The 118,066-nt window shown below is 54.8% G+C and overlaps 21 protein-coding genes and 1 non-coding gene across 22 annotated transcripts; 7 read left to right on the top strand and 15 right to left on the bottom strand.

Moving 5' to 3' along the window:
- Positions 1–16,395: 16,395 nt before the first annotated feature.
- BZA05DRAFT_63905 (uncharacterized protein) lies at positions 16,396–16,990 on the bottom strand. The gene is made up of 2 exons (XM_051488522.1): positions 16,903–16,990; positions 16,396–16,848 (listed from the first exon to the last, which is right to left on the bottom strand). The coding sequence occupies exon 2, from the start codon at positions 16,761–16,763 to the stop codon at positions 16,434–16,436; it is 330 nt and encodes a 109-aa protein (XP_051338584.1). The 5' UTR covers positions 16,764–16,848; positions 16,903–16,990; the 3' UTR covers positions 16,396–16,433.
- Positions 16,991–24,169: 7,179 nt separating this feature from the next.
- On the top strand, positions 24,170–25,142 carry BZA05DRAFT_63869 (uncharacterized protein). The gene is made up of 2 exons (XM_051488521.1): positions 24,170–25,037; positions 25,117–25,142. Exon 1 carries the CDS (start codon positions 24,265–24,267, stop codon positions 24,841–24,843), a length of 579 nt encoding a protein of 192 aa, XP_051338583.1. The 5' UTR covers positions 24,170–24,264; the 3' UTR covers positions 24,844–25,037; positions 25,117–25,142.
- A 6,457-nt stretch (positions 25,143–31,599) lies between these two features.
- BZA05DRAFT_63848 (aspartic peptidase domain-containing protein) lies at positions 31,600–33,792 on the bottom strand. Its single transcript, XM_051488520.1, has 2 exons — positions 33,516–33,792; positions 31,600–33,464 (listed from the first exon to the last, which is right to left on the bottom strand). The coding sequence occupies exons 1-2, from the start codon at positions 33,626–33,628 to the stop codon at positions 31,703–31,705; spliced, it is 1,875 nt and encodes a 624-aa protein (XP_051338582.1). The 5' UTR covers positions 33,629–33,792; the 3' UTR covers positions 31,600–31,702.
- A 465-nt stretch (positions 33,793–34,257) lies between these two features.
- Positions 34,258–35,658, bottom strand: BZA05DRAFT_400330 (short chain dehydrogenase/reductase). The gene has a single exon (XM_051483882.1). It carries the CDS (start codon positions 35,602–35,604, stop codon positions 34,603–34,605), a length of 1,002 nt encoding a protein of 333 aa, XP_051338581.1. The 5' UTR covers positions 35,605–35,658; the 3' UTR covers positions 34,258–34,602.
- A 3,013-nt stretch (positions 35,659–38,671) lies between these two features.
- BZA05DRAFT_400326 (uncharacterized protein) lies at positions 38,672–39,844 on the top strand. The gene is made up of 2 exons (XM_051483881.1): positions 38,672–39,615; positions 39,674–39,844. Exons 1-2 carry the CDS (start codon positions 38,861–38,863, stop codon positions 39,705–39,707), a joined length of 789 nt encoding a protein of 262 aa, XP_051338580.1. The 5' UTR covers positions 38,672–38,860; the 3' UTR covers positions 39,708–39,844.
- Positions 39,845–40,543: 699 nt separating this feature from the next.
- BZA05DRAFT_400323 (uncharacterized protein) lies at positions 40,544–41,399 on the bottom strand. The gene has a single exon (XM_051483880.1). It carries the CDS (start codon positions 41,053–41,055, stop codon positions 40,801–40,803), a length of 255 nt encoding a protein of 84 aa, XP_051338579.1. The 5' UTR covers positions 41,056–41,399; the 3' UTR covers positions 40,544–40,800.
- Positions 41,400–41,729: 330 nt separating this feature from the next.
- Positions 41,730–42,878, bottom strand: BZA05DRAFT_63749 (uncharacterized protein). Its single transcript, XM_051488518.1, has 2 exons — positions 42,813–42,878; positions 41,730–42,749 (listed from the first exon to the last, which is right to left on the bottom strand). The coding sequence occupies exon 2, from the start codon at positions 42,614–42,616 to the stop codon at positions 41,867–41,869; it is 750 nt and encodes a 249-aa protein (XP_051338578.1). The 5' UTR covers positions 42,617–42,749; positions 42,813–42,878; the 3' UTR covers positions 41,730–41,866.
- A 409-nt stretch (positions 42,879–43,287) lies between these two features.
- Positions 43,288–44,383, bottom strand: BZA05DRAFT_63714 (Shr3 amino acid permease chaperone). Its single transcript, XM_051488517.1, has 3 exons — positions 44,352–44,383; positions 43,931–44,221; positions 43,288–43,876 (listed from the first exon to the last, which is right to left on the bottom strand). Exons 2-3 carry the CDS (start codon positions 43,968–43,970, stop codon positions 43,326–43,328), a joined length of 591 nt encoding a protein of 196 aa, XP_051338577.1. The 5' UTR covers positions 43,971–44,221; positions 44,352–44,383; the 3' UTR covers positions 43,288–43,325.
- A 1,107-nt stretch (positions 44,384–45,490) lies between these two features.
- Positions 45,491–47,495, bottom strand: BZA05DRAFT_400304 (uncharacterized protein). The gene has a single exon (XM_051483879.1). It carries the CDS (start codon positions 47,090–47,092, stop codon positions 45,605–45,607), a length of 1,488 nt encoding a protein of 495 aa, XP_051338576.1. The 5' UTR covers positions 47,093–47,495; the 3' UTR covers positions 45,491–45,604.
- Positions 47,496–47,637: 142 nt separating this feature from the next.
- Positions 47,638–48,770, top strand: BZA05DRAFT_400302 (meiotic nuclear division protein 1). Its single transcript, XM_051483878.1, has 2 exons — positions 47,638–48,421; positions 48,473–48,770. The coding sequence occupies exons 1-2, from the start codon at positions 47,911–47,913 to the stop codon at positions 48,583–48,585; spliced, it is 624 nt and encodes a 207-aa protein (XP_051338575.1). The 5' UTR covers positions 47,638–47,910; the 3' UTR covers positions 48,586–48,770.
- A 441-nt stretch (positions 48,771–49,211) lies between these two features.
- On the top strand, positions 49,212–50,294 carry BZA05DRAFT_430473 (glycoside hydrolase). Its single transcript, XM_051486161.1, has 3 exons — positions 49,212–49,644; positions 49,696–50,079; positions 50,137–50,294. Exons 1-3 carry the CDS (start codon positions 49,305–49,307, stop codon positions 50,154–50,156), a joined length of 744 nt encoding a protein of 247 aa, XP_051338574.1. The 5' UTR covers positions 49,212–49,304; the 3' UTR covers positions 50,157–50,294.
- A 1,584-nt stretch (positions 50,295–51,878) lies between these two features.
- Positions 51,879–51,963, bottom strand: BZA05DRAFT_t203. Its single transcript has one exon. It is a non-coding gene; the product is annotated as a tRNA-Asp (tRNA).
- Positions 51,964–52,599: 636 nt separating this feature from the next.
- On the bottom strand, positions 52,600–53,525 carry BZA05DRAFT_419328 (uncharacterized protein; the record flags this gene model as incomplete). Its single annotated transcript, XM_051485585.1, has 3 exons — positions 52,600–52,778; positions 52,836–53,178; positions 53,235–53,525. The coding sequence occupies 3 exons, from the start codon at positions 53,523–53,525 to the stop codon at positions 52,600–52,602; spliced, it is 813 nt and encodes a 270-aa protein (XP_051338573.1).
- A 5,095-nt stretch (positions 53,526–58,620) lies between these two features.
- Positions 58,621–59,489, bottom strand: BZA05DRAFT_63607 (uncharacterized protein). The gene is made up of 2 exons (XM_051488516.1): positions 59,423–59,489; positions 58,621–59,250 (listed from the first exon to the last, which is right to left on the bottom strand). The coding sequence occupies exon 2, from the start codon at positions 59,111–59,113 to the stop codon at positions 58,712–58,714; it is 402 nt and encodes a 133-aa protein (XP_051338572.1). The 5' UTR covers positions 59,114–59,250; positions 59,423–59,489; the 3' UTR covers positions 58,621–58,711.
- A 3,542-nt stretch (positions 59,490–63,031) lies between these two features.
- BZA05DRAFT_419327 (uncharacterized protein) lies at positions 63,032–66,272 on the bottom strand (the record flags this gene model as incomplete). Its single annotated transcript, XM_051485584.1, has 12 exons — positions 63,032–63,165; positions 63,989–64,136; positions 64,196–64,305; positions 64,450–64,498; positions 64,734–64,766; positions 64,897–64,953; positions 65,161–65,284; positions 65,806–65,820; positions 65,877–65,967; positions 65,997–66,012; positions 66,179–66,200; positions 66,235–66,272. The coding sequence occupies 12 exons, from the start codon at positions 66,270–66,272 to the stop codon at positions 63,032–63,034; spliced, it is 837 nt and encodes a 278-aa protein (XP_051338571.1).
- A 3,436-nt stretch (positions 66,273–69,708) lies between these two features.
- On the top strand, positions 69,709–72,811 carry BZA05DRAFT_445657 (uncharacterized protein; the record flags this gene model as incomplete). Its single annotated transcript, XM_051487021.1, has 2 exons — positions 69,709–70,605; positions 70,661–72,811. The coding sequence occupies 2 exons, from the start codon at positions 69,709–69,711 to the stop codon at positions 72,809–72,811; spliced, it is 3,048 nt and encodes a 1,015-aa protein (XP_051338570.1).
- A 2,917-nt stretch (positions 72,812–75,728) lies between these two features.
- Positions 75,729–77,149, top strand: BZA05DRAFT_338811 (O-methyltransferase-domain-containing protein; the record flags this gene model as incomplete). Its single annotated transcript, XM_051480908.1, has 3 exons — positions 75,729–75,974; positions 76,023–76,907; positions 76,961–77,149. 3 exons carry the CDS (start codon positions 75,729–75,731, stop codon positions 77,147–77,149), a joined length of 1,320 nt encoding a protein of 439 aa, XP_051338569.1.
- A 2,384-nt stretch (positions 77,150–79,533) lies between these two features.
- Positions 79,534–82,260, top strand: BZA05DRAFT_63506 (uncharacterized protein). The gene is made up of 2 exons (XM_051488515.1): positions 79,534–79,924; positions 79,977–82,260. Exons 1-2 carry the CDS (start codon positions 79,749–79,751, stop codon positions 82,111–82,113), a joined length of 2,313 nt encoding a protein of 770 aa, XP_051338568.1. The 5' UTR covers positions 79,534–79,748; the 3' UTR covers positions 82,114–82,260.
- Positions 82,261–84,234: 1,974 nt separating this feature from the next.
- BZA05DRAFT_338703 (ABC transporter family protein) lies at positions 84,235–88,915 on the bottom strand (the record flags this gene model as incomplete). Its single annotated transcript, XM_051480901.1, has 4 exons — positions 84,235–85,663; positions 85,713–85,849; positions 85,907–88,306; positions 88,532–88,915. 4 exons carry the CDS (start codon positions 88,913–88,915, stop codon positions 84,235–84,237), a joined length of 4,350 nt encoding a protein of 1,449 aa, XP_051338567.1.
- A 2,042-nt stretch (positions 88,916–90,957) lies between these two features.
- On the bottom strand, positions 90,958–92,407 carry BZA05DRAFT_436758 (uncharacterized protein). The gene is made up of 5 exons (XM_051486425.1): positions 92,242–92,407; positions 92,047–92,120; positions 91,960–91,975; positions 91,733–91,834; positions 90,958–91,393 (listed from the first exon to the last, which is right to left on the bottom strand). Exons 1-5 carry the CDS (start codon positions 92,342–92,344, stop codon positions 91,377–91,379), a joined length of 312 nt encoding a protein of 103 aa, XP_051338566.1. The 5' UTR covers positions 92,345–92,407; the 3' UTR covers positions 90,958–91,376.
- A 4,478-nt stretch (positions 92,408–96,885) lies between these two features.
- On the bottom strand, positions 96,886–98,952 carry BZA05DRAFT_63448 (CobW/HypB/UreG, nucleotide-binding domain-containing protein). Its single transcript, XM_051488513.1, has 3 exons — positions 98,444–98,952; positions 98,217–98,337; positions 96,886–98,132 (listed from the first exon to the last, which is right to left on the bottom strand). The coding sequence occupies exons 1-3, from the start codon at positions 98,653–98,655 to the stop codon at positions 97,203–97,205; spliced, it is 1,263 nt and encodes a 420-aa protein (XP_051338565.1). The 5' UTR covers positions 98,656–98,952; the 3' UTR covers positions 96,886–97,202.
- A 1,016-nt stretch (positions 98,953–99,968) lies between these two features.
- On the bottom strand, positions 99,969–100,529 carry BZA05DRAFT_400262 (uncharacterized protein; the record flags this gene model as incomplete). The annotated part of the gene is made up of 1 exon (XM_051483877.1): positions 99,969–100,529. One exon carries the CDS (start codon positions 100,527–100,529, stop codon positions 99,969–99,971), a length of 561 nt encoding a protein of 186 aa, XP_051338564.1.
- Positions 100,530–118,066: the final 17,537 nt, after the last annotated feature.

Below are 118,066 nucleotides of genomic sequence, written 5' to 3'. Positions count from 1 at the left end.
ATCATGTTGGTGGCTCTCGGTACGCTCGACCGACCGCTTGACCGACTGACCGACTGATTGACTGCCCTAGATGACCCGGTGCTCCCGGGCAACAACAACAATGACGCTGACCGGACATGAACCCTGAACTTCGCCACTCCGTAGAAGGGACTTTCCGTCGCTGCCTCTCTCTCTGTCGCTCGATCACTATCGCCGTGGACCTGGCTTTGCCGCCCATGCATTTGCGATCGGTTAGTGTTGTGCACCGCACCGCACCGCCTACTTTTAGTCGGAGGCCAAAGACGGCTTCTGTTTGGTGGTTGGCCTTTTCCTGTTGTTGTTATTGCTGTGGCCTTGGGGCAGTCGGCGCCGGAAAGCGCAACGGCCATCGTTGCAACCAACCCACCGCAGCAGGCCATGTTGGAGTAGTTACCACCATGGCCACTACTACCGGTACCACCATCACCATCACCACCCACCACTCACCACCACCATCACCGCACACCTCCGCTTCGTCTTCTTCGGCTGGTCCATGTCGGCTTTCGGCTTAGACCCGAACAGGCAACATCGAGGACTTATTGGGGAGCAGGGGTCCCACCCATGCTCCGTTAGTCAGTTAGCAGGCCAAGCTCAATATGGCAGCAGATGAAGACCACTTTCGTGGGGTTGTGCGACTTGCATCCCCAGCTGTCCTAGCTTTCTGGTGGCATCAGCGGTGACCGAACGATTTGCCGGAGCCGTGGGACGGAAGCGGCAACGCGGATGCCCCATTCAGCCTGCAGAGACGCCAGCCAAAAGCCGCTGGTTGGTTGGTTGACAGCGCATCTCTGAGCAGAGAGCACGAAAAGAGGTCAGAGCTGCGGGCTCCGGCTCTGTCTGGCTCTGGCTCTGGCCCTTTTCCACCCACCCACCCCTCCATCATGTGGCTGCACGACCAAAGCGAAAGGAAAAACAGGAAAAACAAAAGAAAGATGCGAAGAAAAGACTTCTTCTTCTGATGGGTTGGGTTGGATTGCCAGACGAGGTCAAGGCGCTAAGTTCTCCCAAGACCGAGCTTGCGCAGGAACCGGAGAGTAAGCGATGCCTAAATCGGGCGTAGCAGCGGCCTTCGAACGAAACAGCAGAGTGGACTGCGTGCCAGAGCATCTATGCCTACTCCGGAGTAGTCGTGTATGTAGGCACCAGACCTGTGGAAACGTTTCTTCCCTTCCCTTCCTCAATCCCCAGAGATAGCGAATTGCACCCAACACCAAGGGAAAAAAATGTCCCGGAGATGTGAAGGAGAGTTCCTCGGATTCGGGACTCTCGGCTTAACCTCTTACGTAGAGTACTCGGTCCCATCAGCTATGTAACTCACTAGCTATGTAGAGCTAAGAGCCACCTCCCCCACCGACGACGCCTTGTCCGGCCGGCCGCCTTTCGTCCTGCTGCCCTCGCGCTGTTATCCTGCTCTTGCTGTCCTGCTGTTTCTGTTATGTACCCCCCATACCTACCGTATGTACCGTATGTGGAGTACCTCTTTACCGTATGTACCGTATGTAGAGTACCGTATGTGTCCTTTTCGCCGCCCGCCTGGCGCTTGGGCCATCGATCTCCCCCGATCGTGAAGAAAAGTCGAGAAAAAGAAAAAATAACAACTGAGGCTTTCGTTCCGTGTCTGCACTTTTTTTTTCCAACGAGCCGTCCAGTCCACCCAAGCAACCAAGCAGGTTTTTTTTACTACACTGCAACTGCACTGCGGGTCGAGCTTATCCGGACGGGCACACAGGATACACGCACACGCAAGAGGGCCGCGCGCCTGCGAGGGTTTTCCTGCGTGGGAGGAGCTCGCGTGAGAAAATCCTCCCAATTGGAGTTGCAACACTATTATTGACCGATAAAATCAGCATCCGGATATCGGTGAGGATAAATCAGAACACGGTAGAACAGAACCGACGATATTTTCTTGACGCGTCGTGTGTATGGTACACACGCTCAGTCCAATCATCGATCGTACCTATGCTATGGCAAAAGATAGACGCACGAACTGGAAGCAGTGAGCAACTGAGCAACTGAGTAGTGAGCACTGGGCGTCTGAGACAGCTAATTTACCAAAAATCCAAAAAGCCGTCCAAAAAAGCTATCCAAAGCTGTCTAAAGCTGACCAAAGCTGTCTGTCCCGTTGCGATTCGCTGGATAACTGGATGGGTAGGCAGGCCTTTATCGATGCCCAGAAAAACGGAAGCTGGGCAGGTATCGTGAAGTGGTTAAGTTGAGTAGAGTAGAGTACCCTGGGTCCTGGCAGAAAAGAATCAATCGGCCGGGCTTGCGAATGGAAAAAGAAAAGAAAGAGAGAAAGAAAGAAAAAAGAAAAGGATGTTTCCTGTCGCAAGTGTGTAGAAACTCCAACTCCAACATAACATGAACAGCAGCAGCAGCAGCAGCAGCACTGAAGAGCCACCATATGCATCTATACAGAGCACATAGTTGCGCATCATGGTCGAAACTTGACCCGGCCCCACAAGCTCCCCTTCCACCAACTTGGCACATCGCGGCACGTTCCTGACGATCATCTACCGGTTGTGGCCAAAGTATTTTGCTCATGCTCGTGGGGTGGGATCTTCTTTCTTCTTTCTTCTTTCTTCTTTCTTCTTTCTTCTTTCTTCTTCTTTTCTTCTTTCTTCTTTCTTCTTCTTGTTCTTCTCGTTCAAAACCCAAAACATGCAATGCAACGCAGGGTCGGGTCAACAAGCTGAAGAAGGATTTTTTCTTTTTCTACTTTTTTTTCTGCCGTGTCTGGCTGCTTGCCTGCTTGCCTGCTTGCCTGCTTGCCTGCTTGCCTGCTTGCCTGCTTGCCTGCTTGCCTGCTTGCCTGCTTGCCTGCTTGCCTGCTTGCCTGCTTGCCTGCTTGCCTGCCACTGCGGGATCAGGTTTTCAAGATTTTACATACGTCTACAGGTACCATTGTTACATAGCTCGAGTACTCTAGAGTACAACACCGAATGGAATGGCATGCACGATCATCTTTGATGGATGGATGGATGGATTGGATGGATGGATGGATTGGATAGATGGATAGTGCGACTCGAGTCTCGACCAAGTGATGATAGGCGGGGGAGGGGGGAAGGGGGAGGGGCAATAGGTTTGAACTTGGCCCTATCGCGCCCCGCAGCGAACACTCGTGATGCTTCTCCGTCCGGCGGCGGCGGGGGGGGGGGGGTAGTGGTGGGCTGGTTGGTGGGGGAAGACCGTAGACCTCATCTCATCTCATATCCACCATGGGCTTCTTCACCTATCGAAGCGTGGGGAACCCATAATATGCATCGCCATCTTCTGTTTCGCCGAGGCGATAGGTAGAGTAGAGTTATCTATAGATACTATCCCAACAATCCCATAGATGATGGATGATAGGCCGAAGGAAACAAAAACAAAAACAACAGAAACAAAAGCAAATACCTAAACCCACCACAATCACGAATCACCACGGCCCTATCTATCTCGCCTAGCCAACTATCGCTCACAAATCGACACAACCAGCATGACTGGCCCCCTCCAAGAGGATTGCCCCGACGGCGGCGGCGGAGGAGCGGCAGAGGAGGGAGGGTTTGTTGCAAAGTTTCACTTTTCTTTCTTTTGTGATGATGATGGTGGTAGTGATGGTGGTGGTGATGGTGATCATGAGGTTTCCGCCCATGCCTATGTAGGTAATCCATATTATGTTGGTTGGTAGGAAGCTGAAATTCTCTGATTCGTCTGTCAGCTTTTTTTTGCACGCAGCAGCCCGATAAGCCCAGCCCATACGTCCATCAAGCGCCCACGACGAGCATCAATCACTGTGATTGTAACTCTATTGGTGTTCCGCCGGCGGAGAATATTTCGTTCTCCTCCTCTGATCTTCAGCCCATCACAGCCACCACTACCGCCACTAGGTATGTACCACCACCAATTGGCAATCACGGCGGCGGCTCAGATAGGCAGATATAGATGACGGACACCAAGGTTAAGGCATCATGAGCAGTTTGTTTCTCCGGGTGATCACCGTTCTATCCAAGGCGCGGGGTATGCATCCAAGTCTGGGCGGGTACCGTACCATATACCTATGCAACTCCCACTCTCCCCCTCACTCCATCAATAGACGAACATCACGAGAGCAAAAACATGCATCTATAAAAAATAACCACATGTCGGCCAAGACTGCTGCCCATGAAGGATAACCACTCACTCATGTATTGTACTCTACATATCATGCCCAATTGTTCATGCTGTGCACCCTCATGGGTTTACCTATTCGTCCGGCTGTCGATACCTGTATATAGCGAGCCAGGGAACGCAAGAAATTGCTAGTACATAGAATCAATGGAATCAATCGAGTCCCGATGCTATTTTCTGGAAGCAACATATATACCCATTCTACAAGCAAGGACCTTGCATGCGCGGTACGGTAGGTATAGTACTCCATGTAGGTAGGTGGAGCATGCCCCCAGATACCGTAATCCGCATAAACAATCCGCAAATCCACAATCCACAACTCACAATCTACAAATCCAGTATGCACTCTACCTAGGTAGATGGCAGATTCAGTGCCCTTTCGAATATTTATTTGTGTTTATTTGTGCATGTATATTTATCGCGCGCTTAGATTGCGATGACGATGTGCATTGTGATGTGATGCTGTGAGGTGTGGGGTGGTGGTGTTGCAACTTGCAACTTCACTTTTTTCTTTTCTTTTTCTATTTAGTTTTCTTTTTTTCCGACGGCAAATGCCTCCTTTATGCGACATCATCATGAGTTGGATTCTGGATTCTGGGTTCTGGGTTTTGGGTTCTGGGTTCCGGAGCGAGCGGGCTGAATGATGGATCAATCAGTGAACACCCCGTGAGAGTATAGTTTGTAATAGTAGATATGTCTCTATGTAGTAGCACAGGCTCGACAACCGGGAGGAAGCGACAACGCCACGACCAAATCTCGACATATGTACCTGGGGTAGTACCTATACATATTCCCATTCGACTTTCTCTGGGACGTGATTCCCCACCCCGAGTCCCAACGACATTGGCACGGTTCCTTCAACGTCTACATACCTACTACCACCACCCAGTAGTAGGTAGTTCATCGACACAAGCTGGCTGGCGAACGTGGCAGTCGTGATCAGCAAACTATACAAGGTATGAACCTACCAATGTATATACGCAATAACTCCTATGCATACCGTCGACACCACGATCTTTGAACTTTAAACTCCGAATTTCCGGATCCACCTGCCGCCGCCGCCGTCGTCGTCGCCGCAGATGGTTAGGTACTCACCTAGGACCTAGGTACCGATGTCCCCAGATTTCCGAAGCCTCGGGAGTGAGTACATACGTATCTAGTATCTACTTCATATGTACCGGTACACACAGGACCCCATTCGCTCCTGCCGTGTTGGTTAGAACTTGGATCCACCTCCACCTCCTGAGTCCTGAGTGACTGAGTCCCGACTGAGGACTGACTCCTGAGTCCTTCACCAACGACTGTTCCAGCAAAGTCCTGGACTCATGGGCCTTTCCCCCACGGTACTTGGGCTTAGGGTATCGGCTCGGCTCAAGGCGCTGGGCTGGTTGACAACAGCTTTCGACGTTTAATCGAGCCTCTCTACTCGAGTACTATAGGTAGTCTGCGTACTAGTATGTACTATACTGAGGATCTCGTACGTATGCATACTACATATTTGGGGTGATGCTGGAAATGCTGATTCTCTGTAGGGAAGCGACGGCGGAACTCGACGTCACAGGCTTCATGGTGAGATCTGGTCGAGAATTGATTACGGTGGGCCGGTATCTATGGATGTACCTATGGCGGCACGTGAGAACAGGCTCCGCAGATAAAGACCATCTCGAGTCGTCGTTCCATGTAGCACTCAGTCTCGACTCTCCACAAACAGCCCAATTCGGAAATCACCAAACAAATCATCATATCATCATTTCATTTTTCTTTTCCTTATTAGGTTGCACCGCATCGACAGTGGCAGCAGCAGCAGCAGCAGCATATCGAGATTTCGAAGATGGTGGTAATCGTACTCGATGGATGGCCACACCGACACCGGCCGACCTCGCACGGCATTTCATTTCATTTCCATAGATATGTTTGCTTCCAAAGTGGCTGCAGCAGTCTGTATGTATGTTTTGTATGTAGGTAATATAATGATGACGCCCCATCCATGGACCAAGGTAAGGAAGGCAAGGCACTTTCCGCGCCTCCAATAATCCGCAGGTGGAGACGTGGAGATATCGAGACCGGCACCGACCCGACCTGGCGTGCGTGTGTAAATACTAACTACGGTATGTAGTAGTCCACATACGATACCGAGCAACGCATCCTTGAGCAAACAAACATTTTTTCTGGAATAATCTCCTACTGGGGGCCAGCTGCCTGTCTGCCGGGCTGAACAGAACAGTAATAAAAAAGCTTCGCCCCATCGGGGAAGGGAAGAGAAGGGAACACAAGGTTTCTCTTGAAACCCTCCCCATCCTCCTCGTCGTCCCGTCCCCACCTGCCCCACCAGGTTAACTGACTTGACTTAACTTGACTTGACTGCTGTCCCCCAAGCCCAAGAATCGCAACCCTCTCCCCCGCACACGTGCAGCGCTGTATATGCCGAGTTTCCCACACCGATGAAACACCGGCTCGAAATCTCTTCGTCCCGTCAAGTCAAAACGACAACCGAGTTGTCAGGGGCGGGCTGGCGATCCGACAGGACAGGACAAGCAGTACCCAAGTGCTCTAGTTACCTACTCTACATACCCCGCCGCCCGCGGCAGGACCCACCCATCCGCCAACTCACACACACGTCCCTCCCAGGCTCCTTCCCACTCTCGATGCAACCGCTAGTTGACTTCTCTAGATACTCCCACCCACCTACGCATGTAGTTACCAACTCACGTACCTAGTTACCCATTTCGGACGGACCTCGAGCTCACACGAACGCACGAATTGGACGGCGGAATTATGCAGTTGCATCCACCACTCCGCATCGGCAAGCAGCAAGTAGCAAGCTTCTCGTCGCCTGTGCTGTGCTGTTGCTGTGGTGTAGTGTGCTGCCCTGCCTGTTCGCGACGACGAGACGAAGCACTAGCCAGAGGAGAGTGTAACTAACCCAGAGGAGTAGAGGTACTACTAGTAGTAATCGGGCCTGTTGACGGATAACGGGGATAGCCCGAAACGTAAAAACCGCAGGCGCAGGCGCAGGCAGGATAAGGCAAAGTCAGGAAGTCATCTCAGATCATGAGGAAGTGAGGATGTGGGAAAGTCGGAAGAGTGGTACGGTATGTAGGATGCTAGTGTGGAACATCCCTCGCGCCCGGCCACCAGCATCGGGAACGACACGACACGGAGAAGGAATTACAGATGCAGGTACCCCACCACCTCCACCTCCACCTCCACCTCCGCCATCAGCACCATTGGGAGGGATGGCCGCATTGGAATCTCGTGCCTGGACGCCTCGGTCCCGTGCATGATGATGAGGTCAGTCAGTCGGTCGGGTCGGATGGGAGCGAGGGGAGGGGAGCATATGCAACTATTCGCTCGCGTCGATGGACGAGGCGGTCGGCAGTTCTTCGACTCGAATTCTTCAGCTGTACGGATGTACCACCTACGAGTATCCACCAACTAGCAACCATATGTACAAGACGTGTGCGGTGATGCGGTGAGATGATTGATCGCCGTTTCGGACGGGGTGGACGGGGTACCATTTTCCTTCTGCTGTGTCATGTTCCAGAAGATATATGGGTACATATCGTCTCTCGAGACCGCCTCCCTCGGGTTTCTTATCCGCCGCAATATATGCCGTGTACCTATCGATGGTTGTCTCTCGCCATCTCTGCGACCTCATATCACAGTGGTTGAAGCATAGAGTCCGACATCTCCATACCTAGAGTACCTAGGCAACTCGTCGGGCACGTGCTTCCGCCTACGCCGTCATTTTCGCCGCTCGTCGACCGGGTAACCCACGAATCCTGCGCGAAAATTTTCACCGACGCTGCCCCATAAAAGGCGGCGACACCCTTCAACCCTCTTTTCCTTCTTCGTGCGGCGATCCGCCTACAACCCGTGTTGCTCGTTTCTTCCTTCCTCCGTGAAGTTGTTTTGTTAGAGCGTCGGTCGGATCACAGAACAAAACAATTGCAATTGACCTTAGAAGTTGGTCCCCGTATTTTCTCTTCTCTCCCGGCTTTCGCCGGGAGGGGCCAGGTCTGATGCTTCGGTTCACTATGAGATCTGGGGACCCAAATCGTGGTCAAACATTCGGTTTCGTCTTTTGCTCTTTTGCGTGTGTGCGTGCGTACGTGCGTAAGTGCTAGTTAGGGACGGAGGGAGGGGCAGGGATGTGGATTCTTCACCGCGAGCGGTGAAGATGTGCAGAATCGCAGAGGAGACCGCTCCTTCGCGGCGGTGCAAATTCCGCATCCAAAACTCGTTGTGTTTCAACTTTCGAGTTCTTTTTCCCTTCCACATCATCCCGCCCCCCCCCACACACACACGCACACAACAACGACAACACCAACAACAACAACAATCATCACGATGTGGACTCCTGTCTGTCGTTTTGCTTGTTCTTCCTCTTCCTCTTCCTTCTTTCCCTCGTATGTATGTAGATTTGTGCATACGTACAGCTCCTTTAACCAGCATAGGTAGAGTAGTTAGCTGTAAACACCAACCCAAACCAACCAAACCAAACCCCACTACCGTCGTCTCGGTACTTCAAACCCCAACCAAGCCCATCCCATCCCATCTCATGCTAACCCATCCTATCCCATCCCGTCGCCTCGGTCTGAGCTCTCTCTCTCCCCCTTTCTCTCTCGAGTCGGGAGGGAGAGAGTCCCTTCGACACTAGGTAAGTCGATACGGGCCCGCAGGGCTTGGATACGGTACCGTATCGATATCGCTTAGCAAGTTACCGTAGCAGACCATCCCTCCTGCTCTACCCATCTCGGGAGTGGGGAGTTAGGAGTTGGGCGGGAGTTGGGCGGGAGGGACTGGGGAGCAACTGCTTGCTTGCTTGGCAAGCTGCCTCGATATCGATGTTGGCTTGCACCTTCTCCATCGCCAGCTTCTGGAAACTTGAAAGTCCTTGTTCAATGAGATGGACTCGAATTAGATTAGATTAGATATGCGGGGATCGCCACCCCGCCCCATATTCCCCACAGCCACCTCTATGATAGTATTCCCCACAGCCACACATGCGACAACCGCAGCCACAGCCACAGCCACATGCGCATCCGAGTCCAGTATCCAGTTCTGTCCAGTATCCGGTTCTGTCCAGTATCCAGTCCAGTCCTGTCTTGTCCTGTCCTGTCTCGGCTATGTATGTAGGGTAAACCCGCCTTACTGCCCCCACCGCGCTGCCCCCATCTGCCCCATCTGCCCCATCTGCCCCATCTGCCCCACCTGTAGCTGGTGCTGTTGGTTGGAACAAGTATCTCTCTAGAACATTCTCCCGTCCCCCCGTCCCCCGTCCCCCCGTATCGTTTCCCGGCGAGTCGGCCGGTTGGTCGGTTGGTCGGTCGGTCTGGATTTGCGGTAGCCACTCTAGAGTACTCCATAGTACTACTCCACCAATCGCGACCTCTGCAACCCCACTCCGGAGTCGCATGCGAAGTTGCGAACACGCGCCACGCCATTCCACGCCACGCCACGCCACGCTGCTGCGGCGTGCGACTTGCGACTTGCCACTTGCGACGTGGAACCTGCGGCGTGCGGCGTGCGGTGTGCGGTGTGCGGTGTGCGGTCCGGTCTGGTTGATGATGGAACATGGAATAATAGCTACGGTATGGAGATGGATGGATGGATGGATATCCTGTTCGCATGCGCCCGCATAACCTACATAACCTACATACGAGTACATACGACAGCACTGAGCCAGTCCGCGCCTACGCTCACCCACCACCCACAAGCACATGCACATGCAAAAGATTGGAAGGAAGAGAGCGACAGAGCGACAGAGAGAGTGGAAGAAAAAAAATCTTTCGATTGCAGTAGAGTGTTTCAGCTGGGCATGCTGGTTCGCACTGCGCAGTCGAGATGTACCGTAGGTACTGTATGTATGTAAGTACGTATGGGGGGCGCGGGTGGGGGTGGGGTGGGGTGGGGTGGATGGTGGATGCAAGATGGAAGATGGAAGATGAAAGATGAAAGATGCAAGGTCCATGCGACGGTTGGTTGGTGCGTGAAGACGGATTTCCTTCAGGACGGATGGATGGGCGGCGATGCATGCGACGCGATGTGATCATTGATGTGAGGTGAGGTGTGAGGTGTGAGGTGTGAGGTGTTGTATGGAGTGTCCTCCGGGCGTCAGGTTAGGTAGGTTGTGGAGAGCACTCTACCGTAGGTACTCTACCTTGCCTTGCCCTGCTCCGATGCGACACGACGCGATGCGATGGCGTTGGGCACTAGGCAGGCCACACACATAAAACGTTTCAGCCTGGAAAATCTGGAGAACTTGGATGATGCGAGATCTGTCCTCCGTCCATCGTGGGTCCGTCGAGCTCACTGGCTGGCCTGGCTGGCTGGTGGGCTGGCTGGCGATCAGCATGCGTGGACCACAAACACAAACACAAACACACAAACACACAAACAGCTTGCCCCCCGCCCCCGTTTCAGACCCCTACCCTGCCCTCGCCGCTCGCCGCCCTCGCTCAACGCCCATGATCACTCGCTCACTGCTGCTGCTGCTCGCTGCTGCCCCACCGTCAGACAGGCGGGTAGGCAGCTGTCCGATGGTTACATACCGTACATCATACCTCACATCGACCATCTGACATTTCGCCACACCGTCCCCTCGCCGTCCCCTCGCCGCGAAACACCGGACGCTGACACGGACACACCTCCGTGTTTTCCGTCGACAGCTAGCTCCCTCCCCCCCACCACTACCACCACCATCATGAAACGAAACGGCGGATATCACATGTACTAGTAACCGACAACCCTTATGTCAGAAAGAAAGTGAAGTGCCCTGTCACTGTCACTTACCACCGCTCCGGGGAGCGAGGGGGGGGGGGGGGGGGCAGATAAGGGCTCACTGCCTCATCTGGGTACTCTATCGGAAGCCCGGCTGGCACGGTAGGCACAGTAGAGCACCTGCCGTAGGATGATGGGGTTTTTTTCTTTTCTTTCTTTCTTTCCTTCGGTGGGGGTACCTTACCTTACCATACTCTAGGAAGGCCGAGTTTCGGGCGGGGATGGGGGGAGGGGGGGGAAATTAAGCTTTACAGCCGCGCCCCAGATGGTCGCCGAAAGCGCGATATGTAAGATATGACATGACATGCCTCGCGGAGGAGGAGGAGGAGGAGCTGGAGCTGGAGCTGCGTTATGTAACGCGCAGAGGCACGGGGAGGCTATCGACCCGCTGGTTGGTCGGTTGGCGCCGACGGGCGGGCGGGATGGTGCGCCGCTACCACCCATTTTAGTGGGGACTGGGGAGCGACACCAGGTCATGACCGCTGACTCGACTCGACGGCACACGCACGTGGGGCGACGAGGCGCTGGTCGACTCGCCGACTTCCTCCGCCGCCAGCGGCCGTCGGTCTCCACTGTCGTTGCCGGTATGCAACAGAGTACGTAACGTGAACTAACCCCACGGACAAACGACGGGCTGCCTAGGCATACACGGCGCCGACTTCGTCGCCAATACTTAGAACCCCGTAGTTGCCGGTAGATACCGGTATCTATAGTACCGCGGACCGTCCCGAGCACTGAGGATGCCTGCCTACCTAACTACCAGACCTATCGATGGTGCGTCCGCCGCCGTGTGCGAGTCGCAGGGCACGTGGGAACGTGGGCTTTTCCCTGCGGAGGATATGCTATTGCCAAGGCCAGGCCAGCTGGCCGAAGGAAGGCTTGTCTGTCTGTCTGTTGCCCCACGTGTTCGTGTGCGTGTTCGTGTGCGTTGGTTCTGTTTGTTTGTCGTCGACAGTCGACACGGGGGCTCGCGTTCCGTAACTACATGTGTATATAACTAATGCTAATACGCTTTTGAGATGGACACTCCATCAATGCGGTGCTGCGCGGGCGTGTTTGCAGAACTCGTCTCTCCCCCTCCAGGGCCCACCCGGAGACTGAGCACGTGCGCTGGTTTTTCGGCATGGAGATGGAGATCGAAGAAAACTGCCCACGTTGCATCGCACGGAAGGAAGGATATCGTGGTGGCGCCAGTGGGGTGGAGGGGGAGACGGAGCAACTGCTACCTACCGGACTGGACTAGATGATAGCGATGACGATGATCCGTATAGCGAAGGACCTGTAGAGTAGATCGTGGCTGCGCCCGTATGTATGCGGTGTCTCGATGTCCGGCTCGATGCTCATGCAGCTGTCACCCACTCGTCACTCGTCACTCGTCGTCTCCGCACGCCGCCTGGGCGTCACAGGAGTACGGTAGAAGCCACGAGAAGATGACAGGACAAGACAGGACAGGACGGGGACGGAGCAGGCAACGGCAGCCTGCGGGGTTACCGTGGTGTTGTCAGCACTCTACTCTCGTAGTCGGCGGGTGCGACCGTGCGAGTCTTGCCATCGGACGTGGCGAAGAGCTGCCCTGCGCACGCCGGCTCCGATCGCTGCCATGGCCTAGGGTTCCGGAAGATTGCCGTTGAAGTACATAAGCCGTAAGTGTTAAGCCGTATGTGTATATGTGCTGTGTTGTGTGGCGGTTTCCGCACCTCGCCTCAAGGAGTCCACACGTCCGCACGTCCCAGTGTCCCGGTGCGTAAGTGTATTACGCCACGATGTCTGCGCTACCCGCGTGCCATCGGAACGCCAGGATTTTGCAGCCATGATAGGCTCTGAATTGGTGATGGGAGAATGCGAGAATGCGGAAGGGGGCGGGAGGTAAAGCTCGTAACATGGTGGATCACTCGTGCGAGTTGCGAGTTGCGAGTTGCGAGTCGCCATGCCACCAAGCTCGGCAACAGAGCATCGCCGTCCCCCGACCCCAGCTCGCGTACCAGAATCCCGAAGAAACGGTACTCTACGTCGACATAAATCAAAAATTCCATCATTGAAGAATCCGAAGGTGCTCCACCGCGCAGGGACGATGCGTCCTCTTTGAAGTGCAAAGAGGGAATGACCCCGGGGCTCTGCCGCTTGATGAGCTGATAGTGTGGTTTCAAGGTAGTATGAAGAAGAAGAAGAAGAAGGGAGGGAGGGAGGGAGAGAGGGAGCCGGGGGATGGGGGTTTTTTAACTTTTATAGGTATTCTGCGGTCACGAGATGTAGGTGATTGGACCACCGAGTGATGGAGTTGCGCCGCCGCTGCGGCGAGGCGGAAGACGTACTTCGAAAGTGAATCGATCGTGCCGCTCGAAATTCGAACTTCAGTCATCGCTCCATCTCATCTCGGCCCGCCAAGACACCGCCCAGCTCAGCTGTGGATAGTCTGCCGGAAAACCGGAGGACCACTGGGACAATATCCGGATTCCGGGGGCGCCAGTCGTTCCGCCGGATATCAGAGGGCGGCTTCTGTAATCCCTCCCTCCAGCCTCGGGCGGAGATACGCAGGTCTACTAGTATGTTATAGCGCGGTCACCACGCTTGGCCCAGCCGGTAATTGTATATCAGAGTCGTATGTACTTACATACGGAGGACGGGTCCTGTAGGAGTTGCAGCACAGTGGATCATGGTGGATCACTCGCAGATCGATGTGAGGAACGCGGATGTTCGCCCGGACGATGTCGCAAATCCTGGTACAACACTGAGAAAGTGCCGGAACAAGGACTTAGACGTAAGTAGAGATAATTAGGCCATCTCGAGCCCCTCAGACGCAAGCAACAACAAACTACGGTACCAGGGATGCCCGCAGGATCACACACCACAGTACCGGTACAAGCCTGGCGATATCTTGCTTAACTACCATACCAGGACTGAGCGGACGAGAAACCGTGTATTCAGAGTTCTTTGGCTGTAGCTGTGGGCCGCCATCGCCGTAGGCACACGGCTCGAGAAGGTGGGTGGAGCGATGCATCATACAGCTCAAGCCTGCGCCCGAGTATTCATGATGGCAGCGAGAAGAAACACCGGCCTCCGGTGCCCACAGCTGCGCCGTCGGCGACATGGCGGGGGGCGAAGGCGGGGGCGGTTGACGTGCCCACACGAGTGCGCCGGTCACCACGGGCTGCGTCGCGTCGCGGAGTCAAAAAATCTCCACACGTTCGTTTCAAGCACTGGCGAGCGAGCACGCACGCACGCACACACGCATCGTGAATGAGCAGAACCCCCCGGCCACCCGCCCCACCATATGCGCATACCACACTGGAGAGTTCATACTGGTCTCCCGGACTCATGAGTCGTGCGCGGGAAGAAATATCCCCCCCCTCCCCCCTCCCCCAGCAATCACACCATCGACCAACCGGTCTCCTCAGCGTCTCGCCCTCCCACCCTCCTCACCCTCGTAGCAACCCGGAAAAAAGTCTTCAGCGTCTCGAGCAAGAGGATTTCACGAATCACGAATCACAACGTCGGTCGGTCGAGGGATCGTCAGATCCTTTGCATAGGTAGGTAGACCCCACACGTACGCACCCACACCCACACCGACACCCACACCCACTCGCTGAAGCCTGAAGCGGTCAGCTAGCTGAGCCGTGCTGAGTTCTATATGTACCGAGAGGAAAAGAAAAGAAACGAAAAGGGTGGGTGGGAAGGGGGGTGAGGGGATATCACTCGCCTCCGCATCCGCCCCCCCAAAAAGTGAAAAAAGTGATCGTACATAGAAAAGTAGCGTTCGAGAGCATCATTCGGTACCTACGAGCCGCCGCCCCTGGGCTGCCCAACAGCGTGTAGACGGATAAGATCTCACGGCTATTCCCTCTGCACCTCCGATCCAGGGCGCCCCCAGGCCCCAGCAGCGTCGAACCAACACCCCTCGACAATATGCTGCAGCTGCCAAACCTGGCCTCATCCCAGGATATGCACATATAATACCGAACCGCGAGACTTCGAACTTCGAACTTCGAAGCTGCCGGCCAATGGCTCGTCGGAACTGAGCATCACATCGACAGCTCAGTGGAAGGACGGACAGACTGCATTGGCAGTTGCCGGTGGCCTGGAGAGGTTTTGCCGCCGTGACTGTGGGCTGGCCAGGACAGGACAGCATAACACTACACAACACAGTACACGAGCGTTAGAAGTTGGTGGTATGGAGGTTGTCTGTAGTTGCGGTTTGTGGTTCAAGAATCGGCTTACCTTACCTCACCTTACATTATCGTACATTATCGTACCTTACTTTACCGCACATTACCTTACCTTACCGCACAGCACGTACAGTTACCCCACGCTGTTGGATGATGAATCTCCCCTCCGTCTCGCCCATTGCTCGTAAGTTGTCTGGCATCTGCATCTCCCACCGTCCCACCGTCCAACCATCCCACGAGTCACCACCGCGAGTCACCACCGCGAATCACCACCGCGAGCACCGTGTGGAGAGAGTGGGCCGACGTCGCTACAACATTACCAGCGGCCCTGCGGGCGGTTAAACGCCGACTGCATACATTATGACATACCTTCGTACCTAGGCGGCCGTTAGAGCCCAGGGGCTCTGGGGGCCCTGCTTGCTGCTTGCTGCTGCTGCTGGAGGTGGTCATGCGGACAGACTATGTATGTACACTCTACAGTTCCCGAGGATTCGGGGTGCCGACCTCCAACCTCCGGGCTCCGCGAGAAGTCAGAACCCAGTGACGTGCACGCGGCCAGAATACTATATACACAATATACACAATATACACAGTGGCACGGGGGGTACTAGGTAACGGGTGCCTTTGCCGCAATAGCCATTTGCGTGTACATGCGCCTGGAGGCTGGAGCTTTCCGGGGGGATGGATACAAGCGAGCGTGACAGAACAGACAGCTGCGGGGAGAAACATTTCACAGCCGCTGCTTTTAAGTTGTTTGTATGCATGTACCGCCAAACAACCCTGCACTGCAGTGGTGGATTCAGCCGGTTCCCAACTTCCCAACTTCCCACAGAGATCGTCTGAGCCGCACGCCGGGGGCGCATTGGGTAGTGGGTGGGTAGGTATCTACATAGTATCTAGTATCGATAGTATGCAACGCAGCACACCAGCCATGTAGACGCCTAAGGCTTGCAAGTTGCTGCAGAGTTTTTTTCTCTTTCACGGCGAGTGGAGTGGCCCATGGACTATGCATGGGCTATGATTCGGCTCGGTGACGCACTGGCGCACTCACTCACCCCCGAGCACGTTCGCCCGCCGCTGCATCACGTATCTTCTCTCCTCTTCTCTACGCAACGGCTTTTTCAAAGATCGGCGCGGTCACACCCACATGCATTCACACCCACATACATGCACACATCCACAACCTGAAGAATTCCTCACGGCGAGTGTCGAGAAGCGGGGCCAGCTGCCGCTTGGAGCGTTGCATGCATATGGCAGCAGCAGCAGCCTCTGGCGAAGGTTCAAGGGCAGGGTCGTTCGGCTAGGCTTATCTGGGTGATACTATATGGCAATATCCATTCGGGTAAAATACCAAACAGTAGTAGTAGTAGTAGTAGTAGTAGTAGTAGTAGTAGTAGTAGTAGTAGTAGTAGTAGTAGTAGTAGTAGTAGTGGTAGTAGTAGTAGTAGTAGTAGTAGTAGTAGTAGTAGTAGTAGTAGTAGTATGTAAGAGGTATGTACTTATGCAAACATTCATGTCGAGTGCATGGTATGCAGCGCGTAGGAGGAGGAAGAGGGGGAGAGGGAGGATGAGGGGGAGGGAAAGCCTGAAGATTCCAACCGCTAGAGCCCAGCAGGCCGTGGTCGTGGCCGTGTAGTAAGATGCATACATATTACATACGTGTGTACATACTCTGGTAAGCTGCGAGACTCAGACTCAGAGTCAGCTCGTCCATCGGTGGACCGTATCCGGAGTGCTGCGTTGCGTTGCGTTAGAGTTAAGACAAGACAAAAACAAGACATCTCACTACCTACTACATACTGCCGAGAGCTGACTCTGCAGGACCGCGGGACCGCAGAGCGATAAGGTCTCGCTCGCCACGATCGATATCCGGCCCTCACTAGACGCTGCCACTAGATATGGCCAGAAAGCGGGTGCATGAGAGGGTGGGGATGGGGAGGAGCGGAAGTGCATGTGAGGTCTTTGCAGGGCCGGCAAGTCGAGAGGGTTCCTTCTGGATAGGTAGTAGATAGACTACTGCATCGTTCATGCGCAGGCCGAGGCGGGAGGGCTAGCTAGCTAGCCAAGGGCTGTAGAGTCGAGACAGTGGGCTTTTGGGCAAGCTTGCTGGGAGAATGAAAGATGCGCACCTGCCGGCTGTATGTGTGTACTATACTACCTATACGCGGATCCGAATCAATGATGGCCGGGTGGGGTAGGGAGAGACAGATCCCCCTCCTCAATGATGGCCAGCCTAAGCTTCTGCCGCTTGAGGGGCGGAATCATGAATGCCTGCCAATCCCTTTGTCCGCTCCCAGTAAGGATCTGCAGGAAAAAAAACAAGGTGGTTGCTATCGTCGAAGCGTCTATACAGCCAGCAACGCATTGGTGCGTACAGTGCATGGCGGGTGGGGGTAAACGGTCGCAGGACGGACAGAGACAACAGAAGTCCAGATCAGTGCACGAGCCACTACACACCGACGTAACCCAACCACGGTACCTACAATAGCCCGCACCAACATGAGCCCGTTCAGAGTTCTCCCTGTACATAGAGTCTAGACAGTAACCACGCAGGCAGTCTCTAATAATAATAAAGCTTCTCTGCCCACAGAGCCAACGACATTGATGATGGCGGCTATCTTGATTCTTCATGCAGGTCGAGTGATGGAATTGCTATTTTTGTACCCCACTTGTATGTAGGCAATGCCGCTGTCAGGCCTAAGGGCGCGAATGGATGGGTTCCGGGAGGGCGTTGTCTTGAGGGCCTGTAAGTGCGACGTGAGTGATTGGCCGTGATCAACGGCCGGCGTTTATCCGCTGCTAATTCGGGCCTCACCCCAGGATCAGGTGGGATGGCTTGGCCGATGCTATGCTATGGTACAATATAGCGATGTGTGAATTTTTTCTCTCTTCTTTCTTTCTTTTCGGTACAAAGAGAACTGCGAATATATACTGCGAATACTGCGAGCCCGTTCGAATTCCGACCGGAGCCAGGGCAGATGGCCGGGGAGAGCTCTCAGATCGGTCGCTCAATGAAGCCCGCTGCAGCACGTGCAAAAGACCACACACCCCTACCAAAAAAAAAATATGTATACACATGGAGCGATTCCCGGCTATCTGAACCGGCCCCGCATGAAAAGACGGGATTTCGTGCAGCAGCAGCAGGTGCTGCTGCTGAATGTCGGACCTGGTCGCGATCAATGCGTTGGATCATGGATGCTCGGTTCCTGGTCACGAACACTGTGCCATCGTGCTATCGTGCCGCCGATGCAGAGTATGTAGAGTAGATGTTAGCCTGCCTTCCAGGCCATTGCCGTTGCCGTTGCTGTTGGGGGTGTAGGCCGGGGGAAGGGCGTCTCAAAGATAGAGTATGTATGCCTCTGGCGGCAATCCCACGATAAGGATACCTGTATACCTGTCTAGGAGACTGGCACCTGCCACCAGTTGCGCCGCGCCGTTACTGTTACCACTCATCCGGTACCCGCCGTGACCATGACCATCTCTAGCCGTCTCCGTCAGTCTCTGTCAGTCTCGAATCAGCATCATCTTCGTCGGATCGTGTATTTAGATATCCCATGTTCATGGCCATGTTCATGTTCTTCTGGCCCCGGTGAGCTTCGAACCCCCCAAGCACGGATATGGCGCGCGCGAGAGCCTACTGTATATACCGTAAATACCTGTGTAAAGTGAACCGGAGCACATGAAGCCCGCGTTTACCTCCGATTCCTCCCCGTCCAAACGTCTCCTCAGCCTCCACCTCGCGCTCGCTCGCTCGCTCGCCAGCGGCCAGCAGACGCTGGCCGGGTTGGTTCGGGGGGGGAGGGGGGGGGGGGGGGGGGGGCTGGGGGGACCTTAACGCGCTCATGGTAGGCGAGCGACTCTGACTCTGTTTTGTACATTGCACATTACAATGGGGGCTGTTGACGCTGGGAGTCCAAGTCGGAGGGGGGGGGGCGGGGGGGAGGATAGATATGTCCACACCGATACCGGTACTCTGATAGCGATCTGCCACAGAAATATATCCCCGGTCCATGCGTGTGGGGCTCTGGAGTCCGTCTGGGATCATGAAGATCTGCGACTAGGGATCCGTTAGACCTAGGCAGAGTAGATAAGTGGTGTCTTGGGCTTTTGTGGAGGAGATGGGCCAATGAGGTTGCGTATGTGCAAAGGTACATACATAGAGTAGAGTAGAGTACATGCCCGCCGCCCACCGCCAGCGATCTATGTAGAGTTCCGGCCGGGGGTGCAGCGCATCGCGGTACGGTGCAGTGCGCAGTGCAGTGGAGTGCAGTGGAGTGCAGTGCAGGTGGCGTGGGACGCTACGATCGTGAGAACCGCTCAACACTAGAGTGGAGTAAAGCAGCGAAAGATGCGACTGGATGCGATTGGTATAGCTGGAGAACCGTATCGTCTTTAGTAGCTAGAATAGTAGAGTAGGTGGTAGTTGGTAGGACATGTGCTCCGATTGGAGGGCGGATGGTGAGCGAGAAAGTCTTTGATTCCCAGGATATACCGCAAGCATCGATTCGATACGAGGGCTTCCCGAGTACCGTACTGGTGATGCAAACTGGAATGGCCGGCCGGACGGACTACTACCGACTTATTAGGGCTAAACCTCTCTACTCCACTCTACCAAACGACATTCTCGTCGTCTACTAGCTAGGTTGGTACTTTTAGATACTCGAGTACATGTCCGCATGCAACATTTAGTTACATAGAGCCCTAGTAGTTGCATACCGATCTCTGCAGACTTTTCTGCTGGATATGATCATACTCTACATAAACAACATGTGCACAACTCGCACTCACTGCATGTGCTCTTGCAAGCTGTAAGTTGCAAGTTGCAAGTTGCAAGTTGCAAATTGCAACTGGCCTAGTGGCAACTGGCAACCCCCACCTGCCGCTTGAGGTCATAATTCTTAAAATAAAATCGAAAAGAAAAGAAAAAGAAAGAAAAGAGGAGAAAAGAAAAGAAGGGAAAATGGAGTTGGGCCAGACAGACAGGCAATCAGTGGTTCCTCTGGTGGTTAGTGGTCAGTGGTCCGGTTAACTCTGCGTTTCAGGTTGGGCGATCTATTTTTATGACACCTTCTAGAAGAAGCAGATACAATAGGGGGGACCTCCTGGTTGGCTGGATCGACTACTGGAAAGTTGAAACCGCAGTAGTTAGAGTAGGGGAGGGGCGCGGCGAGGCGCGGCGCGGCGCGGTGAGGATAGGCGAGGCGAGGGAGGTGAGGGGAAGGGGGGGAATTGGATGCATCACGGTTTCTGAAGGTCGGCTCTCTGAGAGTATAGGTAGTGTGTATGCAGAGTACATACTCTGCGATGCAGCGATGCAGCGCGGCACCGACACAGGCTCCAGTGCTCGTTTCGGCATATGCACGATACTAGGTGCTAGTAGGCAGAAGATAACTACCGGTAGACATCCGATCCAACGTCGCCGCGACACTGCTATGATACGGCGTTTTGTATGTTCGCCTCATATGTCTGTATCATAAGTACCCGTAGATAATCCTATCCCGAGTTACAGGTGACTCCTCCTCCAACTTCCAAGCGCAACATGGATCACGGGAAGTTGCGCGCGCCCACACCTTCTTCGATGGGCATCTGGTCCGGACTCCACTCCTCGTGATTCCACTCCACTCGTCTACCGTAGTTAGAGTAGAGTATCGCTGATGAACTGAACTCCTCGAGTCGTACATACGGGCGAGCCGTGTGCGGAATACCTAGATAATTGTTTCCACACGTGACGGCTCCGGAGAGAGTTGATATTTTGCCGTGCATGTGTACCTATGGTTACTGGCGACGGGTGCATATTTAGCAAGCCCATGGCCAGGTGCGCGTCTCCGAAGTTGACTAAACAAGTGATGTGTGGCCTGTCATTCGTCGGAGGGTGTACCGTGTTCCTCGATCATGGCTTGGGGCGCAGCTGGTTGGTTGGTTGGCTGGTTGGTTCATTCGCTTTTCGTACAGACCATGACCGGGTTGTTTCGCGGCATGATGATGCTGGTGGTGATGATGATGATGGTGGTGGTGATGTAGGTGGCTAGGTAGGGTCATCTATGGTACCGCCTGCAATATTAGCTGGTGGCGTCTCCGGGATGGTGGGTAGAATATACGGCCATCGCCGTAGAATGAAGGACGGTGCAAACATCGCTGTTTTGTGCATCGCAATTCCACAGCTGGCAACCATGTGGCAACCAAGGGACTCGAGCGCGCACTCTCTCCGTTGTGTGGGCGCGCGCACTCTCTCCGTTGTGTGGGCGCGCGCGTCAGTCCCGAAAGCTCGTAAGGCACCTGTAACTACTCGGGCCCGTATGTAACCAACAGAGCCCCTCCTCCTCCTCCGTCGAACGGAGCTCTTACTCTCCGCTGCGTGTGTTTCCTTCCCGAAAGCGACGGAATCCGTAAATACTCTCTCTGCACGAAGCGCGCGCCGCTCATCTGTGTCTACTCTAGATACTCTACACGAACCGACAGGTGACGGCCGACCCACTATGTTCCACCGTAATGTCCATACCGGACGCCGGGTAGGGTACTCAATGGCTCCTCCCAGGCACCCATCCACGGCGTAGCAATCTCCCAATCTCCCATCTCCCAATCTCCCAATCTATCGCTCGAACGATGGAGCTCGTTCGTTCGTTCGTTCTAGCCGCGCGGTCTTGGGCTGGCCACATAGTAGATGATCGAGTGACCGTGGCCAGTCAGTCGTCAGCTGGCACAGGGCTGTGCCGAACGAACGAACGAGTCGCGCAAGGACTCGTATGACAGATGGACAGACAGACAGACAGAAGATGGATGAGAAGGCTGAGCCTAGGCGGGGGAAGGTTGAGGAAGAAGGGTGACCGCGGCGACCTATCCACCCATCCACCTACCTACACGCTAGGGTGGTAGAGCACTTTACTCTATGAGTAGATTGTGGGATCCGGGGGAGGGGGGGTGTGTTCCATAGGATGAATTTCCCTCGACGCCACGGCAAGTTCGCGACCCACTCGACCCACACCCACCATACGGCGATCTTTTTTTTGGTAAGTTCCCCCAAAGTTCGGACTCTTGATCCTCGAGTGGAATCTGGGTAGGTAACTACTATTACCTACTACCATATGCACGGTAACTAGAGTAATACCTCGGATCCTCGCTCGCCGGTATGGTACAGTATGATACGGTACTACTCTATGTACACGCGCCGATTTGGTTCGAGATATCTGACGAGCCGACGAGCTGACAAAACCCGCCAGAGAAGTCGGTCTCGCTCGGACAATGCTATCATAGAGTAGTAACGGCCCCCCGAGGCCAGCCATCCGACTCTCAAACGTGGAAGGCCATCACATCGCAACTCGGCCGCCCCCGTCCTGGCATCTGCCGGTCCCGATCTTCACCTTCTTTCCCGCTGGTCGAGTGCGAGGAGGAGGAAGTCGCCCTCCCTCCCCCCCCCCAACTCGTACTTGGACCGGTTGGGTACATAGGCGCCGGCGCTACCATAGAGGGCCCCAGTGCTAGTTGCTAGTTAGTAGCGAATTGCTGAGACAGAGATGATGGCTGTCTCGCATACCGAGTAACGGGTTCGTGGGAAAGCCCCAGGCTAGCCGGATACTGGAGACTAGGTCAGTAGTGAGTAGTAGGCACTCTACTCGATACACTTCTCACTCTTACTACAGCAGAGTACTGACATAGCCATCAGTTCTTTTCTTGTCTTCGGTGCGTGCAATGTGTGCATGCATACCGTATGTATGTAGAGCACTCTATCATACTTTACGTTGCAAGGGCATCCGATGCATGTGTTTCGAGTATCGGCACGGCTCGTCTGTAACCATTTTTAAACGGGATGCATCTCCTACCGTACTCTTCACAACTTGACACGCGTTTCAGAGTTGCCCTCCCTTTCCTCCAACCCACGTTTTGCCTTCCCCTGCCCTGAGTAGTACCCTACCATCCCCCCTGGCCGCCGGATGGGAATAGTAGCACCCCGCATAAACAGATCTCTGGGGCGCACGCGAGCGGAGTTGGTGGAGTCGCCTGGTGGGTTTGTACCTGTGTGGTGAAGTAGCAGTAGTATGATAGTAGTTGTAGCAGTGACTAGCAGTAGCGACGGGGCGGACCTAACTACCAGCCAGTGCTCTATTGGTACTTCCCCGTGATGGCAATGGTGCATAGCAGCTATGAGTAGAAGGCAATCGGGTGTCAGGTACCGTAGAGGGGAGGTCGTGGTCGTGGGCCAACAGCGTAACGACACACACACAGACACACACACAGACACACACACACTCTCTCACCAACCCACAATCACCGCACACACACTCCCCCTCTCCGAGGGAGATCTCGCCTTTGCCTTCGTGTGCATGTCGCTTGACTGTCATGTGCGGAAGCCGACGCAAGATCTGTGTCGTTCTGCTGCGCGAAGAGTTAATAATAAGAATAAGAACGACAACGAGTGCAGGGCACTGACCGTGGCGCAAGTGCAGCGGCGGGCGGCTTGAGCCTTGAGCCAACCGCGAGCGATTCCAGTAATCGGCCTTCCATCGCTGGCGGGCTGTGGTGCTTGTCCTCCTGGCCCTGACCCTGGCCCTACCCCCCGGTCGCCCTGACCGACCGGCCTGCTCGCTCACTCCATGTCTTTTTTGCTGCTGGCCATGGCATGGGCTGCGCTGCACTGTGGCTCGCGCTCGCCTACCACAAACCGTGCATGCGCGCGCATTTCCGGAGCGAAAACCCTCCCTGGTAGCGGATATGAAAGTGAATGGCCTGTGCTACAACCAGTCTCCAGCCAGAGTTCCCTTTTAAATACATATAATGTTGCCTTCCCTCCAACCCCCCCTCCCTCCCCTCCCAATTCCTACTCTCCCCACCATCGACGTCCCGCCGCTCCATCGACTACCCCCCCTCCCCCCTCCCTCCTCCACCCCTCCTCCTCCACCCCCCCACACACCAACAACTACCCCCAGGCTTTCACTAGTCTATGTTGAACGCTGCTTCGGTCCTTAAAGCTTCATCCATCATCCATTCGCTATATATATAACAATCAGTATAGTTTGTCCCGGCCCAGCAGCAGTCGATCGACCGTAGCAACAACTCCCTTCGCTATAAGCGACGTCGCAGCCACCCGCTACCACTACCACCCGCTACCCACAACAAACATCCGTTTCTCCCAACCGTTCCTCGAAACTCCATCGCCATGCCTGCCCGACCAAGTCCGCTCATCACGAAAGGCCACGGCATCCTGCCTGGCTCGTCAAAGCTGTCTCCCTTTTCGCCGCTCCCATCCGAGCTACCCAGAACACCCATCGATGGCCGGTTCGACGCCCTCAAGAACGCCGACGACGCGCTGAAGACACCTATCACCCCGCCGACCGCATACACCGACTTCCTGAAAGCCGCCATGAACTCCCCCGCCGTTTCGTCGGCGCCGCCATCCAGCCTCCCCTACTCGCCTGCGCTCTCATCGGGTTCGTACCGTCACAGCGGCTACTACACCCCCGCCACGCCCTATTCCGGTATCAGCATTCGGAGGCGACGCGGCGGACTGCCGCCAAGCCCGTCGAGCGCGAACTCGAGCCCGTCCACCGAGGGGCCCAGGAGCGCGCGATCCACCAGAAGCTGTCCCGACGACGACGACGACGCTGAGGAGGAGGACCGCGCGCAGCTGTCGGATGGCCGGGTCATGGTGAAGCAGGTGGTCACCACGACAGTTACCTATACGCCGCGGATGAGTCTGCTGCCTGCGCCCAAGGGCAAGCGACGACGGATAGCGTAGTGCGGTCATCCGCCTTTGTTTTTTTTTTTGGTTTTGATTTCTCTGTTGAAAAATCCGGCTGTTTCTCTTTTTTTTCTTCTTCGATTCGACTTCACTTTCTCTCGACAAATATCCATCTCCTTTACGACATTATTCCACTTTTTTTTCACGACACATTCGGGGGCAATCTTCTGGCGTCCTGATCTTACTCTTGCGTTCTTTTTCTCTTTTGATTTTACTGTTTTGTGTTTTTGTTTTTTACTGTTTCTTTTTTCAGGCGCACGAGTCTTGTGTTTTTTTGCCATCGTTGTTCTATTGTCTTATCATTTTCTCGCAGTCGAGGGAAGGGGACGTACCTACCAATTTCTCACCACACACACACCACGATTACAAACACACACCCTCCTACAAACACACAAACACACACACAACTACCATCCTTTCGCTATTCTTCCCGACGGCCGAGGCGAGACGGAGGGGAAGGAAAGCGGCCCACATCAGTACGACCGACGGACTCGTGGGGTTGAGGATTATGTTCTTTAAAGCGCTCGATTCGCTTGGATTCTTGTTGTTCTCTTCTGTCCGCCACTCTTGATTACTACTACTCTCATGTACAGATTTTTTTTTTTGCAGTGTGTGTGTGATGTGTGCAGGTGTGTGTGGATGGTAGGAGTGGTGGTGGTGACCTCGGTGGGATGGGATGTAAGCGGGCTGGCCGAGGTGGACGACGGCGACGAGTCGGCCCGCGAAGGAAGGGATCTATTGGGATTGGGGATACTAAAGAGCAATACCACTTGCCCATTATTACCTTCTACACTTTTTCTCGGACGTTTCCTGTGATCATCAAACCGTGAATCCGACCGACCGACAACCTCCATTTTTACTGTTTTGCTTTCCGTGCGGACAGAAATGGTGTGGGGGGAATTCGAAAGTCTCGATGGATTCCCTTCTTTATTTTTATTTTCCATTAATCTTTTATTTTGTTTTAAAGATTAACCCACCACCCCCCCTCCCCCCCCCCCTCCCCCCTCCCCTCCCCTCCCCTCCCCACCCACCCACCCACCCACCCTCCGTTGTTGTTGGTGGTTGGATTATGTAGTTGAGTTGAGGCTCCTACCGCCCGGAACCACCGCGTCGGGCTCGCAACTTGCAATGTGCAAGGGTGTGTGTGCACAAGTGTGTGTCCGAGTGTCGGAGCTGGGGGTATAATTAGCACCCAACTAGCAGTCTAGCACCCCCCATCCTTGTCTGATCCTGGCTGATCCTGGCTGCTGGTGGGATGCTTGTGGGAAGCCTGTGGGGGACGGGGCGACGTGGGCGCTTAGCTGACGAATCGGTGCGCGCTGCCGCTACTCGATTTCGCCTTTCGCCTTTTGTAGAGTATCGACGCCGCGGCGAAGAGGAGGAGGGGGGGAGGTTTGTGGCGATTCATACCCCCCCTAGGGCGGCGTCGAGGTGAAAGTGAGGGAGAGGTTGACGTTGAGGGAGAGGGATACGATACTTCACTGTGACGTGCTGTGCTGTGCTACTCTGGTGTTGAGGATTGTTTCGAGTGATGTTGCTGGCTTTGTCGGTGTTGTTGTTGCTGCTGCCGTTGCTATTACTGCCACTGCCACTGCTGCTGCTGCTGTCGTTGTTGCTATTGTTACTGCTGTCGTCGTTGTTGGGGCTGAATCCACTCCCTCCACTCCCTCCCTCCACAGCACTCCCTCCACTCCACCACACTCCGTCCCTCACTCCTCCACTCCCTCACTCCCTCACTCACTCCGTCTATCTCTCCAGCAAAGAGCAAGGATCCCCAGCGTGCGGCCGGGGTGCTCGCCGCGGTCCCCTGCAAGACGTAATATATATAGGCGCCCAGCGCAAATTTCCCTTTTTTTTTACACTGCCCCTCGAGGAGTCGAGTCCTTTCAATTTACTCTGTGTACCTGCTATGCACGTGGTGTATGCAACGACTGACTGAGCGACTGAAAGAAAATCGAGGGGTTTTCTTAAAATTAAAAAACTGTTGTTATTATTGTTATTATTGTTATTATTTTTATTATTGGTTTTGTTATTATTATGGTTATTATTCTTATTATTGCGGGGAAGGAAAAAGGGTTTTGCTTTTTGCTTTTGGGCCCGCGTGCCCACTCGCGTGCCCACTGCCCACTGCCGGGGCGGAACCGGTGCCCGAACACGAAGAACAAGCAGAAGAACAAGAAGACGAAGAAGAAGCGAGAGATACCTAAACGCCGAGTGCGCGAGCGAGCCGGCAGGCTAGGGTCGAGAACACGGGAGGCACACATAACTAACGCTGATCTTCAGGATGGTATGTAGTAGGTATGCTGTGGCAAGTGCAAGTGCAAGTGCATCGTGCTGCCCTATGCATTGACTCAAGAGTACGGTACGGTATGTGGAACCTAGATACCTACTCTACATATGTACCCACGGTTGGAGACTCGGAGGTCCACCTGCTTGCTGCATGAGGGGTTTCTTCTTCTTTGCTTTGCTTTTCGCGTTCACTCATTGTCTTCATCATCCTCCTCCTCTTCGATTCCTCGGTTCCTCGTATGTATGCGTGTGAATGTGTGAATGCGTGTATGAATGTAGAGTATGCGGGTAAAAACCATAGATCCGATTGAAACCTGTGATCATCAAGCCTCCCGGATAGAGTGTAGAGTGTAGAGTGTAGAGAGAGTACTCTATATATGTGTGTGTGACGGATCGAGCGTCTCCGCATACGAAAGTGCACCTGACTCGGCTGAAGGGTTGTTGGGTTGGGTTGCCGTCCGGTTGTTGTTGTGTTGCAACTCGAGTCCATTGTAGCGTTTTGCTGCCCATGTGCGGGCGCGGGTGCGCCTTCCAACCGGAAACATTCTTCTAGGTGACTGGAAGGGACGGAACGGTGGTGTTGGACGTGCCGGCGGCGGCGGCGGCGTATGCATTCCCTCCACGTCGTGGGCGGCCGATGAGCGGACGTCGTATCCTGCGCCTATCCACCCACCCACCCCCCGCGCCGACGAGTGAGTGAGCGAGCGAGCGTCCGATGCATGCGATTGCTGCTGCGGCTGCTGCTGCTGCTGTGTTGGCCCATTGTTCTTCTGCTGCTGTTGTTGTCGTCGTTGCTGTCCCGACTGAAGGCTCGTAGACTCGCTGCAAGACATCCCGCATACAGATGGCGTCATGATAGCTCACCACTGTGCTGGAATCGGGTGTGGTGGTGGTGGTGGTGGTGGTGGTGGTGGTGGTGTGGTGCAACGAAAGGTACTGGTACTTTGTCGACAGCACTCACGTGCTGCCTATGCGGTACGTATCGGTGCATAACTCATACAACGGATTGTCGAGAAATGAATGCGACGCCGAAGATCAGCCCAGCGAACTACGGCGAGGTGGGTGGAGAGCGATAGCCAAGACCGGACTGGACCCGTAGCAGCCTTGTTGGGGAGGAGCTCGCTCTAGGCCGAGGGTGAACGGTTACGCATGAGTAGGTAATCTCCCCAGGTCCAGGCTCCTGTTTATTTGTTTGTTTGTTTGTTGGGGCGCGGGTGCGGCGCCGATGGCCATAACTACGGATATCGATTGGAATAGTAGATACAACATCGTCGGCGACGTGCGATGCGGTACTTATCGGTGGCTCCGTGATTGCGGCAAGTGCAGTCAGGTCTCAGCGATGGATGCGTGTTCGAACTTCGAACTTCGACCGAGGCTCAGGGCTTCTGGCACACGCGATGTCACTCGGTATGACTGTGTTGCGCCCTGTTGGTGCCAGCTGGGATCCATGTGCACGTGGCTAGCTGACGGCGGTAAGTTATCGTCGGTAGATACTTGGCTGCGCTCGTATAACGGCTGCGTGTGTGGAGGTGTTCCTATGCATCTGTTGGTTTGGGAGTAGTTGCGTACCGCCGAGCCCGGTAATGGCACTTGCGGAACCCACCAATCAGCCCAACGCAAGGCTATAGCTGAAAACGGGTAGCGAACGGCTGTTGGGGTGAAGCGGCCAGCAACAAGCGATGTTGGGCTCACCGCTCACCACGAATCACAGCGCTCCAGAGCACATGAGCTTCCTAGCCTAGCACCTGCCAGACTTTCCCGTGTTTAGACTATAAATCCTCCCGGTAGAGTAGCCCCTAGCTTTGTAACAACCCGACGGAGAAGGCAGATAGCTTGGGATTCTCGGAGTGCGAACAAACACGGGCTAGGTATGTTGCCGTCATCATTTTATCCGATCCATCGTAACGGACCTGATTGCGCTGCGTGTTGCGATCGAGGGAGGAGCGAGAGGGAAAAGACCGCTTCGAGCCACCAACATCTCCATACGTCGTCCATATGCACCGTGTGCTGCGCGGGGAAGATAACCGTTGATCGGGAGCAGCAAGTCGAGACACGGCCGGACCATGCTCGGTTGGCTTCCCTGGCGCCGGAGCCGGTGTGGCTGGTGAGTGTTATACTGAGAGACCCACGATCGTGTACGAGAAATGTAGAACGCGATTCAACTGAAAAAGAAAGAAAAGAGGTCTATGAACTTTTGGGAATATCTGTGGTGTTGAACAACAGAGGGACCGACAATCAGAACAGAAACACAGCAACAGAAAACATTTCAACGTTCAACGTTCAACGACCGCATCGGGTCTCTCCTCCATAACACTTGGTTCTACCATATCCCACAAGGTCCCTGCAAGGTCTCTCCCCCCAAGTACAAGGTCCCTCCCGGGTCTCGTCAAGCTCTCCTCTCTCCAACGCTCACCGATGATGCCAAGCCCCCTCTGCCCCCGATTGTTCGGCCGGCGTATGTAAGCGGCTGCCCGGCTGGGGTATTCGAGCGGCTGCGCATCCGAGTTCTAGTGGCACGCCGCTTTTGTTTCATCATTCTTTACTCGACCGCATCCGGACCGTCTGGTCATGACGGATTTAAGTATGATGCATATCCACGGTCTGTTTCCTGGTCGCGCTGGTCACCAAGGCAGCTAGGTAGGCCGACGGGCGTTCAGCACGCCACTTTTTTTTTGTTGTTTTGTTTACCTTGATTGCATGCGACCTGTCTAGATTATGGCAATACACACAAACGCTCCGTTTCCATGCCGCTGTCCAACCCGACTTTCATCGAGCGGCACGATGTGATCATGTGACTTCTCCTGCCCTCGGCCCTGGCCTGTCTTAACGATGGAAATAGAGTGTACCGAGGAAATAATGCTAGGAAAAAGACAAATCCCCATTCCGCTTCATCGGGAGATGTCATGAAGGAAGGTGTGGGCGGGGGAGGAATAGCGGGAGTGGCCCCGGCCCCTCAACCTCTGCGTCCTCCTCTCGCCTCCTCTCCCTACCTTCCCTCCCGCTCCCTCCCGCTCCTACAGCTCTCACTTGGACACCTCACCTGCTGCATCCACCCATTCAGGCTTTCACACACCACTTCGCACCCCGAATCCCCGATCAGATTCGGACCGACGACGAGTGACATTCTATGCGCCACCCTTCCAAGCGTGGCCAGGAACGCTCGGGACAACCACCACAGTCCGCACCCGTGATCCCAAAAGATTGCTCGACGAGATACAAGCCTCTTTTTTTTTGCGTAAAAGCCGCCGGGAAGTGGTACGCACTGTGGCAGGCACCACAGGCCACACACGTTTTTCTGTGGCTGTTGTGTCTTTACGGCGGCGATGCGGCGATACTACCATGATCACCACCGTCGACGACGGCACTTGGAAGGTACGAACGTGACTGCAAAATTTTACCAATGCGAACGCGAAATGGGCACGCCACGACGCATACCGTACCGCTCCGCGAGCGTTAGCGGCGTTGCAGTGAAATCCACGCACCCTCCCACCGTCACCGCTACCGTCAGCGTCACCATGGAGGCCACGACGAGCATCCCGATGACGTAACAGTTACCGTACCCCACCGTAGTTAGAGCCACGAGTTAATTCGTATTCCACCGCGTCGTGTCACGTGTGCGCTCCTCTGGGGCTCATGGACGCGGCTGGAGGTCTGGAGGTCTGGAGGTCTTTCAGCACGGAGCGCGTGCTTGCTTTTTCGCTGCCGATGGTGCTGTAGGTACTGTACTATTTGAGGCCGAGTATCGAGGGAAACCGTCGTTGCCGCTCACCCGCATGTATGCACGTACGGTACCGGTAGGTATAGGAACTCTTGTGGACGAGGGGGCGGGTGGGCGTAATTGAGAGTCGGAGAGACCAAGCTAAAGTTAACTCTGTGCCTAGCATCATCGCGGGTCACTTGGACAAGTACACAACGGAGCAGAATTCCTGTGCTCTCGCGGTTTCTTAAAAAGAAAATCATGCCGTGTGCGGCGATATACTGGTGTCCTATCTCTCTCTCGGTTTCCAAGAAATTCGGGAGGGAAGAGGCGCCCGTATTCCTCCTCTCGCGCCCAGGGGATAGTCGTCACTGCGAGTAGCTAGCAGATGAATGTAAGTCAAAGACGGTCCGTTGACTGCGGTACGATGAGGGCGAGGGAAAGAAAGGAGGCTGAATGAGAGGTCGCAGAACTAGAACAGTCACGGAGGGAGACGAGGAACTACTAGTAGATGTGCTGATGGCAGCAAGCGGGGTGGACCGGGCTTCGATTTCTTTCCTTCTTATGTGTACATTTACTTTCCTTGGACGATCAGGAAGAGGGCCGGGTGGAGAGCAAAGGGTAACCCACATCGAGCTTGCGACAACTGCAGTGGGGAGGATTGAATGAACATGTAACTGCCATGATCTTACCAGGTCCAAGAAGTTTCCAAGAATCCTCGTTCTCAGCCATAATAATAATGCAATTCACTTCTTCCCAAAAACGCCTCTCCAAAGCAAAACTACTACTAGTACATAAGTCGTTGTACATACAAAAACCTTCATACATGATACCTACACGAGACAAGTCCCACCCCGAACGGCCACCCACTTATCTCCAAGTCTGCGCCGGCATCTCGTGTATCGAAACCTGATGCATCGGCATCGGCTGCGCGCCCTGTGGGTGATACCCGCCGTAGTAGGGCTCTTGCGCCGGCGGCTTATAATCCGGACCCGCGGGATACGCCTCTGCGTGCCCGTGCCCGTGCCCATGCCCGGTGGGCATCTTATATCCCGGCGCAGGCGACATGTGTGCCTGGTACGGCAGTGTGACCTTGCTATCCAGCTCGTGGAGCTGGTAGTACTCGCCCGCCTGTGGCAGCTCCGAAGCAAACTGTGTCGGCGGACCCGTGGTCGTGGTGGTGGCGGGAATCCGGTCCGTGGGCAGCTCCTGGCGGCTGTAGCGGTTCGTGGGCGCAAGGTTTGCGAGACGCTTTTTCTCGCGGCGGCGCCGCAGCAGAATACATGCGAGGATGCCGCCGAGGACGGCGGCTACGGCGGCGCCGCCGGTAGCGGCCGCGATCAGCGTGATCGGTACTCCGCCTTTGTCGTCGGAATTTGAGCTGGTTGAGGTGGAGGTGGAGGTCGAAGATGGCGAGGAGTTCGAGGTTGTCCGGGCCGCGGCCAGAATGCTGGTGTTGGTGATGGGCGCGTGGTCCGAGCCCCAGCTGACGATCTGGGTCTTCGCGTACGTGTATTCGGTTCGATTGACCGCCTTGATGCCGAAGTACTCCTCGTCGTAGTCGACCCATAGGTGCAGCGCCGCCATCACCGCACGGCCGAGCACGATGGGCTCATTATCGTCTTTCAGTGCGCGCACGGGAAGTACGGGCAGATTGTAGTTCGACCCGTATATCCACCAGCCCGTCTGCACCCGGAAGAAGTCGAGAAAGGAAATGCTGATCTTCTGGCCAGTGATGAGGATCAAGTCCAGGCTCGCGGAGCGACTGTTGTCTTCCTCAACCGTGCAATCGCTGAAACAGGTGGTGAAGGAGTAGGCGTCCATGCTGTCGTTCCACGTTGCACCGGCCATGGTGACGAGCTTGTCAACGCTCTTCTGTGGGAGCCAGAGGTACGGCGTCGTGGTGTCGATCACGACCGCGTGGGAGTCCTCGAGGAGAGAGTTGTCGGTTTCCCCCGTGTCAGTCCACCGGTAGATCAAGTCTTCCAGCTCCGTCTGGATTTTCCCATCCTCTCCTAGTCGGTACTGCTGCGTCTGGTTTAGGTCGAATGCGCTTCCATCGTAGCCCCCGAAGATGAGTAGGTGTTCCTTGCGGATGCTATTTTCAGCGGGAATGCTACTTTCGTTCGATTCCACGCTCGGTCCCAACCACATGTGAAAATTGTTCCCCGGTGTAGCCCCAGCCTTGAACAGCTCCGACGATATCTGTGGAAGACTCAGGTAGCCGTTGAAGTTTGGTTTCTCGGTTGTGAACACGCCGATCGTCAGGTCCTCTCCCAGGTCGAACGATCCAGCGTTGGAGGATTTCACCGTAATCTTCTGCTTCGAAACTTTGCCCTTCCCGCTCAATGAAAGCGGCGACTGGGAGTCCTTGTCTTGCGCAGGAAGTAGCTTCGATTCGGGGTATATCTCCCCCAACTCTTTTGCGATGCCGGAATCCACCCCGTCGATGGTGCTCGGAAATTCGCCGCCCAGTGGCTCCCGACAAGCGGTTTCGTTGGAGGCACTCGAGCAGAGCTCTGCGCCTGGAATCCAGGAGTGTTGGAGGGAAGTTGACAGCGTAAGGTTGACGTTCGTGGAGCCTACGGTGAGCGGCGTCGAGTACCATATGCCCCCGGGACCGATGCCATACCTGAAACTGTCAGTATGGGTGGGCCATCTTGAAGGGGTAATGTCGATTTACTGTTTGCTTAAGGGTAGCATTACGGGCTTTGCCTTGATTGCGGCGAAGGCTGGGAGAGCGCACGAAAGGAGAAGGAGATGGAGTAGTCCATTCGGGAGTACTGAAGACGACATAGCGATATAGGTATGATGATATCACACGCCAGACGATGAATTAAAGGCTCAAAGAACGTTGGGGATATCGTAAAAGAGGATAATACGGTTTGACTGGCCGTGAATGAGTGAATTGACTGGGCCGTGAATGAGTGAATAGTGACTGATGGAATGAATGAAGGAATGAATGGGCGCCGGTCATCAATGACCCGGTGAGACAAGGGGGAAAAGGAATGGTAACTTTCCGCAATTAACCACCGATACTCCGGGTAGAAAACGAACGTACATACGGCCCCAGAACAGTGTCGGTGAACAGAAGAAGAGAAGGTGAAGACTCATCAACAGCAGAAGAGCGTTAGTGAAGCCCCCCCATGTAATGATCCACCGCTGGCCCCCATTCCTAGTGAAAAAGGGGCGCACGGAAGGCTGCGCATGTGTGCCTGGTAGGTGGTTCACAGAGGTTCCTCGGCGATCCTGCTACATGAGGTACCGATTTTTTTGACTCAGGGCAGCTCAAGGCAGGGCTGAAGCCGGGATTGCCATTGGGTAGACTAACGAACACGAGAGTAAAACCGGCAATTGCCTAGGGAAATCTCCCTGATTAATCTACGGGCACGATTGTGTAACGACCAGCTACTTACTCTACTTAGCGGCGATTGAGATGTTGGCACCATGGTTACCTCAAGTGCTTTATATCGGTGATATGTAACTGCCGTCAGTGGCTTTGCTATTAGGTTCGTGCGATTCTCAAACCATGACTACATTACATGGTCTCCAGTTCTTCAAACAATCCATCTTCCGCATTGCATCCTTCTCCTTCGGCGGGCGTCACAGTCTTATGAACCTTTCACGATAATGGCCCTAAACACGCCAGACGCCCACCCCTACACATCTCACTCAGCCATGCTGGAAGCTTTTCAAACTTATTCCTATTGCAACCACGTCTCCGCCTAAGATTATAGTACAAGGTGCCCTGAAATTCTTCCTCTAACCCTTTATGCAACAGACGGAGCAGTAAGGAGGTTTCCACCGTCCACATAAACGGTCAGCCCGTTCACGAACACTCCACCAGGGCCGGCCAGGTACAGGATTGCTGCAGCCATGTCCTGTTCACTTCCCGTGCGGCCAGCCGGGATCCCATCCGCCTTCCCAGTACCCTCAAGCGAACTCTTTCCCGCCTCGTCACTCGAATCCGCCGTCATCTCGCTCGGGAAGATGCCAGGCGCGATCGAGTTGACCCTAACCTTGATTTCCTTCAACGTGGTCGCCAGATTCCGTGTGAGTTGCAAGAACGCAGCTTTGCTAGCCGCATAAGCGAACTGCCCCCTGCTGCTGTTCTTCATCACGCCGCTGATGGATGCGATGTTGACGATGCTGCTGGAATAACCGGGGGTGTTTTTCGTTCCCGCAGCGAGCAGGGGGACGAAAGCGACCGAGGTGAAGTACTGCGCCGTCACGTTCGTTTCGAAAGTCTCGGCCCAGCTCTCGCGCGTGGCCTTCGCCAGGTGCTTCGCGAGACTGTCGGCATTCTTGAAGTCAACGTCGGCGGTGGAGAAGGAGGTCGTCTGCTTTTCCTTCGCAACACCGGCGTTGTTGACGAGCAGGTGGATGCCTTTCGGCTCGTTCTTTCCGACCTCGGCCACTAGCTTCTGGACGGACGCCTCATCGGTGATATCGGCCGCCACGGGAATGATCTTGCCGGGATACCGCTTCGCCACGTTCTCAAGGTCTTTCTCGCGTCGGCCAGTGATGTACACCTTTGCACCGTTCGTGGCCAGCGCCTGCGTGATCATCAAGCCGATTCCGGTGGCGCCTCCGGTAACGACGGCGACGTATGTCTGGGGGAAGGAGAAGAGGTGGTTGGCGGTCAGGCGGTCGGCCCCAGGTGTTCCGGCGGCGTTTGACATTTTTCTGGAGAATGCAGTGGTCGTGGGTTTTGTGAAGTTTTTGGTAAGGGTTGGACGCAGTGAGCTCGAGAGACGGAATACGAAGTTCATTGATAGCGACGAAGGAAGCGGAAACGAAGAGGGGTATAAGTACACACTGGAGGGGCATTGATATGTTCGTTACATGGGGATTTGAAGATCGTAAACGTCATACTGATCTCTCTAGTTACACGCTTCGACACCGGGAGGATCGAGCGGAGAGGGCTCTTGAGGAAAATTCCCCGATGATCGCTGGGAGCAGTTCACGTCATTAGCCGAATCCGATGCGCGAAGTGGGTCCTAGCCGTTCCAGCCGAATCGACGTCGACTGGCGATCATTGCGGAAGTCAATGCATAGGTCAATCGGATTTTGGTAGGCGCGGTCACATGAAGTCGCGATCGGTTTTCGGAGCCAGCCGCCGGCGGGGTGAATGTGATCGATCAAGTGTGTATCGTCCGTTCGGTAAGACCTTGATTAAGCAGTCAGGTTTCGATCTCCGGTATTTGAGAATTCCTTCGATGTTTACATCACACCTACCGTTGGAGATGAGATGGACGACGCGGTATTCACGAGCATCAAAAACGGCTCCCGATCCTGGTGCATGTGGTGGACTTGGATTATGGAAATACAAACATGCAACTGTGTGAGTGTGTGCATGAGAAAATACCGTACATTGTGCCGTTGAAAGATTGCCAAGGAATGGAGAGACCCACAGATTATTACTCGGTATAAATCTGGCTGACCAGCCTGACTGCCGGCTTGCATTCTGCAGGAGCTGGATAGTGGACATGGAAACGATGCGTGTACTGCCACAATCTAGATAGGTCGCAAGTAATTAATGATTAAACAATAAAAAAAGGTTGTGTTTTGCTGGGGAAGCCACAACGGGCCGCTGGGGACTGATCGATGTCAGGTTGAACAATGGACAAGGCAACGGTATGGGTACATTGTCATGACTTAGATAGGTCGCAAGCAATCAATGAGTAAACACCGACATCTATGGGATTGTGCTTAAGGGTTCAAAGGAGGAGAGAAGAGGTTTACCAACATATCTTGTATCAGGGAAACGCCCTTGCTGACGAAAATCTCTCAACGGTCCAGTCCACTCGGAAGAGAATTTCGATCAGTGGAGGGAAAACTGCGAATGACTGCTGATGGCGATGTGCCGATACAAATATGGACTCTGCCCTAGACGGTCACGGCATCAGCTGGTGAGGACCAGCCTGAGGTCAGTGCTCATTTCAAACCCTCACAACTTACCGGGCACCTACAGCTCGGCTTGTCGTGGATAGGTATCATCAGGATGGTCATACTAGGTAGTATGTACATTCGGGGCAGCTATGACAGTTGTTTTTGAAGATTTCGCACGCAGGGTGGGGATCGTCTTCTTCAGCGATATGATACCGACGGCGGCGTTGGAGGGATCTGTTTCGTCCGGCAATGCACAGTTGCAAAGACATTATCCGGTCGACCGAACCTATGGTACACGGGCGATAATCGACGGGTTGCCGTGCACGTCCGGGTTTCCATAGATGAGTTCCACCATCGGAAAAGGAAGGCGATGCACTGACATCGGTCGCCTTTATACTACGGTTCTTCTAGCTTTAGGTATTGGAGGCGTTACTGTAACCAGAATCGCCTCAAACCCTATGGTAATCCCAAAACCTTAAGCCGGGGGATGTTAGTCAGTGAAAAGCTTTTATTTGCCGACTACCTGCGGGATCAAGTAGACGTAGGTAGAGCTTCTCGCCGTTGCAAAGGCTGTGGGAAAAATATGGCGAGTTTCCGAAAAGGGGTCTAGGTCACGGATATATTCCGCACGAAGGTATATTCTGCAGAGTGGGAATAAAAAGATGCTTGAACCTAATTTGGTCATGCTTCATCCCACATGCTTAAAGATCCGACTGGTCCCTGAGAACCCTATTCCCATGGTCCCTGATAAGGCATAGTAGCAGTAAATCAAGAGCTGCAGCGGTGGAATAAGATCACGGATATTAGACTACCACGGCTTGGGTCAATAAGGTTTTTATGCTCGCATCTTTCTACCGGATGTTAGGAACGGTCGACCTGGTGAATATAGTCGGCCCGAGTTGCTGGCCGCAAGCGTCAGGGCGGACTATATGCACGGCTTCTCAGGTTTCCATACACTGGGTTGCAATGGAGCAGACAAGTCATTTCTCTATGCCTCGAACTTGACACGGACCTCAAGATTATACGAAGGGGGTTTATGCGGCGTTCCATGGCCACTCCAGCCTTGCGAGCACGATCTTCCTGCTCCGCAAGGTTTGGGAACCAAACACCCTCCCAATCATGAGGATTTCTCTAGCGGACTCACAGGGAAACATATGGAGGGCGGAATCTATATAAACCAGCTCGACCGTCCCGGAATCTCATCCAGCATCAACTCATTCGTTCTTCATCTGCATCCAACATTCCAACTTCATTCATTCTCTTCAACATTCTCTTATATTCACTCTGTTTGTCCCCCTGCATCCTTCTAGATGACTGCTTTCCGGTCATTTCGAGATGGTCCGCTAACACTTTCTAGTTCAGTAAAACCAACCAACCGTCAAGATGCAGATGCAGATCAACCACTCGCTTGTCCTCGCTGTCGTCTCCCTCGGAGTCTTCGCCAATGCTGCTCCCCAGCGCATTGTCGGTTCCGAGACGACCGCTATCCTCCCTGCGGCGCCCGTCGCCGAGGACTTTACAGATTCCGCCAATGCCCAGTTGATCGGGAACACTGCCGTTGCCGACGGCATCGTTGTGAAGCGCAACGGCGGTTCTTGCAACGAGCAATGCAACCGTGAGCAGAACAACAACCACCTGAGCAACCGCCACCGTGAGGACGGCGATGGCAGCAGCCGCAACCGCAACCACCGCTGCGAGCAGGGATGCAACGAGAGCAACTGCTGCAGCAATTGCAACAACGGCGGCTGCTGCGGTGGCAACGGCGGTGGATGCGGCGACGGCTGCGGCGGAAGCGGATGCAACCGGTGCCACAACGTCAACCAGAGCATCGACAACAACCAGAACATCAACGCTGAGGTTGGACGCAAGGTCGAGAAGGTCCGCATGCCCACCATGAACAGGGCCGGATTGTGCGGCGTCCCTGCCTGCACCGGCGGTTGCGCCGTTCCCACCTGCACTGGCTTCCCCGCCACCTTCCAGGCTGCCTTCCCCGCCGCATACCAAGCTTACCCTGCGACATCCCCCTCCTGCGGCGGCTGCGGCACTTGCGAGCCATGCGCCCAGGAGAAGCGCCAGTTCAAGGCCGACCGTGACAACCAGAACATCTACCAGGAGGTCGACGCCAATCAGGGTCTGATGGCCAACCTCCCGATTGATGAGTTCTTCGGCTCTGAGACCGCGACCCAGGTTGTGACCCAGCCTGTCTTCTTTGCTGCCCCCACCCCGACCTCTTCATGCGGAAGCAAGGACGAGTTCAATGTCATCAACGACGTCAAGTTCGCCGATTCCGGTTTCTTCAAGGCCAAGCGCTCGCTCGGTGGCCTTACGAGGGGTGCATTCGGTGGTATGGACGAGTTCAATGTCATCAACTCCGTCACCTTCGCGGACCGTGAGCAGCAGCAGTTCAACAACCCTTGCAACTACGGATGCAACCCATGCTACGGCCAGTGCAGGCCCAATGGCAAGCCCAAAGGCGCCGTCGCCCAGAACTCCAGCTCCCAATCCTCCAACCGCAACCGCTGCGCGGGCGATCGTTTTAACAATGCTGAGCACTCCAAGCAGCACTCGAAGCGGCAGATGATGGATTGCTCCAGTGACAACCAGAACATCGTCCAGAGCATTCAGAACAACCAGAACGTCGATGCCGAGATCCTCGGCAACACTGGATTCGCAAACACTCGCTCCTTCCTGTCCTTCCTGAACAAGCGTGATGTTGGCCTGATCAAGGGCTCGCCTCTTGCGCGCCGCAACTACCAGCATAACCCTACCAAGAACATCAACATCAACAAGAACCTCAACAAGCCCCAGCCCCCGCCTTGCCCTGTTGAGATCACCACCACAGAGTACGTTCCGGTGGTGGAGAAGATCCCCGTTGCAGTTCCAGTCACGACCTGCCACACCGTCACTGAGATCGAAAAGGTTCCTTACACCGAGTTTGTGGTCACCTACCCCACTCCCACGTGCCAGCCTGCACCGATCGTGAACAACTACATCAACACCGAGGCCAACGCTGCTTCCGGTGCTGAGAACAAGAACATCCACAATGGTCCCATCGCTGAGATTGTTGAGGAGGTGGCTCAGCCTTGCCCTGAGGTCGTCGTCACCGCCCCGGCTGTGACCTGCACTGCCGCCCCCCAGTCCGCCTGCGGCTGCGACTTGTACAAACGCGGCCAGGACGTCGGTTTCGGCGGTTGCGGATGCAACGATGCCTTGGAGGAGGTCGACGAATCGGCAGGTGCCGGTGCTACTGCCTGCGCTTCGGCGAGCGCCTCTTCCAACGAGGAAGCTGACCGAGTTCGTGTCGTCCGTCCTACTCGCGTCTCCCGCCCTGCTACCACAGTCGTCCAGCCTGTCGTGACTCCGGCGGAGGTCATTCAGCCCGTGCACAAGGTCATCCAGCCGATCGTTGAGGAGCACATCAAGCCCGTATACTCCGAGTGCACCAAAGCTCCCATCGTCAACACTTGCGTCGAGCCCTGCACTAAGGCTTGCTGCAACGGCGTCGCCCGCCGTGACTGCGGATGCCCCGCAAACTTCTGTGGATGCCCCACCAAGTGCGATGTGGTCAAGCCCGCTGTCACTGAGACCAAGGCCCCGATCGTCAACAACTCCACGGAGGTCCAGCCTGTTCACATCATCCAGCCTGTCCAGGACGTCGTTCAGCCTGTTGTTGACCAGCACATTAGACCCGTCCACTCCGAGACTATCAACGCCCCGGTGGTGAACACTGTGGAGGAGCCCATCGTCGAAGCGGGCGACCGCTTCACCCCTGCTGCTGCCCTTCCCGGTAGCTACTCTGGCTACAATGCAGCAGCCGCCGCCGCTCCTTTCACTGGCTTTGCCAACGGTGTTGCTGCTCCTGCCGCCGCCGCTCCTTACGCCGGCTACGTGAACGGTATTGCTGCGCCCGGCCCTTTCGCGCCCGCCTCTGTAACCGGCCCATACTCCGCGTCTGTCGTCGGTCCGGCTGGCTATGCACCCAAAGCGAATGTGATTGAGCCCAAGGTCACCCGCGTTGAGCCCACCCGCATCAACACCTCCGAAGATGTCCAGCCCGTCGACATTATCCAACCCGTTCAGGACGTTGTGCAGCCCGTAGTCGACCAGCACGTCAAGCCTGTATACTCCCAGTCCACAAACGCTCCCATCGTCAACACTTGTGTCGAGCCCTGCACTAAGGCTTGCTGCAACGGCGTCGCCCGCCGTGACTGCGGATGCCCCGCAAACTTCTGTGGATGCCCCACCAAGTGCGATGTGGTCAAGCCCGCTGTCACTGAGACCAAGGCCCCGATCGTCAACAACTCCAAACAGGTCCAGCCTGTTGACATCATCCAGCCTGTCCAGGACGTCGTTCAGCCTGTTGTTGACCAGCACATTAGGCCCGTCCACTCCGAGACTATCAACGCCCCGGTGGTGAACACTGTGGAGGAGCCCATCGTCGAAGCGGGCGACCGCTTCACCCCTGCTGCCGCCCTTCCCGGTAGCTACTCTGGCTACAATGCAGCAGCCGCCGCCGCTCCTTTCACTAGCTATGCCAACGGTGTTGCTGCTCCTTTCACTGGCTTTGCCAACGGTGTTGCTGCTCCTGCCGCCGCCGCTCCTTACGCCGGCTACGTGAACGGTATTGCTGGCCCCGGCCCTTTTGCCTCCGGGTCCGCTACCGGTCCCTACTCCGTTCGCGGCACAGCCGGCTATGCGCCCAAGACAGATGTGATTGAGCCCAAGGTCACCCGCGTTGAGCCCACCCGCATCAACACCTCCGAAGATGTCCAGCCCGTCGACATTATCCAACCCGTCCAGGACGTTGTGCAGCCCGTCGTTGACCAGCACGTCAAGCCCGTCCACTCCCAGGCAACCAATGCTCCCATCGTCAAGTGCACCAAGGAGCCTTGCACCGAGGCTTGCGGATGCAATGGACTTTATAAGCGTCAGGAGGAGTGTGGCAGCTCCGGAGGCCAGGAGTTCGGCGGAAACACCATCAACAGCGGCGAGAGCGGCAACGGTGGCAGTTTCGGAAACACCAGCTGCAACAGCGACTGCGACAGCGGCTGTGGCTCTTGCGGTGGCCAGGAGTTCGGCGGAAACACCATCAACAGCGGTAACTCTGGAAACAACGAGGGCTTCTGCGGATGCCCCAGCTCCTCATCGTGCGACTGCAACAGCCCCCAGGTGATCCAGCCCATCCAGAACAACTACGCCGCTCAGCCCTGCCCCACTGCCGCTGCCGCCGCTATCCCTAGTGCTGCCGCCGTTCAGCCCCTCCAGTATTGCCCCATCGACAACAACAACAACCGCTGCGACCGTCACGAGCGTCACCGGGAGAACAACAGCTGCTGCAGCAACAACTGCTGCAACAACTGCTGCTGCGGAAACAACGGCAACTGCGGCGGCGGCAACTGCTGCGAAATCCCCCACTCCATCGCTCACTCCGAGGGTGAGTGCACTGGAGGAACCATCAACGAGAACATCAACATCAACGTGAAGCGCGGATACGCTTACCCCGGCTGCACTGACAGCTGCACTGACAGCTGCACCACAGCACACGCCATCCACGAGGCCGAGTTCGGATGCCCTCCAGCCAACCTTGAGCTCGTCGACTTTGAGAGCAAGGCTGTCTACAAGAGCCCCAACGCCGTCACCATCGAGACTGTCCGCCCCAATGAGTACTTCGAGACTGTCCGCCCTTGCGCCCCGGTTAAGCCTGTCACCGTTGTGAAGGAGGTCGCTCCAGTCAAGGTCTGCGAGAAGACCACTACCGTCATCAAGGGCACCACCGCTCCTTGCGGAACCGTGTACTAACTTCCCCTTCGTCCTCGCCCCCTCCCCAACATTTGGTAAGAGTAAGTGAGGGATAGCCGGATTAGCAAGGATGGAAATGTTTTCTTTTGTCATTTTTTTCCTATTTTCCTATTTCCTATTTCCTTTGTCTTTGTCTTTGCTGGAGAATGAATGTTCATTCGATTCGACTTTGGTTGTGCGCATTTTTGGGGGGAGCTCTGGTTTATCACCGTCTTCGGTCTTCGGTCTACGGGAACAGTGTCAGATTAGGGTTGGATGCGAACGAATGAAGTCAAGTGGTTTTACATACTGAAACGTGCATTGCCTGCGTACTCGGGTGGTGATCGATAGTGACCCCTCATCTTCCTTCACGACTTGTCCGAGTCGCGTGACAACCTACCTCCCTTCACCGGATCGCTCGATCTTTGGTCTGGACCTTCACTGGGGGTTTCGGGTTTCTTGCGAGATGGGCCGATCCGAGTTTTTCGTAGCCTTACGTGTCGGCCCTTAGACGATGATTCCGAAAACGTCGCCATCGTCTTGGAAGATATCCTGCACCTTCTCTTCCGAGAGTGAATGGATTCCGTTCGGTGCTCGCGGGCACGTGTTCATAAACCGGCATCAGACAAAATTGGAGGTATATGTCACATGGTGATATCAGTAGGATCACATTTTGACAGCAAGCTGGATGGATGGGCGTCCGGCCGACACTGTGCTGCTGATAGCGATATTGATTCCAGTAAGTAGAGTCTTCTCCACATGGCATCAACTTAAAATTGAAAAGAACCTCAAGCTCCTGGGTCCACCTTTTCCCATACATCCACTAATTCCTCTTCTTACTCTTCGTCTTGTCCACCACGGCGGCAGCTGCCAACCTTTTCTCCTCCTCCTCCTCCTCCAACTGTATCGCCGCAGCCACCTCCTGCCCCTCCTTCCTCTCCGCGTACCATTGTCCACTCTGCAGAACCAGGACACCCACCAATACCAACGCAAGGATGACATGGCTAGCCGCCATGACCCTCAGCGTATCAACGCGCCCAATATCCTCACCGTACTCACCACTCTCCACCGTACGCAGCCCACGGATGATGTTGGTACCGTACATGATGAGGCCGATCATGTATAGCACCAGACTGGCGCCATCGAAAAGCATGTTGCTCTCGCTCGGGCGGTAGAGCTTAACGAAGAAACCCAGCAGGCCGGTGACGATGACGGCGTGGAGGAGGCGGGCGAGGATCGGCGGCGACCGGCAGAGCATGCTGTAGTGGGTTTCGACGGCGGCGATGGTGGCTTCCGACATGGGGAGGGTGGACCACAGTGTGTGGTGGTCATAGGACCAATTCGTGAACAGAATGCCGAGGACGAAACATGTCGCTGATGAGGTTAGCAAGCGAGCGCGCGTGCGCGGCGCAAACGGGCGGAACAAACGGCAGATGATTAGGAACGTCGCGAAGTTGGCGGTCGGCATCGTTGTACGTTCGTTCTAGTTTTTTTCTCCTTCGTGTTTTCGTGAGGGGTTGGCCGGTGGTGGCGGACGATGTTGGTTGAGATGGGGCGCGCGGGAGTAGGTACTTCTTCTAATTACAAGTTCGCCTCTAGTAGCCAAGCGTTTGGGCGACGGCCGATGCCGGTTCGGGAATGTGACAAGAAATTGAGAGACCACCGGAGAGCTGCGCGGTGAAGAAGACACGGTTTTCGTACATAAAAACCGCGAATTTTCTGGAGATAAAGCAGTAGAGTAGTTAGCGGAGGCGGAGGTCGGCGATGGCAGCGCTGGTTGATGCGGATCGGAGCAGAGGAACTCCGCCCCCGCACCCGAAAAAACTCCGCCTCAACACTCGAGGCTTACTTATACCGATTGCATTCTGTGCAACTACAGACGCGCATCTCGCTCCAAGGCAGATGGACGGAGCGGAGCACGGTCATTCGGCAATCGGTTTCAGAGGACCCTAAAGACGATGACGACGATGGTGAGGCGCACCGTGCGGGCGGAGGCTCGGCGAGCCCGGAAAGGCTGACTATCTTGTCGTCCCTCGTGTTTGTGTTCGTGTTGGTTGACAGGCGGACCGGAAGAAGAAGCGATAGTTAACCTCCTGCTTTCACGAGTCTACCTACCGCTCGGTTCGGAACTTTGTGGTTTGTCTTGTATGCGATCCACCGAAAATCTACCGCCTGGTATCGTAGCTTTCAAGATAAACTGTGGGGTGAAGTCCAAATGAGTGCAAAACAAGCCGAAATTGCCGTTTGAGAGCTGGTGTTGCCGCGCGTTTTCTTTTCCTGAGTTTCTTAACATTACTACAAGCTTGAGGGAAAGAGCTGCATAATCTTAGATCGATGGCTTTATGGTTGAGAAATAGACTCACAAATGAAACGGTGGCGAAAACAGAATTCGGGGGAGGGGAAGTAGATATGCTTACGTATTGCCAAAACGAAAAGAAGTCGAAGCGGAATAGCTATGGCAGCGCATTGATGGACGCTGAGTAGGAAAGTACATGAGATTACCTAGTACAGCAGTTGGAATGAGTATTCAGCTCCGAGCCTCGCTTCGGTTGAACTAATACCACCTTCACATCCGCCGAGTGTCACAGATCTCGAATACAACCAGGATTTCTGGACCATAGGAGCGAGGCACGTTGCTTGTGTTTTGAGCTTGAAGGCCCTGAAGATCTGATCTGTGGTGTGAACAAGCTGCTGAGGACCCGGGGGATCCCGTCTCCCCATGGCATTTCCGCCGTGTGCCGCAAGATCCAGAACAGGCTGCAGCCCGTCATCAGTGCATTGGGAATGGAATCATCGAGGCTTCCAGTACTAGGACCCAAATTCCGCGCATCTTGAAATGTTGGGCAGTCTCTGGCCTGGCGCTATAGTCTTCGGCGGGGTTGTGAGGGCCCGCGATACCTCTCCAATTTGATTCAGCTTGAACTATACCTCATCGAGCTTTGGTAATCATGAACGTATGGCTTCGTACTGAGCCTATGTAGTAGTACCCAAGTATCTACACAACGATATAAAAATAAACGATCTCTATTGATTGGAGGATTCTTGCATTTATGTTCGTGTGTCTTTAATCACTACATCGCTGTGCGAAAGAGAGAACAGAATTCATAACTCATCCCCTCCCGAAACTCCAGAGGCTGTATCCCAAAATTCACAAGTCACGCCTCCCGTTCTGCAAGCCTCAGCCAGCTCCCATCTTGAGTCCTCATCGTGAGGGAATGGAGTCACCACCGACCGCAAGCTCTGCATCCTTTCGCCTTCCACCTTAGCCTGGAGAACCTGCAACATATTCTTCGTGACCTCCTCGTGATACTCCTCTAAAGTGACATCATACAGCATCCTTATATTCTCCCTGCCCACGCCATCCGTGAAGGCGAAGTACTCCAAGTTTGGCGGAAGGCGGTCGAGGATGGTTGGCTTTGCCATTGGAGTGAGGACGGTGCGGAGCGGGACCATCTGGTAAAAGTTGACGGTCATCTTCCGCAGCTGATAAAAATCCTCAAAGGACTCGAACTGGGCTGATAGGTTTTCGACCACTGCTAGATCATCCGCCAAATATCCACGTCTGCGCAGTTCCACATCGAGATAGAGAACCTGAAGGGTGTGGCGGACTTCTATCAAGGCTTCCATCATCTCTCCCAGGATGAGTCGGTACGGAATCCCAATGAATTTCTCTTCATCCCACACTGTGTATTTGAACCGTTGGAGCTTCTTGGTTCGTGCGAGGAGCCACCGGAATAACTTCGGTTGGATGTTAGCCCTAATGAATTCTAGCGATGTGATGTTGCATTGGAACCCGGGAGCGACGAGTGCATCAAGCAGCATCTGCCCGGGTCTCCCGTCTGAGAAAAAGATGGACTCCACATCGTCATCGGCACCCATCGAACCGATTCCTCCCGTTGTGGACACACACTCCAACCTCGGCGCAACCATTATCATGGGAATGATATAGACCACCGGAAAACACGGCATCCCGTCATAATCCGTCCAAATCAGTCTCTGAAGATTCCGAAACACTGGCTGCTTGAACGTCTGCCACATGGAGGGAAAGCAAAACGCGCCGTGGGCGTATCCCCTACACTCGAGGACCTCCAGATTCACCAGCTTCGCCAGAAGCAACGGCAGCGCCACATCCACGAATCCCGTCGACCGATCACCCGCGTAGAAATAATCTCCCGACTCAAGGTACGGCATATACGGAAACCGTTCCTCCGTCAACTCCAGCGCCTTGACCTCCCTCGCCCAGATCGCCAGATCTACCTCCGTCATGGGATCCTCCAGGCACCTCGAGTCTTCAAGATCCGGTACACATCCGGATTCCCAGTCCCAGTTTATGCACATAGACTGCACACGATTCACGAGGTATGGCTTCCTGTTGAACAGCCGGAGCAGCTCGAGGGCATCCAGCGACGTGAGGCAGACTCCGCCGCTGTTGTCGCTTGTGATGTCGCCAAGCCTCTTGTATAGAAGGTCCTGTGCTAGCCCATGGAAGCGGTGGTTTACGTGCTGAATAGTGAAGACGGTTTTGAAGGGAAGAGCCCGGATGATCTCGCGGATGAGCTCGTTCGGAAGGTCGAGGATTCGGAATGGCATTGCGATGGCTGTGGTGGTAGGTTGCCTCAGATACGCAACAGGGGTCGAGAGCCGAAAGGTTGGCGTTCAAGTGACAAGCCCCGAGATGGCGATCGAGAACCGATAGATGGTCTGTGACTGAAGCGGAGGAGTGCAGACGTGATTTTTGTGTAGGAGCCCACGACGTCAGCGGTGGTTGCCGGGTCAGGATGGGGGAGTAGGTGGGTGTGAGCGAGGGGTTCCGTAGCTTGAGCTCCAGCCCCGCAGCAGCCACAGCTTCTCGGTTCACAGCCAATCGTAGAAGTGCGTAAGTAAGTGTACTTACTTAGGTAAGTACTTACCTCACACCTAACCAATGTACCAAGACATCTCCAGCGAGTTGAAAGTTGAAACTTTGCAGGAGCAGCAATTGTGTATGCAGGGGCGATCGATTGTATTCAGCTCGGTGAAATGCCGGTTTCTCAGTTGATCATATTTGCGTGGCTGATGTCACACATTCAAGCCATCGAGCGCCACTCTTCAGCCATAACGAACGTGGTGCATCGTTGCTTCGAAGCGTGATGGCACTCTAAACACAGCATGTTCGAAAGCATCCAAATCAAGATCCAAAATGACCGACGAGATGAATTCGAGCATATGTGATGCTATTCAAAGAGAACGAAACATCCCGGAAGAAGTCGTGTCCAGTCGAGTGACGGCTATGCTCAACGCTAATTCCTTCTACGGCATCACTCACTCCCAGTCATAGCAACGCCTATTCGCCCTCTCCCATAGAAACGCCTACCCACTCTCACTCCACCCCACATCAACCCAACCCATCACGCCGCTCCACCACAACAATGGGCCAGTCCAAAGACCTCCCGAACGGCAAGCTACAGCTAGTTCTCAGTTACTTCCGCACAACCCGCGTCGCGCACACCCTCAAGGACCTCGAGAAATCCCTCCCCCCTGCAGCTGGGATCTCCGGGATGCTGGTGAAAGAGTACATCGCAGCACTAGTTGCAGAGAGTCTCATCAGCGTTGAGAAAATCGGTTCCGGAAACTGGTACTGGAGTTTCCCCGCCGACGCGGTACGGCAGAAGCTGAACCTCCTCGCTGAGGCGACGAAGGAGAGGGATAAGGCAAGGGCGGCGTTAGAGAACGTGCAGGCGATGATGCAGGAGGAGAAGGAGAGAATTGCTGGGGGCGAGGGAGGCGGCGACAGGCTTGAGCTGGTGGATAGGTTGAGGGAGGCTGAGGACAGAAGGGAGGCGGCTAGGGAGGAGTTGAAGGAGATTAGGAGCACTAAGGGAGCGGAGGTGGCGTTGAGTGAGAAGGAAAAGCTGAGGCTGAGCGTGAATGAGATGATCGGTGGGGCATTCCGGTTGCATAGGCCTGTAAGGAGTGCTGACAGCAAAGCAGATAATATCTACGCGCTCGAGAAGCTCCTCAAGGATAGTGGCAAGGAACAGGAGGTGATTGATAAGATCCGCCAGACTTTGGGGATCGAGGAGGAGCTTGATTACATGGATTGATGGCGCTGGGATGGGTGGTAATCCATTGATGGCGGGGTTTTCGACGTTTGGTTGGATTCGATTTGATTCGCTTTGCTGATTTGATTTGCGGGGAAATATTGGTCATGCGTTGTGTCTGGAATGAATAGAATCTCAAGGAACCCATGGACGCTGGAAATACCTATTACTTCTCTCCAAAGCCTCCGGATGTTTTTGGTCCTTGCCGGTCGGCCAAGTGAGAGCCGAAAGCAGGTACCTGCACATGATCAGTTCGCGAGATTCCCAAAGTGGGAGCTCTTCCCGCCTCGGCATCCAACCAACAAGAAGTTACCGCCTCGAGTAGGAGCGTCCTAGCTTAAATACAAGTACTCCGAACCCCTCCCACCGCCACCCCCCAACAAAACCTCCTTCTATCACTCGCTTGACTGTTGGAATCCCTACGGTTCCGCCGGGCCGATCAATCTCCCGGCCGGGACCTCCGAAAACACGGAGACCCCGCTCGCTAGCCAAGATCATCTACTCTAAATAGATTAACTCTGCAGTTACAACGTCCGTGCATTAATGACATATTCCAGGGCTATGTTTTGCCTACACAACCTCGTGATGTAAATGATACTGGCACGGAGTACCACCTCGCTCCCCACAGGCCCGAGGATCCGGTTGGGTACATTGCTCCTGTCAGTATAAATCCCTCCACCCGCCAGCTATTCTTTTCACTTCCCTCCCCACGCCTCGCAGACATGCATTTCACCACCATTCCCCTCCTCTTGGCCGCCACACTGGCGCCCGGCGTCCTTGGCCACGGCTACCTGAAAGAAATCATCGTCGATGGCAAATCCTACGGCGGCTGGCAACCATATTCGGATCCATACATCACTCCAACCCCTGTGCGCTACACGCGTGTATTCCCCGATAACGGTCCAGTCCCGGACTTTACGACCGCGGATATCACCTGCAACAAGGGCGGGAACATCCCCATCGCAAATAACATCCCTGTGACGGCTGGTTCCCAGGTTAAGTTCCAGTGGGACCAGTGGGGGAGCTCCCACTCCGGGCCAGTGATGACTTATGTTGCAAAATGTATCCTCCCTCCTGCCTTGCTTCTCGGTACTCCTTGCTGACCCATAACAGGCCCCGGTGACTTCTCCACCTGCAAAGCCAACACCGGCAACGTATGGGTGAAAATCGACGAATGGGGTTACAAAGCGGACCAAACTCCTCCCTGGGGCTCAGACAAGCTTGCGAGTCTGGGTGCAAGCTGGACCGTTACAATTCCCAAGTCCCTAAGCAACGGGAACTACCTTCTCCGCCACGAGATCCTGGGTCTGCATGTGGCTAGCACGAGGATGGGCGCACAGTTCTACCCTTCGTGTGCACAGATCGTTATCACGGGTGGTGGATCCGCTAATCCCACTGGTGTGGCGCTGCCGGGGGCTTACGATCCGGACCATCCCGGCATTTTGGCGGAGCTGTGGAAGTTCAATCAAGGACTGGCGGTGTATCAGGCTCCTGGAGGTACGCTCTCCCAATAATTCATCTCACCGCGACTGTTGCTAATATATATGGACGTAGGTTCTGTCTGGACTGGTTAGACCGATTGGTGACGATCGGCTCGAGCTGCGGTTCTTGAGTCGCATGAATGAGTGGAGGGGGGAAAGGGGGGGCGTATGTACTTACTCGCTTACCGAATACATTCTTTGGCTACAAGTATGTCAGCTCAAAGCTCAGGGATGATAATGGTTTGTCGTACCGGCGGTGAAACTCGTAGAATTGGTGACCAGCACGTATTTGCATTCGCGATCACTCGCTTTCTTCGCCAACACTCGAACCGCCGAGGCGGTTAACGATTGATGTCCGAGCCACTGAAAGCAACCTACAGAAGAGCTAGAGTGAGTATAAGCCTTGATGTCCTGTGACGTAATATGCGCAAGTGTTGTCGTAGAATTTCCTTGGATGCGTCATGTTCTGTCGATATGAGGATCACAAGGCGGAAGCTCCTGATCTGCTTGCTGAACAGAATGGTTCTCCAAGGAGCGAACTATTGGTGCAGTTTGCAAGGGTATCACTTCACTTCTCCATTGCATCTCCTCCTCTACCACCGCCATGGCTTTACCCGACGCATCACACCTATCAAGGAATCAACTCTTCACCCACACCCAAAACCGGACTACCTATTCAGAACAGCTTAATCAGCACACGACACTCAACCTCCTCGTGTTTCACTTGCGGTCATCATCACCGCTATCGCTCTCACCCCGCTCCGTGACGACAAGTCTCCCAGTCATCGTTCAGAACGAAAGCGTGGTGACATGTTGCACTCTTTACTAGTCTTCCGTCCATTCAATCACCACCACATTCCCTCGAGCTGTCTCCGTCGCTATCGAGTCGGCGACGAATAAAGCGAATAAAGTAGAAAGCTGTCCATGACTGGACGCCACCGTATTCAACATGAGAAAGTACATACATACGAGGATTGCTGACGGCGGACCAAACTAGGCGATCATAACCGGCCCTTCATTATCAACGCCCTTCCTTGTCCCTTCTTCATTCTCACTTATCGTTCACCTTCTCCGATCGAGTACTAGTCGTTAGAACTTTGGCATCCTTCCGAGTCCGTACCCTCATGCTCTCTATGGAGATTTCTGCCGGCGTCAGATCCTGTCCCTGACAGCAAGCCGCAAAACCCACCCCCGAAGCAACCCTTGAAAGAGCAAGGGGATCGAAGTGCGGTTTCCGATAAGGAGGAACGATCAACCAAGGCGGCGGAAGCTTCGTGCATCCAATCTAGCCCCGGGTAGCGAGCCGCCTACCACGCCCCCCCGAAACATCCCCCGAAACAGCAAAGGATCATAGAAGGGTTTCCACAAGATTTTTCATTCCTCACCACGCGGGGCATGACGACTGGGACCATGATGGGAAATATTACTGGTACGATCAAAGGGGGCCTCCGCGATCCGCTCCTGTTCCCAAAAAAATGACACTGACACCATTTCGTTCCGTAATAGGGCTTTGATTTGCGTTCTGGGCTCTGCTATTGAAGCGGTCGGTCAACAAGTTGCAGCCTGTGGCGACGTTCAAGATCGTCAAGAACCGTCAGTCCTGGCTGTCTAGCAGACATGAATTCGCCACGGCTTGCCCGTACATACGGATTCCGATTCGGTTCGACAGTAATTCTAAATATCCCAGCAGTCGGAGCCATAGTTATGACGTTCGATAGTTCGACCCTCCCTAAGTAGATAGCACGTCACTCTTCTCTGCAATTCTGCCCCGATGGCTGGTAAAAAGAACCTGAGCATTGTACCAAAAGAAACTCTCTCTCTGTCAGGGAATTGAACCCTGGTCTCCCGCGGACTATCATGGAATGACAGGCGGAAATACTAACCACTATACTAACAGAGATGCTGTGTTGACCTTGTTACAACTTACATTTACGACTTCAACTAGCCTGTGGTGGCAATGCTGTATGGAGAACTGTGGAAAATAACGTTACCGATTATTCCCGTCCTCGGGCGGACATCACCAGGATATGTATCTCGATTTTCAGCATGACAGCAAGTTCTCAAGTACCAAAGCGGCTCGATATAGTAGCATGGCGCATCAACAGTAGTACTAGCTATTTCAGGTGCTCCCAGAAGTGAGTTCTACTTGTATCACCCGCTGAATGCCCTCGGACTGGCAAGATATCCTCACGGATGCCCACGCATAACTGATCGACGTTTCTCTCCTCATAGCGGTGTATAGGTACGTAGTGGTATTACTGGCACGACGCACGAGGGGAAGCTCGAGCAGCTATGGCCTCGAGCGCCGACTTAATCTCGACCCATTTCCAAGATCTTTTGGGAGGGAGAATACAAGACTTCCGCCGTACATACACACTGCAAATTACGAGCACACCCATCATACCAGTAACCACTAACCAGACACCAGTGACTATGTAGTTATAAATAGCACGCACATATTCCGATACCTAGATGGCCAATAAACCCCCCCCTCCCCCCAAATTTTACGCAAAATCACCTACTTACGCCGGCAAAATCACTTCACAGCCGGCCGATTCAGAAGATGGCCCCAGGCCTGCACCACATCGCGACACCGCGTCGTGGCCGAGAACATCGCCATCTCGCGCCACCCCTTGCCCTCTGGTTCGGAGTATACGTACCTGTCCAACAGGAGGACTCCGTCGTCGGATCCGATATCAACACACAGCTTTGGGGCTGAGATGAGTTAGGTAAGTAAGTACATACTGCGGCGCGGGAAGAAAGTGGACATACCAAGCGGGCGACCCGTCTGGAAATAGCATCTCGTGATTTTCTTGGTCCGGTGCCACCATACGGTGGGTGCCAAGGGAGTGACACGGCCAAACATGAGCAGCATACCCAACGCGCGGACAACGTTCTTGGCATTCGCGAGTTCGTCGGCACGCTCCTCCGCCTCGATGTCCGCGAGCTTCGCCCGCAGCGCGGCAGAATCGGCCCGTAGCGCGTCAACATTCGCTCGCAGCGCGGCAGATTCCCTGCGTAGCGCGTCTATTTCCGTCCACAAATTGTCGATCAGGTCCGCGTCGGTTGTGCTTCTGGGGCCATGATCCGTTTGCGTATCGGCCGCACCCGAGTGCTAGATGCGAGTCAGCAAGACGCGGTCCTATGCGGGATTGTACCGTCGCCGCAAACCTCTCCCAGCTCGTATCTAGCAAAGGTGCTTCCAATCGCCGCGTCTATGGCGGCGCGGACCGAGAGTATGATTTCGTGGCGTTGCTTCGTGACGGCGGTTTCACGCGACTCCTGCCCGAAGTCCTCATGCCACTCGCCGCGGCTAAGGCTTCGCGGCGAAGACGGGCTCAGGAAGGGGTTGAGCGGAGTGAAGACTACCGAACTGTCGGATACAGACGTGCTCGAAGCGGGACTGGAGCGTTCGCTGGACGTAGGCGTGAAAGATCTCGTACTGAGGTCGTCGGTTTCCATCGTGTTGGAGGTGAGATGATGAGTGCTGTGCTCACTGCTGCTGCCCCCTTTTGCTTTTCGGTGACGGCTCCCCCCTAGCACGGTGAGCGGGGTACACAGTCATGGAATTCCGAAGTGAAGTTCCAGCCACTGCAGCCACCCCCTGCTTTCGACACTTTCGTCAGAATCGGTGGGTGAAACCATCCAATTGGAAGCAAATCACACCTTTTATTAGGATTGATCAATAGCGGTTTCTATGTGGTCCCGGACAGGCCATTGTCACGGCCATTCATTCGGATAACACAGACGGAGACGGAATTACGGGAAATTGATGTTGGTTGGAATCACGATACTCACTCGATCGCCGTAGTTATGGGCGGGCAAGCAAAATTGGACTTTGCGATGACTAACACGCTCATAAATGTGGTCCGACACCGTCCATCCATCCGCCACTATTCATCACGAACATGACAGGTTAACAATAGCACAGGGGGGACCAGAAACTCCCAATGCAAGACCGGAGATATAGCGAATCGCAAGGTGTTGTGACCGTACTTATGTGTGAGGTTACACCATCGAATGACATCCCGTAAGTGATGTCTGACCTCCCCTCGTCTATATGACAGTTCAATAACTTTTCCCTTATGAGGTATCCGCTCAACTCCACCCCGCAATCTGCCCAGCTGAAAAAGTACAGTGGTCAACAACTAGGGCTGATCGGTATGGAGGCAGTAACAGAGCCAGGCGGCAGTAGAATGATTGGAGGCAATCCAAAAACAGCGGAATCTTTACGGCCAAAAAATGATTATACTGAGAAAAGTAATGCGCATTGCCACGTCGGTACCGATAGATGTGAATCATCCTGTTCTTTGATTTGGTCGCGCTATGGCAGCATGCTGGCATTCAAATGCCCACAACACTCATAACCTTCCTGGATCGGTATGGCAGCAAGCTGGTATTCAAATGCCCACAACGCTCATAACCTTTCCGGATCGGTACGGCAGCATGCTGGCATTCAAATGAATGCGTCTTCGCACAACTCTCATAGCCTTACTAGACCAATACAGCATCAACTGGAATTCTCTACTCGTCAAAAGACAATATTACGTGCGATGCGCAGTCAGTGGATATGAGCATCAGTTCAATCTCAATATTTTATATGACTATAGTACCGGGGTGAATGCTGATTTTATATCACTAAGGGCCGGTTTGTATGCAGTAATCCAGTGTGTCTCGCATTGAACTTCTATCTAGTATTTTATCTACTTCCTACATTATTTAATATTCTTTCTAGCCTGTGCCAAGTGGATGTATTGCGCCGAGGGGAATGGAGAATAGAGTTGCTGCTAGAAAAGATATGAGAGAGAAGCTATTAGCGAGGGTAGACTTGCGGCTAGAGTAGAGTTGCGCCGAGAGTAGAGTTGGTGGCGCCGAGAGTAGAGTGTCGGGGGAGGGTAGACTTGCGGTCAGAGTAGAGTTGTGCCGAGATGAGGGGAGAATAGAGTTGCGCCGAGAAAAGCAGTTGCGGCGGCAGTGGGAGTACTGGCTGCAGTGGAAGTAAAGCTATGATTGAGGGAATCTCAGCGGATGTAGCAGTAGCGTCAGAAGGGGGCACAGCAGTTGTGGCAGGAGTAGAGCTTTGAGAGAAGTGCTAACAGCGGCAGTAGTAGTTGTAGCGCGAGGGGGAATAGCAGTTGCGGCGAGGGCAGAGCTGTGGCGGCGAGGACAGAGCTGTGGCAGCGAGGGCAGAGCTGCGGGATAGAATCATCAGCGAGAGTAGCAGTGGCGGCGGGAGGGGGAATAGCATTGGCGGCGAGGACAGAGCTGCCACGAGGGCAGCAGTAGCAGTGGCGGCGAAGGGAGAGCTGTGGGACAGAAGCATCAGCGAGAATAGCAGTGGTGGTGGGAGGGGGAATAGTAGTGGTGGCGGGAGGGGGAGTAACAGTTGCGGCGGGAGTAGAAGCTGCAGCGAGAAGAACTGGAAAACAGATCAGCATCAGCGAGAATAGCAGTTGGGGCAGTAGGGGGAATAGCAGTTGCGGCGGGAATAGCAGTTGCGGCGGGAATAGCAGTTGCGGCGGGTGTGGGAGCTATAAGAGAGAGAAAATATCAACAAGAGATCGAGAGAAGCTATCATTGAAAGGAAGTGGAGGAGCTGTCAGCGGGTGGAGGAGTTTTCTGTGAAGGGGGGAGTGATGGAGGAAGTAACGGGGAAGCTGTCTGTGTGTGCGGGTGAGGTGATGGAGGAAGTGACGGAGAAGCTGTCTGTGATATTTACAGCGGATCCAGGAGCGTGAGGAGCAGTAGTAGCAGGCGATGCTAAGCACGGTGGGTCGAACAGGGTGAGGAGGAGTAGAGAGGGGGGAAGTGATACCGCCCACAAAAGGCGAGTAGCAGTAGGAGGAGACAGCATTCGTGGTGGTGCCGGCGGGGCAAGTAGCAGTTGAGGGACAGGGCATTCGCGGCGGGTCGAGCAAGATGATATTATGCACAGGAAGTAGCCTATTTCGCCTATCTTTCTCCAATCTTATCGGATTCGAGTGACTCCTATATGTAATGGTAGGAGACGGTATCCTAATTCTATGCAGCAGTCGTCGTACCTGAGCATTTGCCTTTATGTTGGTAATCGTCAAGAATGCTGCAACCGTTCGTACGGTGTGGTACCTAGTACCTAGTATGTCGAGAAAACGGCATTCTAAGGAATGCCGCATGTAGTTTCGCTGCCTAGTATTATGATAGCCATCGCACTACGGAGGGCAAATGATTACGTATTGAAGGCATCGGGCATCCTGCCTGTAAATGCAGCATTTAGACCAGCTCCCGCAGTCATAAAATCAGGCATTTATCACCAGCATTTCAGACAAATTTGCATTGTAAAACCGGTACAGAGTGTTACAACTACGGTAGCGCGACAGGATTTCGGGCATGACGTATTCATATGAATCTGCGTTACACTGGGTGCTAAATTCTATCACGGTACTGAAGCAACATGGAAATTGCACAATTCAAGTTGCACTCTGGTTCCGAGCAGCCCATATTTTTTACTACTGTATGTACCATTGGATTATCATTGGAGCCAGCAGGAGCCCATGGAAATCAGTCGAATCCGGTGCGCTCCCCACATCACTGTCTCATAGCTCTGATGGCAGTGTCCCGAGTCCTAGCGAAAGAAAAGGGGCTAAGCCATCGCAGCCACTAAGATGCGCTGCTGGACGTCGCGTGGTCACAGGAGATCACTCGCCCTGTCACTCCCGGGGGAAGGTAGGAGTATTCGCTGCGTCTTTGGTGCTGCGCTAGTCGCGACGTCTACTATGATCTTGGTAGTACGTTCAGCTGATATATCCTTATTTGTGTTGCCCGCGGAACGGGGGTGCAACAAATACAGTAACATCATCGTCTAGCACTCGCTGCGGTATTCCGCTACCAGCCGTTCACGGGCGACGCAAGCTCGTCACCATTCAAGGACGCAGAGTTTGGCACTCGGAGTGGTTGGTCTTGGGGCGTGTACGTAGGTGCTCCTTTTGATGCGGTATTTGGATTCTGGGTTCGCTGGCGGGGCTCCCCACCACGGTTGTCTATCAGTAGTCTGCCTAGGTCCATCTCGATTCCAGAATCCAGACTACGGGCGAGCAATTACGACCGCAGTAATATGTCATTTCCTTGCATAACGTAATGCTAGTGTCTCTGCCCGGCGGCCCGGCCGTAAATGCCTCCTCCAAGTAGATTGCCCCGATGGAGCACGCTGGGCCGCTGGGCCTTTAGCCAATCTATCCCCGCATGGAATATCACACTACCATTACGCCTGCAGCTACATCAAAGCACCGGCTCGTGAGGAACCACGTCTCTCCATCGCTCTCCACCCCCTCTCCACCCCCTCTCCACCCCCCATCCGTCCGTCCGTCCCTCTAGTCCCTGTGTCTGCATTCAACCCCTCACTCGCCCCCCGACCTCCCGAGCCCGGTGATCACAATATCACATTACCTAGCGTGCATCGACCAGGCCTCTTGCTAGCATACGGGACCACGTCTTGCAAGTTTCCTGGCGTGTTTCCCCTCCCGCTTCCCCTCCCCTTCAGCTCCCCCTCTCGCCTCAGCTGCAGTTGCAGTTGCAGCCCCTGCATCTTGCCACCAACCTGTCTGCCTGCTGCCTGCTTTATTCCGGTCTGAGCTAGTTTTGTTGTATCCACGACGGTGCCGCGATATCCACGATCCCTCAATGTACATACCATTTGGCCAGTGGCCAGTGGCCACTGTTGGTGGTAGGCCCGGATCTAGGCTCGAAAGGAGAGCGTCGTCAGTGCAGGAAAGCCGGTTGGCATCGTTGGCAGCGGCATAGACACACCACACCTCCTCCTCTCCCTTCTCCGTCCAGCCGTGCTTGCACCCGCTGATCCATCCATCTATCCACAAGTGCCAGCAGGTTTTGTCCGCTCCTGCAGCGTGCAGGACCAAGTGAAAGCCAAAACGGAAGTTGGTATGGGGTGGGGAGAGGTTTGAATGAGATGAGGGTGTGGCAAACGACCGCCATGATACGTAGGTACTTTGGCCAACATGTGAGAGGACTGATGCGGGAAAGGATCAGGATCAGGAGAGCCCTGGATACCTTCGGTGGATCACCGGGGTTGGTGGTAGTGGTGAGCCGGGAAAGGAATGGAAATGCAAGGAAAGGGGAGATTCAATGATCAATCAGCCTTCGGGAGAAGGAGAAGCAGGAGTCGGAGTCACCGTACTCGTACATACAGGATGGGATGGGATGGGATAGCCAGGTAGGGAACCCACATTTCCCATCCGTCCCATGATGAGCCATAGCATGTACATGTACGCTCTAATGTAGAGCACACAAGCCCGCAAATGACCACAGCGCCACCTCTGCGGGGATAGAGCATAGAGCATGAACGTCCATAGGGGTCGGGGGGTGGACTGACAATGGGGGGCGAGATTGGGCCGAGTGACGCCCCATGCCCCACCCATTCGTTCGTGGCTCCCTGTTTTCTTGCCACCAATTTCATACTGCATTCGCTCATCAGCGGTTACGAGATGACGAGTGGAAGGGGGGCGTAGTTACAGGTTTGGATGTATGTACGTAGTTTCACTAATCTGGCTCTGGTTTTGAAGTCTAGCCTGTTACCTGTCAGCGAGTTCATGGTATGTGGGTACTAGGTGTAAGTATCTCCTGTTCCGGTCGGCAAGAGGGGGTACTCGCCGTGATTAGTCCGTTATTGGGCCGAGAACGACAGCAAGAAGAAGATGATGATGATGATGATGATGATGAAGAGGAGAGAGCTCTCTCGAAAACCGCGTGCAGTAAAGTGCACAAACCAGTTTCGCACCTCCGTTACGCGCGCGCTGAGCTGCGCTGCGCTTTCGGGCGGAGACTGTGAAATCCGATCCCCACTGACCGGGAAGTTTGGAATGCTCTAGAATGTGGCAGAAAGGGGGATGGAATGCAAGTGCAAAAGCTTGCACACCGGTGGGCGGTGCTCTCGGTTTTCCTCCCTCCGTCCCGAGCGCGAATACAAGGTCAGAGGTATGTGCGAGTCTGTGAGTGATGTGTGATGATGCTGTAAGCGCCAGCCACAGGCCAACGTGGCTTGCGTGCAGCTGCCACATGCCACGGGCCACAGGCCCAGTCACTGTTGCCCTGGGCGGGCGCGTACGCTCCCACTTCCATCCATATCCAGCACGCTCGCGCCCAACAGCTGTCAAAGGGGGGAGGGTCGGTCCTTACCGCTGGGTCGAATCGTGATCTGTGGTTGACACGTTAGATCTGGGACAGCCTTATGCAAGAGATGCATATGTAACATGGCATTTTCGCTCTGGGTATGCAGGAAGTATGTATGTAGGCGCCGGGGAGAGGGTAAAAACAATTCTCCGTGGTGGGTGATGGGTGATGGGTGCTGGGTGATGGGGGTGGGATACTTTTGCCGCTGGGTTCATATGTATGCGCTGGAATGAAGCTTGACGCTGGAGTTCATTAGTACACAGCTTATGACTGTTGTGGCTGAGGCACGGTCGAGATGTTGCCGCTGAGAGATCGGGCTTGGACAGCCTTGTTGCTGTCCGCCGTCCGGTCCTCGTGCGGTCCATCGTCCGGTCCTCGTGCGGTCCATCGTCCGGTCCGTAGGTAGGGTCGACCGGCCTACCTGCCTATGCGCCTGCCCCTGACGTGAGAACTAAGCACACATGTCCGTGCGGTAACAAGTAGGTAGAGTGACTACGTATGCACACTCTATGGTACGTGTAGAGTATGTACTCTATGTAGCATAGACAGACGCTCATCATGCTCGGGTACTTCGGTTGCCGTAGCGAGTGAGGGAAGGAAGTAAGCAAGCAGCAAGCAAGCTGCAACGGTGACATGATCCGATAGGCGCTGCATCAGCGCCGAAGCGAAATGAGGTCTCGGTCTCGGTGCCTGGGGGGAGGGGGAGGGAGAGGGGGAGGGGGAGGCGCAACGAAAAACAGGGCGAACGAACGAATGTCGAATCCAGCATTCGTTTCAAGTTTCGTCCTACAAATTACAATCCTCATTGGGAATTCGAAGTAGAGTACGGTATGTAAACTGCAGTCCATGTGAGATGATACCTAGATCGGGCTGAGTCGAAACCTCAACGGCCGTCGCTCGTTCGTCCAACACTACCTTGTAGGAGTAGTACTCACACACATGTGGAAATGTTCGGCTCCGGAACGGTTTCAGGCCCACATTGGGCTGTTGCAACAGACTCGTGTTTCTCCGTCCTCTGTGTGTGTGGGCGAGTGTGTGAGTGTGTATGAATGTGTGTGTGGGCGGGGCGGGGCGGAAGGGATGGTGAGTTAGCATAGAAAACTAGCTGCCGGGTAGGATCAGATCAGCATTGTTGGTGTTGGAATGGAGGTGTATGCATTACGCCAAGGAGATGATGAACAGCAAGTACATAAAAAAAAGTAAGTAGGATACTGCTACTCCTCGGAGGGGTTAGTAGTTGGCGATAGGATTTTCGAGTTTCGTGCGTGTAGGCGATTGGCGAGAAAATGACCTGTTTCAACATGATCATCAATTACGGGTGGCACGGGGGCACGGAGGGCATGTGCTCGCAATGGCAGGTCCCCAGGTGTCTCCACGGCACGGTTGGAGTTGAGCTGCTATACTCGTACAGAGTTACTCCGTAGTGCAGTTTCTCCATAGTACACACGAGGCTGTGGCTATTGTTCCTCGGACTCGAACGCGTACTCTACATAACTCTACTGGAGTATAGCCGAGCACCCCACATAGCGAGGCGAGGCGAGGCGAGGCAGGTCGGCAATCCGGGAAGGAAACACCGGAGGCGACTCGGCACTTTGCGCGAGTGGCTTCCGCCGCACTGCACTACGCGGGATTTGAAATGAAGATTTCAAGAAAGACGATAAAATACGCCCGTTGGAGCTCAGCCAACGAGAATTGGCATTGCGAATACTCTAGTTACTGCTCATTTCGCTCTCGTCGAAACGACACTTCGGGGGGGGGGGGGGGGGGCATCTCGGCTGGCTGGCTGGGCTGGCTGGGCTGCCATCGTGACTTTTCTTTCTTTTTTGATCGATACACAAGTAGCGTTTCCGAGCCGTGTGTCAATTCACTGCGGCCTGCGGGCTTGGTCGCATGCGGATGAGATTCTGAGCACAATGACAAAAGAAAGGAAAGCAAAGTAGAGAAGTGCAGAGCAGAGCACAGTGGAGTAGAGAAGTGCAGAAAGATGGAGGTTGGCTTATACTGCGTAGCTGAAGTGCAGTTACAGTATGTACTACCAGTACTATCATATCTGGTGGCAGACACGAGATCTCTGAGTATTACCGTAGAGTAGTTGGTGGTATGAAGGCAGGAGAGATCTCAGCATCACGGTAGTATTATCATAGAGTAGCCGGTGAGGCAGAGAGATCTTCAAGCATTGCGGTAGCCGGTAGTAATACTCTACCTAGGCAGGCGAGACCTCCGAGCAGCACGGTACTAGCAACTAGAGCAGCGGTGATAGGCAGGCGAGATCTCCACCGTAACGAGCGTCGCTGACGTGCCTCGTCTCGTTTCCCGCCAAGGTTGGCACTGTTCTCGCGCATCAAGCGTCCTCGCGCATCAAGCGTCCTCGCGCATCAAGCGTCCTCGCGCATCAAGCGTCCTCGCGCGTCAAGCGTCCTCGCGCATCAAGCGTCCTCGCCAGTCTCGCGCGACAGGAACTACGGGAAAAAGCTCACATTCACATTCACAGCTCAGCTCGAAGAAAAAGACGAACCCCTACGATCACTCTACTCACTCAACTCACTCTACTCACTCTACTCACTCTACTATACGGTACGGCCCATCTCCTCGTCCGCGTGCCTACCAGGTAAGTACCTAAAAAGTACCTAGTTGTTTCTCGCATCGCAATCAATCGATCGCCAACTCCAACTCCAACTCCAACCGGCAGCCTTTTTATTCCCTCATCTCCAACGCTGCCCGTCCGTTCCCCCCATCCATCCTTTCCGATTCCGACCGTGGGGCCATGCACGCTGGATGGAGGCAAGTCGTCCGTGTTGGAAATGTATGCTATGTACCAAGAAGGGACGGAAGGGTAGGGAAGGTCGGTAGATACGGTAGATACATGGACATTGGAAAGTAACTACGCTGGATTCTTCGCTCTCTCTCACGCCTGATGCGTGATCTCTACCTCATCGGGAAGAGCATGTCGATAGTTAGCCGGGACTTACCACGCGTCGACCAACCAACTGCGACTTCCGCCCACCACCACCTCCAGAACCACCAGCACCACCAGGAAGTCGAGTGTTCACCCGACCAGCAGCCAACCAGATCGCTCGCTCTGCTTATTCTGCTTTCAGCTTCCCTCTTTCGCATGAACGACTCCGCACGCCATCCGGAGGCCATCCGGAGGCCATCAATAACCTCACCCTTCGGGCGGGGAAGGGTGCAAGAAGCCAGACAGGATTGCTGCGAAAGCCAACGAGGTAGGTGCCCGACAGGATACATTGGCAGGCAAGTATCTACCGTACAATGTAGATAATTATGCGCGGGCGTAAGTACTATCATAGCAACTACCATGATAATCTAGAGCCGTAGAGCAGTCAACCAGTAAAACGCGGCAGAAAAGGCAGTCGCTGCACAGCCTGCGCTCAGGTCCAGGTGTTGCGATAAGGCTTACCCGAATACACTATCCACACTCCCCCCCCCTCCCAACCCCGGCTCGTATGTAGTGTACACATGCACACGGATAAACACTCTATCTGCCACGGAACGGTGAGTTCTGTCCGACACGGTCGTTGCGGTTGCTCCAATCGCTGCACGAGATGCCCGACGATGAGAAAAAAAACCAACCAACAAACCAACCAAACAACCAAGCAACGGCGGAGACCGAGCAACATCGGGCTCTTCATCTAATTGTCGTGGGGAAGGGTGGGGGGGGGGGGGGGGGGGGTGAGGGAGGGTAGATGCGGCCAACATTTGTGGCCGAGATGGGGATCATTGCTGTTGCACTGACCTAGAGTACTCATGAAAATCAACTAGGGAGGCAGCTATCATTTCGCCAACTATCATCTACGTGCACCTGCGGCGACGATGAGATCCAATCGTATCGCCTCGCCTCGTCTCTCCTCGCCTGGTCTCGTCTCGTCTCGTCCGGTCTGGTCTCGGTTGGTCTTGTCGTCGCTGCCGTGTTCCCCGGGGGCTATGTACCGGTATTAGTTGCTCCTATGTAGCTGTTCTGGAGGGAAGGCCAGCTACTATCCTCTTGTGTGCTGACTCCGCGGTGGGGTACTACGTACAGTGCATTAGCGTGTGTACACATTCGCGTGGACAATTCAGGCCAGTAGTAGTATAGTGTATTGAGATAGGTTCGCTGCCAAAATACACTATACTACTGCTGGCCCTGAATTCAAAACACTATACTACTACTGGCGTGAATTGTCCACGCTAATGCACTGTACACACGCTAATGCACTGTACGTAGTACCCCCCCCGGAATGCCACCCAAGGGGATAGTAGAGGAGCCACTACGGAAACGAAGAACGGAAGTCTGTGCACGACGCTGCAAATCAGCACATCACATCACATCACAGCACAGCACATCAATCACGGCAAGATACGAGGGTTCTCCGAGGGGGGGGGGGGGTGCGCATTTCGAGAAAGAAAGAAAGACAGAAGGAAATGTCATGCATGCATCGCTGAGGATCCTTGCAGCGCTGTGCAGTGCCGTGCGTGCGTGCAGTGGGGTGGGGTTGGCTTGGGGTGTGATGGGACTCGGTGGGCTCGGAAAGGCCTGCATCGACAGGATCTCACGTGCAGCTGCGAATGTCTTGGTCGCGGATGAGGAGGACGAGGATGAGGGGTATGGAGGGGTGTGGAGGAGGAGGTGGTGGTGGTGGGTGGGCGTGTGCGGGTGTATGAGTGTGTGGGTGTATGATGAGGGAGAGGGAGGCGTGTTTCGCGTTGGTCTCTGAGCGGAAGGGAAGGAAGGAAAGCATTGGCTCGCTCGCTCGGCACCTACCTACTCTGCGCATGAGATGAGACCTTAAAGATTGAGGCGTGTGTTCCGGACTCGCCTCTCGCCTCTCGGCTGAGAGTCGTCTCTCGCTCGTGATCGGAATGGTGGCAACCGCCTCCCAGTGCCAGGCTCCCAGTGCGGCGTCTGTAGCCGGTCTGTGGCCGGTGAACAGTGAACGGCGAGTGGAAATCCCCCCAGGTAGGTAGGTCGGTACTGTATTCTCTCGAGTGGATCCATCATCTTCGCGCTTCGAGCTTGCTGCTTTGCCGGTGGCGTTCCGGCGCTCCGACGCTCCGCGCATCTCGCAGCGATCGTCGCTATCATCTATGCACTACATAGGCGCGCTGACGGGAGCGGATGCGGGTAGGGATGCGAAACATTATCGCGTAATCTCCATCATTCCGCGATTCCAGGTTTCTAGGATTCAACGATGCCGCGGGAACTTGGAAGGAATAACCATCCCCTTACATACCCGCTCCCTCCCGGTTTCCACCTGGCGGTTGCCGCTAACTTGCCACTGTCCGAGCGTAAAGCGTAGGCGCCAGCGCGCAAGCCAGAGGCGCAGAAGTAAACATTACGGTACATATGTCTCTGCGCCAGCGTCAGATCTACATATTCTAGCCGTGCTCAAACAAGTTACAAGCCGACACTGCTACCAAGTATGCACTGCACTCCGCATTCCTCCCGCTTGACGCGCGGACCGGTCACCGGATTATGCGAGGCAGCGCGATAACGTCGGTAATTATGCTTACCATGCTAGAGAGTACGGACCGGGACGGCTTTTGCTTTTACTGCTTCTTACACACAGTGCTACCTACCTAGGCGGATATGTACTCCGCATTCTTTGCACTTGACGCGCGCGCGGGAAGGATTATGCGATGGCAGATGCAGTGCGATAACTGAGTAAGAACTTACTATATCCGGGCCGGGTCGGCTTTTGCTTTTCTCAGCCTTCTCGGCGTGGCAGTTCGCCTATAAGTAGTATGCATACGCGTGGGTACGGGATGCTCCCTGCCTATACTACAATATGGATGTGCTGATGATATGGGTCGTGGCGACGTCTCGGCTATTGGCAGTGGTGGAGCAGGTGCTTGGGGAGGTCCTTAAGCAGGTAGATACCTAGAGCGAGTAAGGAAGTCCTCTATGTATGTAGGGAAACGCAAAGCCCCATCACATCACATCGCATCGGTAGATTTTCTTCTTCTCGTTGTTTTTCATGGAATTCTCGTTCTTCTTCTCGTTCTTCTTCAGCGCGCAGGGATGCTCGGCTTCGGCCAGCATCGATTGATCGAGAGCGTGCATACTACCCCCCGGTAGTAGAGCTGTGGAATATCGAACCTGGGCATTCAGGGCCCCGGCACTCTGGGATACCTACTGGTATGCTCTCCCTCTCTCGGTCGCTATGTACTCCATCGCCCGGCACCGAGACTCGATCGACGAGGTTCCGGGGGCGGTGAGCGCGCGCAAAATAATGTTTATCGCATCGCATCGCATCGCATTCGCGGTATTGGATCCGACCTTCGGAGGGGGGTATGCACAGTGAAGCGGAGTGGAGTGCAGCTGCTGCATTTCACCCCGGAAATGTGAATTGAATGCGAACGAAATGCGAACGAAATGTGAATGGTTTGTGAAAGGCTGCTTGTTCGGCACCGCATCGGCATCCATCCTACAGTGCCGGTGGTGCGTGCGCAGAGTATGGTAGGTATATTGAGCCCGGCCGGCTGAGGAATGAGATGCGGCGATACGATGCGGAGTGACAATTCCTTCCTTTCCTTCCTTTCCATTTTTCTTCCTGCAGAGGTTCGGTAAGTACTCTACGCACACCTCCGCGATGCCTCACTGTATAGTAGGTATGCACACCTACCTCATACCTCATACATATCTAGAGTACCTACCGAGTTACCGGGAAAGCGGTGAGGCATTGGCTGCCGATATATTGCTCATCTGGGTTTTTACTCGCGGAATCCACCATCTCAACATATTGAACTACGGCAGTGAATGCAGGGATTTTTTACTGCCCACTGAAGAAGCCTATGGGATTCAATTGCCAAATCTAAGCGGCGGTGAGAATTGAATATGCCATCTACATGCGCTACATGCATAGTGGCGGTGGTGGTGGTGGCTGCGATGCTACCTAACATATTCACGCCGACGAGGCTGCGAGGCTGGCTGGCCCTGCCTTTCTTTCCTTTCCTACCTGCGACCGCCGACCACCATCACTGCGATAGCAGGCAGAGTACTCTACTTTCTTACACGGTCGCCGTGATGCCAAACTCGGCATGTAGCCACATCCTCAGAAGAAGCACCTTTGCTTTCTGATTGGTCAATTCCTCCTGCAGACTCCAGAGCACGCACACACATAACACGAGCGTTCACTGCGTTCGCTGCACGGGACGTTGCAGAGCGCACCATGATTGGCTGCTTATTATATCCCTAGCCCAGCTATTCTATTCTTCTATTACCGACCTACCCAAGTCGAGACTACTAGAAAGTGCAAAAGTGTGGCCGGCGGCTAATCCGCACGCACCACTGGCCCAGCAGCACCCCAGCAGCCCGACACAAATTATTATTGGCCCGTGAATTTCGAAAGTTGAGTAGAAAGTCGCATGTCGACCGTTATCCCCATTCGGACCAAGTGCCGCCGCCGTTCGTCGGTAGCGAGAATCGCGAGAATCGAGCGGAGGCCGTGACGTCGATTTCGGTGAGCAGGAGGATCCGGGAGGAGGAGTCTTCGACTGCGTCTGCTTCGGGGACCCTGACGCGACCGCGCGCGGAAGGAGGGGGGGAGAAGAAAGAAAAAATCTTCTGCCGCGAGCGGGAAGGGTTTCGCATCAGGATTTGGAGGGCGCTGGTGAAACCTGCGAGTTGTGACTTGCTGAACCGGTGGGGCGAGGTGTTCTGTGGACTGTGCCCACTGCCCACGTGAGGGCGTGGAAACGCTCGTTGCCGCTGTCGTCGACTTCGGTCGTACTTGCCCAGCATTGGCCAGTGTGGAGATTGAGATTTGACCATCATTGCCGTCGACATCCAGACTCCCAGCGGAACGTACGTTTCCCGCATCATCATCGGCAGCAGGAGCAGCAGCAGGAACGGCGATGTCATCTCGCCCGCCCGCCTGGATGTACCTACCCCAAACGAAACCTTCTTCTGCCTCCACCTCCCAGCGAGCTCCCACTCACAGCGAGCTCCCACGCGCAGCGGTACCGGTACATGCTCTACTGGTGTAGTCGGCGGTACGTACTCTGCCGGTGGGCTCTGCTGGTGGACGCTGCGGGCTGCAGGTTCCCTACCTACAGTATGTGCGGTATGGATGTACGGAACGTGCTTCGCTAGGTAGAGTAGAGTAGAGTAGAGTACTTCCCTACTGCCCTATGCCGACTCGACAGATGCAAAGTTCAAACAGGGCTCGGCAGAGTCATGGGATGGAGGGCTCGTACCTACGCTGCTAGAGTAGAGTATCGCCGGCGGAGAAAGCCCGTTCGCCGTGACAGACAGCCCTCCCTCGCAATCCACTCTCCACCCGCAATCCACTCTCCTCCCGCAATCCACCTAATCCGCCCCAATCACACCCGAAAACGCACCAACCGCCTTGAGCGACGATGCGGATCTTGGGCTGCAGATGGCAGTTTCCCAGGTTCTCCATATCATATCGTATGTATGTAGAGTACCTGTGCAAAGTAAGTAGTCGGACATGCATCGTGGGACCGCACCGGGCTGGGTATGTGTGTATGCACGTAGAGTAGAGAAGTGTGTGGAGTGAGTGCGCACACCCTCGATGGTTTTTCTTCTTTCTTTCTCTTCTTTCGCAGAATGTATGTGCTTTCTTTGCTTTTCGGCCCGAACTTCGAACGGAGGGCCAGGCCAGTCAACCACAGACAGCACGACATCCGTCTAACTGGAGTCTAGAGTAAATACAGCAGGCTGCTGTGATGCAGCGACGATGCTTTTTATTTTGTCCGTTTTAGAGCTGGCTCTCTGTCTCGCTGCCATCCTCGCCGTCTCCGTCATTGTCTCCATGCCTGTCTCCACCTCCGTCTCCCCCACCGGTGGACTACAACCCGCCCTCATACTCTTCGCCCATTCGTCCTCGAGCAAAAGACGTTAATCTGTCCCTCCCCCCCATCCCACCCCCAGCCCCGGTCTGAGAGATAGAGGGGCTGCAATGCACTTGGTGCGAGCAATGCGGCCCAACCAACAGTGTGCCGTGCAAGCAACCTGCGGGCGCTTAACCCCCCCTGTCGCATCTTCAGATGTGCGAGCCAATCCGAATCCTGGCTGCTGTTTCTCCACCGCACACCACCACCAACCATAAACCCAACAACAACGATGCTGGCACCTAGGCTGGGCGGCGGAGGGTGGGTGGTGGGTGAGTGGGGGGGGGGGGGTGGTGCCTCGTCACCGAAGTAGAGCAGAACCGAGTTGCGCTCTCGCCCTCGCCCGGGGAGGGGAGTGGGCGAAGGCACGCAGGATGTCGGGCTGCGCGGATCGCCTTGAGCAAGCAACCAACGCTGGCCGTGGCTGGAGCAGAGAATCCTCTGCTGCCTCTCCCACCGCCCGCATGCTCGAGGGAAAACTGGAAGAAGACGAAGAGATGGAAATAAGAAACGACGAAAGCACGAAGACGACAGACGAAAGGACAAGAAGAAGAAAAGAAGAAACAAAAGAAGAAAAGAACAAGAAAAAAAGAAACCAAAGAAGAAAAGAACAAGAAGAAGAGGGAAAAACATAGAAGCGCGAACTGCGATCACGCACGCTTACCGTGCTGTTCGGCCACACATCTCGAACCTCCCAAGCCCCAAGTGTGGCACCAGCCTTCTTTCGATCTCCCCCCTCAGCGCCAAAGGACATCGCAATGGGGGGAAGAGTGACCTCGACGTTGATGGTGGACTCCGTATATAGACGACGAACGGCCGCCGCATACACACTCGAAATACATACCAACATCACACCCACATTCGCTTTGACACTGCAAGCAAGACCATCGCCCATCTGTCCACTCAACCACACACTCTCTTTCTCCCAGCCAACCAGCAACACGGATAGCTGTCTGTCTGTACTCTACCAGCATCCTGCCCCACCCCCTCGGCCATCCCCCCCAAACCCACCACCCATCCCCCCAAATACCACGCCCCCATCCCTACCAGCCTAGCGTTCTACCCACACCTGAGCGCCTGCAGCCAGCGTAGTACATAAGCCTACCACCCCCTCACCCGCCGTATCGAAAAGAGTCCTGCGCCGTACTCTTTCCGCCTGAATATAATCACCATTTCTTCCCTCACTGCTTTGCTGTGCTTTCTGTTTTTATTCTGCAGCTTCGTCGTCGTTTCCAGCAAACCAGCAAGCGAATCTGTGCAGTCGACATTGTCCATCGCTACTACTACCACCACCACTACTCACTCCTCCCTCCAGCAGGGCCAAGTCCATCCTTCTCCAAGTTGTATCTGGCTGTACAACGGTGAAAGGCAAGTGGACTCCACACCATCAGAGGCTTACGATAGCCGTTCCGGAACGACTGTGATCGTACGCGAAAATATTAAAGAAATGGTGAGCGAACTCACTCATACCGATCGGCAACTACAGTGCTGATCACTCGCTTGCTTCTAGGCCTCTTCGTCTCTACAATTCCGCCGTTCCCAGACGAACGGCAACACCGCCATTCCTCCCCGTCTACTGTCAATGGGCCGGCGCCCATCGCGCCCGGTCTCCAATGCCACCTCGATCGACAGCATGTCTGACGCCGAGGAGCAGCAGCCGTCGCGGAGGAAGTCGGCGCAGCACGGCGGCGGCTGGCAGTCGAGGAAGCAGTCGCAGGTCATGCGCCACGCCGAACAGGACGATGTGTCCGATGCCGAGAGCTTCGACAGCTTGAGCTCGCGCGCAAAGTTCATGAGCGATCTGCTGAGCGACAGCGACTCGGCCTTCTCGGAGGGCCGCAACTCCATGACGTCCATCTCGTCGTACGGGCCGGACACGCCAAAGACTCCTGCGCCGGAGTACATGAACGATGGATACATTGAGATCTATGATGAGAAGACGCCAAGGGAACGCGCTGTCTCCATGGAGGTTACCGGGTCGATGCAGATGCAGATGAAGGAGATGACCACGCAGGGCCCTAGGGGACCGCACTTGTTCAGATCGTTCTCGACGAGCCATGCTTCCAAGATCTCCACTAACCATATCTCGCTCCCGACCCTGTCGATACCTTCGACTCCCATTGTGGATGGTCGTTCGCCATCGACCCGTTCGCCTTCGGTCCGCACGCCATCGCTCCGATCGCCGTCGGTGCGCTCGCCATCAGTCCGCTCTCCGTCGGTGCGATCGCCTTCGGTCCGCTCGCCGTCGCTCCGTTCGCCGACGGTACACTCGCCATCGCTCCGCTCGCCGTCCACCCGCCACAGCCACAGGTTCTCTTATGCCTCGTCGGCCGATGAGGGCGAGGAGATCATGATCATGCGGCCGCAGAGCGAATGCTTTTTCGACACCGACGCGGTGCGAGGATGGGCTACCTTCCAGGTGTGTAGGTGGATGGCTGCGCTGTTTGACCAGGAGATGGTCGACGCCTTTGCACAGAACGACATCACCGGAGCGATCCTGATCGATCTGAAGTGGGAGGATCTGAAGGAGGTTTGTTTGACACTTTTTTCTTTTTCGTAAGCGAAGGGCTGACATCGAAATATAGTTGGGTATCCACTCCTTCGGTAAGCGCACCGAGCTGTGGACGGAGATCAACCACCTCCGTGCCGCAAGCCTGCCTACGCCGGACCGTGCCGAGTTTGTGCAATCTTCCGCCAGGCTGTGCCGCAGCGGCAGTGTCAACTCCACACGCACCGTTTCGACCCCTCGCCTCGCCCAGACCCCAAGGATGCGCTCCAACTCTTCGGTTTCGGTCGGCTCGCAGATGATGACCGCCGATGAGTTCGAGTCCATGATCCTTCCCGATCTTCCCGTGATGCCTCAATCCGCTCGGTCGGCCCGGTTCCCCTCGATGTCGAGGCAGTCGCACCCCCAATCCGGCCTTCAACAGCAGATGGCTTCCCCGATGATGGAGCAGCTCCCGGCCGTGACCATGAAGTGTCCCTCCGAGCCCGATATCGTCTCCGAGGCCGACGAGGAAGGTTCCGACGACGGTCCTCGCCAACGTACCCGCCCCCAGGTGCGCAAGAAGAGCAAGCGCATGCAGGTCCGCATGCCTCAGCGCACCCTTGCCGTCGACTCGATCATCATCCAGTCCGACGACGAGGCGCCCGGTGGATACGTCGCCAAGATCGAGGCCATGACCTCGTTCGAGAACAGCCGTCCCATTGGACGCAGCAGGAGCAAGCGCGAGAGCTTAGCGCCATCCGACTCGGTGTCCCTGAGGGCTGCCCGCAAGTACAGGAAGAAGTCGGATGAGCCCAAGGCTCACAACTGCAAGAAGGGTGACCGGTGCCGCAAGCACGGAAAGCAGGCGCAACTGACCGCCAAGACCAAGACCACCACTCTGAGGAGAAGGATCAGGTCCGAAGTGGTCTCCGATGCCGGAACCATCCTCATCGCCACCACTCCCAGCATTGCCGCCTTTGACAACGAGCCTCTGCCGATGCTCGAGTCGATCGCTTCCGGGTCGCCCCGTCCCCAGAGCTACAGCCCCAGCATCATCGCATCCTCGGATGCCCTGGGCCAGTTCAACCGCAGCGACATCCGACTCAAGGAGAGCGTCCTCCGTGAGGTTTCTCGCCTGGATCCCCTGGACAACGTCAGGAAGTTCCTTACCCACCAGCACTTGCAGCACATGGAAGAGCGACGAACATCTCCCCCTCCCGTGCCCAACAAGTCTCAGGATGACATGAACCGTGCTCAGCGCTCGACTCCTTCCCCTCCTCCCGTCGCGCGTGAGATGTCCATCCCTCCTCACTCCGCAGGCTACCCTTCCTACGCCGCCCAGAGCCGCCTCGCCGCGATCCCGGCGGCGTCGCACCAGTCGGTACCCATGGCTGCCGCCGCAGCGGCCCAGCTACCCAGGTCGCAGACCACCCCTCCCGTTCGGTCTCAGACTCCATCCTGCGGTCTCCGCATCCAGGGTATGGAGCAGGTTGTTCCCCCATACGCGAGCAGCATCTCGAGCGTCTCCGCGCGCGGCCCCATGATGCGCACTACCACCCCCTTCTCGGAGGCAGACGTCCCATGCCCGACCGGCACGCCCGTCAACTTCCGCGACCAATCGCAGTCCGTGCCGCCAGACGCGCACTACCGCCGCTTCCCCACGCCGACCCTCGAATCTCTCACCGCACCCATCATCCCCGCCGGCCCTCGCTCCGCGCCCCTCCGCCCCACCCACCTCAACATCGTCGACGAGAACGCCGAGTGGGAGGCCGTAGACGAGGAGCCGAAGATGGCGCCGTCGCCCAGCATGCGCACCCACTCCGGTTGGATGAAGAAGCGCCGCACAAACTGGTTCCGCCACGAGTGGCCTGACCACCACTTTGTCCTCCGCGGCACACGCTTGGGTTACGCCCGCGACGTCGGCGTCTCCGAGGAGGGCGCTATCGATATGGATCAGTACCAGGTCGCGTGCTCTAACTCTGGCAGCACGAAATTGTCTGCCGCGTTTAAGGCCGGTCGCATCTTTGGCAAGAAGAAGGAGGATGGCACGCCTGGCTCGTACTTCTTCCAGCTTGTTCCGGCGAATGATGCCAGCAAGGGCGGAAAGAAGAGTTTGGGCAAGGTTCACTGCTTTGCCGTTGGGAGTCGCGAGGAGCGCATCGATTGGATGCGTGAGCTCATGCTCGCTAAGGCGATTAAGCAGAAGGGCCAGGGGTTCGAGGTCGAGGTCAATGGTGAGCGCGTGTAGATTGTCACACTTTTTTCTTTCTTTTGTTTTTGGTTTTCAGTTTGGATTTGGATTTTGATTTGGCTTCGGTGCACGTATGTTGGATCATCATAGCGACGGATCTGTTTTGGCTTTTGTTTGACGCTCCACTTTGTTTACTTCTTCACTTCGCTTCTTCTTCTTTCTGCTTCTTTTTGTTCTTCTTTTCGATTCTTGTTCTTCTTGCGTGTAGTGTAGTTAGGACGGGTTAGGGATGGGACGATGTGGATGAGTTACGGGCAGTTGTTTGTTTTTCTATCTATTTTCTGTTTCTGTTTCTTTGTTTGTTTATGGTTGAGATGGGGATAGGGGACGGGGCTTGGGGGGCTTGGAGCTTTTTTCTTTCGGTCTGGGATCGGGGATACTTGGATATTTGGATTTGGATTTGGGGCGGGTTATTTTTTTTCTGTAGGAGAGGTCCGGTTTGGCGTTTACTTCACTTTATGATATTTTTTTTTCTACTTCGATTCGTGGTTGTAATTGCAGATGCTCGTGGATACGGGAACTCGAGATGGTTGTTTTTTTGATTTCTACGATGGATACTCGGAGGCTTGGGGGTTTGGATACTTGGACGTTGGACTTGGGATGTTGGGTAGGAGGTGTGCGAATATGGGAATAGGTATGGGAATATGGGAAGATAGGAATGTGGGGATATGGGAATATGGGAATATGGGAATATGGGAATATGGGAATATGGGAATATGGGAAAAATCAATTGCGGTCTGTTTAAAGTTTAGATGTTTTCTTTGCAGAATGAATCATGATACCTAGGAAGTCCCTTTTTCCGCTCTTTTCTCGTCACTCGTGATGCAGGTGGTGACCGACCAGACTTCGAGTTTTCGGTCGAAGACTTAAGACTCAAGTCTGGAGAAGGTTGGATCGAATTCACCAGGCACGTGCTATCACGGTGCCAACTACCGCTAGTCGCTAGATCTCTAGGTATTTTTAACCACAACCGCATGAGGCTATTGATAGCCCAACTCGAATGGAGTCTGAGACATGCGATAGTTACATATCTAGCGCGGACCGCGGTGTGGACCGCGGTGTGCACTCGATGATTCGCTGGATCAAAGCGGGCGCCGGGCGGGTATTTGTGTATTTTTAGATCCGCGCAGATACTTGTGGGTCGTGGGTGCTCATTGGTCAGTATACATATAGCCAGTGGTAGATGAGTCATGGACTCGTGGTCGGTGGTTATTGGTTATTGGTCAGTGGTTACTGGCGAGAGCTGGGAGCGGAGGAATGCTGCGAATCTTGCGATGGGACAGCCAGCGTCTCGCTGAAGTCCCGAAGCGAGGCGATAGCGCGCGTTTGGAGGAACCGCTTCCACTTCCGCTACTAGTACCGCTAATGTTACCGGGTCCGATGGAAGAGTTGGGGGGCAAACGGGATGGTAATGGTGGTATGGTGCACTGTGTACTGTGTAGACGTCGGTATGTAGATGGCTTGTAGATTATCCATTATCGAGTGCACGTACCCAGACTCCAACATAGAGGACGAGACCCGTCGCTTAGCATTGCCGACCAACAACCTACGGGGCGAACAAGCTCTGTTCCTCCGTCCCTCCGTCCCTCTGTCCCTCTGTCCCTCCTTGATCGGCCGGCATGGGCACGAATCCCGTCCTCCTCCTCCGGCCCTGGCACCGACGGAGAGCAGGCGACAGTGGCGACAGTGGCCACAGGCAGGCACGATGTGCATTGGAATGTCTGCCCCGGGCCCCGGTGGTAGGTTGTATCGAGCACAGTCTTGCAGTCTGGTAGTCAGGCATGGGCGCTCACTCGGTTGCGCTTGAGCGCGCGAGTGCTCGCACGTGACGGGGACCGGTTCGTGCGATGGCGTGGTTGTTCTACATCGTATCCCGCGCGCCCCCGCTCCGCCCTCCCCCACGTAGTTGTATGTATGTATGTGGTGAACAAACAAGCCTCACCTTCTCTATGTATGTACTCGAGTACACACAACAGCCGGTCGACGCTGCATTATGCGTATGTACATAAGTCCTCTAGTCCGGACTCCGCTTATCGCCACGTGCCAACTACCAAGTACCGGTACTTATGCGGTCATGCCAGCGGCCGGCCGCGCCACCTCGATACGAAACTCCGCAAACCCGCAAACGCCGCAGCCGCCCCCACTGGCTAGAGAGAGCCTGGGCACATCCACGGCGGGGTAAATACTCTACTAATAATCCTTCATGCACACGTATTTATTCCGCCGTACGCGGCAGGAAAATGCAGCCGATATCGATATGTACGGTGTACCTACAGGCCTACAGCACTTGCAGTGGAAGTTTGGGCCTGCATCGATAGCGGTCGGAACCGGGGTTGCGCATTTCTCGGGGGTGCTCGGGGTTATGATGGCAATCGTGAGTCGTAAGGGCGGCAATCCCATGTGACGATGCGCGGGATCTGCTGATGATTGCGTGCAGAAATGGCGTGGAGTATGTACCTACGTAGGCCGCAGATATGATGGACTCTGCTTTTGCCGCTTGGCGGGGTTCGATTGGTCGACGCTAGGTAGTAGCTATCGCTCTGCAGTCTGCCGCGTGTAATTGGCTATTGCCGTTCACTCCGTATGTACATATTGTACATAGACGTCGGATGTGGGCCGCCAAGAGCATGCGGATGTACTTGCGGATGTATCTTGTCCTGTGCCGATTGGAAGGCCGCGTCCGTTCGTAGGAGCATATGGGGACCTGCTGCGAGGGCCAACCGAGGTAGTTATGTACCTGTATACGTATCAGGACTGCCAGCATGAGCTAACTGACCCCTCGCATGCTCGCATTCCTGGTCTCGTCCAGCTCCAGCTCACGCTCATTCATCGACCAGCTTAAAGAGCGGTCCATTCCTGGCGTCAATTCTCCTCCGCTGTTGCGCTCACCGTCCCCATCCATTCCGCCGCAGCTATGTCCCTCACCGCCATAGCCACCGAGATCCTCAAGCACGCACAGGCGCTCGACGTCTACATCGCCGAGCACGACCTGCCGCAGCCGTCGTTCGACCGTGATGGGCCAGCAATGTTCCCGCTGCCCGGGCACGCCCCCGACAGCCTCCACAAAGCCCGGACCGCCTTGATGGACGCCTCCAAGACCATCTACGATCTCACGGAGGGCCCGACGAACTCGGTGATGTGGGGGTCAATCGCGGTAAGTGTCGCTCGTGGTGATGTAGGGGAGCACTAGGACTGACGGTCGGAACAGAACCACTTCACGTCGATGACGCTGCGCGCGCTGAACAGCTTCTGTGTGGCGGATGCGGTACCGCTGACGGACGAAGGCGCCTCGTACGCCGAGATCGCGGCGGCGACCGGCGTTGACGAGGAGGTGATCACGCGCATCGTGCGCCACGCCACGACGATGCGGATCTTTGACGAGTTCTGCCCGGGCCGCGTGCGGCACACGGCCAGTTCGCGGGCCATGAAGGAGAATCAGCTGCTGAAGGAGGCGATGAAGCCGTGTCTTGAAGAGGGATTCCAGTCTGCTGCGCATTTCAATGAAGCCGTTGCCAAGTTCGGCGGCGTCGAGGAGTGCAAGACTACCGCGTTCAATATCGCGTTCGATACCGACGATAATTATTTCACCTTCATCCAGCGCCCCGAAGAGCAGCACCGTGGGAAGTACCTGGCCGGCATGATGAGGTACATGTGGAAGTACGGGGGCACCGCGGGGAAGAGCCATACCGCCGAGGAGGTGCTGGCGGGTTTCGATTGGGCGAAACTGGAGGGAGGATTGGTCGTCGATGTCGGGGGATCCCACGGCTCGGTCGAGGCGGCCCTCGCCCCACTACACAAGGAGCTCAAGTTCATCGTGCAGGATCTTCCGCCGGTCGTCGAGCTCGCGTCCGCCAACTTCAACCAGCTTCTGCCGAATGCCGAGGATAATTGCCGGGTCAGCTTCATGGCACACAGCTTCTTCGACCCCCAGCCCGTCAAGGACGCCGACGTCTACTTCTTCCGCCACATCATGCACGACTGGTCCGACACGTACTGCGCCAAGATTCTGAAGAACATCATACCATCGATGAAGAAGGGCGCTCGGATTGTGATCGTCGATTATGTCCTACCGGATCCTGGCTCTGCGCCCAAGGTGTTGGAAAAGATGCAGAGGCACGCCATCCCCACCTACGATGCCGGATGAAGACACCTGCTGACGGTGAAAACAGATGCGGAGACTTGTTTATGATGAGTCTTCTGGGCGGCAAAGAGAGAGGCGCTGCCGACTGGCACAAGCTGGTGAAGCTGGCGGACGACAGACTGAAGATTCTGAACATCAATTTGCCAGATAATCAGGTGTATGGCGTGATCGAGATTGCACTTGACGAGGAATAGAAGATTTGTATGGGAACCGATGACTTTGACGGTCGATTCTGTATTGTAGAGAAGGGGTTTTCTTCTTCATATTCATTATTCTGTATTCGACCGTATCCGGTCATAATAGTATTGGACCTCTAGTTATGCCCGACTTCTCCGGGTCTGATGTACTACTTGAAGATCCAACTAGCGGGGCCCTGCTTGTCGGAACGTAGTCGTTCCCATTTCCGCCAGTGTGATGGTCACGAAGAAATTTCGACGCAAATTCGCTCGTGTCAACATCTGATATGTAGTCGTCCACACTCGAGCCAACAGAACTATCGCTTGTTCCCTTTCCGGTTTCTGGCAGCTGATTGCGGCTCAGCATTTAGAATCACCGAGTGAGATATCGTGCAGCCAACTTGGAATCCTCGGATTATTCGGAATCTTTCCTGGTTGGTTCCAGCTCCGGCTAGCGCTTGGGGCGTGTGGGCTCTGGGCAATCAAGGATTATCTGTATGCGGCGGTGGGGGGATATGTCGTTGAGATACATACCACACTGTTGTTGTACGAAAAGCGGTGTACCGAGGCTTGCGGGAAGCACGGCTGCACATGAAGAACCGTTGACCTGTGCCGAGCTGACATGGCACCGCCACCGCACGCAGTGGTGTGCCTCTTTCCAAGTCTATCTCATGAGCTTGGAATCTCAGTCCCCGCCAATGTACCAAGCTTCCGCACGTGTCGACCTTCTCACTGACGCCACAATAGAGTACGGTACAGTAACTTGAACATCGGGGCAAGTTCCGGTCGCAGAGATCTTATAAGTCGGTGACTGTATTGAAGCTTCTGGGGTACGTGACTCGTGGTGTTAGTGGGGTGGTATATGGATGGATGGCGGCAATGGGAGATGGGTGCGGGAGGAACGGGATCAGATGCGCCATCAGCAGCTCATTCGCGCCTGAAAACCCAGCACTCAAGCCACATCTATTTGACCCCGAAGCCTTAGGCGGTGAAGAATTGAGTGACTTAGGATCGGTTGGTAGGCATAACTCGCGATCGCTGTACTCGTAGTTAGCTGCGGCTCGAGCCTGTGCGCATGAGCATACATAGGTACGTACAGGGTGAAAGATGGGTGTAAGGGTAAGTGCTGCCTCACCACCATAGTGGGCGCAGAATAGTGGGTGCTGGACGGCTCCGAGGGGGGGGGGGGGGGGGGGGGGGGGGGGTTGGCAAGGCGGGGAGCTGAGGAGTGGGAATGGGAAAGGTATCGGGTATCGAACTTTATCTTCATCGTATTGTACGCCCTATGTGCCGATGGAGGCTGATATGGGCACGTGATGGAGGCTTGGAAGACGGCTAAGAATACATAGATAGTGTTGGTGAAAGGGCCAAGACGGGAGCACGAATAAGGTTGGGCGAGAGCATTGGGCTATTGATCAGCATCATGACTTGGCGAGAAAGAGGACTTGGCTCCTCGTTCGCTGAAACAGGTTTTCGCTCACGAGTGCACCTCGTACATCACACCGCCTGCCCTCTGCTCTACTGTACAGTGTAGTCATAACCACTCACTCGGTTGACAGTATCTGGCTTAGTGCGCTCCTCATATAGACTAGTGCTTATTTGCGGCTGTAATCCGTGATGGTCCATGTATTGTAGCTTCTTGTACACACTCGATTGGCCGACTTGATTTTCCAGTTGTCCAGATGGGTGGGCACTGCCCGTAGACTCTGCAGACAGTCGTGCCAGCTGCTAGAGTAGGAGAATAGAACAACTGCTAGCTACCATAGATCTTTACTTTTCACTCCCAACCACACACTCCGCAGCTTTCCGTCTACGTTCGACTTGTTCCATTGATCCTCAGCTCATTTCAAGATGTCTGTTCGGCGACACCCCTGGACAGAAGACGAGCGGACAGATCAGCTATGGGATGCGCGACCGAATCCGAACCTCCAGGGAGGTGGAATAATTGCTAGTGGGACGGTTCGCATTACCTTCCGGATGCCGTGAAGATCCGAATGTAGCTGACAACGATCTGCGCAGGCGGTACAGGGGCGAGATAACCTCAGCATTGCGACAGGCACCTCACAAGGTGCAACTATTCGAAGCATCAGTCACATCGTCAGCAGCTCCAGCACGACGATTTCAATCGGAAATAGCACCACGGACAGCTCTCGCGGGTATACGAAATCACGGCACAACGAATTCCAGGACTCAAATTTCACAGGCCACGTAAATATAGGTTCGCCAATCTATTCCGTGCTGCGATGGTAACTACAAGACTTTAGCTGACGCACGCTGTTTCTTCGTAGGAGATACGGTTCAGATTCACAACTATGCCCCACAATCTGGCCTTGCTCCGATCAAAGAAGGTCGGGATAATTTAGGTAGGTTATATCACTTTCACTACCATGCCCCCCTGTACCCCGCTTTTCCACTGTTGAATGTATATTTTTAAATGGCTTGTTCCTGTTTCAATCCAAGTCTGTCATCCGGGCCTTAAGGAGGTCCAGGTGGTGGCTTAGGCCTCGCCTACCTTTGCCGCCGCGGCAATCTTTCTTTCGCGAGTCTCTTTGTATCGGGGTCTGCGCACGATGTCATTCCGAAAGGCCACTTGGTTGATTTAGGCACATATAGTTCCATGCTAATCAGGCCTTTAGGCTTCAACTCGGGTATGTCGCCTATATTCATGGTGCCCTCGAGGAAGAATCCAGATTTCGTCGGGAGAGAGGAGACATTAAACCGGCTCGAGTCACTGCTACCTCCCGATAGCGAAAGCCAACAGCGGGCCGCATTGTATGGACTCGGAGGAAATGGGTAAGGCTCCACGTTCCGCGTAATTTTGTTGAGTGTGTTTAACATGGTCCAGGAAAACGACTATTGCGATCGAGTTTTGTCACCGAAGGCAGAAAGCGAAGCCAGACGGTCACATTTTCTGGGTGCTCGGGGACTCGTACCAAAACTTCAAGAGCAGCTATTTGGAGGTTGTCCGGGAAGCCAATATTATTATTGATGGCATCGACTTGGAGGAAGACCGTTTGAAGCAGGTCAAGAAATGGTTGGACAGCGCTACCAGTGGTGACTGGATTCTAATCGTCGACAATTTCGACAATTTAGACCATTTGGCCAACCACGACGAACCCGACTTGCGTCTAGCGAAATACCTCCCGGTAAAGCGGGGTGCAATTCTATACACGACACGCGACGGCACCATCGTTGGAAACTTTGTGCCGCGTGCCGCGGCAATGCACATTAGGGCAATGAGTGATGCCGAAGCATTGAGATTGTTCACAAATCTTTCGCCTACCGACGAAGCGGCCGTTTCGAAAGATACCATCGAGCTCCTGAATCAGTTGGACCACCTACCTTTGGCGATCACGCAAGCGGCAGCGTATATACGAGAGACGGGGGTGGAAATCTCAACCTACATGAAGATGTTCAAAGAATGTGAGAACAACCAAGAGGAGCTTTTAAGCAAGGCTTTGCCAGTGCAGGATGAAGACAGTCGGAGGCATTGTTCGCGTGCGGTGATGACTACCTGGAAACTCACCGTTGGAAAGATCCGGAACCAAAGCCCTGATTCTGTGCGACTACTGGAAATCATGAGCTTCCTGAGCCCGGACGACATACCAAAAGGATTACTGAGAGGCGTCCTATCCGACAAAAGTGACGTACAGTTCAGTGCGGCCTTTGCACCGCTCCTAGCCTTCTCCCTAATTGACCGTCTCAAATCTTCAAAATTCCGCTTGCATCGTCTTGTGGGATTATGTATCCGGAGAGAGATAGCGGAAATCCCACAACGGAGAGATGAGCTTCTAGAGACGCTTTGTGGCTTGTTGTACGATAGTTTCCCGCAGGACATGCGCGGAAATCACAACCAGTGTTCGCTGCTAGAAGTACATGCAATTACCGTACTGCTGCACACCTCGAACAGTGGTTCCCACAAGAAGTTTCATTCAAGCATGGGGCTACCGTATTGTTTAGGGAGTTTTCTAGTAACGAACAACAGGGATGCCGCAGGTGCTTTGACGTTGTTTCAGCAGGCGCTTGATGGCTGTGAGAAGGCCCTCGGAAAAGACCACCCCGACACTCTCGCCACCGTCCACAGCATTGCCATCACTTATGACAATCAGGGAGATTATCACAAGGCGTTGGAGTGGTTCCAGCGTGCACTTGACGGCCGTGAGAAGGCCCTCGGAAAAGATCACCACTACACCCTCGCCACCGTCCACAACATGGCCAACACTTTTCATCAACAGGGGGATTATCACAAGGCGTTGGAGTGGCTCCAGCGTGCACTTGACGGCCGTGAGAAGGCCCTCGGAAAAGACCACCCCGACACTCTCCACACCGTCCACACCATGGCCAACACCTTTCTGGGGCAAGGAGATTATCACAAGGCGTTGGAGTGGTTCCAGCGTGCACTTGACGGCCGTGAGAAGGCCCTCGGAAAAGACCACCCCGACACCCTCGCCACCGTCCACAACATGGCCAACACTTTTCATCAACAGGGGGATTATCAAAAATCGCTGGAGTTGTACCAGCGGGCACTAGACGGCTATGAGAAGGCCCTCGGAAAAGACCACCCCGACACACTCAACACCGTCAACAACATGGCCAACACTTTTCATCAACAGGGGGAATATCACAAGGCGTTGGAGTGGTTCCAGCGTGCACTTGACGGCTATGAGAAGGCCCTCGGAAAAGACCACCCCCACACTCTCGCCACCCTCGCCACGGTCAACAACATGGCCTTAGCTTTTCGAGAGCAGGGATATTATCACAAGGTTCTAGAGTGGTTCCAGTGGGTATGCCGAGGTATACTAAGACTTCTAAGATGGATGTACGCATTGGTCGCAAAGATGATGGATCTGCGTGGAGGGCGGTTGAGAGGCCCACATCGATCGGATAGAAGGGAAGGCGGTCGGGGAGGGTCAGGGGAGGTGGAGGTGAAGAGTGAGGGGAAGCGGAGAAGAAGGGTGAGGGGAAGCGGAGAGGAAGGGTGAGGGAAGCCGGCGAGGAAGGGTGAGGGGAGACCGAGAGAAAGGGTGAGGGAAGGCGGAGAGAAAGGGTTAGGGTGGCGGTGAGGAAGTTGGAACGACGCCAAAAGGGATATTCATGGCCCCAATTTGTCTTCTATGTACCTATGTACCGCTATGAGGAGAGAAACCTCGATCAATTATGCGTGGGCATCCGTGAGGATACCTTGCCGGTCCGAGGGCATTCAGCGGGTGATACAAGTAGGACTCACTGCTGGGAGCACTTGAAATACCTAGCATTACTGTTGATGGGCCACTCTACTATACCGAGACGAAGCCGGCACCGGCGCTACCGACGATGCAGGCGAGGAGATGGAGGGCAATACGGACCGCAAGGGAGGCGACTAGGAGACGGATCTGATGGAAATTAAGGAGGAGGTCGAGAAGAGAGAGGAGGGCCAGGAGGAGGAGGGTGTTGACGAGGAGGGACACGAAAACCACATGGAAGGCGGAAAGGAGCAGGAGGGTGTGGAAGGCAAGGAGGAGGCTTAGGGCCTCGGGAGCTGTTTTTTCTTCTTTCCTTTTTTCAAATTTATCGCATCAACTGCATCCTCAATGATTTCAATTTTATCCTTTTCGAGGTCGTCGCGACGCACCCCTGTTATCGTAGGCTCGTTGCTAGGCCCCAGCAACCTAGATGGAGGGGTGATATTAGGTAGGTGGTAGTAGTACATAGTATCCCGTCACTGACTGTGCCTGATAGAACCGGGTCGAGGATCATCAGTAGCTGGCGCATTGAATGCTGCACATTCGCGAGTTGATGCAGAAGACGCGGTCAGTAAAGGACAGTGGGGATATTGGGTAGAATCAATGAGATGATCAGATTACATACGACGAGTGATCGCAGCCAACACCCGCGCGAGATCACGGCGGCGGTGGAGACATGTCGACACCAACCAACCACTTACTTATGCCCACTCGCTCCCTCAACGACAACTCAAACAAGCATTTCATTTCGCACAATGCAGCACTATCCTATCGACACGGTATGAACCCATTTGATCGGCCGGTGCTCCACCGACCCAACACAACAACATCAACAACAAAGCGAACATGCGGCACAAAAGTCACAAACAAATGTCCATCGGACCCAAACACAAACTTTTAACTCATCACAAACCCATCCCCCAACCCTCCCCAGCACAATGGCAGCTGATTACATTTTCTCATCCCACCTTCCCACCCCTCCCTTCACCACATCATCGACCCAGCGCCTCCGACCCTGCTCGAGCTCCACCTCCCTCCTCCTTCCCAGCTCCTTGACGACCTCCTTGACGCTCTGTCTGTAGATATTCTTGAGCGTCCACTCAGCGGCGCCGGGGAGGGCGCCCCAGTAGCCGCGCTGAAGCACCACCACCTGCCGATCGTCCTCGACAACGCTCATGATATAGATCGTCCGCGGCGCGATGACGATGTGCAGCGAGTGCAGCTCCGGGTAGAGGTACTCGAAGTTTGCTGTTGCGGAGTTAGCGGGTGTGCGAGACAAGTGGGGGAGCGCAGCGGGAAAGTACCGATGGTTTGCGTGTGGTAGAAGCTCATGGGCCGGGTGGAGACGCATGGCAGAAGGCCGAAGAATTGCATCCTGGGAGCCATGGGGTAAGATGTTGCGTGAAGGGAGGAAGGTGGTTGTGGGGAGGTAAAAGGTTGTGGGGAGCCAACAGGTCGTGTTGGCTTGATGTTGTCAGAATGAAGGGTGTGGTTGTGGTGGGAGATGAAAGCCCGGAATAGGTGCACACCACAGCACTCGGTTTCCCGAAAATGGACATATTTGCAGGTACTGGGATTTTCAAATTGAACCATCCACGATTCAGTCAAACCAACACGAAACCTCAGCAATTGCGTTCATTGACATCTCAAGCAAGTCATAGTCTCTTACAGCATCATAAGGTATATATTAGTAGAAATGAGTACATGTATAGGTACTTTCATCTCATCATCTGATCATCTCATCTTGAGACCACAACCGTTCGTCTATAGAAGTTTTCCCGCCAAACAGAAATAAAACCCAAACAATCAAAACCCAGCCGCCATAACCATCTCACGTCGTGGCCATCACGTCAATCACCTATATACAGTCCACCACTCCCTCTACTCCTCCTTCGCAAACTCAAAATCCGCCTCAGAGATGCCACTACGATCACACATTCCCCTCCAGACGCCTCCGCGTCTCCACAGCTCTCCTGGCGGGCCCACCTCAACAACCTGACCCGCCTCCATGACGACAATCATGTCGTATCCCACCACTGTCCGTAACCTGTGGGCGACACACACCAGCGTCCTTCCCTCGAACCCCTCCTTCATACTCTTCTGAATAATCCGATCCGTCTCAACATCAACACTACTCGTCGCCTCGTCCGCGACGACCACACGACTATTCCTGACCAACGCGCGCGCAAGCGCAATCTGCTGTCTCTGTCCGAGCGAAAAGTTATACCCTTCCTCGTCGACCATCGATTCCAAGGTGACCGTAGAATCGAGGGAGCTCGATCGCAAGGCGGCGTACAGCTCCTCATCCTTGTAGGTATGGAAGGGATCGAGATTGCTACGGATCGTACCGCGGAAGAGTGTGGGATCTTGGGGGATGATGGCGAGTTTGCTGCGGAGCAGGGCCAGCCCGAGGGTGGAGATGTCGACGCCGTCGATGGTGATGCTACCTTCCGCCAGTTCGACTAGGCGGAAGAGCGCGGAGGTGATGGAGCTCTTTCCGGCACCGGTGCGGCCAACGACTCCTACTCGGCTGCCGCCCGGGATCGTGAGATTCAGGTCCTTCAGGACCAGCGGGAGTCCGGGTCGGTAACGCATGCCCACTCTCTTGAATTCCACCGTGCCCTTTTCCGGCCACGAAAGTGGCACTTGTGCGTTTGTGCGTAGCGGCGCCTCCTCGGGCAGTGATGTGCCATAGAAATGAATGCGCTCAGTCGCATTCATCGCGTTCTCTACCTCCGCCAACTGCCGGATCATCCACTGCAGCATCATGACGATCATGAGGATGTAGCTGAGCACGACACCGGCGATAGATGGATGGACGCTGAAGCGCGAGGTGACAACTAGAATCGCGGTGGTGAATACGAGTAGAATTCCGATCACGTCGAGACGGGTCGAGAGCCAGCGCTGGTTGGCGAAGGTAATGAAGTACGCGCCATTCATCTCATCCACCGCCTTGTGCAGCACGTTCTTGAACCGGTCCTCGAGACCGTACGCGCGGATCGATGCTACTCCAGTGAGGGATTCGCCGAATTTGGCGAATACATGGGAACGTAAGACTGCTTCATGACGCTTGACTTCGCGTGCTGAGGAACGGTAGTAAGAGGCGGCAAAGAGGAATATGAGCGAGAGGGGGAAAAGCGCGATGGCAAAGTAGTAGAAGTAGACGATGATCAGGACGAAGACCGATGAGATGATGGCCAAAGTGAGAAAGTACATGCGGATGGCGTCCGTCAGCATGTTGTCCATCACATCCACGTCCTTAGAGAAGCGGTTGACGATGCGGCCAATAGGTGTCGTGTCAAAAAAGCTCCTGCGGAAGGGTCAGCAGGTGTGAGTGAAGTGAATTACGGGAGACATACATCGGGGCGCGCAGAGTCGACTTCATGGCCTTCTGCAAGAGAACACGGCTGGATTTGGTACCCGCGATTGTGAGACCGAATGCGAAAACGAACATCAGGATGGACTGGATAGTACCGAGAGCGGCAAAGATTCCGATCTGTGTAGGCACCGATTAATATACGTGAATGGAAACCATGGGAATGGGCAAACCAACATAGGCACCGTTCGAGAGGTTGTAGTGATCGCTCGTCCAGTATCCCAGCCAAAGCGTCGTCCAGATATTAGACGCCTGCATAACGACCAGCAAAATGACAATGGCGGGAGCGATGAGTATCGTGCCGGAAGCTTTGATATAAGCCTCATAGACCTTCCATGAAACACTGGCGACCGCTCGTTCCTCGGTCTGCATTAATGCTGCTGCTGCTGCGGCAGGAGTCTTCTTCCTCGTCAATACGGCCGCTTCCTCCTCCTCCACATCAACCGCTTCCTCCAAGATCTCATCACCATCGGCAGTTTTGTTGAGCTTCTCCTCTTCCTTCTTCTCCGTCGCGATCTCCTTCATCATCTCGGCGAAGCCCAGATTGTTCTGCATAAGCTCAGTGTAGGTGCCGGTAGCTTGGATCCTGCCCTCCTCCATCCACACCACTCTGTCCACCTTGTCGAGTACGTGAAGCTGATGTGTAGCTAAGATCCTGCATTTATCCTTCAGCAGCCCACAAATGGCCTTATCAAACAGGTGCTTTCCGACGTGCGCATCGACGGCAGAGAGCGGGTCATCCATCAGCACGATATCGGCATTGAAATAGATGGCACGGGCGATGTTGAGCCTCTGCTTCTGTCCACCAGACACGGTAATACCCCGCTCTCCGATCTCGGTCCTGTCTCCGTCCGGCAACATGTCTAAGTCCCTTTCGAGCGCACAAGCCTCCACAACCGCCGCATACCATTCCGGGTCGAATTCCTTGCCGAAGACGATGTTCTCACGGACGGTGGCGTTCTGGATCCACGCGTACTGTGGACAGTATGCGAGCTTTGCCGACATTTTGATGCTTCCTTCCGTCTTGCGCATATCACCGGCCAGAGCTGCTAGGAGCGAGCTCTTGCCGCATCCGACGGATCCAACGACGGCCAGGAGTTCGTGGCGAGACACGGAGAGGTTGATGGCGTCAAGATGGAACGGTGAGACTGGGGTGGTGTTACCAGGTACGTCCGGATTTTGCTCCTTCTCGGCAGCCGCAGTGGCGGCAGTAGCAGCATCCAGCTTCCTCTGTTTCCGCGACGATTTGGACTTCTTTTTCTCCGACTCCGGCATTGTCTGTTCCCAAGTGAAACTGGCGTTGTCTACTTGGATGGCCGCTTCCAATTCTTCGTCATGTACGACTCGGTCAGTAGTCTCCTCGGCGAGAAGATAATCCTGAAGCCGCGACATGGATACCCACGCATCGATAGTTTGCGAGATGACGAGGGGAAGCATATTGAGTGGCATTCGGAGGGCGTTGAACAGTGCTAGCGACGAGAAGACGGAGGCGGGATCCAGACTATTGTCGGTCAACGAGTAGGTAACAAAGGCGAGCATGGACGCAAAAATCGGCAGCGACATTCCGACGGCGTTGACACCACTTCGGACACCGAGCAAGAACTGCACTGCACTGATCTCTTCGTTCCGCAGATCCTGCAAGCGCGAGAGGAAACTCTCCTCCCATCCAAAGTACTTGACGAACCGCACGCCGGTCAGGATCTCCTGTGTCAGGGCGACTCGCTTGTCGGTGATCTTGTTCATGGTCTTGCGCTTGCGCGCGAGGATCTTCACCACCCACGAAAGAATCGGTATTCCAATGACCAACAGCCCAAAACCGGCAAGAGCGGAGTATCCCAAGTTGATGAGGAGCAGAATCAGCGACAGGATAATCTGCACCGGTGCCGTCCAGATGATATGGAACCATCCAGCCGCCTGGTCGACACGATACGAGTCCGTTCCCATCAGGTTCACCACACGTCCGTTGGACCAGCCCACTTCCTCCTCCTTTTCCTTCTTCTCCTTCGTCTTCTTCCCGTTCTTGTCCTCCTTCCCTTGCTGCCTTGCCGTAGCCATGGTGAACGCGGTCGCCGCATCTCCACCCGCCTTAGCCCTGCCCGAGATCTTCAACGACTTGTCGAAAATCATGCCGATGATGCCGCTTCGTGCCTGCCCTCCGACCATCATCGAGTTGTAGATGAACTGCGAAACACCGACGCAGACGACCAGCTGTATGCACGCGATTCCGACAGCGAGGCCGACACCCTTGCCCACACTCGGTCCGGGGGTGCCATGTTTGGACGCATTATACGCGTCGACGGCGAAGCGGATCAGGTATTTCAGGATGAACGGGTTGATGACGAGCAGGATATCGGCGATGAGGCGGCACACGCCCGAGAACCAGAACTCCCAGAAGAAGATCTCGTTGAGCGCCCACAGCAGCGGGTACTTGTCGCCCTTCTCTTGGCGCCGCTTAAACGCGCTTTGCAGCTTCTCGGTGATGATTGTTGCCGATCGGCGCGGCGCGACGAGCGGGATGTCGGTGGGCTCCAGGGGTCGCAGGTATCCTGTCTGTTGATTTGGCGGGGCGTCAGCACTCTACATCCCGCTCGGATAAAACGAATCCAATGAATCCTCCGTCCGCGCCCTCGGTACCGACCTCATCGTTCGGTGAAACCGCGGGGAATGGAGGATTGGGTCGGAGATGGTACGGAATGGGGAGAGGGGCATGACCGGCGGGGTGGGTAAGACAGAGGGGGGGAGGGTATATGTGCACAGCACTATGGGCACTTCAACATATAGCTAAGCAGAGATTATGCGAACCTTCATCAGATCGCCCATCCACATGAACGTCGCGCGACTCCACAGACTCGCGTCCGCCTCCTGACTGATAGCCCTCTCTGGCGGCACCGGTGGGGGATCGCTCCATCTCAGCGGATTGTACGAGCCGTACCTCCTCCACGGCAGGCCATTCTTCCCATTTCGCGCGCCGCCGCTGCCGCCGCCCTTCTCGGGATCGGGTTTGTCGCTGAACGATGAACCAGAGGAGCCGCGCCGCGTCGGTGATGTCGCCGATGGCTTCTCGTCGTAGTCGACCGGTGATGGTGGTGGTGCTACACGTGTCGGGGCGGATGTGTGTGTCGTCGTCGCCGCGGTCGTCGTCAGGGTGGCGCCAGCCTCCGCTGAGAGCGGTTCCACTGCTGCCATATGCGGTTACGGAGATGGAGTGAAGGGCAAAACAATGGAAGGAACAAGATATTTTCTTTCTTTCCCCGAAGAGCAATGCAATCAATAACGGGTATGTAGTAGTCAAGAAAGGTGAACGGGATAGAAGAAAGCACCACCACCACGTGAGAGAAGAAAGAGTTTTTTTTCCCGAGTGGTAATGTTATGTACTGGCTGGCAATGGGGACGGGCGCGGAATTCGGTGTATCTTTGTTGCCGGCAAAGTCCGACCTCTTCCTTCTGCTTCCAAATTCCAATCCGGCGTTTAGAGGATTTAAGCCGAGGCTGAATCAAATTTGGAAACCGGAAAATAAATAAATAGAGTCCTGGCCGGCTGGCTGGCGATTGTGAGGGTCGTCGATCAAGCGTTTGATCGCTGTCTGCACAGAACACAGATGGGGCCTGACTGAGCTTGAGGAGCGCGATCGAGGGGGCGAAAACGGCAGATGGCCTGAAGGGAGAAGGAATGACGTTATATATGTAGTGGTTATGTACCGTTCATTCTAAGTGCTCCACAGAAGAAGGCATCAACAAGGCAGGCAGCCAGCTGTCCAACTTCTTGACAGGAGGATCCTGAACGGGGATCGAAACAAGCACTTGCATCCCAGGATCAAGAAGTGGAATAGAGTAGATCCACGATGTCTTATCTCCGCTCCAGCCACGCGCAGCTCAATCGACAAAGTCCGAGCTGGAAGTGATGATGTGAATTCGATTCGAACATTCATAGGCAAGTAATTATGCAGCGATATGCGTGAAGGCTGCTGTACCGCCCGTGTTCGTGTTTGTATCCACAAGCGACGAATATATGCAAGTTTGCAATCCCCAGTATTTGTCGCCGCACTGTGATGTTTGAATCACCGCAAACCTAGGTCGAAGTGGAACATTCATTCATCTACAGTTCTGTTTCCACACAAGAGCGCGAGACGACTCGGGGTCGGGCGCCGGACGATGCCGCACACACCAGCAGTTGCAGTCGTGGTAGCGCGTGCCGTGTTATCCGGCCTGCACTTGGCCCCCAAAACGTGTGGAGATAAATATCCATGATCAGGCCCGTGCACGGCGTCAGCCGGTCGGTTCAAAACAAACAATTTTTGAAGAAGGTCGCGGAGTTAAGAGATCGCCGGGGGGTGAGAGTTTGGGACTGCGGGGATACGAATACGAGTGTGTCGAATACCTGGTACGTACTGCTACGTGCAGGCGTTCATCGATGTCTTCATCAACGATCTGTGTCCCTGGACACAGCTTAGGAATACGCGTGTCGATACATACCTTCGGCGCCCGGTACCGGTATGCAGTCACCATTACCTAGCCATGAGCTGACTTTAGGCGTACGCGATCGGAGGCCGCTATATCTTTTGACCGCGACTCGGTCGAAGTACCTCAATGCTGGAGCAGAAGCCCCGTGCGCCTGCCGGCAACGGGGTTCCGTTACCGCGAAAAAGTTCCGTCTTCTTAGGCTGCTTCGGCGAGTTTACTAATTGCTTTTGCGATAACCATCCGATCCGAGCTGCTGCTGTCATCCGGACCGGACTTCCGGTTTCTGATCTCACGGGTTCTTCATCGATGTCACTCGGCTGGACGCGATTGGACGAGACGAAAGTGCTGGTTGGCTCGCGACACTTGTGCCAGAAACTCGGCCACGTGCCCATCTCTGCCGCTGTCCAGGCAGCCCTCCTCGGATGGGACACGTAGAAATCCGGACTGGACCAAACATGTAACTTCATAGCGAGGTAGGTAGGATAAGCATACCTAGACACACTCCGGAGTCCGGAACCGAGCGTGGAAATAAATCCCTTGGCACCTGGCAAACATAAGAGTTCTCCCGGCAACTATACGGCGGATGTCCAAGCCGAGCCGACCTGGCGGCCTGCGAACCGGATGACCATAGAGAAGAATGGCCACACCACGCTGTCAAGCATGTCCGGGCGCCGACGCGGTCCCGTTCCCGGTATCACTGGCGCATCTCAGACAGTCGCATATTTGACCCGAAGCTTGGTCACCATGCGGGATTTTGTAGGCAGCTGAACAATGGCTGCTTACCGGTATCGTGGAAGAACAGCAAGCCGGACTGGACCTACTCCCAGCGTGAGCGGGGAAGCGCTCGGCATCGGCGTGCCGGTACTCCCGACGGAAGTCAGCGCATGCTTATACCGGCCGGCACACGTCTAAACTCGCCTATGAGCAGGCCGGACGACAACTGCTGACATATTGTCCACCGACTGAGGAGCACAACCCCGAGACTATCCCTTCAAGCACTGCGGTGTGGAAACGAATGTGTTACTGTGAGCAGTCCACTAGCCATTCGGAGGTGGTGGGTGCCTGGAACATTCGGTGCGGTAGCGGTTCCAAGTTCGGTTTTCTTTCTCTTTCTCTCTCTTGTGCCTGCATCTCTTAAACACGAAAATCCTACTTCTCCCCATCTCGATCGTTCCTGTGATCACCATCAGGAGTCCTTCCAACCTGTGGCAGGGTAGAGCAAAACAGAAGAAGTTGTGGCGAGAAGGAGAGTGGATAACAGAGGATGACAAAGCAAGTCCCTCTCTCGGACGATGATGCGGCCACTGCTCGTAAACAGACCCAAGATGCTGCCCAGCGATCTTGAAGTTCCTTCGCCACACGTTGGCAGGTCAGTGCGTAGTGAGGCGGACTACCAGGAGGCAGTAAGCGAGCCACCCGATGTGCAACGAGTAGCTGTGGAGCGGTTCGAGGAGGTGGGGGGATGACCTTCCTGGATCGGCTGGACAGGGAGGCAGTTGAGGAGGCGGCGGTGAGGCAAGCGAACGAGCGCAGACTGCTTACAAACCCTGTTACTACCGTGTATTTGGCGGACGGAGATGCGAGGAGGCAGAGAGATTTCCAGGTTCTTTGACTGTCTTTTCGGCCAGCTCTGGATGTGCAGGCCTGTAAAAACGTATTTACTGTTGCATGCCCGGCGGGAGACCGAGGCTGCGGCGTCTGGCCCGTTACCCGCGACACTCGGGTTGAAAACTGGGCAGAATACGGAGCTGTACCGATGCCCTACATACAAACCAAGAAGTCGATCTTGGTGCTCGGTAAGCGGGAATTAACTACCTATCGAGATTGACGCCCACGGCTGGCCAGCGGTCACATACTCTGTATACCCGCCGACGACAACCGCAGACGGCGGGACCAAGCTGGTGGACGACCACGAATCCGAGTGATCGGTCTACACCAACAAGTACCGTTAACGACCGACATTCGTTTCGGCATCTCTTGCCCGTCTCCAGAGGACGGCCTCGGCCAGGAAACTGCCGGAAGCCCGTTTTTGGCATGAGACACCTACCTACTCCGGAGGAAACGGTCGCCGGATCCAGCCGCTCTTAGGCCGAGAAGCACCACGGCACCGAGGGTCTGCCAGCACAAGTCAGGGCCGATACCCGCACGGGACATCGAGGCAGCCGGATACCTACCCTGCGTTCAACATAGTCCAGTCCAGTCCGTCCAGTCCAGTCCGTCCAGTCCAGTCCGTCCAGTCCAGTCCGTCCGGACTGATAGACGGGACTAGACCACATACATTCAGTCCGTCCGGAGGTGTCTGTCGGACGGACTAAGTAGTCTACCAGTAAGGTCGGATGGGACGGACTGCAGTCCAACCCCGTCCAGCAAATCTGTGGACGGGACGGACTACCTACTTTTATCCCGTCCTCCAAAAGGCACGGATGGGATTGGATCTTGGCAGTCCGATCCGTCCGTCCTCAGCCTCGGACCGGACTGGACTGTATCTTGATAGTCCGTCCATGAGCGGTATTTGGACGACTAGTCCAAAAAACTTGAGGCCAGGACGGACTGTAGTCCGTACTCCGTCCACGAAATCCATGGACTAGACGGACTACTTTTACGCAGTCCGTCCAAATGGCCGGTCGGGTCCAGATCTTGGCAGTTCGTCCAGTCCGGACTGCAGTTCGGACCGGACTGCGTCGAACACTGTGCCTACCCGGTAAAGTTAGCGGTACACCCCCCAAAAAGTACGGTCCCGGTGGCACCTCTATGAAGAATGCAACGCCTATACCTAGATTGGGGCAGAAGACAGTGTGGCAAGCCGAACGGGTGGTCAAAGGTGATGAATCATGATTGATCAGCCCGATTACTCAACCGCACAATGACCGGAACTCTCTTTGCGGGACCGATCGATGCAGCCCGGGAGTTACGGACGTCCTATAGAACTCTCTACCTACTCGGGGCTCCGAGTAGACGTTGGCAGGCGATCTAATGCCTGGAGTGGCGGAAGCGGAGGAGGCGGCTAGCGCGTAGCCTGGAGTGGATAGGGATGAAAGGCATTGTAACATGTGCTAGCCTTGGATATCGATCAGTTCCTGGCTCGGCTGGAGCGGGAAATGAGGGAGGCAGTGGAGGGACAGAGACGGGTTGCCTTGCTTTAACAAGTCTGTCATTATCGGCTCAGCTTGGGATTGAGATGCTTGGTAGAATCACTCTGTTGGGTGGCCAAAGGAGGCTGGGGAGGCGAGGTTGCTGCATCGAGTCTTTTGCCGGGACTGAAGACGGGGGTAGGAGATGTGCGTATAGTCAAATACAAGTCTAGATGGCCTAGGTATCTGAATAAACGAAGAAACAAAAAAATAGCTCGCGAAAATCTGCATGTCGAACCAACATCATCGCATCTGTGCATATCATTTGCGGCATCGAGACCTCGAATTGTGACATTCCCTCCCAAGTAATCACCAGTAGCTTTAGCCACAATGGGTCGAGCCGCCCATCGCCGACAACGTCCTCTAGATGAGGCCATACCCCGGCTCACAGTGGCGATTAGGTACCGCAGCCACTTTTTACACTCACCACGAGTACCTACCACCTACGGACCCCGAATCCGGTCAGATTTTCACTAGCAACAACAACCTGCCTCGCCCCCGCCGACCACCAAAACCTTACCCTTGTCGCCGGCGATAATTGGCCGCTCGGGTAAACCGCAGCATCACCTTCACAGCCAGGGACGGGCCGTCTTCCAGCTAAGCGCCCAAGCGCCATGACTTTCCCTGCGGATCCTGGATGTGTTGGTCCATCGGCCCCTTCCCCAGTCCTCACCCCCCAACCACTCCACGATTCGGAGTTCACTTCTAGACCACGGGAGTTGTCGTACCACCTTCGCCTCCCACGACTGTCATATCTGGTTTATGTAATGTACATATACTCATCACAGCAGGGGGGGAGGCTAGACCACCGCTCGGCAGATAACCCGCCCACCTCACCAGCGCATGCAGACACTGGGTACAAATCGCCTCCCATCGTCGCACCCTGGGCGTACCCCACTCGCCACCGGTCAGCGCGCATATCTAACTAGTCCACATACATACTCCCCGATGGCCACTGGTCGGTAAGCGGGTGATATCCTGTGAAGGAGTGTGGACCTTCCCAACGGGGAAGTGACACGGAACTTGAGCGCGGATAAACCATCATCCGCTGCAAACAATCATGGGCCGCGGCTGGATAGCCCCCAGAGCCGGCCACGGGGGCTAATGCGGACAAAGTTCGGACGTGTCTTTGGTTACCTATTTCGAGGGAGGGAAATGGGCCTAGTAAAAACCCCGGCGTCGGACGGGCGGGACGGGGGTTCATCTGGAAGGCAGATGATAACTACCGTTACCATAGGTGTCTCCAACATTTGTAGAAAACTGGGTTCTCCGGTTGAAGTACATTAAGCAGACCAGACCAGACAACAATTAGATTGTCCTTGGCAACAACTCCTCTTCCGTGTGCAGCTTGTGTGTATATTAGTATACATAGTGGTACCTGCATCCCGCTAGATCCAGCGAGAAAAGCTCTGCAGGACGGACTGATAGACGGCTTGTGGCGGATACGAAGGGGCAAATGCGAACGACTGCCTACATACTATCGGGCTGACCAGGCACCAGATAACGACTGCTTCCCTCCTTCGCTTGTGGCTGGGTGTAACTATGGGACGGTGGCGGTGCATGTAGGTACCTGCATAACACCCGTGCCAGTGCCAGGGTCCGGGAAGAAAAGCGAACCGCTGCCTACCCAGGTAAGTACGGTACTTGCTCGTTGAGTCGTTGTCCACCCTCCGCTCCGCAAATAACCACCGCCTCCCAGGCTCCCACCTCTCGGCTCCCGCCCCTAATGCAGCGCGGACGAATTGGGCATTGGGCGTCTTCCACAACTGAAGGTGCCGATGCGGAACGATCACCACCTATCCAACGGCTACAAATTGCAAACAACCGGGCTGCGGGTAGAGGCCAGATAATACCGGTAGTCTCCCCCAACTCCCCCCCTCCCCCCCGCCGACATGCATGGTTGAGGAGTGCGTACATACCTGCAGACATACCACCGGAACCGGGAGATAGGTTGGGGGGCGGTTTCGTCCCTCGGAAAAAACAAATGTGATACACGAGTCTTCACATGTACATGTACCGTCCTTCAAACGAACACTTACTTACGCAGCCTCTGCCGTGTGCGAATGCAATGCGAACAACTGCCTACATTCGGTACAACACCTACCGTAATATACAGATTACACCCAGGCGAGAGAGAAACTAGATAAGACCAATCACCACTCACCACTCACCACACCGCGGGCGGCAGTAGACCCAACATTGCCATTGAACGGGGAGTCAATCAGCCCGGAAGGAGACGTGAACGGTACCGGACCACATGTTCATGCGAATTACGGTGCAGCTAACAGTAATGCACTCCCGTGTGGCCTCTGGATGGCCTCTCGATAGGTACTATAATATATTATCCTCTACCAGGCGCCCTGAGTGCACTGGCGAACGAATTCCCCATCTGCCCCTCGCCCATCTGCCGCACATGCCGCACATGCCTACATCCAGAGTTGCAAACAGCGTGACGGTCGAAAGACCGAGCCGGTAACACGGCAGGTGGGCGTGGGGGAGAATTATAGTACGTACCTGCATCCAATACCGGGGAGGAAAGCAAATGGGAACACAATGTAGGTACCGATATATAGTAGGCACATAGTGCACCAATGTACTTTCAGAATATGTCTTGGTGTTTTCGCCCGATGGGATGCAAAGAAGAGACCATACCTTCGCCGGTATTGCGGTGCTGTGGTACATGTAAACGCGCGTACTCCGCGATTGGACGCCTACTATGTATACCGGTAGTTCCTGGTACATACGCACCTTCACATGTTGCCGCTCGCGGGCGCGGCAAACGCTGGATGGCGACTCGCGAGTGCAAGGCCACACGTACTACACGCAAACGCCGCCGCCACCGCCGCCGCCGCCCTTGGTAACGAATGTGCTACCCGTCAATGATGTTCAATAGTTTGTCACGGGCTTTACCAATGCTTAATCCCCATCGCCCCCCTGCCCCTGCCTCATCGTCCTCCCCTGCCATTCTCATCGTCCTGCTCTCCCTCCCCTGCCTTCCCTCCCATCGCATTCCCCTGCCCAACCCCACCACTCCCATCCCCGCTGGCAGCCTACAAGCCTACAAGCCTACAAGGCTATACGTATTTATGTAGTATGTAAGCAAGCAAATCCCGCACCCGCATTCGCCCGTCCCGTCCCGTTTCCCCCGTGCCCCCCGTCCCCTTATGCCCCCTCTGCCCCCCGTTCACTTATGCCACCCCCGGCCCCCGCCAACGGAAAAACTCCCATGCATACCACCCATCCATCCCGGCCCACACCAGAAAACGGACTGCATACATACTCGACGGCAGCTGCCGTAGACTGGCCGTCTTGTGCAGGTACCGTACGGTTGTCCGACACGGGTGGTCCGACACGGATGTATGTAGGTAGGGCGGATAACGCTGCACACCGACTGCACACCGACGTGGACGGATGTCAGCCTTCAGGGGCTGTGGTATCTACACAGAAGGGATTACTTAGGCATTACCAGTAGCATCTACGTATTATACATAGGTCGGTAGAAGGGGGTTACAGGGAAATAGTTTGCTGAGGACAGTAGGGAGACATTGCACGGTTATCGCGTTTCTCCATAACTAACAAGATGTAACTACTGATTGGGTATGTATAGAATGCGACGTGTGGCTACGTAGGTTGTATGTACCGTACTGCGAGATTCCCCATCGTTTCATCCATCTGTCGGTCCAGTATTGTCCAGTCTCGACATGTGCCAGCCTGCCCAATCGCAGCGGCGAGACAATGAACAAATCGCAAAAATAACCCTATCAAGTAAAACGAACAAAACAGAACAGAACAGTAAGAAAGAAAGGGAAATAAAAACGCCAAACACCAATACTGCGCCCATACAGAAACCATATCAATCCCCCGCCCCCAACCGAAGCCCACTAAACCAAACTCACGATGCTAGCCACGGTGGTTGAGCCAGGACGATCGTAGCGCACCAATGGGTTCTTTTCCAGCTTGGCCTTCCACCGGGGGCCCTCGCCCCGACCCAGCACGAAGCTCATCCGTGCGCACTCGCCGGATTCGGGAGCCTTCTCCTCGACGACCGTGCGGATGCTGGTCTGTACCATGACTTCGATGCTGCCCTTGCGCTGCTTCAGCGAAGCCTCGGTCTCGGCGCACACGGTGAGGCTGGATGGCGGGAACTCCTCGACTGTCTTGATCGGAGTTTCCGTGTCGATAGTGGTGATGACGCTGCTCTCGCGCAGCGGCACGAACCGCCATCGCCCGAACGCCCAGTTAAGCACCCAGCGGTTTCCGGCGGGCGGCGTGATGGGTGTGTCTTCATTCGTAACGGTGTCGGGATGCTGCGGCGGCGGTACGCGCAGTCGTAGGATTCCCTTGATGCGGTAGACCTCGTCGTTCGGCACCGTCTTGAGTAGTGTCTCGAGCGCCGTAACGTCCACGTATCCGCCGTCGTCATCGCTCGATTGGGGCAGCGTAAGCGAGAGGACATCAACCTCGCGGCTGTGTTCGTGGTCGTGTTCCTCGGGGATTCCAGCGTCGGTGGACAGCCTGCGCGCCAGACTGACGTCGATTCCGAAGATGACGTCTTTGTCGACCCAGCCGTGTCGCGATTTGACGATCGGAGTGTCGTCAGCCACGTCGCGGATGCGGTCCATCACCTCCTCCTCGCGCTCCTTCCCCGGGAATTCCCACTTGTTAAGGATGATCAGATCCGTGTACTTTGCTTGCAGCTTCGCGGTGTAGCTCGTGTCGGCGTAGCCAGCCCAATTCTCGACGTCGATGACTTGGATGACGCCGTCGATGGGAAAGATACCACCATTCTCGGCGGAGATGCGGTTTACCTCCTGTGCGGCCCCTTGTTAGCGGGTGGCAACTTTTTTTTGGAGGCTGTGGAAAGTGAGGGGTAGGGGGGTTTTGTGGAGTCGTACCATCGCTAGTGTGGCAGGGAAGGCGGAACCCGAGGTCTCAATCACGATTCGTGTAGGCTTGTAAGTGTCCCTGAGAGTGAGCAGAGCCTCTCCGAGCTGGCCGACGAGGTTACAGCAGATACTACATTCGTTCCATCAGCCATTGAGTTCACCGGCGCAAGAGAATGGAAGTTGAAGACAAGGCACGGAATTGTCGGGGAAGGGGGGAGAGGGAGGGGGTGCCGTACCAGCCGTTGAGAAGTTCCGTGACGCCGGCAACCGAACTCTGTTGCGCGAGTTTCGAGTCGACGGCCACATCACCGAACTCATTCTTGAGCAGGCACAGCTTGTAGCCGGCGGGCAGCTGAGGCAACAACGACAGCAGCAGTGTCGTCTTACCTGAACCGAGGAAGCCGGTCAGGATGGTGATTGCGATCGGGTTGGTGGGCGGAGACAGCATCTCGTTCGCGGCGACGAAATTGGTTGCGTCGGGGAGTGGGCGGGTTGAGATGGCGGGAACGACTGATGGCGAAGATGAGTTGGAGTGCGATCGAGCGGTAGGATGGAGGGCGACGATGGCTCAGTGGAGGCGAGCGGAAAGAGTGAGAGGCGGTTGACAACGACGGTGGAGCTGCTGGAGGGAATGCTCGGAGAGTGAAGGGAGAAGGGGGTGTGTGGGGGGTGGAGGAGGCGAAGACGACAGCTGAGACGAGGTGAGGAGAGTGGTGTCGGGTGAGGGGGAGGGTGTGATGAGTTAAGTAGTGGTTTCCTTAGGTAGTTACGTCCATACAACCAGGACAAGGTGGTAAAGTGTAGCAGCGATGGCCATTCTGCTAGGGCGAGGTTCCAGCCAATAATTCGATAATATCGCCGAACTAGTGTTCGATAGCGGGAAAGATGGGCGCAGCCAGTGGACGGCCGCGATGGGGCTCTTCCCTGCTGACACCCGAGCAGTGGGACAGAGCCAAACAGCACCTGTAGAGTACGCACAAGGTACTTGGCCAACTATTGCTTTTTGTTCGTTCACGGCATCGCCTCTCTGGCCGTCTCTCCTGTCATGAACAGTGGGCTAGTGGTGATAATGTTGTTGTTGTTGGTAGTGGTGGTGGTGGTGGTGGTGGTGGTGTTGTTGGTGGGTGGTGGTCGAGGTCCCGGTGGTGGTGATGGTGGTGGGCTGCCCGAACTCCCCCCTCGAACGCGAATACCCCCCGTGAGATGCCATCTCCACTTATTCCTCCGCCTCCAGTCATCACCCCACCAACATGGGTCAGACGCCGCCTGGATGCTACCGAGTTGGAAGCCAGCCCGCTTGCCACAGAACTAACGGCCCTTCCAGGAGCACCACGCCGCCCCCCACTTCCCACGCCCCTCCTCAGAAAACAGCCCATTGTCTTCACGCTCGTATCGGCACCGCATTCACAGACACACGTTTGTACAGTAGTCCAGAAGGCGCGGCGATAGGGCATGTCGCGAAGTCTTCACGACACGGAGGAAAAATGCTCTGGGCGTTTCGGTGAAGTACGATGCGATGCGATGGCTGCACCGAGCGTTTTCGTCGGACAGACTTACCACTCCTCGGCGAAAAAAGAAATCGAGAAACAACTGAGAAAAGGAAAGAAAGAGGACGGGGCCTGTCTGCCTCCTGCTGTCTCCGCCGGGCTTTCTCCACCCCCCCTGGGGCCTGCGGACCTTCCCTTAATCGTCTACCTGTCATCGAGACAGCCCACCAGCACGCAGCAGTACCAGCAGAAAAGAAAGCAAATACATTATGCCTCAGATGCATCTGCACAAATCTGCATCGTTCGTTGCCTGTGGTCGCCTCGCCTTGCGCGTGCATTGCATGAGGAGCAGGATCAGGAGGAAGGACGGACATGTTCGCATCTGATATGATTTGGTACCTACTCTTACCGGTGCTCCTCCGCCGCTGGTCTGTCGCTTTCGTGGTGGTGGGGCTGAAGAAAAAGACCCGACGAAGAGGGTGGTGCTGTGCTGAGCTGCGCTGTTCGTTCGCCGGCTAAAAACCGGGCGGCTCAGAAAGCGGCAGGCACATGCTGCATGCGTGCACACAAATTCGAACGGAGAAGGACGGGTTGTCGTCTGTGCACTGGGCGCGCGTCTTGCTTCGGTAGTTGGCAACCCCCGCGGAAAAGACTTGTGGGAGGAGGAGACGAAGGGTGATGGGGGTGAAGAATGTGACAAGAGGGAGGTGCGAATAGGAGAGTGCGCGGATGAGGAGTGGAGGAGGAGGACAAGGAGGAGGAGGAAGACGAGGAGGAGGAGGTGGAGGAGGAGGAGTGCTGTAGAGTACTCTACGTGTGCATACAGTATCTGCATAGACGCGGCATGCTATGCGTCTCTCCGGTCACGCCGTGCCTCCATCTAACCGTCCTGTCCTCGTCATCCCCCTCCCCCATCGCCGTCCGCGTCCATCGCCGACCCATTTCGAGCCGTCACGGTCACCGCAACCGGACGGCGAGACGAGACCAAACCAGACAAGACGAGACGAGATCGGATGCAAAAGAGTCTGCAGTTACGAATTGCGCACGAATGAATCGTCACGGATCCGGTTGACCGCATGCGCCCTCACGCACGCCCCAGATGCCCGCTCCACCGGGACCTACCGCCTGTCGCAGCCGGAAATTCACATGAGCATAACTATGAGTTACCAAGTATGGTGAGTACCTCATGTCTCAAGTCTCGTCTCGTCTAATCTTGCCCACGGCCGTGCACACTCCCCAGAAATGAGGGGCTGCTCAGCAGCAGCAGCAGAGCCAGTCCACCGCAAGCAGGCCTCCCGGCCAGACCCCCCGACGGATAAGAGGGGGGGGAGATGGGGGTGGTCCACGACCACGGATCTGGAATTGCTAGTCGCCTACGCGAGGTGCAATCTCCCGCCCTCGAAAAGCAAGTTCTGGGGGGGACGGAGGAGGCAGCAGAAGAGAGACAAGCGGCTGGTGGACTGGGTGGGGGGGGGGTGGTGAAACGGGTTTCTCGCCATTCCGTACCACGTAGAGCGTCGAACGGATCCTGAAGAATTTCGTGAGCATGACTTCACGTACATATTAGTACCTATAACTAGTCCACACACCCAGAGCTGCGCCGAATCGACGGCTCTGTTTCCGCTCGCCTGCCTTATTGCCTGCCTGTCTGCTTGCTTGCACGACGACAGATCTCAGATGCAGGTGATTACTGCGAACATTTAAGCTACGATACGTGCGCCACTTCGCATCCGGTCCAATAGAATAATCGCTGCAGCCGATCTCACATCGTGCGTTGACGGCGGCTCCGAATCGTATCACTAGCCATCACTCCACGGCACGGCGTAGCGCAACAGCCCGCCGCAACACGAACGCAGAGCGGCAGGGCTGAGTCTGCGCCTACTATTTACATCCTGTAAATAGTAGCCTAACTGTTTGACGATGCCTGAGATGTATACACGGGCCAATTAATAATGAAGTGTTGAACTGGTTGGACGTTGGACCTCGCCCACAGACCCGCTCATCTACTTTTGTACCTATCAACACTGCGCGGCACCGCCGATCGCACGAAGCGCAAGTAAGGCAGCTTAGCCTACCAACCAACTTATCACCATATGCACAAACCGGCAGATCGTCATCAATCGCAGTCTACTATTTCCATATGGTTGGGGACGGAAAAACACCCCTAACTTTGACACCTATCTCCTCCACCAAAAAGTTCTTTTTGAACAAAAATTCTCTATTAATCGATAGAGAATCGCATGGCCGTCATTCAAATAACGTCCGATTAATTTTAAGACGCGGGGTTGTGGAGAAGAAGAATTTAGAAAATAAATCATTTTGTATGGAGGCCAACCCAATGTCCCTCCCCTGTTATCACCCGATTTACCCATGTTTGCACTGAATTTGCCGATTCTGGGCCCATGGACAGCCAATCGGGTAAGCCAAGAACCATTTTGGGCTGATATTTGGTTCAGATAGGCCTAAAATGGATTTAAAAATGCCTATTTTGCTAAAATAAATCTCACAAATCGCTATTTATTACGCGTTTTGTAATTAATTCGATGTTTCCACGAATGTCCCACCCCACCGGCTCTAGGAGTCCCCAACCATATATGTCGCGGTGGCAAAAAGTCAAGAGACCGACGGGTCGCCGTGCACACACACAACTCCGGATCCCTCACTCACGGAGTTCCTGGCGATATTAACCCCATGTCCGACCTCTTGGTTCGGACATCGCAGCGCACGCAGTGCCCCCAGCACACCCCACGCTTGACGAGTCACAATTCCCCAAGCTACTGCGCGGGATGCTTCGGCGCGGACTGTCAGCGAGCGGAAGCAAACCGGCCCAAGATCTCTAGGTAGATATGCACGTTCACACACGCACAACACACACACACACACACACACACACACACACCTCGATGCATAACTACCGTGCAAGGAGCGGTCAGAGCCGCGGCGACATCACACCACTACTTTACTGAGGTATAACACGAACGGTCAATCGGAGCCCGGAGCGGGTGGGGGTGCACCGCCGCCGCACCGACCGACCGACTAATCAACACCCGTGACCCCGCAGCGAGCGCAGCGCAACGAGCCCAGCCCACACATCCATCATCCATGGCGGGTACCTGCATTTGGCACTCGCGCTGCGTTGCGGTTGCGGAGGAACCATGGGGTCTAGCCCGTCCGCCCGCTTTGTTTTTTCTTGTCGCCGGTCTAGGCTTGTACTAAACATGGCCCGTTGTCTAGGTGAAGCGGGGATGGATGGACTCTGGACGGGCGCGCGAGCGAGCGAGCGAGCGGGGGGCGCGAGGGACGGGGCGGTGCGAATCGGACGGATGACATGTCCGGCCGGCCCGCCAGTGGGTGAGGCGTGCGACGTGCGGAGTCTGAATAATGTATCCAAAATGAAGTAAGCAGTGCTTGCTACGTACAATTCGGCATCGGGATACCAGACGGAGTAGGTAGTTAGATACATAGGATAGTTAGGTATCTAGCTGTCCACTCCGTTCGGTGAGGCTTTTGAGGCTTTTGAGGCTTCCCCCCCGCCCCTCGACCCCCGCCCCCGGTTGATGGGGTCGCTGGGGATTCGCCATCACATAAACGCGACGGCGCTGGCGGCGATGGAGAGTTCCGTCTCCACTCCACATCGCTTCGATTAGTGCAGATTCAGGTGCAGGCGCACCATTTATGTTGGTAGTCTATATACTCTACATAGGGGGAATCCCCGCATCGTTGTTGTCAGTCGATTCGGCCCGATGGAAACGCCGACCATCCGACGACGGCCGGTGACGGTGAGGCGAATATTCAAGGCTCCACTGCTCACGAGGATTGTATGTACTAGCCGCCCCCCCCCCCCCCCCCCCGGAGTACATAGGCGTTGCCAGCATGCAGCAGCAGCAGCTGTTGCCAGCACCGAGTTGATTTTACGTTACTGGAGATTGAACCCCCGGCAACGGCATCGTAACGATATCCCAGGTCAAGGCTTGGGCTTGGGCTTGGGCGGAGCTCGTTAGCCGAGAACCCTGATTCTCCGCGTGATCCCCTGCGGTGATTCGTGATCGTCTGGTCGGCGAGTCGCGGCGGCGATTGACACCGCTGGAGCTACTACCTATTTGACGGAGTGGCTCTATGTAAATGGTAGAAACCCACGCAGCCCCACCGGCACAGTATTGAGTTCTGTCCATCTGCAAACAAGATGGCGAGTTCAGATAACGTACTGTACTATCCCTTGGGTGGCAAGTCCAGGGCGGGGTACTACGTACAGTGATATGAGCGTGTGTGATATGCTTTAGCGCCTGAGCTTCAACATAATCACACCGAGTGATATCAAAAACATCAACATCCCCTAACACCCAGTTTCGCAGCAGTGAGTGCTCCTGCCCAATAATCTCCCCATCACCCTCAGCCACTTCACCTGTGAGTCTGAGACGGTTTTGGGACATCGGAGTCTTGGTAGTTATCCAGTATAAACTAAAAGTCAGAGATTTCGACGATTCACAGCAGAATAATCTTAAGGTGTGAGACTGCAACGAGTTCGGGTCGTCGGAGTCTATGGTGATATCGAGTAAAGGATAAAAGTCGAAAATTTCGATGATTCACAACGGAATAATCTTAAGGGTGTTTCTTCGATGGTTGTTCGGTGCGATGATTTGTGTTCGGTTCGGTTGCCTGCTCAGTTCAACACTTATAGCCGTCCCGTTCCTGGGCACGTGATTCCTCTACAGTGCGGCCTGATGCGGCTCCGTTGCTTCCTTTGCATCAGATTTCCGTGGCCTAGCCTGGGGTCGTCAGCAGCTCTCTTCAGATAAACTTCTCGACTAAGCAGGTGGTAAACACCACGCGCCGAAGATAGATCGGAGTTCCCGAACAATTATCGTCCTCATGCACCGGCAGAGTTCTTCGCTCGAAGCTCCCTGCCCCCATAGGTCGATGTTAGATCCTGTCGTCATAACAGTTGTTCCCTGGATCGGAGTTCCTACTGCGGGGCCCTGTGAACAGAGATTTGAAAGTCCTCTGGACTCTTACCCCGCTCACACGCATGTTGTGACAGCGCGGTCGGGCAAGGCTCCAGGTAGCGAAGCCGGGCTGAGGATCGGGTCCTGGGTTCGGTAGAGGCAAGACAGGTTCAGGGGACAAGGTGAGGCAGGGCTCAGTGCAGACGGCAACTGAGAACAGAGGCAGGGACAAGAACTACGGCGCAGACGGCAGCCGAGGCAAGGACAGAGGTAACAGTGGTTGAATTAACAAGTTGTTGCGTGAAGAACTAAATACAGAGGCGCAATGGCCCGTTTATATAGGAAATCCTCCACTTCTTCCCGCAACCTGACAATAACCGTCGGCGTGTGCCAGACCCTGAGAAATCCACCTTGCCAGTACCCCACTTCCGTGACTCATACCCTGCGCAGCCGGACTACCCCTGCTTCCTGCACACAGCCCCAATCTCCTGCGACTCATCACTGCGCTATCCCTGCTCCCTGTACACAGCCCCCAATCCTCTGCGACTCATGCTTGCACTGCCGGTGCACTGCCTCTGCACTGCCCCCCAACTTTCCCGATCCTTGTGCCGACCCTCCCTTCGTCATTCCGTCGCGAGCCGTGACACATCTCCGATCACTGTCTAGAGGCTGGAATCTGTTTGCTTTTCGCCTTCCTAACTTGTCCTCCATCGCTTCTAACTATCCCTTCGGCTCTCAACTTTATTCTAATCACCCAGACTATCTAAACACATCTCTTGCGACCGTCTTGATTCCCGATACCTATCGGGGTGTCACACCATCTCCCCTCCCATGAGGCGTCGGCCCGAAGCACCCAAGTCCTCGCCTTTATCCTAACCTGATAACTGTGGATGAAGTCGTCCATCCCCTTCATCCTACTACATGCGCGAGTTCAAGAAAACCACATGGGAAACAACTCTCACTCATCTGTGAGCCGGTAGTCCCTCGGCACATCTGGATTTTTGCAATGAAAATCGTGTAGCTTTTCCCGACCGCCTACTGAGTAGTTGTCAAATGGCTCGTTCGTCCACTCCCGTCGTTCGGGGTAGTTGAGCCATTTCACAAGGTAGAGCACTCGTCGACCCTTCTTCGAGCTGCCCATAACCTGATTGACGTCGTATTCTACGTTGCCTTCCACACCGTCGGCCTCTCGTAAGATGTGAGAGGGATGCGGTGGTACTCGGCTGCCGGCGCGGAATGATTCAACCAGCAAGACATGAAAGACGTTATGAATCTTCCACTTCCTTGGCAGAGTGAGCTTAACAGCGAGCGGCGATACGATCTTCTTGATTTGGAAGGGACCATGATTGTTGTGGTCCGACTTCCGTGATGGTGGGCGGGTTCGATTGTTCTGCCCGTGTGAGACTGGAACGAGTTTGTGTCGTCGGAGTCTATGGTAATATCGAGTGTAGAATAAAAGTCAGGGATTTCGATAATTCACAACGGAATAATCTTAAGGGTGTTTCTTCGATGGTTTGTTTGGTGCGATGATTGTAGTTTGGTTCGGTTGCCCGCTCGGTTCGACTTATAGTCGTTCCGATCCTCAGCACGTGATTTCTCTAGAGTGCGGCCTAACGTAGCTCCGCTGCTTCCTTTGCATCGGAGTTCCGCGGCGTAGCCTCGAGTCGTTGTCAGCTCTCTTCGGATAGTCTTCTCGACTAGGCAGGTGGTAAACACCACGCGCCCAAGATAGATCGGAGTTTCCGAGCAATTATCTCCCTCATGCGCCGGCAGAGTTCTTCGCTCGAAGTTGTCTGCTCCTATCTGTAACGGCACGGTTGGGCAAGGCTCCAGGTAGCGAAGTCGGGCTGGGGATTGGGTTCTGGGTTCGGTAGAGGCAAGACGGGTTCAGGGCATAAGGTGAGGCAGGGCTCAGTGCAGACGGCAACTGAGAACAGAGGCAGGGACAAGGACTACGGCGCAGACGGCAGCCGAGGCAAGGACAGAGGTAACAGTGATTGAATTAACAAGTTGTTGCGTGAAGAACTAAGTACAGAGGGGCAACGGCCCGTTTATATAGCAAATCCTCCACTTCTTCCCGCAACCTGACAATAACCGTGGGCGTGTGCCAGACCCTGAGAAATCCACCTTGCCAGTACCCCGCTTCCGTGACTCATACCGTGCGCAGCCGCACTACCCCTGCTTCCTGCACACAGCCCCAATTCCTGCGACTCATTCCTGCATTGCCGCCCGCGCAGCCCCTTGCACTGCCCCCGCGCTGCCTTCCGGCCCCTGTTCCGACTCTTCCTCGAACGTGCCGTCGCCAGCCGTGACAGTAGCGCCTCCTAAGGCTCGAGTTCCCACGAGAGCAAGTTGAACTGGTCCAGGCTTCATTGGGTACCGTTGGTGGAAGTCGTCCACTGCCTGTACGTCCACAAGGTCCTCCTCAGGTTCCCACGTCGATGCCGTGAAACCCCTCCACTTGACTGGGTACTGGAGTCTTCCCCTCAGCGTTCTGCTGTCCAGCACTTCCTCCACCCCCCATTCTTCTTGGTCGTTCACAATTACCGGTAACGGTGGCGGCAGGATCTGGCCGGGGACGGGGTCGTTGACGGATGCGTGGAGGAGGGACACTGGGAAGGTGCGATGCTTTTGGATGGTGTTCGGGATGTCCAGTTCGTATGCGTGAGTTCCGATGGCTCGGGTAATCCGATAGGGTCTCTGGTGTTTGTTTTCCAGTTTTCGGCTTGGTCGCTCCGTCCGCCAGTTTCGGCCGTCCACCCATACCATATCCCCAGGCTGGAAGGCCGCTGCGGGGTTTCCGTGCTGGTCCGTGTTGTCCTGCTGCCGCGCTTGGGCGTATCGCATGTCACTGCGGGCAACGTCATGAATCTGCTGGAGTCGCTCTGCCATTGTCTGTGCCTGTTGCTGTTCGTTCGTGTCGGTTCGGATGTCAAGCTCGAAGTCGCAACGGGGGTGGTAGCCTAGGTTAGCAAAAAACGGGGAGAGGGTGGTGGTGTCGGATGCCTGGTTGTTGCCAGCAAACTCTGCCAAGAATAGGTAGTCGACCCAGTCATCCTGCAGGTAGCTGACGTATGCTCGGAGGTGTTGTTCCATTACCGCATTCATTCTCTCTGTTGGACCGTCTGTCTGCGGGTAAAACGCCGTGGAGAGCCGTGCGTCGATCTTGTGGCAAGAGCATAGATGTTTGCAAAATCGTGATGCAACCTGGGGGCCCCGGTCCGATACGATGGTGCCGGGTAGTCCGTGGTATCTGAAGATCCGATCGCAGAATAGTTCGGCGAGTCCCTCAGAGGTGATGGTTGTGTTGCAGGGGAGCAGGTGTCGTTGCTTGGTGAGGCGGTCCACAAATACGCAAATGGCATCGAATCCTTTTGAGGGAGGGAGTCCGGTTACGAAGTTGACAGAGATATGTTGCCAGGGTTTCTCGGGTACTGGCAGTGGGCGGAGCACACCGCAGGGGGCGTGTCTTGTTGCCTTGGTTCGTCTGCAAGTGTGGCAGTTCTTCACGGATCGGTCAACGTCCTTCCGCATCTGGGGCCAGTAGTAGTTCCGGGCCAGCAGTTCCAAGGTTTTTGCTCTTCCGGGATGGCCCATAGCCGGTGGGCCGTGGTGGTCCTGGATCAGGCGAAGTCTGAGTGGGCCGTGTTCAGGAACATAGAAGCAATCGCGGTAATGTAATTGTCCGTTGACTTCGCTGCAGTCGGCGAGCGAGATGTCCTTCGAGTGGTGTGTTCCGTTTCTGAGTGGTTGGAGGATCTTGTTCGGCGCTGGGTCTACCTGGTATGCTTCGGTTATCATGGTAGAGAGTGCGGGACGGGGTACTTCAAACGGGTTAGTAGCTGACAATCTCAATTCTTCAGGAAGGTTTTGGGGCTTGAGGACTGCTTGTTGGTTCGCCAGCAGTCTTTCATCCCCCTCCTTAGGGAAGTCTCCTGACCTCCTTGTCAATGCATCCGGTTTCCCTCCTGCTTTACCAGGTCGATACACGATTTTGAAGTCGAAACGGGACAGGAATTCCGACCATTGTGCTTGCCGGCGGTTGAGCAACCTGGTTGACATGAAGTGTTCCAGGTTCTTGTGGTCGCTCAGGACTTGGACCGGGTGCGCGGCTCCTTCAAGGTGTAGTCTCCATTCTTCAAAGGCCTGAACAATTGCCAACAATTCTTTGTCATAGATTTCGTAACTGCATTCCGCCGGTGTGAGACTGGAACGAGTTTGTGTTGTCGGAGTCTATGGTAATATTGGGTGTGGAATAAAAGTCAGGGATTTCGATAATTCACAACGGATTAATCTTAAGGGTGTTTCTTCGATGGTTTGTTGGGTGCGATGATTGTGGTTTGGTTCGGTTGCCCGCTCGGTTCGAGTTATAGTCGTTCCGATCCTCAGCACGTGATTCCTCTAGAGTGCAGCCTAACGTAGCTCCGTTGCTTCCTTTGCATCGGAGTTCCGCGGCCTAGCCTTGAGTCGTCGTCAGCTCTCTTCGGATAGTCTGCTCAACTAGGCAGGTGGTAAACACCACGCGCCCAAGATAGATCGGAGTTTCCGAGCAATTATCTCCCTCATGCGCCGGCAGAGTTCTTCGCTCGAAGTTGTCTGCCCCCATCGGTCGAAGTTCGATTCTCTCGTCGTAACAGTTTTTTCCTGGATCGGAGTTCCTACTGCGGGGTTCAATGAACAGAGATCTCAAAGTCCTCTGGACTGTTATCCCGATCTCCCGCATCTCCGATCACTGTCTAGACTCTGGAATCCGTTTGCTCCCTCCTTCCTATCTTGTCCTCGATCGCTTCTAACTATCCATCCGGCTCGCAACTCTATTCTAATCACCCGGACTATCTAATCACACCGCTTGCCACCGTCGTGTCCTCCGATACCTATCGGGGTGTCACAGCCGGGGAGTGTTTCTTTGAATAGAAGGCAACTGGATGCAAGATTCCATCGTCGTCGTACTGGGAGAGAATACCGGCCGACACGTAATCCGAGTCATCAGTTTCCACCACTGTTTCTCGGTCGTAGTCGAAATGTTGGAGGATCGGGGCGGTAGAGAAGGCAGTCTTGAGAGTGTCGAAGGCTTGCTGTTGATCAATACCCCATTCGAAGGGGACGTACTTCCCATTTTCCTTTTTTGTCATTGCCGTCAGGGGAGATACCACCTTAGAGTAGTCCTGGATAAAGTGTCGGTAGAAGTTCGCGAAGCCCAAGAAACACTGCACATCCGTTACCGTCGTCGGTTTTTCCCATTCGAGTACGCTAGAGACGTTGGCAGGATCCATCTTAATACTCTCTGTGGTTATGATCAGGCCCAAGTATTTGACCTCTGTTTGGTGGAAGTGGCATTTCTCCGGTTTCAAGTGCAGTCCGGCCGATGAAAGGGCGCGTAGCACTTTGGTAACCTGTTTTCGGTGTTCTTCCAGTGACGCGCTGTAGATAAAGACGTCATCTAGGAAGGCGGTACAGAAGCCGTCCAGGAACGGTCGTGAAACGTCGTTGATCAGGGCTTGGAAGTCGGCTGGCGCATTGGTTAGCCCGAAAGGCATTACCGATGATTCGAAAAGTCCGTAGCGGGTCCGGAAGGCCGTTTTCCATTCCTCCCCTTCTGCCATTTGTACCAGGTGGTAAGCACCGCGGATATCCAGTGTTGTAAAATACTTTGCACCGGACAGTCGCATCAAGGTTTCCTGGAGCAGGGGAAGTGGGTAGCGGTTGTTGATGGTTCCTTCGTTCAGGCCTCGATAGTCCACACACAGTCGCAAGGAGCCGTCCGATTTTTTGACAAACAGGATCGGTGATGCCGCTGGTGATGAGGACACACGGATAAATCCCTTGCTCAGATTATCGTCAAGCCATTCCTTGAGTGCGACCAGCTTCGGTTTTCGAGAGCGAATAGAGGGGTCCGTAAGGGGGCACAAATCCTTCCTTTAGTGGGATCTTGTGGTCGTATTGCCGATGGGGTGGTAGGTATTGCGCCAACCTTTCAGAGAAGAGGTGGAGAAATTCGTGGTATTCGGGGGGAATGTGGGCGGTTGAGCTCTGTTTCTCTTCAGATAGAACTTTATTGATCTCCGTCAGGGTCGTGGCGAAGATGGTGAGGTTCTCCTTTTCTGCCATCTGCTGAAAAGGCTTTATTCGGAGGGCTGAGATTCTGACTGTGAGTTTTCTCTGGTTAGCATCCTGCTGGTATTCTTTGATCTGGGGAGACGTAACGCATCGGGCCACGATGTCGCCGGCCCCGGCGCTTACCGCTGGCTCCTCCAGAGCTACGTTTGGTGCGAGAGCGTAGGGTAGTTCCAATGGGTCCGTGGTGATACCGTGGGCTACTGTGGATACCGTATTGCAGTGTGCAGTGCAATATTGGGAACCAAAGGTGAGTGTGCGGAAGCTGAATTGGATGGCCACGCCGTGTAGGTGCATCTAGGGATTTCCGAGTACGATTGGGTAGTGCCCCAGTTTAGTGACGAACATCGGGAGTTCTTCGTGGTGCTCTTGGATTGACAGGATGGTGGTGGCAAGGTGTGTGATGTCGCCAGACTCGATGGGGAGGCCGTCGATGACCTCAAGGGCGCGCGGGGATTCAAGGGGTACGAGGGGTAGGTTGTGATGGCGGGCGAAGTGTTTGTCTACAAAGGCGACTCCGGTTGCTCCACAATCGATTAGCGCATGTGTGAGACTGGAACGATTTCGGTCGTCGGAGTCGATTGATAGAATAGGATAAGAATGAAAATAGATAGTATTCTTTCTTTCACAAACGCAATAATCTTAAGGGGTAGTGTCGATGGTTTTCTGGTTGCTGATTCTAATGATGAATATTTCGCCGTGTCGTCGGAAGTCTATATAGTTGGTTGATTTCGTCGAGTCACGTGCCAGCCGTTGCCGTAGCTTGTTGCCGGATGGAACCCCTGGCGTGAAATCTCTGCACTTCGTGCGGAGACTTTCTCCGCCATGTCATCAGAGTCTTCGTAAACCTGAAGGATAGTTTATACAAACTAGGCAGGTATGGCGCACCAATCCTTACCCGAGCATAGTCCGGTTTCAGCTATCTCTTCGCTGGGCAACGGCTGCGCCTTTCGGCACGGCTCTTATTTGCTCAAGACGCGAGAAGAGGGGCAACACTCGTCATAGTGGTTTGTCTCCGATCAGAGTTTTCTCTGCGCTTGTTTCGCGATTCGCCTGCCTCAAGTCAAGCATGACTGTATCGGACTTTTCGTGCGTATCGCTGCGCCTCTGATCCCACCTAGACTCTGGTCGCGTTTGCTTCCTTCCTTCCTATCTCGTCTCTGAGTAGCTACGACTAATCTAAAGGTTTCCTCCTGCTCCCCGATCTATCTACCTATTCTTCCCGAACTTCCGTTGATAGGAAGCCGGACCCTGATGTGAGACTGGGACGGGTTGGTGCCGTCGGAGTCTATGGTGATATCGAGGATAGAATAAAAGTCAGGGATTTCGACAATTCACAACGGAATAATCTTAAGGGTGTTTGTTCGATGGTTTGTTCGGTGCGATGATTGTAGTTTGTTCGGTTGCCCGCTCGGTTCGACTTATAGTCGTCCCGATCCTCAGCACGTGATTCCTCTAGAGTGCGGCCTAACGTAGCTCCGTTGCTTCCTTTGCATCGGAGTTCCGCGGCCTAGCCTTGAGTCGTCGTCAGCTCTCTTCGGATAGTCTTCTCGACTAGGCAGGTGGTAAACACCACGCGCCCAAGATAGATCGGAGTTTCCGAGCAATTATCTCCCTCACGCGCCGGCAGAGTTCTTCGCTCGAAGTTGTCTGCCCCCATCGGTCGATGTTCGATTCTCTCGTCATAACAGTTTTTTCCTGGATCGGAGTTCCTACTGCGGGGCCCTATGATCGGAGATCTCAAAGTCCTCTGGACTGTTATCCCAATCTCCCGCATCTCCGATCACTGTCTAGACTCTGGAATCCGTTTGCTCCCTCCTTCCTATCTTGTCCTTGATCGCTTCTAACTATCCTTTCGGCTCGCAACTCTATCCTAATCACCCGAACTATCTAATCACATCTCTTGCGACCGTCGTGACACCCGATACCTATCGGGGTGTCACACCATCTCCCCTCCCACGAGGCTTCGGCCCGAAGCACCCAAGTCCTCGCCTTTATCCTAACTTGATAACTGTGGATGAAGTCCTCCAACCCCTTCATCCTACTACCTGCCCGAGTTCGAGAAAAACCACATGGGCAAAAACTCTTACTCATCTGTGAGCCGGTAGTCCCTCGGCGCATCGGGATTTTTGCGATGAAACTCGCGTAGCTTTTCCCGACCGCCTACTGAGAAGTTGTCGAATGGCTCGTTCGTCCAGTCCCGTCGTTCGCGGTAGTTGAGCCATTTGACGAGGTAGAGCACTCGTCGACCTTTCTTCGAGCTGCCCATAACCTCATCGACGTCGTATTCTTCGTTGCCTTCCACATCATCGGCCTCTCGTAAGATTTGAGAGGGATCCGGTGGTGCTCGGGTGCCGGCTCGGAACGGTTCAACGAGCGAGACGTGAAAGACATTATGAATCTTCCACTTCCTTGGCAGAGTGAGCTTGACAGCGAGCGGCGATACGATCTTCTCGATTTGCAAGGGACCATGGTTCTTGTGGTCCAACTTCCGCGAGGGTCGGCGGGTTTGAATGTTCCGCCCATTGAGCATTACCAAGTCTCCTACTTGATAAGCCGGTGCCTCCTGACGATGTTGATCTGCATACTTGCGCATTCGTTCGCGCGTTCGTTCGAGGGTCTTGATGTTTTCCTCGTGGACTGTATGCATCCAGTGAGCGTAGACCTTGCTGGCAGGGTTGAGAGAATTAGCCGCAGCAGGGTTTGTCGCCGACGGGTGGTATCCGAAATTCGCATAGAAGGGCGACATTCCGGTTGCCGATGTAACCGAGTTGTTGTAGGCAAACTCAGCCATCGGTAGGAGATTCACCCAACCGTTGTGCTCGTAGTTGACGAAGGAGCGGAGGTATGCTTCGATCGTCTGGTTGAGGCGTTCGGTTTGTCCATCCGCCTGTGGGTGGAACGCTGTTGACATCCGGGGCTTAATGCCTAGCAGCCGGATGAATTCTTTCCATGTACCAGAGGTAAACCGTGAGTCTCGGTCCGACACTATGTCTGCTGGTAATCCGTGAAAGCGCCATATCTCGCGGGCAAAAATCTTCGCGAGATCCTCGGCTATCTTTCCATCCTTAGATAGGGGGATGAAATGCGCCATCTTGGTGAAGCGGTCGACGACCACCCATAGCTGGTCGCATCCGTTGGATTCCGGTAGGTCGGTAATGAACTCCATGGCTATTGATTGCCATGGGGTGTATGGTAACTCGAGGGGATTGAGTAGTCCATACGGCTGGTGCCTTGTTGCTTTGTCCTTCTGACACTGCGCGCAACTCCGGACGAAGTCTATAATCTGCTCGTCCATCTTTGGCCACCAGAAATTGCGTCGGATAAGTTCGATAGTTTTGTCCTGGCCCATATGCCCCGCGACTTTCGTATTGTGTTCCGACTCGTGGATGTGTCTTACGAGTTCCTTATCGTCTGGTACCCATAGCCTTTCTTTCCTATACAGGCACCCCTCTTCCATCCTCAAAATCCTGGCCTTTCGGCCCATCCTGCCGGAGTCCCTACTCTCGGCGGCCAGTTCCCAGGCCTTTCGGCCCTCCGACTCAGTGTCCTTCTGAGCCGCGTCCTCGTTCGTGTCCTTGATGCTGCTCAGAGCCTCCTGATACCCAGCATCTTCCTTTCCTGCCTTCCTGACCCAACCCAGAAATTCGTCATTCCACTTTGGCACGGGGATTAATTGTAGCCGAGTTGACGAAACCAGGAACACGGTGCTTTCGCCTCCGGTGCTGATTGATGAAACTCTCGAATCGTCGCCTGCAAAGTGTGATTTATGCAGGATCGTCGTAATCGGCTGATCTTCACCCCCCCCTTTTTCAGGGCGGTACTCCGGGCGCCTGGATAATGCGTCAGGCTTGCCGTTCTGGCTGCCGGGCCGGTAGTAGATTTTGAAGTCGATGCCAGCGAGTTCTTGTGCCCATCTCGCCTGCCGTCGATTGAGTACTTTCGTGGTTGTGAAGTACTCAAGGTTCTGGTGGTCGCTGTACACCTGGATCTGGTGTTTTGCTCCCTCAAGGTATTGCCGCCAGCGTTTGAAAGAGTCTACTATCACGAGTAGTTCCTTATCGTGAATCTCAAAGTTGATTTCGGCTGGGGTAAACTTTCTTGAGTGGAACGCAACTGGGTGTAACTTCCCATCCTCTGTCCTTTGAGACAGGACCGCGCCCAAAGCGAAGTCCGAAGCGTCGGATTCCACCACGACAGCTAATTCTGGGTTGAAGTGCCCGAGAATCGGTGCCGTGGTGAACCTAGACTTCACCTCCTCGAAGGCCAGTTCCATCTCCGCTGTCCTTCTCCAATCCTTCCCTTTTTCTTTTGTGCTCTCGGTCAAGGGTCTCGTGATCTTTGAGAAATCCTTGATGAAGCGCCTGTAAAAATTGGCGAACCCAAGAAAGGCTTGTACTTCCTTCAGGGACCGCGGCGCCTCCCACGAGAGCACAGATTCCACCTTGTCCTTAGCCATCTCAATTCCATCTTGGGATATCACGTATCCTACGAACTTGACTCTCCCTGTCGACCAGACACACTTCTCTGGTGAGATTGCCAACTTATTTTCTTCCAACCTCTTTAGTACCTCGATGACTATCTTGTCATGCTCCTCGTGCGTCTTAGCATAGATGAGGAGGTCATCGATGTACGCGACCAGTACCAGGTCCAACATATCCCGAAATATGTGGTTAATCATGTCCTGAAACGTCGCTGGAGCGTTGGTCAGCCCAAACGGCATGACCAAAAACTCAAATAGTCCGTATCGACAGCGGAAAGCCGTCTTCCACTCGTCTCCTTCCTTGATGCGGATAAGGTGATAGCCATTCTTCAGATCAATCTTGGTGAAGACTTTCGCACCCCTGACTCGGTCTTGCAACTCTGCCATGATCGGGAGTGGGTAGCGATTGGCTATGGTAATCTTGTTGATACCGCGATAGTCGACACACAATCGGAGACCCCTGCCGTGCGCCTTTGGTACAAATAATATCGGCGCCCCGGCTGGTGATTTGGATCTTCGAATCTTGCCTGTCTGGAGCATCTCCTTGAGCCACTCCCTGAGGGCCTCAAGTTCTTTCTCTGACAGCGCATAGATAGGACCCCATGCAGGAGTCTCTCCTTCCTTGAGATCGATTGCGTGTTCGTAGGACTTGTGGTCGGGAAGCTTATCGGCTGCTTCCTTGCTCATGATGTTGGCATATCGTCTGAACTTCTCCGGAAGCAGATTCATGGGTGGATCTGATTCCGGGCCAGCTGAGACGTATCCAATAATGCGAGCCTCCGAATTGTGAACGACAGACGTGTCAAGTTCCATCGGAAAGCTGGTTGCTTGTTGCAAGGTGCATTGTTCCTTGCATCGGGTGCTGGTGAAGCGAATTTTCTGTGCTTCATTCTCCCACAACCCTGTCGGTTCATGCTTAGCCATCCACCAATACGGGAGGTAGGCATCGCAGTCGTCCAAGGGAGCCACTTCGAAGGTTTCGTTGGTGTAGTGCCTCCGGTGTTGGAGGAGCATCGGCATTGTATAATATTCCCCGGCTCCTTCCACTATGGTTCCGTGGAAGTCCTTGATTTCCACCGGCTTAGGTCGTTGAATGAGGGGCAACCCAAGTTCTTGTGCAAGGCTTCGTTTGATGATCGGAATGGCACATCCTGTGTCGAGGAGTACTCGGATCCGTCGTGGCTTGTGCTCAGACCAGAGGAGCATCATTTCTATGATTGGTCGTGGTCCGCTGACAGGTTTTGGGGGCTCACACCCTGAGGCGCTCGGCGCGGTTGGATTCGTAGAAATAGGTCGGTCCGTCCGTCTTCGCTTATCTCTGGATTCGCTGTCGATATCCTGAGGCCGTGGTCTCTTCGTTCCGCAAACATATACACCTGGCCGTCCAGTCTGCGGAGTGCTGGGGCCGCTCAAAAATCCTCCGGCTCACTCTCATTCCCTTCCCAGAATGGAGGCGCCTCCGTCATTGCTTCATCCTCCACCACAACCGCCGCAGCCTTGTGTTGCTTGGACCTCGGTCGAGTGTGTTCGGCATCCTGGGTGTCCCGCTTTCTCTTTGTCACGGATGACACCTTTGGACTTTCGGGGAGTTCGGTACCCGCGACTGTTTTTCTGGCGTAGCATTGGAAGGTTCGGTGGCCGTCTCGTCCGCAACGCCAACAGTCGCACTTGGATGCTTTGTGGGCATCAATCTCCTTCTGGGGAACCCCTACCAGAGCCTCCTTTGCTCCTGCGTAGATGTCCCCTTCCCTTGTCCTTCCCTTCCTGACTCCTGTTGCTTCCTTGGCCTTTCGGCCCTCCGGGGACTCCCCGCTTTCCTTGCGGCCCCCCGGGTCTCTGCCCTTTCCTTGGCCCTGCCGGCCGTTGCCAGGTCCCTTCCGGTCGCCGCCGGAACCTCGGCTACCCGATCCCCCTTTCCTCATTGCCCTTGCCTTCTTCAGCGCGTCCCGTCGTTCCACATGGTTGCCAGCCCTGAGCACCGTTTCCAGGAAGTCTTCATCGTCTTCGTAGGGTTCGGTGTGCTGGTTGAAGCACATATCGACGATGTCGGTGGTCATGGCCTGGTTGACTATGTCTTGTAGTTGTTCACCGGTGGCGCGAGCGATCATGTTGAGCGATCGGAAGGAGGTCATGTAAGCCTGAATGTCTCCTTTGTATTCGAGCGCCCACATCCTTCTTAATGCGTTCGCTCCTTCCTGTGTGTCGCGGTACGCCTCCTTGAGTGCCTCTTGGTACGCCTGCCAGGTATCTTCCAAGTGTAGCTGCCTCAGGCTTTTTCGACGGGCCTGATGCCATTCTGCCGCTGTCCCTTCCAGTCGGGATCCCACCCACGCTATCTTCTGCTGCTCGTTTGTCTCTGGGTGGAACTCAAGATATTCTTCAACGGAGTCCCACCATGGACGGAAGGCTGTTCTTTGCTTGCCATCGAACGGCTTGGGCTCTTTCATTTTAAGCTTGATGGCCCTCGGGTTGGATGCGGAGACGAGAGCAGCGATGATCCGAGCGAAGCGACTCTCTTGATCTTCGTCGTTTTCTCTTGGTAGCGGGGCGTTTCGGTGACGGGGCGGCGAACGACGCGGCAAGGGGATGGAACCGTCATCATCCGATGGTTCCTCATCCGAGGGATCACCTCCAAGGTTAGTCACCGGACGTCTTGGGGGTGGAGGAGGAGGGGACATTCCTGCACCTGCCGGAGTTTCCCTTGTTGCTGACCTTTCTGCCCGCGATCCTCCTCTTGGGGTGGTGTTTACCCACTCTGGGGCCTTTTCCTTCGCCTTCCCTGTCCTTACCTCTACAGCCTTCAATTTGTTCTCTGCTCGAGCGATTTTTTCC

Source organism: Tricharina praecox, assembly GCF_024521635.1.
Source record: "Tricharina praecox strain CBS 144465 chromosome Unknown BZA05scaffold_15, whole genome shotgun sequence".
Taxonomy (NCBI): Eukaryota; Fungi; Ascomycota; class Pezizomycetes; order Pezizales; family Pyronemataceae; genus Tricharina; species Tricharina praecox.
The sequence above is the reverse complement of the archived record's forward strand: the minus strand, read 5'-3'. Positions and strand labels throughout refer to the sequence as shown.

Bases quoted from the DNA above. Each gene is read 5' to 3' on its own strand.
- BZA05DRAFT_63905 (XM_051488522.1), bottom strand. From the start codon at position 16,763: ATGTATGCATCTTACTACACGGCCACGACCACGGCCTGCTGGGCTCTA.
- BZA05DRAFT_63869 (XM_051488521.1), top strand. From the start codon at position 24,265: ATGCCTGCCCGACCAAGTCCGCTCATCACGAAAGGCCACGGCATCCTG.
- BZA05DRAFT_63848 (XM_051488520.1), bottom strand. From the start codon at position 33,628: ATGTCGTCTTCAGTACTCCCGAATGGACTACTCCATCTCCTTCTCCTT. The intron at 33,465-33,515 runs GTAAATCGACAT...TGACAGTTTCAG, and splicing joins ATGCTACCCTTAAGCAAACA to GTATGGCATCGGTCCCGGGG.
- BZA05DRAFT_400330 (XM_051483882.1), bottom strand. From the start codon at position 35,604: ATGAACTTCGTATTCCGTCTCTCGAGCTCACTGCGTCCAACCCTTACC.
- BZA05DRAFT_400326 (XM_051483881.1), top strand. From the start codon at position 38,861: ATGGCCAACCTCCCGATTGATGAGTTCTTCGGCTCTGAGACCGCGACC. The intron at 39,616-39,673 runs CTGCCACACCGT...GTGGTCACCTAC, and splicing joins GTTGCAGTTCCAGTCACGAC to CCCACTCCCACGTGCCAGCC.
- BZA05DRAFT_400323 (XM_051483880.1), bottom strand. From the start codon at position 41,055: ATGATGTCAACAGGCTGGACCTGTTTGGAGTTGTTGACGATCGGGGCC.
- BZA05DRAFT_63749 (XM_051488518.1), bottom strand. From the start codon at position 42,616: ATGACAAAAGAAAACATTTCCATCCTTGCTAATCCGGCTATCCCTCAC.
- BZA05DRAFT_63714 (XM_051488517.1), bottom strand. From the start codon at position 43,970: ATGCCGACCGCCAACTTCGCGACGTTCCTAATCATCTGCC. The intron at 43,877-43,930 runs GTTTGTTCCGCC...TAACCTCATCAG, and splicing joins GACGTTCCTAATCATCTGCC to CGACATGTTTCGTCCTCGGC.
- BZA05DRAFT_400304 (XM_051483879.1), bottom strand. From the start codon at position 47,092: ATGCCATTCCGAATCCTCGACCTTCCGAACGAGCTCATCCGCGAGATC.
- BZA05DRAFT_400302 (XM_051483878.1), top strand. From the start codon at position 47,911: ATGGGCCAGTCCAAAGACCTCCCGAACGGCAAGCTACAGCTAGTTCTC. The intron at 48,422-48,472 runs GTGGGGCATTCC...ACAGCAAAGCAG, and splicing joins GAGCGTGAATGAGATGATCG to ATAATATCTACGCGCTCGAG.
- BZA05DRAFT_430473 (XM_051486161.1), top strand. From the start codon at position 49,305: ATGCATTTCACCACCATTCCCCTCCTCTTGGCCGCCACACTGGCGCCC. The intron at 49,645-49,695 runs GTATCCTCCCTC...GACCCATAACAG, and splicing joins GATGACTTATGTTGCAAAAT to GCCCCGGTGACTTCTCCACC. The intron at 50,080-50,136 runs GTACGCTCTCCC...ATATGGACGTAG, and splicing joins GGTGTATCAGGCTCCTGGAG to GTTCTGTCTGGACTGGTTAG.
- BZA05DRAFT_63607 (XM_051488516.1), bottom strand. From the start codon at position 59,113: ATGTGGCAGCTGCACGCAAGCCACGTTGGCCTGTGGCTGGCGCTTACA.
- BZA05DRAFT_63506 (XM_051488515.1), top strand. From the start codon at position 79,749: ATGCTAATCAGGCCTTTAGGCTTCAACTCGGGTATGTCGCCTATATTC. The intron at 79,925-79,976 runs GTAAGGCTCCAC...AACATGGTCCAG, and splicing joins TATGGACTCGGAGGAAATGG to GAAAACGACTATTGCGATCG.
- BZA05DRAFT_436758 (XM_051486425.1), bottom strand. From the start codon at position 92,344: ATGTCCCGTGCGGGTATCGGCCCTGACTTGTGCTGGCAGACCCTCGGT. The intron at 92,121-92,241 runs GTAGGTAGGTGT...TTGTTGGTGTAG, and splicing joins CGGCGACCGTTTCCTCCGGA to ACCGATCACTCGGATTCGTG.
- BZA05DRAFT_63448 (XM_051488513.1), bottom strand. From the start codon at position 98,655: ATGCTGTCTCCGCCCACCAACCCGATCGCAATCACCATCCTGACCGGC. The intron at 98,338-98,443 runs GTACGGCACCCC...GAACGAATGTAG, and splicing joins ACGGAACTTCTCAACGGCTG to TATCTGCTGTAACCTCGTCG. The intron at 98,133-98,216 runs GTACGACTCCAC...GGGGCCGCACAG, and splicing joins TCCCTGCCACACTAGCGATG to GAGGTAAACCGCATCTCCGC.